The sequence below is a fragment of the Hyla sarda genome, chromosome 1 (assembly GCF_029499605.1).
Source record: "Hyla sarda isolate aHylSar1 chromosome 1, aHylSar1.hap1, whole genome shotgun sequence".
NCBI classification, from domain to species: domain Eukaryota; kingdom Metazoa; phylum Chordata; class Amphibia; order Anura; family Hylidae; genus Hyla; species Hyla sarda.
This window is the reverse complement of record NC_079189.1, coordinates 477,762,914-477,907,092: the sequence shown is the minus strand read 5'-3', so window position 1 is coordinate 477,907,092 and position 144,179 is coordinate 477,762,914. Positions and strand designations below refer to the sequence as shown.

The following is a 144,179-nucleotide window of genomic DNA, read 5'->3' as shown; positions in this document are numbered from 1 at the left end:
TCCAGGCTGTGTCATTCAGCCACTATGTGTTCTCCTCATGCTGCCGTCACCTCTAGGCTGTTTCATTAAGCCACTATATCGTCTCCTCATGCTGCCGCCAACTCCAGGCTGTGTCATTCAGCCACTATATGGTCACCTCATGCTGCCACCCCCCTTACGCTGTGTCATTCAGTCACTATATGCTCTCCTCATGCTTCCGCCACCTCCAGGCTGTGTCATTCAGCCACTATATGTTCTCCTCATGCTGCCACCACCTCCAGGATGTGTCATTCAGCCACTATATGGTCTCCTCATGCTGCCGCAAACTCCAGGCTATGTCATTCAGCCACTATATGTTCTGCTCATGCTGCCGTCAACTCCAGGCTGTTTCATTATGCCACTATATGGTCTCCTCATGCTGCCGCCAACTCCAGGCTGTGTCATTCAGCCACTATATGGTCTCCTCATGCTGCCGCCACCTCCTTTGTGTCATTCAGCCACTATATGTTCTTCTCATGCTGCCGCCAACTCCAGGTGGTGTAATTCAGCCACTAAATGGTCTCTTCCTGCTGCCGCCAACTCCAGGCTGTGTCATTCAGCCACCATATGTTCTCCTCATGTTGCCGCCACCTTCACGCTGTGTCATTCAACAACTATATGGTCTTCTCATGCTTCCGTCACCTCCAGTCTGTGTCATTCAGCCATAATATGTTTTCCTCATGGTGCCGCCACCTCCAGTCTGTGTCTTTCAGCCACTTAATGGTCTCCTCATGCTTCCGCCACCTTCACGCCATGTCATTCAGCCACTATATGTTCTCCTCATGCTGCCTCCACCTCCAGGCTGTGTCATTCAGCCACTATGTGTTCTCCTCATGCTGCCGTCACCTCTAGGCTGTTTCATTAAGCCACTATATCGTCTCCTCATGCTGCCGCCAACTCCAGGCTGTGTCATTCAGCCACTATATGGTCTCCTCATGCTGCCGCCACCTCCTTTCTGTGTCATTCAGCCACTATATGTCTTCTCATGCTGCCGCCAATGCTAAGTTCAGCCACTATATGGTCTCTTCCTGCTGCCGCCAACTCCAGGCTTTGTCATTCAGCCACAATATGTTCTCCTCATGCTGCCGCCACCTCCACGCTGTGTCTTTCAGCCACTTAATAGTCTCCTCATGCTTCCGCCACCTTCACGCTGTGTCATTCAGCCACTATATGTTCTCATCATGCTGCCGCTAACTCCAGGCTTTGTCATTAAGCCACTATATGGTCTACTCTTGCTACCGCCAACTTCAAGTTGTGTCAATCAGTCACTATATGGTCTCCTCATGCTGCCACCAATTCAAGGCTGTGTCATTCAGCCACTATATGGTCTCCTCATGCTGCCGCCACCACCATTCAGTGTCATTTAGCCACTATATGTTCTTCTTAAGCTGCCGCCAACTCCATGCTGTGTCACTGTGTCATTCAGCCACTGAATGACACAGCATGGAGTTGGCGGCAGCATGCTGCCGCCAACTCCATTCTGTGTCATTCAGCCACTGTATGGTCTGCTCATGCTTCCGCCACCTTCAGTCTGTGTCATTCAGCCACTATATGTTCTCCTCATGCTGCCGCCAACTCCAGGCTGTGTCATTAAGCCACTATATGGTCTCCTCATGCTGCCACCAACTCCAGGCTGCGTCACTAAGCCACTATATGGTCTCCTCATGCTGCTGCCACCTCCACGCTTTGTCATTCAGCCACTATATAGTCTCCTCATGCTTCCGCCACCTCCACGCTGTGTCATTAAGCCACTATATGTTCTCATGCTGCCGCTGACTTCAGGCTGTGTCATTAAGCCACTATATGGTCTACTCATGCTGCCGCCACCTCCATGCTTTGTCATTCAGCCACTATATGGTCTCCTCATGCTTCCGCCACCGTCACGCTGTGTCATTCAGCATGCTTCAGTCATGCTACTTAATCAGGACCACTCTTGCAGTAGCTACCTGGTGTCTTCACTGCAGCCGAAGTCCAGCTTCGTCATTATGAAGGGGAATAATGGGTAAAAAACAGGTAAACACTTAGGGGGAGATTTATCATTAGGTGTCTATTGTAGACACAGATCTACCCCTTTACACTGTTGTCTAATTTACACTCTTGCTCAAAATTTTCAAAATTTGCGCACGTCCTTTGATAAATTATGTTCAAATATAGAAATGCCCATCCCCCCGCCCTTGCTCTACTGTGCACTCCTTCTCTCCCTCACACTTCACAGAGCTGGGGCATTTGCCCGCTGTACACTGCTCACATAGCTAGAAGTGTCGGAGCAGAAGTGTGCGCCGAACAAAACTCTGCACAATAGTAAAATCATAAATCCTTATAAAGAACTCAGAGGGGGAGATTCTCAAAGAATTTTGCACCAAAAAAAATCTATTTTGGCGCGAAAAGTATCGACCATATTTTCAAAGAGCATTGTGCCGCGGTTTACACTGTTCACGTCAGTTTTGTAAAAGTGGGGGTGTCCACGTATATTGTCTGCTTTACATGATATTTTCAAAGGGGTGAGAGTCCTGTTTACATCAAAAATTTCACCCCAGCTTTTTGATAGTGTAGAAATCACAGAAATGGTTGTAGTTTTCTTTTTTTTTTCTTCTCATTTTAGATACGTGAATGCGGAGGACTACGTCAGATAATGCGATGATGAACAGCATTTTTTAAAAATGTCATTAAAAGGGTTAACGAGGGCTGTGGGGAAGTGTGTTTTTTTTTTTAATAAAACTTTTTTTATGTGTTGTACTTTTTATAATTGAATTTTCAGGCTTAGTAGTGGAAGCCGTCTTCTAGACAGAATCCATCACTAAGCCGGGGCTTAGCGTTAGCCCCAAAATCAGTTAGTGCTAACCCCCAATTATTATCCCGGTACCCACCACCACAGGGGTGCTGGGAAGAGCCGGTACCAACAGGCCCAGAGTGTCAACAAATGGCGCTCCTGGGCCTAGGTGGTAACAGGCTGGCGTTATTTAGGCTGGGGAGGGCCAGTAACAATGGTCCTCGCCCGCCCTGGCTGTTGCTGCTTGGTTGGTATCTGGCTGATACTGAAAAATTGAAGAACCACACTTTTTTTATTTATTTATTTAAAAAAACGCATTGGGTTCCCCCTATTTTCAGTATCAGCCAGATACCAACCAAGCAGCAACAACCTGATGTTACCAGGGTGGGCAAGGACAATTGTTACTGGCCCTTGCCAGCCTAAATAACGCCAGCCTGTTACCGCCTAGGCCGAGGAACACCATTTTTGACCCTCTGGTCCCGGGGTAATAATTGAAGGGTAGTGTAAGCTGATTTTGGGGCTAACGCTAAGCCCCGGCTTAGTAATGGATTCTGTCTATAAGATAGCTTCCACTACTAAGCCTGAAAATTCAATTACAAAAAACAAAACACCCCCTCACAGCCCTCGTTAACCATTTTATTGAAATTAAAAAAAACGTTGGTCATCGTTGCAGTCCGTCGAATCTGACATAGTCCTCTGCATTCAGGTATCTGAAGTGAGAAGAAAAGTGTGTTCATAAACAGAGAGCCTCCAATTGTTGCTAAACTACAACTACCATCATGGGGGCTGTAGTTAAGCAACAGCTAGAGTCTCCCTGTTTGGGAACACACTGCCAGAAAGGCTCTGTTCCCATTATGCAAAACGCATAATGAGAACAGATTCAGGCCTGGACTGTGTAGCTCGATCTATCCCTCTGCCCTTGGACTACTACTCCCATCATGAGGAGTGCAGTGAAGCTGCATGTGCCGCCGACTTGTTAACTTAATAAATGCAGTTCGCAGCGGGTCTCTGGAGAACGACCTTCTGCGATCTGTCCCTCAGTCCCTAGACTATAACTCCCTTCATGGACGGAGTCTGTCCATGATGGGAGTGGTAGTCCTAAAAGTCCCGCAGCTGGGGATGTGCAAGTGCCATCCCTCAGCACTGCAGTACTACAACTACTTCCATCATGGGACAGACTCTGTGCTTGATGGGAGTTATAGTCCAGGGGCTGAGGGGCAGATCGCACCAGGTCATTCTCCAGAAACCAGCTGCAATCCGCATTTATTAACTGTACAAGCCAGCGGCTCCACTATATGTTCTCCTCATGCTGCTGCTAACTCCAGGCTTTGTCCTTAAGCCACTATATGGTTAACTTATGCTTCCGCTAACTCCATGCCTTGTCATTCAGCCACTATATGGTCTCCTCATGCTGCCGCAAACTCCAGGCTGTGTCATTCAGCCACTATATGGTCTCCTCATGCTGCCAGCACCTCCTTTCTGTGTCATTCAGCAACTATATGTTCTTTTTCATGCTGCCGCCAACTCCAGGCTGTTTAATTCAGCCACTATATGGTCTCTTCCTGCTGCCGTCAACTCCAGGCTGTGTCATTCAGCCACTATATGTTCTCCTCATGTTGCAGCCACCTCCACGCTGTGTCATTCAGCCACTATATGGTCTCCTCATGCTTCCGCCACCTCCAGTCTGTGTCATTCAGCCACTGTATGTTCTCCTCATGCTGCCGCCAACTCCAGACTGTGTCATTAAGCCCCTTTATGGTCTCTTTATGCTGAAACCAACTCCAGGCTGTGTCATTCAGCCACAATATGTTCTCCTCATGCTGCTGCCACCTCCAAGCTGTGTCATTCAGCCACTTTGTGGTCTCCTCATGCTTCCGCCACCTTCACGTTGTGTCATTCAGCCACTATATGTTCTCCTCATGCTGCTGCTAATTCCAGGCTTTGTCCTTAAGCCACTATATGGTCAACTCATGCTTCCGCCAACTCCATGCTTTGCCATTCAGCCACTATATGGTCTCCTCATGCTGCCGCCACCTCCACGCTGTGTCATTCAGCCACTATATGGTCTCCTCCTGCTGTCGCCACCTCCACACTATGTCATTAAGTTACTATATGGTCTCCTCATGCTACCACCAACTCCAGGCTTTGTCATTCAGCCACTATATGGTCTCCTCATGCTGCCCCCAACTCCAGGCTGTGTCATTCAGTCACTATATGGTCTCCTCATGCTGCCACCAACTCCAGACTGTGTTATTAAGCCACTATATGGTCTCCTCATGCTGCTGACACCTCCACGCTTTGTAATTTAGCCACTATATGGTCTCCTCATGCTGCCCCCAACTCCAGGCTGTGTCATTCAGTCACTATATGGTCTCCTCATGCTGCCACCAACTCCAGGCTGTGTTATTAAGCCACTATATGGTCTCCTAATTCTGCTGCCACCTCCACGCTTTGTCATTCAGCCACTATATGGTCTCCTCATGCTGCCCCCAACTCCAGGCTGTGGTCTCCTCATACTGATGCTACCTCCAGGCTCTGTCAATGTTTTACACCCCTATTGAGGCTCTCTGTAGGCCATAAATAGCCATTTTTAATAGCGATTCGCCACAAATAAATTTGGATCAAAGAAATTTTGGGGAAAATTCTGCGAATTGGCCGAATAAAATTTTTCTAAATTCGCTCATCTCTAGTAGTGATCGCCTGCCAGAGACCGCTGTAATTGGTCCCTGGCCAGCTCCACGGATGCTCTGCTGCGCAGAAGCTTTTTTGTGGGATGTTGCTTCTCTTACATTAGCAAAAACATAGAGCAAAAATGTACAAGACATATTTATTATTCACTATGCGGGAGATTTATTAAAACCTGTCCAGAGGAAAAGTTGACTAGTTGTCCATAGCAACCAATCAGCTAGCTGCTTTCATTTTTAACAAGGCCTGTGCAGAATGAAAGAAGAGATCTGATTGGTTGCTATGGGCAACTAGTCAACTTTTCTTTTTCACAGGTTTTGATAAATCTCCCCCTATTAGTGCAACATTTATTATTTTTATTAAAAATGCTGATCGTACTCTCTATTTGCACATGTTAAATAAGAAATGGGCTGTCCAGTAGATACAGTTACCATAACATTTGAAATACAAGGATACTACAGTCCCCAGATATCCAGCATGAATTTGTAAAGTTCTGGTTTGCTTTTTATAGCACATCCGACGACACTTGGTGCCTGCATAAAAAAAAATAAAAAATAAAAATAAAAAATAAAAAGATTTCAGACAAATTACAATTAAAAACTGTACATCAAACAATACCTGCATAATCCTATCAAAAACATTCATGCTTGTTTATCAACAGTTTTGTCCAGGATTTTTTCAAAAAACTTTGCTGTCCTTTTCCTTTACTTGTGTTGTGATTGTAGCTGGGCTGCAGTACCAGACACATTTCACAGACAATTTGTTTTAGTTTTTTTTTTTTATAAATACAGACCCTTATTCATGATCTCAAACAACCCATTTAAAGAGGTAATCCTGCGGGAGTTTTTTTATTTTTATTTTTTTTATTATGTCGATTCTGTAATATTTAGAAATTTTTATATATATAAATATATATATATATATATATATATATATATATATATATATATATATACCTCTATACACCTTAAGAACTCCCCTGGTTCCCCCGGTATCCTGCTCCAGTCCCCGTTGCATTTCTATTCCAATACATAATTCTAAAGCTCAGCGAATCATTGGCTCTGGTCTTCTCCTCGGTGCCCGAAAGCAATATGTCACATTGCCACTGAGCCAGTCACTGGACGAGGCAGGACACAAGTAATTCACTAAGCTGTATCTTGACATATTGGGCCCGGAAAGCAAGAAGAGGATCGCATCTGGGAGCAGGTTTTTGATGTTATTTTAAAGTCAAATGTAGTGACGCATAATAAATGAAGTACATGTGGAAGACTTGTCTTTTTTAAATTAATTCCTGGCTGTGAACATGAGAACACACTCTAAGGCTACAGTATGTTCACATGGTGGAATATCCGCACGGAAAATTTCTACAGACAATGGACCACTAGCAAAACATGCCAGCGTTAGGACTGCTTGGAAATTCACAATCTCATAGACGACAATGCATTTCCTTGCAGAATAAGCAAAAACATTGAACATGGAGTGGGACAAAAGGTTGATCCAGGGATTTATTCTGACTGTCATATTTGGAGTCGGGAGGAATTTTTACCTCTAGCATAAGGGTTTTTTGTCTTCCCCTGGATCAACTCAGTAGGGACTCATTAGGGATATTAGAATGTTCGTGCAGAAGATTCATGCAGAATTCCGCACCAACATTTTGCCATGTGAACACAGCCTAAAAAAAAAATCTCTAGAGACCAACATACACATTAGACATGTTCCAGCCCAAACCCACCATTGGTGGGACCAGTCATCTATCTAATGTGTATAAGGACCTCCAGACTCACCCTTATCAGATCTCTCAGAGATGTTAGTCAGTAGCGAGTTACACCATTGAGACTATATCTATCAGCAGCCATCCTGTGACATCGTGTAGGCGTGTAGGTCAATTCTGACCAGCGAATCCTGGTTTTTCTGGGCTGATAGGGTCTCTGGTGACCCGATCACCTGGAAAATAAGCATGATCAGAGTTGTCAGAGACAGCCTCGATCATCCTGAATGATAGTAGTGAGGTGGCAGGGATTCCACCTCCTCCTATCCCCTGCCATTGGTCAGTCAGGACTGACCGACCAATGTCAGTTGGGGGCGGGGGGGTTAAAGTTATGCCGAGGGGGGAGCATGGCCGGCTTACCGGAGCAGTAGTGGCGGCAAAGACGTCGATCGGCAGCAGAGACTGCAGGCTGGAAACTGCAGTGGCGGAGAAAGCTGCAGTGAAGATCGCTGGTAAGTGATCTTCACTGTGGCCTTTTAGAAGTTGCAAAACTACAACTCCCAGCAGGCCCAGACAGCCAAAGGCCAACTGGGCATGTTGGGAGTTGTAGTTTTGCAACATCTAGAGGGCCACAGTTTGAAGACCACTGTGTAGTGGTCTCCAAGCTGTGGTCCTTCAGATGTTGCAAAACTACTACTCTTAGCATGTCCAGACAGTCCAGACATGCTGGTAGTTGTAGTTCTGTAACATCTGGCCCTTCAGATGTTGCAGAACTACAACACCCAGCATGCCAGGACAGTCTGGGCATGCTGGGAGTTGTAGTTTTGCAACATCTGAAGGGGCACAGTTTGGAGACCACTTTACAGTGGTCTCCAAACTGTATCCGTCCAGATGTGGCAAAACTACAATTCTCAGCACGCCCAGACAGTCAGGGATGCTGAGCGGTGTAGTTCTGCAACATCTGGCCCTTCAAATGTTGCCGAACTACAACTCCCAGCATGCCTGGACTCTGGGCCTGCTTGGAGTTGTAGTTTTGCAACTACACAGTGGTCTCCAAACTGTTCTTCTACAGTTGTTGCATAACTACAACTCCTAGCATGCCTTTCGGCTGTCAGTGCATCCTGGGAGTTGTAGTTTTGCAACAGCTGTAGGCACACTGGTTGGGAAACACGAAGCTACAGTCTGTTTCCCAACTCATTGGATCCCCACCAGTGTACCTACTACAAGTCCCAGCAAGTAGAGTCTGTCAATGCATTCTGGGAGTAGTAGTTTTGCAACTGGATGTTTGCCCCCCCCCCCAATGGAATGTACAGGTTACATTCACATGGGCAGGGGTTTACAGTGGATTTCCCTCTGCAAGTTTGAGCTGCATGTGATTGTACCCTAAAAACACTACACTTCACTACACAACAAAATAAAAAGTAGAACACTACATACACCCCCTGACACGCACTCACCTATCGCTCTTGAGGAGGGTGGCGATAGGCCCTAGCAACATTACAGTATTTAACTCACACCCTGGCGTCACGAGTGACAAGGGTTAACAGCGCCCTTTATTATCCAGAACAGCAACACCCCAACTACCCTACACCACAGGTATTTTTGGTGGAGGCAAGTGTCATGCTTATATCGGGTCTGCCCCTATGCAAATCCCTAATTTAGGCCTCAAATGCATCTGGCGCTCTCTCACATCAGAGCCCTGTCGCATTTCAAGGCAACAGTTTAATTTCCATATTCGGAAAAAATTGTGTTACACATTTTGGGGGGGCTTTTTTTCCTTTTACCCCTTATATAAAGGTAAAGTTAGGGGCTACACCAGTTTGTTACTGGTGTAGCCCCTAACTTTTCATTTGCCCTATACTTTTCAATTTCACAAGAGGTAAAAGGAGACTCCCAAGATTTGTAACACAATTTCTCCTGAGTACGGAAATACCCCATATGTGGACGTAAAATGCTCTGCGGGCACACAACAAGGCTGGAGTAAGAGCACACCATGTATATTTGAGGCCTAAATTGGTGATTTGCACAGGGGTGGCTGATAGTTACAGAGGTTCTGACATGAACGTATAAAAGAAAACAAAAATGTGACCGCATTTTGGAAACTACACCCCTCAAGGAACGTAATAATGGGTACAGTGAGCCTTAACACCCCACAGGTCTTTGACGAATTTTCTTTAAAGTTGAACGTGAAAATGTAAAAGTTTTTTTCCCTGAACTGCTGGTGTAACCCCAAATTTTTCATTTTCACAAGGGATAAGAGGAAAAAAGACCCCAAAAATTTGTAACACCATTTCTTTTGAGTAAGGAAATACCCCATATGTGGACATAAAGTGCTCTGCCGGCACACTACAGGACTCAGAAGAGAAGGAGTGCCATTGAGCTTTTGGAGAGAGAAATTGGCTGGAATTGTAGGCCGTGCATGTTTACAAAGCCCCCGTGCTGCCAGAACAGTAGACCCCCCCATATGTGTCCCCATTTTGGAAATTACACCCCTCACGGAATGTAACAAGGGGTGCAGTGAGCATTTACACCCCACAGGTGTCTGACAGATTTTTTGAACATTTGTCCTTAAAAATTAAAAATTGCATTTTTAATTTGCACAGCCCACTGTTCCAAAGATCTGTCGAATGCCAGTGGGGTGTAAATGCTCACTGAACCCCTTTATTAAATTCTGTGAGGAGTGTAGTTTCCAAAATGGAGTCACATGTGGGGGGTCCACTGTTCTGGCGGCACGGGGGCCTTGTAAACACAAATGGCTCCCGATTTCTATTCCAACCAATTTCTCTCTCCAAAAGCTCAATGGCGCTCTTTCTTATCTGAGCATTGTAGTACGCCCACAGAGCACTTTATATCCACCTATGAAGTATTTCTATACTCAGGAGAAATGGTTTTACAAATTTTTGGGGGATTTTTCTCCTATTACCCCTTGTGAAAATGAAAAAGTTTGGGTAACACCAGCATTTTATTGAAAAAAATCTAATTTTTTATTTTTACGTCCCACTTTAACGAAAGTTCGTCAATCACCTGTTGAGTGTTAAGGCTCACTTTACCCCTTGATACATTTCTTGAGATGTATAGTTTCCAAAATAGTATTCCATGTGTTTTTTTTACTGTTCTGGTATCATGGGGGCTTCCTAAATGCGACATGCCCCCCAAAAACCATTTCAGCAAAATTAATTCTCCAAAAGCCCAATGTCGCTCCTTCCCTTCTGAGCCCTCTTGTGAATCCACAGATCCACATAGCACTTTACATCCACATGAGGTATTTCCTTACTCGAGAGAAATGTTAAATGTTGTTTCAAATTTTGGGGGCATTTTCTCCAATTACTCTTTGTGAAAATGAAAAGTTTGGGGTAACACCAGGATTTTAGTATTAAAAATCTAATTTTTCATTTTCACATCCCACTTTAGCAAAAGTTTGTCAATCACCTGTGGGGTATAAAGGCTCACTTTACCCCTTGTTCTGTTCCTTAAGGGTTGTAGATTCCAAAATAGTGTGCCATGTGTTTTTTTTTTTTTCACTGTTCTGGCATCATGGGGGCTTCCTAAATGCAACATGCCTCCCCAAAAACCAATTCAGCATAATTAGCTTTCCAAAAGCTCAATGTCGCTCCTTCCCTTATGAGCCCTCTAGTGCACACACAGAGTACTTAACATCCACATATGAGGTATTTCCTTACTCGAGAGAAATTGAATTAGAAGGTTTGGTCGGCCTTTTTACCTTTTACCCCTTGTAAAAATGAAAAAAATGGGGCTTCAATAACATGTTAGTGGAAAAAAAGTGAGATTTTTTTTTCTCTTCCACTTTGCTGCTATTCCTGTGAAACATCTAAAGGGGTAACAAACTTTCTTAATGTCATTTTGAATACTTTGAGGGATGCAGTTTTCATAATGGGGTCCATTATAGGGGATTTCCAACATAAAGACCCTCAAATTCACTTCAAATATTAACTGGTCCCTGAAAAATTCTGATTTTGAAATTTTTGTGAAAAATTGGAAAATTGCTGCTATACTTTGACGTCCTCTAATGTCTTCAAAAAGTAAAAACATGTCAACTTTATGATGCCAACATAAAGTAGACATGTCGTACATGTGAATCAATATGTAATTTATTTGACATATCAATTTTCCTTACAAGCAGAGAGCTTCAAAGTTAGAAAAATGCTAAATTTTGCCTGAACGTTTGCATTTTTTCACCAAAATATGACAAAACTTTACCACTAACATAAAGTTGAATATGTCACGAAAAAACTTTCTTGGAATCAAATTAATAAGTAAAAGCATCCCAGAGTTAATAATGCATAAAGTGATAGTGGTCAGATTTGCAAAAAATGCTCTCATCCTTAGGGTTAAAATGGGCTTTGTCCCCAAGGGGTTAAAAATAAAAGAAGCAATCTGATTGGTTGCTATGGGCAACTGTACCAATCTTCCTCTACACAGATTTTGCTAAATCTCCCCATATGTTTTTTGACATTTTTGACTACAGCCTTTATTACTATAATCTACACATTCATATGAAATGAGATATACTTTGAGGTCGTTCTCCCATGCACCGCATCACAATTGCCTTCTGTCCCAGGAAAAGAGTCACAGAGAAATATCCTATTATGGTGACACCACACCATACATTTAACACACCAAACATTTTCTTGGGCAGAAACCAGAGAAGCATCCATGAATGAAAGAGTTCAGTCCAGAGTAGACAAAGAAACACACAATCCCATCTGAAATGCCAAAAATCGCCTCAAGGCAAATGACACCTGTGGCAACCATCTTACTTATTACATGAAGCCTGAAAGAAGTTGGTTAGCATTGAAGTATGACATAGTAAAGTTGTATGTGTTTTATTTTGGCAGCAGGGGGTATATCTAAATGGGATATGGCTACTTCCACTCAATACACTGCCTTGGCCAAGGAAATTGGCTATCCACTGCATGTCTTTCATGCCACACTGAGTGGCTCGATATATATATATAATATGAGTCTCCTATTGAGAGAAGGAAAATCCTAAAAAAAAAGGATTGCTCATCATAGTATCAGTCAACTGATCCAGAACCCATTGTTTCCTCAGGATATGGTTCAAGCTTTAAACATGTGGCCCTGCCCTGTATAGCTAACTGGGGCATGGGTAGAAAGTGAGATCATGGTTTATATGAGCCCTCCAATATATCCTGGGGTTTTGTGTTATTGAGGCAGTGGAGAAGGTGAGTCTCCGCATTCAGTCGATCATCATCAAGAACTCAGGGGCAAAGATATCTTAGTTGTCCAGCCCAGGGCTGGCTCTGCCTATAGGAAAAAGAGACATCTGCCTAGAGCGCCCTCTTGATGGGGGCTGCCACTCTGCCTGCCTCAAGAAAGCTAGACAACCAGCATCCAAACCACTCGATCAGCCAACAGCATGAGGAGGAGATTTGTTACAATGTGTCACCCCAGTAGTAAGGTGGGGCGTGTCAAAGGGTGGTCCAATGGGTGGGGTCAAGGTGACGGCAAAATTAGCTTTTGCCTAGGGTGACGAAAATTCATGCACCAGTCCTGGTCCAGCCATATAGTGCAGGTATAAATCAGGGAAAGCATGACACGCCTGATTTTGTGGCGTCTGCCATTTACAAATCTTCAGCTTGGACCTAGAGTACATTTTATGAATGAAGGATTTCAGGACTGGTGAAGAGAATTATTTATGTATTTAGGTAGATCAATACTCCAGGACTCAAAATACCCACCAAAGGGGCAATGTTAGCACTGCAGTGTATTCTTCTTTGGGTTCTCAAGTAACAAAGATGCCCAGATACTTACATTTATTGACTACTTTAAGACCATGGACCTCATATGCTACCTCAAGGGCCAAAGAAGCATTAGTATTTGGCCTATATATGATTTGGCCTAGTTGATCTTAGTCCCTGAATACTTGCTGAAGATATTGTTAAGGTCAAAGTCTTTAGGGAGAGAGCCATGTGAAAGAGAAAGGGTATAAAAGCATGGGCCTATAGCCTTACCTTTCCATACCTTACCACCATTTTGGATACCACTAAGTGAATCCTTTTACAAGAGGAGAATATCGTTTTTGCAAATAAAAGAGGTGAGAGATTCTGCAGGGCAAAGAAAGAGGATTTAATACTGTCGCCAAGAACTTTATCTTAAGGAGCACAATAAAGCATCTCAATCCACCTTTATGAGGCCATGAAGTAAGTAAGTCCATTCCAAGGAATCAAAGGCTTTGGTAGAGTCAAGAGAGGCCCATTTCTGACATTGTGCATAGCCAATCTTTGCCAGCACCTGGGTCAGTCTGATATTGTCCAAGGTAAGATCTTCAGAGAATGAAACCTGATTGATCGAAATGGACAATGTTAAGGATCTCCTTGTTCAGCTGAGAGGTACTCACCTTCTTCAGAATTTTGTTATCAACATTCAGTACTTTAGAATCACTTTCCTCAGGTGGCTTGTCCGGTTTAGGGAGAACAATTGTGACATCATACATAGAAGAGGGCAAAATAGGGCCTATGTGGTCTATATACCATTTATAAAGCTCCACAGAGATCCTTCGCAATGGGTTGAAGTACCTCATCTTGGGTAATATCCACCTCTAAGGCCTGCCTGAAGGCAGAAGGGAGAGTAGGGAATAAAACAGTGTCAAGATACTGTGCTATGTCCGACTCCATTAAAAACAATTGTCTTTTGTACAAATCAGCAAAACTGTAAACCTTTCTGAGATTACAATGGCACATAAGAGGGTACCCCCCCCCCTCCACCAGATCAAATAAAAAGTACAGTTAATGACACCTTGCATTGATGGACTACATAGGCTTGGAATTTATTGGACTGATTGCCTAATTTGAAATAAGTCTATTTAGTAATAAATAGACATGATTGAGCCTTTTCCTGTAGATGACATAAGTAAGCGCACAACATCCCCCATTGCCAACTCCCCCCCCAGCTCTTTTCCACACCCTTAAAGGGGTACTCTGCCCCTGGCATCTTATCCCCTATCCAAAGGATAGGGGATAAGATGTTAGATCGCCGCGGTCCCGCTGCTGGGGACCCCGGGGATCGCCACTGCGTCACCCCGCCATCATTACTGCACAGAGCGAGTTCGCTCTGTGCGTAATGACGGGCGATACAGGGGCCGGAGCAGCGTGACGTCATGGCTCCGCCCCTCATGACATCACGGCCCGTCCCCCTAATGCAAGTCTATGGCAGGGGGCGTGACGACCGCCACGCCCCCTCCCATAGACTTGTATTGAAGGGGGCGGAGCCGTGACGTAACGATGCTCCGGCCCCTGTATTGCCCGTCATTACGTGCAGAGCAATCTCGCTCTGCAAAGTCATGATAGCGGGTTGCTGCAGCAGCGATCCCCGGGGTCCCCAGCAGCGGGACCCCGGCGATCTGACATCTTATCCCCTATCCTTTGGATAGGGGATAAGATGTCTAGGGGCGGAGTACCCCTTTAAAGTTTACGGTTTAAGATATAGCAGATTTAAGACCGCCCTGAAGCAAAGTCTTATATTTTTCCCACATCAATACGGATGCTGCATATACACCGAGGAATGATCTGATATTTCCTGTTGTAAATGTTGTATTGATCTAAGCATATAAAAGATGGCTGCATTCCCAAATATTTAATCTATGTGGGGGAAGCAATGGGTACAAAGAAAGAAACAGGAGTACTCCTTCAAACAAGAGAACCTTTGTGTTCAGAGGTCAGTACAGCCTCCTTTGGAAATGAGCCGCTGTAGGATGGTAACCTGTGACAAAGAAAGCCCTCCTTGTTGCTCCGCTTGAAGACTATCAAGAACACGATCTAAGATTAAATTAAAGTCACCCAATGCAGAGAAAATCGACGTTTGGATATTACGATACACAGACAACCACTTGTTGAAGAATGGCTCAGGTGGTGGATCATATAACCCAAGAATTACATAGGGAACACAATTTATGTTGGCTTATATAAAAATACATAATGGCAATCAGGGTCACATTAGACCTGTTCTGGGCTGCTGACCTGCCCTGTGAATTAATACTTAAACAGGTGGCATGAATGGCATGTTTAGCTCACTAAATCTAAGGTTTCATAAACCTGCCAACTGTATCCAAAGAAAAGACTATATTACATTTTCTAGCACTCTCTAGTCCCTTAATATTCGAAGATAGGACATTTAAGGTATCCATAATCTAGTCGCAAAACAATTAGGAATGATGAGTGCATTGAAGTGGGAAAGGATACAGGGTCACCCCAAGATAAGGTGGGTGCAAGGTGGGGGGGGGGATTGGGGGATTGGAGTGTCCTAGCCACTCATTGGGCTTGCTCCATTGCATGAGCAAAAGAAAAGGCAGCACTTCGATTCTCAGCCTTTTGGCAGGATGGGGAACCACACAGAGCGGTGCAGGTGTATCAGGGTCAGCTATATGGCCTGGCGACAGACCCTGGAGCGACGTGTACTCTATGGATCTCGCCCTAAGGTTTGGGAAGGGTAAGAGCCAAGGTGCAAAAGTGACCTGGGAGTGGTGACCCCAGGGTGCCGGAACTCACTTGGGAGTAGCGACCCCACTTGACTGATGGCACACACTTTATCTGTCACTCTTCTGAGCACTCACCTCTAGCGTCCCGGCCTTCTGGCTGTTCATCTGCAGAGGAATTTTTATAGATCCGGATAGATTTCTGGGCAGTATCACACTGTTCACATCCACTTTCTTATTTATTTTATATGTTTTTATCACTGTGCTCATGTTTGTGTTTTTTTTATGTGTCATTAGGATTTGGTCAGGGTGTGGTAGCCCTTCTGGGTGTCTCTCTTGCCGGTCTAGGGGAGGTGTGTGTGGCCATCTGGTTCCTCACCTCCCTGCCATACCCTGTGGCATTCCTGCTTCGGCAGGAATGCCGAACCGGTTTTACTGGATCCTTGGTGGCAGCTTGGTTAACGCCTGGTTGTCTGTCTGGAGCACTTCTGGTCCCTGAGTAGCTTCGGCAAAAGGAGACATTGTACCTGGAACCTTGCAGGTGCCTTTTGGCCTGGAGACGAATGGTTTGGTTTGTTGGGGGGCCTCTCTCCTTTCGGAGAAGGGCTTGCGGTTGACTGAAACCTTGTGCACGTTTTTTTGTGTTAACACTTGCAATTTTTACCTGCACTTGGGTGAATTGAGAGCATGCTCCTCGGCTCTTTTAAAGTTTCTGTTCTTATCAGTTTAAAAAAAGAAAAGGCAGCACTAGGAAACAAAGAAACAAGTCCTTCATCTATTTCTCAATAAGCTGCAAGAATAGCAGTGTGCACTCTCTCAGGCAGACCTATAATACACACATCATTACAGCACAGACAATGTCAAGATTGTCACATATCTGCTGTCACAAGTACGCTTTAGTTTAAGAGCCCACAGGCACTTAGGCAAGGGCACAAGTTGATCCTCAAGGCAAAGATACAATCATGTATCTTGCCTGTGACAAGTAGTACAGGACTGGATAGCGTTGAAGAGCTTCTTGGACATCTGTTTCAGTGTCAGCTCCTGTTCCTCAGAATGGGGACTAACTGATTGCTAAGAACAAGTATTATGTTTTTGTGCATATTTTTGTACAAACATTGACCAGCTGGCACATGAAATGCGGGCAAACTGCATAAAGGCTTTTCACTCACTGAGCAGGCATTACATGCCAATTACAGATTACCGTACTTGTTCTCATGTTATTTATAAGGGGAAAAGCTTGTGATTGATTAGATTGCATGTGCAGTCTATTAACCACATTTTACAGGGATGCTATTATTTCTCATTATATATGGAGACTAATCTTATTTGGATTTAACAAACATGCACCATCAATAGCTGTGAGCCAAACACTTATTTGGTTAAAAAAAATAAACTCCTACCAATTTCCCCACTCAGCTCAGCCAAGCATTGCATATGTTTTCATTTATGAGAGGGGAGTTAGCCACCTCCAGACAGCTCTGGCAGCTGCTCATCTCCAGGGAGAACAGAGGAATCAAGTATTGAAGTTCAAGATGCCTGATCCTTCTTTCCCTCAACATCATCTTTTGGTGTAGAGTTATGGAGCACCATACAGATAAGAGAGCTGTCCAGTCCCACCCTAATCATCAATATATATTGCGTCCCAGCGGGAGGATAAATCTGGATGGTTGTTGCAAACCACTGTATTCTCAAGATTGATTTTGAAGTATCTTTTATTGAATAGCTCTCATTATAATGCTTTTCTAGGCTAATCATAGTGTGTAAACTTATATGTGCAGCAAACAGAGTTGCCCTAGTAGTTGACCATAGGAGTTTACACACAGTATAGTGAACCAGAGGAACAATACTGCACATCTGATGAAGAGCATATGATTAGCCTACAAATGTGTTATGATGATAGCCATTCATGCGTTATGATGATAGCCATTCAATAAAGGATATTTGCAAAATGAATCTGAGATTACAGTGATTTGCAACAATTATCCAGATGTTTCCTCCCACTGGGTCCCAATACTTAAACTGCAAATCGGCAGTCTTGTGATAATACTTGGAGGCCACACCACGTGGTGTACTATTAACCATAAAAAGCCCTGCAAAGTTGTTGTGGCTCATACATAACAAAATAAGGTGAGCAGCTCCCCGGAAGGGATACCCTACATTGCTAACTCTCCAAACTTGGATGGGCACACTACTTTATGAGAAGTATGAGAAGAGAGGCATATGGTGGTCTTAAGACCATTAACTGTTAAATCTGTGAGATATGTAACCATAGGTTCTGCAGATATTTAACTATAGAACCAAAATAATAAAATGTGCTTAATATAATATACTTACAATAACTTTGCCTCTAGCTATTTCCGTATCTTCAATTAGTATCCTTTCTATTGTGTCATTTTTGCTTTCTGCATTGATGCAAAGAGAGATGGCGAGGACACACAGCACTGCTTTAAGAACCATCTTGCTAGATGTCACTGAGTAAAATAAAAATGACGTGTCCCACAGGAGTTTCAGATATAGTAAGAATGAACCCTTATGTAAACAGGGGTGTTTCTATATTGCTATCAATCACATTGGGACACAACATGAAACTGTCCTTAAACCAGACAGGTGTTCCACAATCAAATTTTCTCAAATGGAATAAGACTCTTTGTCAAGGTCTATTTAAAGGCATAGTTTATCTTAGTTAAATATTACACAAATATCTGGATTTTTCTCCAACTTCATAATTGTGCAATTGTTAGCAATGATTGGCTAATATTATTTTCAATATTTTTTTTACATTATAAAGCCTATTATAAAATATCCTTAGATACCCAGAAAGATTAAAAAAGTTTCTCTGGTGATTCAAAGCTGGTTCAGATAAAGTATAGTAAGTTCAGGTATTATAAGGGGCATTTATCATTGTCTTTAGAGCTGTTTTTGTGTGTAGATTTGTCTCACATTTGGCACAGCGCTGCGCCAGTGTGTACAGAGCAGCTTTTAAGGTTAGTCTTATGCAGTGGTGATGAATTTATCAACTGAGACTTTTTGTGAAAAGGTGCAAGAAAAAGCGCAAAACCATCAAAAAGTCTCTAAACTACACCCGCCCAGACTTAGCTTAGCTTTTTGGTGCATGTGAAGATAGAAATTTCCGAAAATGTGTACCTGCACAACATTTTTCAAATACCCTGCGACCATTGTCTGTGTGAATATAACCTACTTTGTTGCAGATCCTCTGTTGCCACTTTTTTTTTTTTTTTCAATTTAAAAACGCTGGCCAGGTTTACACAGCTAAAGGAGTATTTCAGTTTGTTTTCCCTTAGCCTTTGCGCCCATGATGCCAAGTTATAATACTGTGCAATGCTTTTATTATCTCTATGCTCTGCTTTGTCCTGTTTTCATGCACAGGACCCACACCCAGAAGAGCTGTAGTGTAAGTCTTTTTATTTTACTGTTGTCTCTCTGACCTTTCTCAGAATTTCATGCGGCTAAAGTTAATATGTCAAAAGTCACATGGTCTCCAGGAGGTGTGGATATGCTGCAGTGGGTGGGCAAATAGCATTACTTTAATAAATCCCTTTCACCCTGTTATCCACCCACCCACTGCAACATAACCACACTCCCTGGAGACCACGTGACTTATGACATCTTGTCTCTGGCTGCATGGAATGCTGGGAAAGCTTAGAGACAAAAGCAAAATATAGAATTTTATCACCACACTGAATGTGGGCCTTCTGTAGAGTTGAATGAACTTTTGAAAAGTTAGGTTCGCCGGACTCACAGAACTTTTCAGAAATCGATAGTTCGGTTCGACTCAAACCGACAATGAAATAAGCCCCTAAACACATTTATAACACTGCTCTAAACCCATGTCTAACACTGTTAGGAATGTATTTAAGTACTTTTAAAGTGTTTTTGAAGGGGTACTCCGGTCCAAAGGATAGTGGATAAGATGCCTGATGGCGGGGGTCCAGCCGCTGGGGACCCCCGTGATCGTTCACGCAGCACCCTGTTACCATCAGCCCCCTGAGCTCCACCCCCTCAATGCACACCTATGGGAGGGGGCGTGACAGCTGTCACACCCCCTTCCATAGGCTTGCATTGAGGGGGCGGAGTGTGACGTCACACGGGGGCCGAGCCGTGATGTCACAATACTCCGGCCCCGTGATCGGCAGTCATCAGTCCTGGAGCGAACATGCTACGGGGGCTGATGGTAAAGGGGTGCTGCATGAAAGATCACAGGGGTCCCCAGCAGCAGGACCCCCGCGATCAGGCATCTTATCCCCAATCCTTTGGATAGGAGATAAGATGTCTTAACGCCGGAGTACCCCTTTAAGGCTCAGTTATGGGGACATGCAGTAACCCATGGTAACTATTACAACTTGCCCATTTTTTAGGCTTATTCACACCAAAATAAAGTGGCATAAATTATCCCGGGTTGTCGATAGATGCCTGCCGGTGTTAATATGCACACAGAGGCATGGGAATACGCAGTGGATTTTTCCAAGCATGCCAATAATGATCTCTTTTTTGTGAATGATGGGTTGTGTACATGTAGGCCTGGCTGGAAGTAAGGTGCTGGTGGATTGGTGTTACCAGTAGTTTCCAGCGTACAGGAGGTGGTGGCTGACTGATGTTACCAGCATACAGCATGAGATGGCGGACTTATGTCAATAGCGTACAGCAGGAGATGGCGGACTGGTAGTAGCAGGTAGGTGATGGTTTTTAAATTAAATTTGAAAATGTTTCAATTAAGTTTTTTTATTTTGAAATACATTTTTTTTTATTGTATGGATCCTGAACTGGTGATGCAGACATGCCTGGATTGTGTATGCATAAACCTGGCTGAAACTACCAGCAGAACATGTCACAGTGGGGAAGAAGGTACAGCAGCAGGTTGAGACACCGTTCAAATCAGTTTGAATTTGGCCAGCAAGGTGACCCAGGCCTGGCTGGCTTCAGGGAGATTGCAATAGCAACCTTCAGCATGTCACTGTCAGACTCACGACAGTAGGTTGTAGCATTCATGGTAGTAGTGGATCCGCTGGACCTGTGTGGTAGATGACGTGGGCCATGCCAGAAAGCGGAGTTTAAGGTGCTGCTGGTTTTCACCAGAGCCTGCCACAAAGCAGGACGGATTTGCTGCAGCAGGCGGCTCCCAGGTCGATACCCCTGGCACAACTCAACCACACAGACGGCTGAGGAGATTCGAGGCACAGGAGGGATACGGCAACTCGTAGTCTGGATATCAGAAGGTCAGGGCAGGTGGCACACAAACGAAGTCAGGATCGTTGCAGGAGGTCAATAGGCAGGCGGCACAGGAGCAAGGTAATATCACGGAACAATGGGATCAGGAGCATGGAAAGGCAAGACTACAAACGCTTTCTCTAGGGCACTAAGGCAAATAAAGATCCAGGATGGGTTAGTGGGAGGTGCTGATACTTCTAGAATAGGTGCAGGTGTAGATGATAATTATGGGCACACTGTCCTTTAAATCTTAAATTTAAATATGTAAAGAAGAAGGCAGACGAAGTTTATGAGACCGTATTAATTCTTTGCAATACCTCAAATGGACCCAGGAAGCGAGGACCCAGCTTGTAGCTGGGAATCCTGAAATGGATGTATCTGGAGGACAACCACACCTTATCACTGGGAGAGAAGGACGGAGGAGGTCTTCTTTTCTTATCTGTAGGAGGTTATATATAAAAAGTTATATAAAACCAGTAACCAGTCCTCAAGAGATAGGGAAATTGGAAAATGGAGAATGAAATAAAGGAATGAAAGTGAGGAAATTGCTGATTGTGGTATTTGTGGAATATTCCTGGGGTTTCTACTTAGTGGAAAACCAGAATTAAGGTTGAAAACATAAATTTAATTAAAATATTAAATCACATTTATTAAGTTATGATACAATATACATCAGTGCAGGGCCCTTGCACAAGATGTATTTGATATGCTACAAACTGGTGGAAGTATACAGATAAAAAATAATACAGATAAAAATAATCAGATATGAAATGATATAATATAATCAGCCACCTTTTGATAAAAATCAACTAATGGAACTGGATTATATAATTATATAATTCTGGCCACTGAAGAATGAGACCCTTTGTATTGTAAAGTCTTGTTTTGCTACCTATACCCACCTCTATCAGCACCTTTGGGACATTTTAAAATCTATGGTATAGCCTTTTGCAGCGCAGCAGCACCTCTAACCTTTGACCACCACTGAGATCGCCCGAGCAATCCAGCACGAGGACGCCAGTTTACTTCCAAGTCCAGATACCTGTTCTCACCATCCAGGATTTCTTCGGCCGGACGCACCTGCACCCCGCCGGGACCCCTAGAGAAACTATCCCAAGGCTGGACGCCACTCCGTGCCAGCTCCGACTGATATCTCTGCCACAGTACTTCGTGCTAAGATCGTGAGTTATACTCCATTGCGGACTGCAGGTACCACTCTGTATAACTATTACAGCATCCTGTTAAACATTTCCTATATTACTGGGAATGACCTGGCACATTAATTCTACACATCATGATTGAAGTTCATACAAATTTGCTGCAGGGACATCACTTTATTTATACCATAGACTCCAGTTCCATTAGTTGACTTTTATCAAAAGGTGGGTGATTATATTATATCATTTCATATCTGATTATTTTTATCTGTATTATTTTTTATCTGAATACTTCTACCAGTTTTAAGCATATCAAATACATATTGTGCAAGGGCCCTGCACTGATGTATATTGTATCATAAATTAATAAATGTGATATAATATTTTAATTTATTTTATGTTTTCAACCTTTATTCGGGTTTTCCACTAACTATATACCCCAGGAATATTCCACAAATACCGCAATCAGCAATTTCCTCTCTTTCATTCTTTTATTTCATTCTCCATTTTCCAATTTCACTGTCTCTTGAGGACTTGTTTCCGTATATAACTTTTTATATATAACCTCCTACATGTTCTTAGGTCTGTGGGGTATAGACCTACCCAGTTAACCTCGAGACAGCTGGCTGAGTGAGCTACGCAATTTCTATTGTTTTATTCCTTCTTTTCTTATCTGCCTGGGCTTTCATATGTGAGAAGGTTTGAGACAGAGAATGCCGAGTCTGTTGCCAAATGGAAGAGAAGTCTCAAACAAGTTCATCAATGGCTGGCATACCAGAGGACACTGAAATAGGAACAGGAGAACGAAGATGATAAGCATAAACAACAAAGAACAGAGAAGTCCTTGTAGACTCAGACTCCTTATGATTGTAGGAGAATTCTGCCCAATGTAGAAGGTCGACCCAATCGTCCTGTCGGGCTGAAACAAAATGACGGAGATAACTCTCCAGGATTTAATTTACCCTCTCCAACTGACCGTTGGACTGAGGGTGGTAGGCAGAGGAAAAGTCCAGATTGATGTCAAGACGGGAACAGAAAGCACGCCAGAACTTGGAAACAAACTGCACTCCACGATCTGAGACGATATGATTCGGAAGGCCATGAAGATGAAAAACATGTTGAAGAAAGTGCTTCGCTAGCTGTGGAGCAGATGGAAGACCTGGTAGTGGAATAAAATGAGCCATCTTGGAAAACCGATCAACCACCTCCCAGATGACTGTGTTATTACAGGAAGGAGGCAGATCGATAATAAAGTCCATAGCTATGTGAGACCAGGGAGTTTCCGGAATGGGCAAAGGCTGTAAGAGTTTCTGACGAGGAGTTTTGTCATGGGCACAGGAATGGACACAGGAATGGACAAAATTGAAGACATTGCGTTCAAGATGCGGCTACCAGTAATGTCGGGAGATTAGTTGTCTTAGTGTCTTTTGTATTCCAGGGTGACCAGCTAGCAAAGAATGTCCCCATTTCAAGACTTTATGTCTTAGTTTAACAGGTACAAAGGATTTCCCAGGAGGAACTTGCTGAAGATCGGCAGGAGCTGCTGAGATGAATAGCTCTGGAGGAATAATATGCCTTGGCGTGGTGGCCAATCCTACAACATCAGAGGACCTAGAGAGAGCAATGGCTCTGACATTCTTGTTAGCAGGGTGGAAATGAATGAAGAAATTAAATCTGGAAAAGAAAAGAGACCATCTAGCCTGGCTAGGGTTCAATCGCTGAGCAGACTGGAGATATAGGAGATTCTTATAGTCTGAATAGATGCTGACTGGATGAGAAGAACCTTCTAATAATGTTGCCATTCTTCCATGTTAAGCTTAATAGGAAGGAGTTCTTGATATCCAATAGAGCAGTTCCTCTCTGCAGGAGAGAAAGTCTTAGAAAAGAAGCCACAGGTTACAACCTTGCCCTTGTAGTTTTTCTGCGTAAGAACGGCACCGGCTCCTACAGATGAAGCATCTACCTCCAAAGCAAAGGGTTTCTCCGGATCAGGTCATGAAAGCACAGAAGCAGAGGCAAATACTGTCTTTAAGCGAGAGAAGTCCTCTTCGGCCTCAGGAGGCCAAGTCTTGGGGTTAGAGTTCTTCTTTGTGAGAGCCACTATCGGGGCAACCAAGGAAGACAAATGTGGAATGAACTGAAGATAGTAATTGGCAAATCCCAAAAAGCATTGAATAGCCGGTAGACCTGTAGGACGAGGCCAATCCAATACCGCAGACAGTTTGTCAATAACCATCTGTAGGCCTTGATGGGAAACAATTTAATTGAGGAACAGAAGATCTCTCGAAAAGGCATATCTCCAGTTTGCCGTAAAGATCATTCTCCCGTAGGCGCTGTAAAACCAGACGGACATGTGAGCAATGCTCCTCCAAATTGGATGAGAAAATCAAGATGTCATCAAGGTATACGACAACACACGTGTAGAGCAGGTCTCGGAAGATGTCATTGACAAATTATTGGAATACCGCTGGAGCATTACAGAGACCAAAATGCATCACAAGATACTCAAAATGTCCATCTGGGGTATTAAAGGCCATTTTCCATTCGTCTCCCTTGCGAATACAAATAAGATTGTATGCTCCTCGCAAAATCAACTTGGAGAAGTTCTTGGCACCAAGAATATGATCAAAATGTTCTTATATCAGAGGTAGGGGATCTTATTAAGACCCCTGTAGTCAATACAAGGACGGAGAGAACCATCCTTCTTCCCTACAAAGAAGAAACCAGCTCTGGCAGGTGAGGAGAATTTTTTTGCAGTTTGTGACAAAAAAGCGGAAATGTTTGACTTTTTTTTTTTACGTTTACGCCGTTCACCTTGGGGGATAATTAACATTATATTTTTATATTTCAGACATTTACACACGCAACGATACCAAATATGTTTATTATTTATCATTTTTTATGCTTTTTTGTATTAATATGGGGAAAAGGGGTGATTTAAAACTTTATTGGGGGAATGGCTTTTTCACATTTTTTCCCCCTTTTTTTTACATTTATTTTACACTTTTTTAGCCTCCATAGGGGACTATTTATAGCAATCATTAGATTTTTAATACTGTTCAGTGCTATGCATAGGGCATAGCACTGATCAGTATTATCGGCGATCTTCTGCTTTAGTCTGCTGGAAGGCAGATCAGTGCAGAAGACCCCAAGAGACGGATGGAGGCAGGTGAGGGGACCTCCGTCCGCCATCCGTGCCGCGGGCACTCAGATCAGCCATTATAAGTGCCACACTGCCACAGATGCCATGATCTGTATTGAACTTTTACGATCCCAGAGAGGAGTTGCCCAGGCCAAGGTTTTTCCGGACAATAAACTGACCACAAACGCCACTTTAGCTCGCTCCGTCGGGAACTGATCTGCCATGAGCTCCAAATGCATAGAACACTGTGTCAAGAAGCCTTCACCCCACTTTGGATCACCTTCATACTTCGTTGGTAGGGATTAGCAAAGGTTGGATCCGGAAGGAGCTGCAGGAACAGGTGGAGAAACAGGAGCAGATAGCGGCTGCAGTTGCTGTAGTTGCTGCTGTACGGTAAGAAGCTGTTGCATCAAGGCAGACAATTGATTCAGGTGCGAGGGGACCGGTGGAACAACAGAGAGCAGAGGTGAGTGACAGGCTGTGATTCAAATGCGGGCGCGTCCCACAATGCGAATCCCAGCCCTGCCGGCAGAGGAGGATAGAGGAGGGGAGCGCTTACAGCCAGTGTGTCTGGCCGGAGCGCAGAGTGTCACAGTGGTTTACTGGAGGAAGTATAGTAGCCTGCATACAGAAGTAGGTTGAAAAACCTTTAAAATAAATTAGAATTTTTCACTTTCCCTCTTCTTCTCCATCCAGCCCAGACCGTCATGACAATTTCTTCCAGTCACAGTTCGTCTCCACAGAACCTGCCAGACAAACATTTTAGGCTCCGCACTTTTTCAACACCTATAATGCTCTATACAGTTATAGTAGCCCCTTCAACAAAAAATATTCAAAAGTATTTTACTGTCATTATAAAACTGATTGTTACCTGAATGCAAAGGCACCATGTGTGATTGTGTGAAAAGAAGTGTAAGTCATTGCTTGATAAGAATTTTATGTTCCTAATTTTGCATGTTTCAGATATGAACATAATGGGGAAAATCTATCAAACCCTGAGCAGAGCAAAAGTGGGGTAGTTTCCCATAGCAACATCAGAGCAAATTCCTAAATTTAAAAAAAAGTCTTCGAAGAAATTAAATAATCAATCCAAGTTGGTTACTATGGGCAACTACATCACCTTTCCTCTGCAAAGGTTTTCATTAATGTCCCCAAAAGGTTTTTATTGCAAGTTGAGCTGCCTGATTTATTACCTGGGGCAGATGATCCCTGGGCAGTTCAAGTGTGGCCCCTCTATTACTGTGTAGACCGTAGAGGAGTTGGGGCTGATGTTTGCAGTGATTTATTACTCATAATATTTCACTATATTATATACTAAAGAAGGTTACACAAACTACAATGTATGGCACAGTTGGCAATGGAGTATTTTATTTAATTTGAAAAATAAATTCAGACATCTCATAATATACATTCCTAATGTAAGAACCAAACTAGAAGCCAAAATTAGATTCTGAAAACAATTAAATATGCTACTAGTATCCTAAAAGGCTGGATATATATCCAGAATATTTCTGCTAAAACTGAACAGAAATGCTTTGTGTGTGTGTGTGTGTGTGTGTGTGTGTTTGTGTGTGTGTGTGTGTGTGTGTTTCTCCTGGATCTATTGTATTTGTTTGTTGTCTACAATGATACAATGTCAGAATTGAATTGATACAGTCCAAAATAAGGAACATGCTATGTAGATAATGTTATTCATGTAATAAAATTGTTTATCATGTGATAAAACAGATTGAAAGACTGGAAAAAATACAGGATAATTAATAGTTTACTTTATTAGAAATCAAGGGAAAACTGCAGTAAATAAACCTCTAACCTAAGTAAATGCTCACCCATCAAATCCTAAAATTCCTGAGAAAGACTGAGTAGCCTTTTGTTAGAAGAACATGTGGTGTAAATTCAAGATGTAGTAAAAGGGTATAAGATTGCAGCCCATTCAGGCTGGGTTCACATATGTTCGGCATCTGGCATAGGTGAACACAGCCTAAATCTCGACACAACTGATGCCGCAACTGATGACAATGTACATTAGATGTCATCAGTTGTATGGAATCCGGCATCTACAGTTTCTGGCACCAGACAGGGGATTGCAGCAAGCTGCGTTTCCCTGTCCGGTGCTGTCTGGCATGTCCAACCATCCGGCGTCAAAATTGAGTCCATGGATGATTGTGAACTGTCCCATTCAAATGAAATGCATGCCGGAGGGAAACTGTGCCGGACGCCTGATATATGTGAACCCAGACTTACTTCACAAGGAGCAGTCTATTGCTTTTTAACAAACTGGTTTATGAATTAATCGTTAAAGTGAATGTCCAATCGTGTAATTGATTTAATTTATTTTATAATATACTTTTCAGAGCTCTGTTCCAAATGTCCTGCTCTAGTTATACACAAGAAATCTTGAATTCCGGTGTTTTTAACATAAAAAGGAATTCTTTATTGGATGCTTTTTAAAACCATAGGATAAACGCATAGTCAAGCAATCTGACATGTATCAGACCAAGCATGTCAAAGTCTGAAATGTGCTAGTTTGCTTTTGTTGTATGTTTTTCTATGGTTCTATGAAGCACGCCATAAAGAAACCATTTTTATAGTAAAGATGCTAGAATTCAAAATTTAATTCGCTATGCTTTTAAACACTGCAGGTATGCTGTCTCATGTGTTTTCAATTGTTGTTTAGTTTAGTGATTAATTTTTGCAATCAGGAGCGACCAGTAGGGGGAGCCATACAGCTTATTGCATGGTTTTTGTTTTCATTTCAATGGTATAAACAGTGTGCAGTAAACTATTAAGCTCTTCCAAGTGGTGGCTGCAAAGAGAAAGAGCTTTGTCATTTAAAGGAGTTATGTGGTGCAGGATAAGTGTCTGATCACTGGGACCCCCGGGATTTCCTGCACGGCGCCCCAGCTCTCTGCAGGGAAGGAGCTGTCTCGGCCATGGTAGGAAACAATGGCTGACACGCCCCCTCCAGGGATCTCTATGGGATAGGCGGAGATATAGTGTTCCTGTATCTCAGCCTCTCCCAAAGAGATACATGGAGGGGGCGTGTTGTCCCACTTCATGCGGGGGAGGACAGTCTCTTGCACATAGGGGAAATCACTCTGTGCACTAATTCTATGTCTAAACAGAAGGCTTGGATCACTTTATCAGTATAATGGAGCTCTAAATGCTCAAAATATATATTTAAACATGTTAGAATATACACAACATACAGTTGTCTTGAAAGGTAGACATTTGCCTAATAATCTGTCACAGAGTACTAGATAGTAGGATATTGACTGGTTAAATTAAGGGATTATAGCAAGTGTGTTTTCTATACCTTTCCTGTGAGTACTGTAATGTATTATTGACCAGGAAGAAGAAAAAGACTTGGGGGAGATTTGTCAAAACCTGTCCAGAGAAAAAGTTGCTGAGTTGCCCATAGCAACCAATCAGATCGCTTCTTTCATTTTGCAGATGCCTTGTTAAAAATAAAAGAAGCGATCTGATTGGTTACTATGGGTGACTCAGTAACTTTTCCTCTGGACAGGTTTTGATAAATCTCCCCCTAAGTTATTAACCTCTTAAGGACGCAGGGCGCACCTAAACGCCCTGCGCCCGGTCCCGGTATTTAATACGGGGTCACGACATGGGTCACGCCATGACCCCGCATCATACCGGGTCGGTCCTGGCGGCTTATGATAGCTGGGACCCTGGGCTAATAGAGCACATCACTGATCGTTGTGCCGCGCGCTATTAGCCCTTTAGACGTGGCGATCAAAGTTGATCGCCGTGTCTAAAACGAAAGTAAAAGCTCAGTCGTGTTCAGTCGGGCTGATCGTGACTATCGCGATAAAATCGCGATGTCCGGATCAGCTAGGACACGAGCGGAGGTCCCCTTACCTTGCTCCGTCGCATCCGATCGGTGTTTGATTGCTCCAAACCTGAGCTACAGGTTTGAGCAATCAAAAAAAGAAAAAAAAAAGGTAATTTAACCCCTTCCCTAATAAAAGTTTGAATCACCACCCTGTTCCCATAAAAAAAAACTGTGTAAGTAAAAATAAACATATGAGGTATTGCCGCGTGCGGAAATGTCCGAACTATAACAATATATCGTTAATTAAACTGCACGGTCAATGGCGTATGCGCAAAAATATTCCAAAGTCCAAAACAGCGTTTTTTGGTCACTTTTTATATCAAGAAAAAGTCCGATCAATACAAAAATAGTACTGATAAAAACTTCAGAACATGGCGCAAAAAATTATACCTCATGCCGGCCCATACATGGAAAAATTAAAAATTTATAGGGGTCAGAAGATGAGAATTTTTTACGCATACATTTTCCTGCATATAGTTATGATTTTTTTCAGAAGTAATACAAAATCAAACCTATATAAGTAGGGTATCATTTTAACCGTATGGACCTACATAATAAAGATAAGATGTGATTTTTACCGAAAAATGCACTGCGTAGAAATGGAAGCCCCCAAAATTACAAAATGACTTTTATTCTTCAATTTTGTTGCACAATAAATTTTTTTTCCTTTCGCCGTGGTTTTTATTTTTTAATTTTTTTTTTGTAAAATTACTAATGTCACTGCAAAGTAGAATAGGTGGCGCAAAAAATAAGACATCAAATGGAATTTTTTTTTTTAGAAGGTGATGAGTCCTTAAGGGGTTAAATAAGTACACTTGGGTATAAATCTTTAACAGCATAGAACATTTCTCATATCCCCCTGCCAGTGAATCCATTATATTTTCTGTCCTCTGAAGTACAATTATTTTTCTTATACTTACAATATTTTTACAATAAAAATCACTGTAAAAAATGTATACATCTTTCCAATAATCTAGTATAAATTCTTTCCCAACTCTGCCGAACATACATACATATATAATATATTTCCTTTTAAACCAGGACAATAAATTACAATCTGTATAATACCAATACAGTAGGATTTGGTCACTTTTTACATACTAGGAAGTGGGACTATATACAATACGTGTATATGAGAGGATATATATTTTTCCTATTTTATATATTACCGTACTTTGTTTTTGTTTACAGTAGTATGTAAAAATAGAATTGCCTGCTTTAATTGAAGGGTATACTATGAAGTAATGCTTTAAAAATACATATTGTTACATAACAATATATAACTTTTTTTTCATTGCTTTATTGCATTGCTCTTCCCTTCAAGCTATGTTTGTATACAAATAGCCATTATTCCGATCCCTCTAAAAAGTAAAAAAAAAATATATATATTATCATCTAGAATAGTTGTCAGCGAAATTCATGTGATCAACTGAGAATATAAATATATATCTATATATGTGTATATATATATATATATATATATAAATGTATATATATATATATATATATATATATATATATATATATATATATATATATATAAATATTCCACCTGCGATTGGAGGGTGACCAAAGAACATGTATTCTTCATGTATCATTCTTCAGGTACTACACAAACTGTAATGCACATAAACCTATTATTTTTAAGAAATTGGTGATACTTGTTTATAGCCAAATCTACTTTGTCATTCACTTTAAGAATAAAATTGGTCATCCAGAGTGAATTCTATCAAGGGGTTATTATGAATAGTAGCATTCAGTATGGCACAAAGAGATGACCCTATTTATTCTTACTGAAAAGCATGTCCCAGAGGCATAACTAGGCCCTAGGTACTGAGTGTTAAGGGGGCACCAATAACCCATGGCTAGGGTTTTTAATACATAGCTAGTGCGTGGAACATAATCTATGCTAAGCTTTTCTTTAAAAAATCCTAGTTATGACTGGTGTTTAAAGGGGTACTCCGGTGGTCAACGTGTTTTTCCGTTTTTGACTTACCCTATTTGTTTTGTTTCATTTCTATTCTTGTTGTTTGGCCTACTCTATTTCCGTTCTTTGTTGTCTTTTTATCCCCCACTTTGTTTTCCTATCTTTGCTTCTATTTCCTGTTTCTTGCTGTGCTGAAAACTACAAATCCCAGCATGCCACATGCCTTGCTGGTTTGGGGTGGCTCCTTTTTTTTTTTTGTTTGTTTGTTCTGCCCTTTACCCATCCTACAGCCCCCTTATACAGAGCACACTAATATAATCAGCCTTGGTTGGGATACATTGGCATACACACACAAAAGGGACTACAACTCCCAGCATGTGTCATTCAGGAGTCTTCAGCCTGTGGTATAACACCAGCATGCTGCCTCTGTAGTTTCCTGGGGGTTGTAGTTCACCACACCTCTGTAGGGCATACACCAGTGTTTCCCAACCAGGGTGCCTCCAGGTGTTGCAAAACTACAACTCCCAGCATGCCTTGACAGCCTTTGAGCATGCTAGGAGTTGTAGTTTTGCAACAGCTGGAGGCAAACTGGTTGGGAAACACTGGTTTAACATGATGTGCATGCTGAATAGGCTAGAACAGTGTTTCCCAACCATTGTACCTCCAGCTGCTGCAAATCTACAACTCCCAGCATGCCCAAAGTCTGTCAGGGCATGCTGGGAGTTATAGTTTTGCAACAGCTGGAGGCACACTGGTTTGTAAACACTAGCATACACACACACACAACAGGGACTACAACTCCCAGCATGTGTCATTCAGGAGTCCCCCCCTTCACATATAGAGATCATTCCCAGTATGAGATTTATTCCCCTGCAGTCCATACATCCCCAGCCCGTGCACCTTCTCATCCTCCCCTTCAGATAACACTTATCTTCTCTATGAGGTCCTTCTCCGGTGCAGACCTGCGTCCTTAGAATACAGAGCAGAGGGGGGGAGGGGAGGTTAGGAGCTGTGTACTCAGCTGGATGAGATGAGGGGGCGTGGCTTATTCCTCTCATGCAGACAGAGAAAAAATAAATAAATTAAAAAGCCCTGACGTCTTGTCCACAGCAGACTCAGAACTGTGGACGACAGTAAAAGAAAACCCTCTGAACTACAGAACTTCCTGCCCAACAAACAGGTAAGAAAAACACACACATGCTGCCAAAACATATAACACATGTATATGGCAAAAAAACTAAACTTACAAAGAAGATGCCATGTGGAAAAAAAAATTAACCACCGGAGTACCCCTTTAAGAATTAAAGATTGTGTCATCATCAGCTAAGGTAAAAAAAAAAAAAACATCTCCCCATTCTTAGTCACCACACTTGTGTCATTCTATTGAACCTACTCTAATGGAAGAACAATAGGATAAAGTCATAGATATTCTGTTATTGATGTACATTATTCTCAACATGAGCAGCATCTTAAAAAGTTTGAATGTGTAAAAGTAATAAAAGTTATCAAATCAATTTTACTCTTTATGTCTAACAATGTTTTTGACGCTTGACATTTAATATAGATCAGCAAAGATGTGTGGCTGGACACAACTTTCCATTAGCCTGTGATGTGAAATGTAGAAAAATGAAGAGACAAGAAAACCTTCAGCACAAAGTAACCAAAGTCAAGTCTTCTGTACTAGGCTCTAACTTAAATGGTCACATCCGTATCCATTGGGTACTCTCGATGTCCCAGCATTCAGTAGAGATGAATTACATTCGCAGTATCATTTGTATTCCTTGACTGGATGTAGAATAGAATGGCCTCAGTATATACTTTTATTGAGATGTGTCCAGAAGCATTCCTAGTGTGTTAATATGTTAAGCAACACCATTCCACATGCATATTCTCACAGATATAGTTCCATCCTTGATTACGAGCCTTTCCCTGTTAGCCAGGAAATATCACCAGTTCTAGGAGAAAAGCAGATTAGAAAGAAAAGTCACATGACCCATGATCATTCCGTTGAATAGCTTTCATAGTCAAAACTATGCAACTTCATCTGTAGCATACAGCAGCTGATAAGTACTGGAAGGATTAGGTTTTTTAAATGAAAATAATTTACAAATCTGTTTAACTTTTTGACTCCGGTTGATTTAAAAAAAAAATAGTTTTTTCACCGGATTACCCCTTTAAAGGAGTACTGGGGTACTAAACAATTTGTCACTGCGATCTCCTGTCTGGCGCTCCCCCCAGACAGCGGTGGCCTACATACCCCCTCCATGCATCTCTATAGGAGAGTTTTTGTATCTCCGGATCTCCCATAGAGATACATGGGGGGGTATGTAGGCCACCGCTTCGTGTTGGGGTCAACAGTCTCCTTTCATAGAGTGGAACGGAGATTGCCCTGTGCACAATAGCGGAGGGCTAGGCAGGGGATAATGTATCCCCTATCCATTGGATAGGATATAAAATGTTAAGCACCACAGTACTTCTTTAAAAATGTTTGTTCAACACACTTTTTTGCAAATAGCCAAAATAAAACAATATTTTGTATTAATACTGCATTAACAAAGTATAGACAGACAGTTGGATCTTGTATTTTTGTATATTTTTGAAAAGAATATTAAAAAGTAGGTAAATATAGACAGATATATTTTCTTACATTGGCTATACACTCCCTGATTACATGTTATAAATCAGCCTGTATAGGAAGAGGGTATTGTTTCAATATCCCACATAAGGTTGCCAACTTTTCCAGGTCTGTGTGCACTAATCTTCCGGATAAAAGTCCCACTGACCCTCTGCCTTAGTAAGATACCTACCTGTATAATGTGGGTCAGCTCAAGCAGTAGCAAACAATAACAGGCTCAAAACACAGCACAAACCAACAATACCTTCAAAGTGTCCCTGTCATTTAGAAAAACTTCTCCTGGCGATATCTAGATATCGGTTGGGGTCTAAACACTGTGATCAAACTTTTGATATGTATGTCTGACATTCTCTAAATGACAGGTATCCTTTTAAACTTACTTGCAGTGACGAACAAACATCCTATGCAGATGGAAGCATTAAAAAGTTTAGAAAAAATCATTATAGGTTATATCATTTTACAAATAAAGTTTAATTAAAACCTATAATACGTAAACTCGATTAGGCTGGGTTCACATCAAGTTTTTCCCATACGGGAGCGCATACGGCAGGGGAGAGCTAAAACCTTGCACTCCCATATGCTTTCGTATGTGCTCCCGTATGGGAGAAAACGTAGTGGGAACCCAGCCTTATATTAAAGATTATTGGTGGTTTTGGCTGGACATTTTGTAGGCCAGGGAAAGATCCTGTGGAGGCATGAACTGAGCTGCCTCTTTAGGCCAACTTTATTTCTGGTGGAACTCTCCAAATGATAAGCAATGGTAACACATTGGACAAACCATATTGGGTAAACTACAGTGGTCCCTCAACATACGATGGTAATTCATTCCAAACGACCCATCGTTTGTCGAATCCATCGTATGTTGAGGGATCCGTGCAATGTAAAGTATAGGAAGCTGTACTCACCTGTCACCGCTGCTCCGGACCAGGTCCTCACCGCTCCCGATCTGTCCAAGGGGCTCCCGATGCTGTCCCGCTGCTCCGGTGTCTTCTTCGCGATCCTCCGGCTTCTTCCGCATCTTCTGCAGGGTCCGGGCCTTGCTTTTTGATGACGTTAATACGTTGCTGCGCCCGGACGGCGTGCGTAGTGACGTAATAACGACACCAGAAAGCGAGGCCCGGACCCTGGAGAAGATACAGAAGACGCCGGAGGATCGCGAAGTGGACCCGGAGCAGCGGGAATAGGTAGGCGAACCTGCCTGGGATGCTTAAACTGCTATCCAACAGCAGCTTAAGCATTTTGCGCTATCGAATAGCAGTTAATCCGATTGCCCCAACATATAAAAGCATCGTATGTCGATGCTGACATCGACATGCGATGGCCTCTGAGAGGCCATCGTATGTCGATTTTATCATATGTCGGGGCCATCGCAGGTCGGGGGGTTACTGTATTGATTTCACTTCTTTTACCTCTTCAAAACTACTTTCCACTTGGTCCCCTAACATGGTCGCTTTTTGGGTATCGTGGGGTAAATTACTAACACTGACACCTATCAATGACCAAATGTCTTTCCACTTCTACCATAAGTATATCTATTTTCATTAATACCTGACATTTCCCTAGAACATAGTTTTTAAGATAATAGGAATGCTTCTTTAAGAAAATCCCGTACGAACTGTAAAAGTATTCCACATGTTTTATCGGAATTCATCTAGATGGGCCATGGCCTCTCCTAGACTCGATTTTAACTCATTCAATGCATTACCTTCCCCAGGAGGTATCTGCTGCTCAATAACATGAAGAAACCCTTCTACTATAATAAATAGGAGTTGAACTCTTAGGCTATGTTCACACATCATAAAATGAATAGCAAAATATGTCTGTAAAATAGGAATAAAATCTGTATTTTTAATCTAATAATTTGCACAATGAAAGTCTATGGAAAAGTGGCTGTCAGGGCACACACTTTTTTTTTTAAATCAGAAAGTTGGAATTAACATAGTGTAACCTTTACCTTGATGTGTTACCTTTATATTGTGCTATGTTAACCACTATAAAAAGGTGATGGCACTATATAAATAATAATAATAATAATAACAATGATGTTAGCCAGATGATCATTTTTTGGGGACTTTCTGACCTACACTGAAAAAAAACACAACAGGACTCTTGTTCCTAGGCTGTGTTCACTCTAGTGCATGTGAATTGGGTGAAATGATACTAATTTAATAAGATCCACTTGAATATTTATACTGAATTTGCCACAGAAAAGTCCATGATGTGGTAACATGCTTTAAGAGGTAAAAGGTCCACTGTTTCAATAAGCCTCATTGTTCTTCCCTGTGTAGAGATCAGCTTCTTTCAATCTATCAACAGTTTGGCGCATATACATTGTTTTTATCAGTAACTACTTACTCAACATCTCGCTTGCGTATAGATTTTCCCGATGCCATGACTTCTGCTACTTTGGACACTATAGGGTCATAATTCATACTGGCAACTGCAATGACTTCATCATTCCTAGAATATACAAAAAAAAAGTACAACCCACCCACTTGAGTATGCATAGCTTCAAAGTAACTTATTACATTTAAGTTATTTATAATAAAAATAACAAAACTATGCATTTTACCTTATTCTTGTTGTTTAAAAAACTGATAGTAATTGCAAAGAGAATGAAGAAGAACCCACATTTTATTTTTACAATTTTTACGCCATGTTCACATTTCAGTTTTTCAGTTTATGCATTGCAATTGTTATATACAAAGCTAAAAAGATTCTGAAAAGAGAAGTTTCAGTCTTTTCTTTATATCTGTCTTCCATTTATGATCTGTCCCTGGATTCGTATTTAAAGGGTTAAGCCGCTCCCAAGCCTCCGGAACATTGAGTTCTGAACGCTGTGTGCGGGCTTCTGTGTTCACACCCGCCCCCTCGTGACGTCACGGCCTGCCCCCTCAATGAAAGTCTATGGAAAGGGGGCACGACAACCATCACGCCCCCTCCCATAGACTTGCATTGAGGGGGTGGAACGTGATGTCACATGACAGGGCATGACATCACAAGGGGGCGGGCGTGGACACGGAAGCCGGCACAGCGTTCAGAACTCAATGTTCCGGACGCTGGGTAGCGGAGTAACCCTTTAATAATTGAAATGAAAAATCTGAATGTGTGAAAAGAGCCTTTAAGCACTAATTACAAATAGTTACACTAATTTCATATCTTCCTCCTGAATGAATTCTAATGACCAAATGATCTTTTATAGACAACTAACAATTCTGTCATTTTGTCACTATAAGGAACAGAATATAAACACATTCACATGGCCAAAAATAGTGCTGAAAAATCCACGAGTATTCATGTGAACATGCCCTACCAGGGTCATAACAACCAACTTTAGCGTGTCTAAAACCAAATGCATTCAAATACAAGACCAGCTTATCACCTGGACACAAGGAATCCGCCTGCACGCATGGTCCAGAGCAAGACCATAGTTCACGTAGGAAAGCAAAAGAAAGAGTTCCATCTTGCAGGATTATTTAAAAACATAATTTCTTTATTGCAAATTCATTAAAAACATTATCCACATGGAGGCAGACAGAGGAATAAAAATCTGACACATTTCTATCTCAAGGCTCTTAGTCATAGATATAATTGGCAAGTATCTTCAGCTGTATTTAAGAATATACAAAAGAGTCATATGACCATGACGTCACATCCTGCTTACAAGTTAAAAAGTGCACTGTGCACCAATACTGTGTGAATAAGGACTGATAGGAAAAAAATTATTTGCAGTTGAAATAAACCCAAATTGGAATAGATAAAAGCATATATACACACGTATCGGTACAGTTTGGTTCTAAACAGCTGTACTAAGGCAATTATACATTTTCTACATATGAATATACAAACATGAGAAAAGAGAACAACAACTACACAAAGCATCGAAAACATTATATGCAATGTATAGGAAGGAAAATGAAAGGACAAATAAGAAAAACAAATGCCAACTCATCAACAAGGACCCCCAGAAAAAATGATAGCTGTTTGGAAACTGTCTACCAATATGTGCATATATGCTTTTATATATTCCAAAATGAGTTTATTTCTACAGCAAATTCATTTTTTTGTATTAGTCCTTATCCACACACTGCGTTTTTTCAACTTGTTAGCAGGTTGTGACGTCATGATCATATGACTATTTTGTATGTTCTTAAATTCAGCTGATGATACTTGCTAATTATATCTATGACTAAAATCCTTGGGGTTGAAACGTGTCAGATTTTTATCCCTCTGTCTACCTCCACGTGGATATCACTTTTAATGAATGTGCAATAAAGAAATTACGTTTTTAAAGAATCCTGCAAGCTGGAACCCTTTCTTTTGCTTTCCAACTTTCGAGTGTATCATATTTGCATCTCTCTCACATAACAGACAACTTATTGACCTGAATGGGCACTGTGCATTTAGTTCCCCTGTTCTGCTTAAGGGTATCCTTTTAAAATCCACTTGGGAGGTTTGCTCTTCAAAAAAAACTTGAAATAAAATAACCATAACACTCGTTCTAATATATTGCTTTAAAATGCCTAAAGTATGCCTAATTCTCTATTTACAGCTTTATACATTATCTATATTTTTTGTGGGGAGGTTTTAGCTGAAAATACTTCAAAACAATAACAAAAATATATTTAACATTTTTTGCAATTACATTTAACAAATTGCAGTAACGTGGTTACATTATTACAACAATAGAATATTACAGGACTTACCAAATAGCACATTTCTCCTTTTTCATGTATAGTTTTCTAGTAGAGATTCTCATGATTTTTTTTAATCATGGAAAAACCGCAAAACACTGATTTGTATGATATTGTTCACAAAAAAATGTAATTGAAAAATTAGTAATAGTTACTGTATTGATGGATTACTATAGTTTTAGTCCCAGATGATCCAGACTTTTCAATTATCTGTACATCATGCTATATTATAGTCCATACAATACAGCAATTAAAAGTATATCATGCAAAACTGGGAGAATATTGCCTACATAGTGTGACATTTTGTTACTTTCATGTCCCCAGGATTGGCAGATTTTTAATAGTTATTGACAGAACATTAGAAAGAAATGCCGTATAGTTTAAAATGTAGATCCCACCAGCGTAGACTGAACAACAGAGTTACCACTTGACACAAGCATATAAAAAAAATTTGCCTTCTTTTTATTGCTACAAAGTCTTGTTAAACTACATTCAGTCTACACCATGGTGGTGGTTTAAATGGGTATTCCAGGAATTTTTTTGTATTTGACTATGCTACAGGGGCTGTAAAGTTACTGTAGTTCATAATATAGTGTATGTACCTGTATGTGATGGTTTCTCACAATTCTTATGGGATTTTCACCCCAATATTTATTTTTAACAGCATACAAAATGACTGTTGTCTCAGATTTTTCCCAGGTTGCAATGCGGTCAAGACCTGACTCACTAGTCAGTTGATGAGAGCCTGTCTGCTTCAATGGGTAGAGCGATCGCTTGGTGGGAGAGAGATCAATCTGCAACTAATGCAACAGCTGTAGGCACCCTGATTGAAAACCACAGGTCTTTTGAATTGATGCAGCTCATTTATGTTTCAATGGTGGGGTGGCTGATGTGTGGGAGGGAGGAAAATTGAATTATGGGATTTGTAGTAAAAAAAAAAAAGAAAACTGAAACAGGAAATACCAGTTCACAAAAATCTAGCCACAGTGTTATGGTAATCTCACAACATAGCCATTTAGCCCCAAGACAAGCACAGATCCTTCCTAAGCATGTCCATTACTGTCTGCCAGGTACGTACTAAAATGACCTTATGGTGGATAACCCTTTAAGCCTGGTGACTGATTGTTACATTATTACTTGAATTAGAAAAAGCTGGCCGGCACTGCCAAGCTTCCCGTGACTCCTATGGTGAATCAAGTCTGTCCCGTAACAGTTAGTGGTGCTCAATTCCTTTGTGAAGTTTAAAGTGTCCAAAATCCAAAAGTATGCAAAGAAGGAAGGAATGGCACTCACCGCTTACTGTAAATTGTTTATCTTTTATTCTTCATGAAGTGCAGGTGCGTTAAAAGGCATTTCCCCCAGCCGGGTGCGGACGCCAGTGTGCATGCTAACCTGTAGCACGCGCACTGGTGTCCGTACCCGGCTGGGTGAAATGCCTTTTAACGCACCTGCACTTTATGAAGAATAAAAGATAAAGAATTTACAGTAAGCGGTGAGTGCCATTCCTTCCTTCTTTGCATACTTTTGTATTATTATATTATTATTACTATTAAATTAGATTATTGTTGCCTTGACCTGCCTAAACTATTTTTTGTCTGGTAAAATGATGGACACCAGCAGGAAACCCGATGGACCCCATTAAAGTCAATGAAGTCCATCAGGCTTCGTTGTTGTACATCATGCAGCAGACCAGACTGCTCAGCTCTGTTTACCACTAAATGGAATCTGCAACAGAGGCCCCAAATGGACCCTAGCCTAATGTGTATAGCCATGCCATCATTTAACCAGTTAAAATTACTGAATTGATCCAACCTTTCCAATATTTTTTGTTTCATGTACAGTAGAACGAAAATAAGGCATCACTTAAAAGGGTACTTTGGTGGATTTATTTATTTCAAATCAACTGGTGCCAGAAAGTTAAACAAATTTGTAAATTACTTTTACAAAAAAATCTTAATCTTTCTAGTACTTATCAGCTGCTATATACTACAGTGGAAGTTGAGCTGTTCTTTTCTGTCTGACCACAGTGCTCTCTGCTGACACCTCTGTCCATGTCAGGAACTGTCCAGAGTAGGAACAAATCCCCATAGCAAACCTCTCCTGCTCCGGACAGTTCCTGACACAGACTGAACTATAAGAACGTCTGTAGCATACAGCAGCTGGAAGGATTAAGATTTTTTAATTGAAGTAATTTACAAATCTGTTGAACTTTCTGGCACCAGTTGATTTGAAAAAATATTTTCCACCGGAGTACCCCTTCAACAGTATTCCATTCACTCTCTTTTCTTTAAGCCAATGTTTCTCAGATAGTTTACAAAAAACCCTAGCAGGTCATGTCTTGAGGACTTATATGGAAACCCTTGCAAAAACCATAGTTGAACTTTCAGATTGAAGCCTTGAGTTAAATGCTGCAATTTCTCTCATGTTTATAGGGGCCATTGAGGTTTAAAATATTTTGTTTTTGTTGTTTTTAAGTTGGTGCTCAATCTATCACTCATTTGCTGAATTATTTACTGTATAATAGATGTAAGATCTTGATCAGGCCCGCACAACATAGGGCCCGCAGGCCGCTTGCGGCTTGCTAAAGGATTCCTGGCAGCCCATGATCATGTCGAGATAGGTCCTAGTCTAATAACTAGACTAAAACTTTGCTTTAACATCACAATGTACTGGATACCTTCACTGCTGCTAGTGCGAGTATAGTGGACGCACACACCGCTATCCCCACCACCAATGTTAAGGAAGGTGCATTGGTTCCCTCTCCCATCATTCACGTCAGCGTCACGATGCAGTGAGCGTTGACGTCATCACCAAAAACATTTTGCTTGACATGCCCTACAGTTTATCAACATGAACTGAGATAGAAATACTCTGCTAAAAACCAAAATGGCCCCACCTACTGCAAAGTTGTGAAGGCCTGACCTAGGCAGTAGGAGCAAAAAGGAGTATATATAATGGGAGAAATACATAAAACTGCTTGTGTATGTTATGTTGTGTATTTTGCATTGCAAATGTTTCACACATCAGAAATCTTTGCGAAGGATCTCATAGCACTCTGAATCCAAATATTGCGTCTAAGTGGGCGTGTCCATTAACTTTTCTATGTTTATGATGATTTTTTTAAACAAACCTCCACTGCTTTTGTGTGCAAGTTCTTTGCACATTTTAAGCCACCTAGGATGTAGTGTAGATTTAGGATGTTAGTTAGTAATAATATTCAATTTTTTTTTTTGCAAAATCAAGAGACATCACGGCTTAAAAGTGCAAGTAACATGAGCTGCACACTCGTAAAAGTAGACACCTTAGTTTTTATATCAAGTACATATACTGTAGCTATGTCCATTCTAATAAGATATATACTCTACAGCACAAATAAATTAAATATAACCAGATTGAAAAACTTCAGTTAGTAACTAATGTGCCTGCATTGCTGCAATGTTCATAATGAAATAGATTGTCACAGCTTATTCAGCTTCCAACACTAAGCTTTTTGTGCCTTATTATGAACCCATAGCTATAGGGCAGCTTAACTACGCTCTCTCATGCTTTAACTATTAACATAATAAGGTCTGACTAATGTAGCCGTGTAGAGCCACAGTCTTAAAAAATATATATATTTATTTACTTTTTACAGAAACAGTACCCCTCTTTATTGGCTGTTTCTGGAATTGCAACTCAACCCAATTCAATGAATCTGCAATTCCGGACATAGCCAAAGGACAAGAGTGGTGATGTTTGTAAAAAAAAAAAAAAGAAAAAAAAATTATATAAAAAAAAGCTATTTCTTTATCCTGGAAAACTACTTTAACTGACTACTTTTCAATATATAGAAAAATAAGTCCAGTACTGATGTTGGATGACATTATAATAAAGTTACGTAGGTAGCTCTGTTGTTTAGTCTATGAGAAACCAGAGAGAATAACCTTCAACCTGGAGACGTGAGTGTTCCTAAATATTACCTCAATTGATCTACGCAGGATGTCATCTTACTATTGGGATACAAGTTCCTTACGATTCTCCTAAATAGTAAAATAATGTATAGCTTTACACAAACAGTTTACAAGTTTAGATATTAACCAGTGCTCAAGCACTACTGATCCTTTCTTTAGAAAAAAAAGAGTGAATTACATTTGTAAAAAAAAAAATATATATATTGATTACCAGTAATTATAATTTCTATTCATCTATCTCACAGGACACATTTATAAGATTCAAGGAAGGCACCATGAACCAGGTCATGCATGTGCCAGCTAAACATATATGCCAACCAAACTCATCCATCTCATCAATGGTTTTGATAAAGAAAATACAATTTATAAAAATTGGGGCAAGGCAATATTCCATCCCTGACTATCAGTGCCACTACACCTTCAACCCACAGGTCTATGGAACAGTAAAACAATTTGGGAGGATGCCACTTGTGGGGCTCAGAAAAAGTATACCCTGCAAAAGTCATGATGGTTGTGAGGTCCGCTTCAAGTCTATCAAACAGCCAAGATAATCAAAATGAACCATAGTAATTCTTAAATGTTCTATTGGCAATTGGATATTTTAAATTATACATGCATAAGTTGCAAAAGTTGCTATGTATTGCCAGTAGGGTGGCTATTATGTGCTCTTACACCATGTCTGCACAAGAATCATTAGTAACCAATATTCAGTAAATATTTACTCAGCCCACATGATGGCTTCCATTGGGGGGAAAAATTAAAATTAAGCATTTCTTTTATTTTTAAACATACAATAAAATCTCTACCTGGTATAGAATGCCACAAATTTTAATTCTTCAATATCACCTTGAATGATGACATCATCAAATCCTTCCCCATTACCTGAAAAACAGAAGGTATTTAAGCGTGCGCCTAGTTTATACATTACTGACACTGAACTTATCAAGTTGCAATTTAGAGGCGTAGTTGCACTTTTTTTTTCTCAAACATGGCCATTTCTGTGCAAAAATGTGCAACTTTAAAGGATTTATACCGCTCGTTCTAAGGAAGGGGGGTGAAGGGGGCTCAGCATCGCATAGAGAAGGCATGCTGGGGGCACTTCCTCCTCACATGCTACTTTAGAGTCATATTGTAACATCCTAAGTTCCAGGAATATTTACCACCTCAATAGATGGTGTACATTTGGGCACTGGATACAATGGCAGCCATGGCATGAACCTTTTAGTAAATCCAATGGGCCAGAAGTGGGTGGAGCTTTATTTATGTGCTGCACACCAACATACATGTTTATCTTTAAGCCCATTTTTGTTGTTGTTCTTGTGCATTTCCAACAGCAACCAACCACAGCTTAGCTTTCATTTCTAAAATTTCTCTGCTAAAATTAAAGCTAGCCTCTTATTCGTTGCTATGGAAAAATATGTTAAAATAAGTTTTTGTATTAGAAAGTTTTAGTAAATCTGGACCAGCAAACTACAAATCATTTGTTCAGTTACCATGGAGACAAATACATTTACACATAAGCTGTAGACACAAAAGCCCAGATTTATCAATTTAGTCAGACCACACATAGAATACTGTGTACAGTACTGAGCCCCAGTGTACAAAAAAAGATATAGTGGAGCTGGAGAGGGTTCAAAGATGGGCAACCAGAGTAATATGTGGAATGGGAGGACTACAGTACCCAGAAAGATTATCAGAATTAGGGTTACCGTATATACTCGAGTATATACTCGTGCTGAAAACACCCCCCTCGGCTTATACTCGAGTGAACTCTCCACCCGCAGTGGTCTTCAACCTGCGGACCTCCAGAGGTTTCAAAACTACAACTCCCAGCAAGCCCGGGCAGCCATCGGCTGTCCGGGCTTGCTGGGAGTTGTAGTTTTGAAACCTCCGGAGGTCCGTAGGTTGAAGACCACTGCGGCCTTCGACATCATCCAGCCCCCTCTCACCCCCCTTTAGTTCTGTACAGTACTCACCTCCGCTTGGTGCTGGTCCGGTGCTGCAGGACTGTCTGGAGAGGAGGTGGTCCGGTGGGATAGTGGTTCCGGGCTGCTATCTTCACCGGGAGGGGCCTCTTCTAAGCGCTTCGGGCCCGGCCCCAGAATAGTCACGTTGCCTTGACAACGACGCAGAGGTACGTTCATTGCCAACGTACTTCTGCGTCATTGTCAAGGCAACGCCTCTATTCCGGGCCCGCAGCGCGGAGAAGAGGCGCCCCCAGTGAAGATAGCAGCCCGGAACCACTATCCCACCGGACCACCTCCTCTCCTAACAGTCCTGCAGCACCGGACCAGCGCCGAGCGGAGGTGAGTACTGTACAGAACTAAAGGGGGTGAGAGGGGGCTGGATGATGTCGAAGGCTGCAGTGGTCTTCAACCTGCGGACCTCCGGAGGTTTCAAAACTACAACTCCCAGCAAGCCCGGACAGCGGATAGCTGCCCGGGCTTGCTGGGAGTTGTAGTTTTGAAACCTCTGGAGGTCCGCAGGTTGAAGACCACTGAGGGCGGATGATGACAAGAGGATGATGAAGGGGGGGTGTGGGATGATGAAGGGGGGGTGTGGGAAGATGAAGGGGGGGGTGGGATGATGACAAGAGGATGATGAAGGGGGGGTGTGGGATGATGAAGGGGTGTGGGATGATGACAAGAGGATGATGAAGGGGGGTGGGGGATGATGAAGGGGGTGGGGATGATGACAAGGGGATGATGAAGGGGGGGGTGTGGGATGATTACAAGGGGATGATGAAGGGGGGTGGGGATGATGACAAGGGGATGATGAAGGGGGGTGGGGATGATGACAAGGGGATGATGAAGGGGGGATGTGTGGGATGATGACAAGGGGATGATGACAGGTGATGATGATGAGGGTCTGGATGATGACAGGCGGTGATGATGATGAGGATGTTAATGACGGGTCGATGATGACAGGGGGGGATGATGTATTTCCCACCCTAGGCTTATACTCGAGTCAATAACTTTTCCTGGGATTTTGGGTTGAAATTAGGGGTCTCGGCTTATACTCGGGTCGGCTTATACTCGAGTATATACGGTATGTACTTTAGAAAAAATGATGGCTAAGGGGTGACCTAATAACTATGTATAAATATATCAGGGGACAGTACAGAGATGTCTCCCATGACCTATTTATACCCAGGACTGTATCTATAACAAGGGGGCATCCTCTACAAATAGAGGAAAGAAGGTTTCTACACCAGCACAGACAGGGTTTATTTACTGTAAGAGCAGTGAGATTATATGAAACGCTCTTCCGGAAAAGTTGTCATGGTGAACTCGATAAAAGAGTTCAGAAGGGGCCTGGATATATTTCTGAAGAGCAATAACATAGCAGGTTATGTTTACTAGATCAATAGGGACGGAACTTGATCCAGGGGTTTATTCTGATTATTTGGATTTGGGAAGTATTTTTTCCCCTGATATGGGGCAGTTGGCATCAGCCTCATAAGGATTTTTTGCCTTCCTCTGGATCAACACAGTAAGAACACAATAGAGAATTAGGTTGAACATGAACATTTGTCTTTTCGCAATCTTATGAACTATGTTACTATGTTGCTTTGTCCGAGATAAAAACTGGAGGGATTTTTCTCATAACAACCAATCACAGCTCAGCTTTCATATCTTAACCTCGTAAGGACCAGGCCATTTTACACCTTAGGACCAGAGCGTTTTTTGAACATCTGACCACTGTCACTTTAAACATTAATAACTCTGGAATGCTTTTACATATCATTCTGATTCTGAGATAGTTTTTTCGTGACATATTCTACTTTAACATAGTGGTCATTTTTTTGTGTTAAATTGCATCCTTTCTTGGTGAAAAATTCCAAAATTTGATGAAAAAATTGAAAATTTTGCATTTTTCTAACTTTGAAGCTCTCTGCTTGTAAGAAAAATGGATATTCCAAATAAATTTTATTTTTATTCACAAATACAATATGTCTACTTTCTGTTTGCATCATAAAATTTATGAGTTTTTACTTTTGGAAGACACCAGAGGGCTTCAAAGTTCAGCAGCAATTTTCAAATTTTTCACAAAATTTTCAAACTCACTATTTTTCAGGGACCAGTTCAGTTTTGAAGTGGATTTGAAGGGTCTTCATATTAGAAATACCCCACAAATTACCCCATTATAAAAACTGCACCCTCCAAAGTATTCAAAATGACATTCAGTAAGTGTTTTAACCCTTTAGGTGTTTCACAGGAATAGCAGCAAAGTGAAGGAGAAAATTCAAAATCTTCATTTTTTACACTCGCATGTTCTTGTAGACCCAATTTTTGAATTTTTGCAAGGGGTAAAAAGGAGAAACATTTTACTGGTATTTGAAACCCAATTTTTCTCGAGCAAGCACATACCTCATATGTCTATGTTAATTGTTCGGCAGAAGCAGTAGAGGGCACAGAATGGAAGGAGGGACAAATGGTTTTTGGGGGGCATGTCACCTTTAGGAAGCCCCTATGGTGCCAGAACAGCAAAAAAAAAAAAACACATGGCATACCATTTTGGAAACTAGACCCCTCAGGGAACATAACAAGGGGTAAAGTGAAAGGGAATTTAACATTTATAAAAAGGGTAATAGCAGAAAGTAACTCCCAAAATTTGAAGCCCAATTTCTCCCGATTCAGAAAACACCCCATATGGGGTTGAAAAGTGCTCTGCTGGCGCACTACAGGTCTCAGAAGAGAAGGAGTCACATTTGGCTTTTTGAAAGCAAATTTTGCTCTGGGGGCATGCCGCATTTAGGAAGCCCCTATGGTGCCAGAACAGCAAAAAAAAAACACATGGCATACTATTTTGGAAACTAGACCCCTTGGGGAACGTAACAAGGGGTAAAGTGAACCTTAATACCCCACAGGTGTTTCACGACTTTTGCATATGTAAAAAAAAAAAAATGCTTGGTTTCCCAAAAATTTAACATTTTTAAAAAGGGTAATAGCAGGAAAAAAAACGCAAAATTTGTAACACAATTTCTCCCGAGTACGGCGATACCCCATATGTGACCCTAAACTGTTGCCTTGAAATACGACAGGGCTCCAAAGTGAGAGCGCCATGCACATTTGAGGCCTAAATTAGGGACTTGCATAGGGGTGGACATAGGGGAATTCTACGCCAGTGATTCCCAAACAGGGTGCCTCCAGCTGTTGTAAAACTCCCAGCATGCCTGGACAGTCAGTGGCTGTCTGGCAATACTGGGAGTAGTTGTTTTGCAACAGCTGGAGGCTCCGTTTTGGAAACAGTGGTGTATCAGACGTTTTTCATTTTTATTGGGAGGGGAGGGGGGCTGTGTAGGGGTATGTGTATATGTAGTGTTTTTTACTTTTTATTTTATTTTATTTTGTGTTAGTGTAGTGTTTTTAGGGTACAGTCGCACGGGCGGCGGGGGTTCACAGTAGTTTCTCGCTGGCAGTTTAAGCTGCGGCAGAAAATTTGCCGCAGCTCAAACTTGCAGCCGGATACTTACTGTAAACCTCCGCCCATGTGAGTGTACCCTGTACATTCACATTGGGGGGGGGGGGGACATCCAGCTGTTGCAAAACTACAACTCCCAGCATGTACGGTCTATCAGTGCATGCTGGGAGTTGTAGTTTTGCAACAGCTGGAGGCATACTACTTTGGCTGGGGATGTTGGGGATTGTAGTCATGCAACAGCTGGAGACACACTGGTTTGCTACTTAACTCAGTGTTTCACAACCAGTGTGCCTCCAGCTGTTGCAAAACTACAACTCCCAGCATGTCCGGTGCATGCTGGGAGTTGTAGTTTGCAACAGCTGGAGGCACACCGGTCGTGAAACACTGAGTTAAGGGAAAAAAACAAACTCTGTGTTTCACAACCAGTGTGCCTTCAGCTGTTGCAAAACTACAACTCTCAGCAGTCACCGACAGCCAACGGGCATGCTGGGAGCTGTAGTTATGCAACCAGCAGATGCACCACTACAACTCCCAGCATGCACTTTAGCTGATTGTGCAAGCTGGGAGTTTTAGTTATACAACAGCTGAAGGTACACTTTACCATAGAAAAAATGTGCCTCCAGCTGTTGCAAAACTATAAGTCCCAGCATGCCCAAAAGGGAATGCTGGGAGTTGTGGTGGTCTGCCTCCTGCTTTTGCATAACTACAGCTCCCAGCATGCCCTTTTTGCATGCTGGGAGCTGTTGCTAAGCAACAGCAGGAGGCTGTCACTCACGTCCAACTGCTGATCCACGCTGCAGGTCAGTCCCTCGCCGCTGCCGCCGCTCCTGTGGCCCCGTTCCCAACAGGGACGCCGGGGATCGGGGTTCCCAGCTGCCGGGGTCCACGTCCCGCACCCGCTCACGTCCTCCGGAAGAGGGGCGGAGCGGGTCGCGGGAGTGACACCCGCAGCAGGTGCCCTGATTGGTTGGCCAGTAAACCGGCCGACGAATCAGGGCGATCGTGAGATGGCACCAGTGCCACCTCTCCCCTGCTGGCTATGGCTGTTTGGGGCCATCAGAGACGGCCCCGATCAGCCAGTAATTCCGGGTCACTGGGTCACTGGAGATCCGATTGACCCGGAATCCGCCGCAGATCGCTGGGCTGAATTGTACAGCGATCTGCGGCCATCACCGACATGGGGGGTCATCATGACCCCCCTGGGCGATATGCCGCGATGCCTGCTGAACGATTTCAGCAGGCATCGGGCACCGGCTCCGCTCCAGATGGCTGCGGGGGGGGCCGGGAAAGCGCATGACGTTCTCATATGTCCTTAAGGACTCGGAAACGGAGACGTATGAGAACGTCATGTGTCCTTGAGGGGTTAAAGGGGTATTCCAGGTAAAAGTTTTTTTATATATATCATCTGGCTCCGAAAAGTTAAACAGATTTGTAAATTACTTCTATTAAAAAATCTTAATCCTTCCAATAGTTATTAGCTTCTGAAGTTTTCTGTTTAACTGCTCAATGATGATGTCACGTCCCGGGAGCTGTGTATGATGGGAGAATATCCCCATAGGAACTGCACAGCTCCCGGGACGTGAGTCATCAGAGAGCAGTTAGACAGAAAACAACAACTCAACTTCAGAAGCTAATAACTATTGGAAGGATTAAGATTTTATAATAGAAGTAATTTACAAATATGTTTAACTTTCCGAAGCCAGTTGATATATAAAAAAAAGTTTTGGCCTGGAATACCCCTTTAACATGCTACACCTACAAAGTAGTCACATTCAAGAAGACCTAAACTACAGAGGCATTTAATTTTAACATTATATCATTTAAAATTAATACATATTTAAAAGCATTAATGTACAGGATGATTTCATACCTGCATATCGTAAGCTCTTCCCAAACATTGCAGTCCACAGATAAGGAATTGTATTGATTTCTGTGCCTTGAGCTAACATGTTCAGTGCTGCTATACGACCTGATGAATAAATAGTTTTAATGAGAGATAGATGTCATAACAATTCTAAAAATTAAAGGGGTATTAAAATTTTTTTTTTAAATTTGACTATGCTACAGGGGCTGTAAAGTTAGTGTAGTTCATAATATAGTGTCTGTACCTGTGTGTGATGGTTTTCTCACAATTCGTATGTGATTTTCACCCCAATATTTATTTTTAACAGCATACAAAATTACTGTTGTCTCAGATTTTCCCCGGTTGCAATGTGGCTGAGACCTGACTCACTAGTCAGCTGATGACAGGGAGCCTGTCTGCTTCAATGAGTGGAGGGATCGCTTGGTGGGAGAGAGATCAATCTGCAACTAATGCAACAGCTGTAGGTACCCTGATTGAAAACCACAGGTCTTTTGAATGGATGCAGCTCATTTATGTTTCAATGGGTGGGGTGGCTGATGTGTGTGGGAGGGAGGAAATAGAATTAAGGGATTTGTAGTAAAAAATAAATAAATAAAACTAAAACAGGAAATACCAATTCACAAAAAGCTAGCTACATACAGGGGAAGATTAATCATTGCATTTAGACCTTTTTTTTTCTTTTTCGTTACTCTGGGTGCAAAAATGTTGCATGTGCAGGTACTTTTTTTGCGACTTTGTGGGTAAGCATAAAGTAGCAAACAGCTTTACCTAAGCAACTTTCAGTTTTCACTTTGCCATGGTTGCGAATTTATGATGTGCGAATGAGGCATGTAGGCATAAAAAAAGTTGCAAACCCCTCCAAAATTTAGCAGATCGCTGTGTGTCATAAGCATGGCATAGCTGGAGGCACACTTTAGGGTCCATCATCAATAGATCCGCAGCTAAAATATGCAGCAGATCCATTCCGTGTGACCCTACCCTTAAAAAGTATCACAAAAAGTCGCAACTAACTCCTCCCAGAGGAGAGGAGGAATCATACAAAGTGGTGTTCTGAAGTGATTTATTGTTTTTTGCTCACATGCGCCAAATTTATCAACCCCCCCTTGATAGTATGATAAATATGTCGCACATAATCAAAGCCAAAGCACAAAAAAAATTGACTTTAAGACTAATTTTCCAAAGTCAACAATGATAAATGTCCCCCATAGAGGTTTTTGTTGATTGTCCCACTGCATTAAGCCCTGGAAGCAGTAGATCGGGCCATTAAACATCAGGGCTGCGCGGTAAAAAGTTTTAATAGCAATCATTGCATTTAAACAGTTGTTGATTTGAGTGATCTCTGATGTCAGTCATTACCAGAAGCTGACACTTGAAGGGTATGGTGTGGCACCTGCATGGTATGGCGTGGACCCAATAAATGTATGGCATGGGTCAAGAAGGGTTAAACTGTGGCTCAACCTTTCTAACAGCAGGTGGCGCCCCCTGAGGCTACAAGTGGTCTCATGGCAGAAACATCCCTGGATGTATGTAGAGAGGACATATGGTCAGTTACAATAAAGTAGCTTTTTAACATGGTGTCCTGTTTTCAAAACTGTTTTCATTCTGTTGCTACACAAAGATAAAGCAAACACCCTTATTTAACATTGATCACAAGTAGTTCATATTGTCTATGGATCACTGTAATTTTTAAGTATACCCCTGGTTTGTAATCCATAGTTGGGAACACAAAAGAGCTATAGACATACGGTACCTGTATAGAAGCATATGTTTAATCTAGTTTCTCTCTGGTATTATATGCATTAAAGAACACAAGTCAAGATAAAAACGGTAGGAATTATGTGTTACACACTGTGCTCCGGCCGCAAGCACCGGCCGTGATCTCAGTGTCCCCGACCGCCGGCGGGGCCGGGATTCGGATCGCGGGACGTTCCCGCATGCGAATCCCGGCCCGTCACTCACCTCGTCCCGCTCCTGCAGCTCTCTCACTCTCTCAGCTCCGGAGCTTTGAAATTTAAAGGGCCAGTATGCCCATATTTAATAAAAGCACCCTACAGCACATTATAAGTTGCCGGATCTTCAGTGCCTATTGCCTGAGAGAAAGCGTTCCCTATTGCATGTTTTGCCATACCTGTGTATCCAGACCTTCCTGCTATGTTTTTCGTCTGCGAACCTTTGCCGCCTGCCTTGACCTTCTGCTACGTTGACTACGCTACAGCCTCCTCCTTCGGTACCTCGCCTTGCCCAGTTACCTGTGTGGTCGAGCCGTGTTAGGGGTAGCAACCTGGGTGTCGCCTGCCGCAGCAAGCCCATCCTGCCTTGCGGTAGGCTCTGGTGAAGACCAGCGGCACCTTAGACTCCGTTCCCCGATACGGTCCGAGTCAGCAGCCACACAGGTAGAGGATCCACATCCAGTTCCGTTACAGTAAGATCCGGCCATGGATCCCACTGAGGTTCCTCTGCCTGACAACACAGATATTGCTTCTATCGTGTCGCTTCAGTCACAGCAGTTGGCCCAGCAAGCACAGCAGCTTAACCAGTTATCTGCCATGATGCAGCAGTTGCTATCTGCTCAGCAGCAACTGCCACAGCGACAGCCTCCTCCAGCTCCAGTACAGCCTCCCGCTGCTGCAGTCTTCTCTGGAACCAAACTCTGTTTGTCACTTCCAGAGAAGTTTGAGGGGGATCCCAAGTCCTGTCGTGGTTTTGTGACGCAGTGCTCCATGCACATAGAACTCATGGCGGACCAGTTCTCCACGGAACGAGCAAAGGTAGCCTTCGTCATCAGTCTCCTATCTGGTAGGGCCTTGGCCTGGACAATGCCACTGTGGGATCACAGTGATGCTATCACTACCAATCTCCAGGCATTTCGCACTGTCTTTGATGAACCTGCCCGAGCTTCCTCCGCTCAAACGACTTTGCTGAGTCTTTCCCAGGGCAACTTCACTGTAGGCGAGTATGCCATCCGGTTCCAGACCCTGGAGTCGGAGTTGTCTTGGAATAATGAAGCTCTCTGCGCTACTTTCAAGAGAGGATTATCAATTCAAATTAAGGATGTCCTCGCTGCCCGGGAATTGCCATCTAACCTGAATGAACTTATACAATTGGCATCCCGGATTGATATCCATTTCTCTGAGCGACAAGAGGAACTGCGACAAGAAAGGGAATCTGCACGACCTCGGTGCTTTCCTCGTCTGGCACCAGTTTTCCAGCAACCACCGCAACCTTCTATGTTGCCTCCCGCAGTGGAGGCTATGCAGGTGGATTGGTCTCGCCTGACCCTGCAGGAAAGAACTCGCAGACGAACCAAAAATCTATTCCTATACTGCGCCAGTGCAGACCACTTCCTTAAGGATTGTCCTCTGCATCCACAGCCACAGGGAAACGCTCGCACCTAGGGTTCGTGGAAAAGGCCTCCCTAGGTTTGAGTTCCACCTCTCCATGATAAAAATCAGACGGTCCAGCTTCTTCTGCCTTCTAAAAAGATCATCTACGTTCTGGCTTTCCTTGACTCTGGCTCAGCGGGAAACTTTACTGATGCCTCCCTAGTCCATAGGTATCATCTGCTGGTGTCCTGCCTCTTTAAACCGCTGTATATCTCTACGGTCAATGGAGAAAGACTGGACTGTACTGTGCTATATCACACAGAACCATTTTCTATGCAAGTCGGAGTCTCCCATAGGGAGAACTTGTCTTTCTACGTTCTCCCACATTGTACTTCTCCTCTATTGCTTGGCCTGCCATGGTTGCAACTCCATGCTCCGCAGCTTGATTGGAAAACTGGAGAAGTTCTTCGCTTGGGCCCGTACTGCAACCACCACTGTATACATATACGTGTGACCAAGTTGAAATCTTCGTCTAGTCCTCTGCCAGGTTTACCTTCGTTCCTCCAGGACTTTGTTGATGTCTTCAGTGAAAAGCAAGCTGAAGTCTTGCCTCCACATCGTCTTTACGATTGTCCCATTGACTTACTGCCTGGCACCACACATCCCATGGGTCGAATCTACCCCTTGTCAGTTCCTGAAACCCAGGCCATGTCAAGTAACATCCAGGAGAATCTTCAGAAGGGGTTCATCAGGAAATCCTCTTCTCCTGTCGGAGCCGGGTTCTTCTTCGTGGAAAAAAAAGATGGGTCGTTGCATCCTTGCATCGACTACCGAGGACTGAATGAAATGACAGTAAAAAATCGTTATCCCCTTCCTTTAATCTCGGAGTTGTTTGATCGGCTGCGAGGTGCCAGGATTTTCTCCAAACTGGATCTTCATGGTGCCTATAATTTGATTTGTATAAGAGAAGGGGACGAGTGGAAGACTGCGTTTAATACTCGAGACGGACATTTTGAGTACCTTGTAATGCCATTCGGACTATGTAATGCTCCAGCAGTTTTCCAGGAGATTCTCAATGACATTTTTTGGGACCTTCTCTACTCCTGTGTCCTTGTCTATTTGGATGACATTCTCATCTATTCGCCCAATCTCCACACTCATCGTCTCCATCTCCGTCAATTTTTACAGCATCTCCGAGACAACCAACTCTATGCAAAACTTGAAAAGTGTACTTTTGAAAAGACCAGTCTACCGTTTCTGGGGTATATTGTTACCAGTCAAGGACTTCAAATGGATCCTAACAAATTATCCGCTGTACTGGAGTGGCCTAAACCTTCTGGTCTGAAAGCGATTCAGCGCTTCCTTGGCTTTGCCAATTATTACCGGCAGTTTATTCCACACTATTCCACCTTTGTTGCCCCCATCGTGTCTCTTACCAAGAAAACTGCCAATCCGAAGGTCCGGACTCCAGAGGCCGTGGAAGACCGGATCCGGACAAGCCGCTTACTTTGATGGTGGATGCATCTTCAGTTGGTGCTGGAGCAGTCTTGACACAAAGCTCTTCCAAGAGGAGGACTGTGACTTGCGGATTTTTCTCTAAGACTTTCTCTCCAGCGGAGAGAAATTATAGTATAGGAGATCGTGAGCTTCTGGCTATTAAGTTGGCCTTGGAAGAATGGTGACATCTCTTAGAGGGCTCAGTGCATCCAATAACCATCTACACGGATCACAAGAATTTACTCTATCTTCAGTCTGCTCATCGTCTCAACCCTCGACAGGCTCGCTGGTCCCTATTATTCTCCAGATTTAACATTCTTATTCATTTCCGTCCAGCAGAAAAGAATCTTCGGGCTGACTCTCTATCAAGATCTTCTGAAGTACATGACCTGGAATCACATCTTCAACATATTGTTCATCCTGATCGTCCGCAGCACCAGCAAGTATTCAGCATCTGCCCCTTGGGAAGACTTATGTATCTCCTCGTCTGAGACTCCGAATCTTGAAATGGGGTCATTCCTCTCTGTTGGCTGGTCATGCCGGTATCTGTAAATCCTTGCAACTAATATCCCGACACTATTGGTGGCCCACTCTCAAACAGGAGGTCATAAACTTTGTTTGTTCCTGCTCAGTCTGTGCCTGGGACAAAACACCACGTGCCAAGCCAGCCGGTCTTCTACATCCTTTACCTGTTCCTGATCTGCCCTGGACTAACATTGCAATGGACTTTATTACAGACCTTCCTCCTTCTATTGGCAATGCGGTCATCTGGGTAGTTGTGGACCAATTTTCTAAGATGGCTCACTTTGTGCCCTTGCCTGGTTTACCATCTGCACCTCAACTCGCTAAACAGTTCCTTTCCCATATCTTCCGCCTCCATGGATTACCAACACATATTGTTTCTGACAGGGGAGTCCAGTTTGTTTCTAAATTCTGGAGGGCACTCTGCCCACATCTTCAAGTTAAGCTGGATTTCTCCTCTGCCTATCATCCCCAATCTAACGGTCAAGTTGAGAGGGTGAATCAGGTCTTGGGAGATTACCTTCGCCACTTTGTTTCTGCCTGCCAAGACGACTGGGCCAATCTACTACCCCGGGCAGAGTTTTCGTACAACCATAAGGATACCGAATCCACAGGAACTTCACCCTTCTTTGTAGTCTATGGACTTCATCCTCATCCACCTTTGCCATTGTCTTCTCCCTCCGGTGTCTCGAACTTCTCCTCCATCTGGAAGAAGACTCGTTTCTCCCTTCTTCGTGCCATGACCGGTAAGAAATTTCTAGCAGATAAGAAAAGGCGTCCTCCTCCCAAATACTCACTCGGAGACAAAGTGTAGTTATCATCTAAATACATCCGCTTCAAAGTACCCTGTTACAAACTAGGAACACGCTATTTGGGTCCTTACAAAGTCAAGAAATGCCTAAATCCAGTGGCTTATTCTCTTCATCTCCCTTCCTCTCTTCGGTTTCCAAATTATTTTCATGTCTCCCTCTTGAAACCCATCATCTATAACTGCTTCTCTAAAAAGGATGTTTCTCCTACTCCCATCTTGGGTACCTCAGATGTATATTCAGTCAGAAATTCTGGACTCCAAACTCATCAGAGGAAAAAGTTTCTTTCTTGTATATTGGGAGGGGTTCGGACCGGAGGAGAGGTCTTGGGAACCACAGGTTAACATCCTAGATCAGGATCTTCTCAAAAGGTTTTTGAGCAGTAAAAAGAGGGGTGACCAAAGGGGGGGTACTGTTACACACTGCGCTCTGGCCGCAAGCACCGGCCGTGAGCGCAGTGTCCCCGACTGCCCGCATGCAAATCCCGGTCTGTCACTCAGCTCGTCCCGCTCCTGCAGCTCTCTCACTTTCTCAGCTCCGGCACGCGTCCCCATCCCTTTGAAATTTAAAGGGCCAGTACGCCCATAATTAGTAAAAGCACCTGACAGCACATTATAAGTTGTTGCACCTCCATACCCCCTGCCGGATCTTCAGTGCCTATTGCCTGAGAGAAAGTGTTCCCTATTGCCTGTTTTGCCATACCCGTGTATCCAGACCTTCCTGCTATGTTTTTTGACTATGAACCTTTGCTGCCTGCCTTGACCTTCTGCTACATTGACTACGCTACAGCCTTCGCCTTCGGTACCATGCCTTGCCCAGTTACCTGTGTGGTCGAGCCATGTCGGGGGTAGCAACCTTACGGCGGGCTCTGGTGAAGACCAGCGGCACCTTAGATTCTGCTCCCCGATAAGGTCATCAGCCACACAGGTGGAGGATCCACATCCAGTTGCGTTACATTATGTATTTAAAATGTAATGTAAATTACTTTTCAAGAGATTTAGAAGGTGTTGATAAACCCAGCTCATGAAAAATTCTTCTGAATGGGCTCACTTCACTTCAGTTATGTAATTGATCACATAGGTCAAAGTACAGTTTTTGAGAATGGACCCTAGTACAAGTAAAACCGGTATTTTCTGGGCTTCTTAGACCAGGTTCACACAGTGCAGTTTGGTACAGTCTGGTGCAGTTTTATGTATTTTGTCAGCAGTGGATCCTAAATAAAGGACTGATAATTCTTCTTATTTTAGTTTTCAATCCAGGTTGGAAAAAGGAAGAAAAATATTAAAACTGCACTTTTAATAAGGCATCAAAAAGTGATACATTTAATTGTTGCAGAATATTCTCTGCCTAATTTTATATAAGCTATATGCATTTTTTCAGAATTATTTTAATGGTATTTCATACACTGAATCCTAATACATCTAACAACCAAAACACAGTTTCACCTTTGCACCATTACTAGATAATTTTTTGCTTACCTAAACAGCCTTCAAGTGAATGTGTCAACTAGATTTTTCCTACTGATAAGAAACAGATACTGAAATATGTTCTTTTACCATAAAAGAATAGGTGTTTTCTGATGACACATTCCCTTTAAAGGGGTACTCCGATGGAAAACATTTTTTTTATTCAACTGTTGCCAGAAAGTTAAACAGATTTTTAAATGACTTCTATTAAAAAAATCTTTACCTTTCCAGTATTTTTTTAGCAGCTGTATGCTACAGAGGAAATTCTTTTATTTTTGAATTTCTTTTTTGTGTTGTCCACAGTGCTCTCTACTGACACCTGATGCCCGTATCAGGAACTGTCCAGAGCAGGAGAAAATCCCCATTGCAAACCTATGCTGCTCTGGACAGTTCCTGATACAGACAGAGGTGTCAGCAGAGAGCACTGTGGCCAAGACAAAAAAGAAATTTAAACAGAAAAGAATTTCCTCTGTAGCATACAGCTGCTAAAAAGTTCTGGAAGGGTAAAGATTTTTTTTTATAGAAGTCATTTACAAATCTGTTTAAAGGGTACCTCTCATCAAAAAAAAACTTTTGATATATTATAGATTAATGTATGCAGAATAACTTTACAATTGTATGTTATTAAAAAATATGCTTCTTTTTATTAAATTTTCCACTTTGAAGAAATGACCACTAGGGGTCTCCCTACCAGTCCTGGCAGGAAGCATTTCAGACTCATGCTGGAGTCCTAAACACTACGAGCTGCCAGTCTGCTTTGTTCACAAAGGAGAACACTCAGATCTGCCAGCCTGCTTTGTTCACAGCCTGTTTGGCTGTGAACAAAGCAGGCTGGCAGCTCTGAGTGTTTAGGACTCCAGCATGAGTCAGAAATGCTTGCTGACAGGACTGATCAGGAAAAATACAATAGAAAGAAGCATATTTTTCATTAACATGCTATTGGAAAGTTATTCAACATTCATTAATCTAAAATATATCAAAAAGTTTATTTGATGAGAGGTACCCTTTAACTTTCTGGCACCAGTTGATTTAAAAAAAAAATGTTTTCCATTGGAGTACCCCTTTAATGTTTCTTGGAGATATTCTATACACAGTGACACTAATATTAGTATTTAATGCTTAGGTAGATTATTCCAAGGTCTCAAACAAGTTTCTTACAACACCATAAAATTCATTCCCATAGGTGGTAGATATTCCGTTATTGTTATTTACACTAGCATACATTTGTATTGCATATTATAGGTGCATTACAAATTAAATTACTTATAATATATATATATATATATATATATATATATATATATATCCACAATAACTTACAGGATAGGTGTCAGTTATAATACCTTGCATATGCGCCATCTGCCAGTGAGGAACATTTACTTTTTTGTTATTCCGAAACGCTAGTGGAAAAGTTACAACATCTCCTGCAGCAAAGACACCAGGAACATTGGTCTGCATCATCTAGAAGAAGGGAATAAGATCCTGTATTATGTCCGTAGGTGTCATCACGTCTTAGATTTCATTTGTTTTATTGTATAATACTGTCTTTTAGGGTACGCTCCCACACGGCGTATTTTGCTGCGTATTTGCTGCGTATTTGGTGCTGCATATTTTCCTACCCATTGACTTCAACAGAGAAAATAAAATACGCAGCAGCAAATACGCAGCAAATACGCCGTGTGGGAATGTACCCTTACACATACAGATACTACACTGTCTACTATGTACAATGCCTTATGCATATATTATCATAACTGAGGAATAATTAGGCTATGTTCACACGTCAGAATTTCCATGTGCAATTCCGCATTAAAATTCCGCACAGAGATTCCGCAGCAGCAGAGTCCCATTTATTTCAATGGGATTTTGCTGCACTGTAAACATCTGCCTTGAAAATTCAAATTCTGTTGTCTGCAAAAAGAATAAATAAGTCTATTCATTTAACAGATATCACTCGGAAATGCTTTACTGCTTATGTGACGACACATATTCAAGCAGTCCTAGCGCCTGGTGGATTCTTCAAATGTGCGTTTTCCAAATTACACTGTGTGAACATGACCTTAACCCCTTAGGGACCAGGCCATTTTACACCTTGGGACCAGAGCATTTTTTGCACATCTGACCACTGTCACTTTAAACATTAATAACTCTGGAATGCTTTTAGTTATCATTCTGATTCCGAGACAGTTTTTTCGTGACATATTCTACTTTAACATAGTGGTAAAATTTTGTGGTAACTTGCATCCTTTCTTGGTGAAAAATCCCAAAATTTGATGAAAGATTTGAAAATTTTGCATTTTTCTAACTTTGAAGCTTTCTGCTTGTAAGGAAAATGGATATTTAAAAAATATATATTTTTTTTATTCACATTTCCAATATGTCTACTTTATGTTTGCATCATAAAATTGATGTCTTTTTACTTTTGGAAGACACCAGAGGGCTTCAAAGTTCAGCAGCAATTTTCCAATTTTTCACAAAATTTTGAACCTCGCTTTTTTTCAGGGACCAGTTCAGGTTTGAAGTGGATTTGAAGGGTCTTCATATTAGAAATACACCACAAATGACCCCATTGTAAAAACTACACCCCCAAAAGTATTCAAAATGACAATCAGTAAGTGTTTTAACCCTTTAGGTGTTTCACAGGAATAGCAGCAAAGTGAAGGAGAAAATTCACAATCTTCATTTTTTACACTCGCATGTTCTTGTAGACCCAATTTTTTACACTCGCATGTTCTTGTAGACCCAATTTTAATTTTTACAAGGGGTAAAAGGAGAAAATTTATACTTATATTTGTAGTCCAATTTCTCTCGAGTAAGGACATACCTCATATGTCTATGTAAATTGTTCGGCGGGCGCAGTAGAGGGCTCAGAAGCGAAGGAGCGACAAGGGGATTTTGGAGAGTACGTTTTTCAGAAATGGTTTTTGGGGGGCATGTTGCATTTAGGAAGCCCCTATGGTGCCAGAACAGCAAAGAAAAACCACATGGCATACCATTTTGGAAACTAGACCCCCTTGGGGAACGTAACAAGGAATAAAGGTGTTTCACGACTTTTGCATATGTAATTTAAAAAAAAATTTCACTAAAATGTGTGTTTCCCCCCAAATTTCACATTTTTGCAAGGGTTAATAGTAGAAAATACCCCCAAAAATTTGTAACCCCATCTCTTCTGAGTGCACTACGGGCAAACTACAATGCTCAGAAGAGGAGGAGCACCATTGAGCTTTTGGAAAGAGAATTCGTTTGGAATGGTAGTCAGGGGCCATGTGCATTTACAAAGCCCCCCGTGGTGCCAGAACAGTGGACCCCCCCACATGTGACCCTATTTTGGAAACTACATCCCTCACAGAATTTAATAAGTGGTGCAGTGAGCATTTGCACCCCACTGGCGTTTGACAGATCTTTGGAACAGTGGGCTGTGCAAATGGAAAATTGAATTTTTCATTTTCACGGATCACTGTTCCAAAAATCTGTCAGACACCTGTGGGGCGTAAATGCTCACTGTGCCCCTTATTACATTACATGAGGGGTGTAGTTTCCAAAATGGGGTCACATATGGGGGGGGTCCATTGTTCTGGTACCATGGGGGCTTTGTAAACACAAGTGGCTTTCAATTCCGGACAATTTATCTCTTCAAAATCCCAATGGTGCTCCTTCTCTTCTGAGCATTGTAGTGCACCCATAGAGCACTTTACATCCACATATGGGGTATGTTCTTACTCAGAAGAAATTGGGTTACAAATTTTGGGGGGCTTTTTTTTATTTTCCGTTGTGAAAATGAAAAATTTAGGGTGACACCAGCATTTTAGTGAAAAAACATTTTTCTTTTCATTTTCCCATCCAACTTTGACAAATTTTCATTAAACACCTGTGGGGTGTTCAGGCTCACTATACCCCTTGTTACAGTCCGTGAGGGGTGTTGTTTCCAAAATGGGGTCACATGTGGGTATTTATTTTTTTGGGTTTATGTCAGAACCGCTGTAAAATCAGCCAACCCTGTGCAAATCACCAATTTAGGCCTCAAATGTACATGGTGCGCTCTCACTCCTGAGCCTTGTTGTGCGTCCGCAGAGCATTTTACGCCCACATATGGGGTATTTCCGTACTCAGGAGAAATTGCGTTACAAATTTTGGTGGTCTTTTTTTCCTTTTACCTCCCGTGAAAATAAAAAGTAAAGGACAACATCAGCATGTTAGTGTAAAAAAATTTTTTTTTTTACACTAACAGGCTGGTGTAGACCCCAACTTTTCTTTTTCATAAGGGGTAAAAGGAAAAAAAAGCCCCCAAAATTAGTAGTGCAATTTCTCCTGAGTAGGTAGATACCCCATATGTGGCACTAAACTGTTTCCTTGAAATACGACAGGGCTCTGAAGTGAGAGAGCGCCATGCGCATTTGAGGACTAAATTAGGGATTGCACAGGGGTGGACATAGGGGTATTCTACGCCAGTGATTCCCAAACAGGGTGCCTCCAGCTGTTGCTAAACTCCCAGCATGCCTGGACAGTCAGTGGCTGTCCGGAAATGCAGTGAGTTGTTGTTTTGTAACAGCTGGAGGCTCTGTTTTGGAAACACTGCCGTACAATATGGTTTTTATTTTTATTGGGGGGTCAGTGTAGGGGGTGTAAATGTAGTGTTTTACCCTTTATTATGTGTTAGTGTAGTGTAGTGTAGTGTTTTTAGGGTACGTTCACACTGGCGGAGGTTTACAGTGAATTTACCGCTAGGAGTTTGCCGCAGCTCATACTTGAAGCAGAAAACTTACTGTAAACCCGCCAGTGTGAATGTACCCTGTACGTTCACATGGGGGGCAAACCTCCAGCTGTTTCAAAACTACAACTCCCAGCATGTACTGACAGACCGTGCTTTTGCAACAGCTGGAGGCACACTGGTTGGAAAACCTTCAGTTAGGTTCTGTTACCTAACTCAGTATTTTCCAACCAGTGTGCCTCCAGCTGTTGCAAAACTTCAACTCCCAGCATGTACTGATCACCGAAAGGCATGCTGGGAGATGTAGTTATGCAACAGCTGGAGGGATCAAAACTACAACTCCCAGCATGCAGAGACAGCTGTTTGCTGTTTAGGCATGCTGGGAGTTGCAGTTTTGCAACATCTGGAGAGCTATAGTTTAGAGACCACTGCACAGTGGTCTCCAAACTGTGGACCTCCAGATGTTGCAAAACTACAACTCCCAGTATGCCCAGACACCAAACTGCTGTGTGGGCATGCTGGGAGTTGTAGTTTTGCAAGATCTGGAGGTGCACAGTATAGAGATCACTTTGCAGTGGTCTCAAACTGTAGACCTCCAGCTGTTGCAAAACTGCAACTCCCAGCAAGCCTAAACAGCTCTCTGGGCATGCTGGGAGTTGTAGTTTTGCAACATCTGGAGGGTTACAGTTTAGAGACCACTATAGTGGTCTCAGACTGTAGCCCTCCAGATGTTGCTAAGTAACTCACCGGCTTCCGTCGGATCCGGCGAGCTGCGTCGCCGTCCTCTTCTTCCGCCGATCGTCGCCCGCTGCCGCCGCTGATCGTCGCCCGCTGCCGTCGCCGATGGGTAAGTGGATCTTCGGCGCCGGTCACTGTCGGTTTCCCTGTCCTGCCTCGCCTATTGTGGGTGGGCAGAACGGGAAAACTGAAAGTAAACCCCTCCTCCCCCGATCTGCTATTGGTGGTCGCGTCCAGACCACCAATAGCAGAGATAGGAGGGGTGGCACCTCTGCCACCTCACTCCTATCGCTACAGGGGGATCGTGGGTGTCTAGGACATCCGCGATCCCCCTTCTTTTCCGGGTCACCGGGTCACCATAGACCCGTAATGACCCGGAATCGGCGCAAATCGCAAGTGTGAATTCACTTGCTATTTGCGCCGATCGCCGACATGGGGGGGTCTAATGATTCCCCTGGGCATTTGCACGGGGTGCCTGCTGATAGATATCAGCAGTCACCCCGGCCCGGTCCCCGCCCGGCGCGCGGCGGGGACCGAAATTTCCCACGGGCGTACAGGTACGCCCTTGGTCCTTAAGTATCAGGGAGCAAAGGCGTACCTGTATGCCCTTGGTCCTTAAGGGGTTAAAGGAAATGTATTGTCAGTAAATGACATATTACATAATATTTAAAAAAAAAAAGGTTATGTGTCACATATATAAAAAAAAATGTGGGTGATTTTTTTTCTCTATTTTAACATTATTTATGTCCTGAAATCCTGTTCACACTGCTTACTGACCCTCACAATAAGCTGACACTTCCTGGTCTATAGTGTTTGCTTCAGATTATTTATAACATCCACTATTAATAATGTGCAGAAAAAATATACAAAATATTTCAGAAAATAAAAGCAGGTGGATTGGGGTCCCCTCTGGTTCTTTGGCACCCTACATTTAGACCTTAGCTGAGTGTTTTCCAAACAGTGTGCATCCAGCTGTTGCAAAACTACAATTCCCAGCATGCCAGGACAGCCGAAGGCTGGAGGCACACTGTCTGGAAAACACTGCCTTTGCTGATGGAAACTGTATGTATAGTATTGGTATTGTAAAATATATTGTAAACATTTTTATAAATATTTGCTATCAATTTGTGGGATGGAATACCCCTTTAAGTAAACACTAATAAGTATTGTAATGCAATTGTACCTTGTTAACCAAAATGTATCCTTTGGAATCAAAGGTTACACCGCTCTGCTTTAGAAAACCTGTAGTTGGACTTGCTCCTAAAAAAAAAAAAATAACTTTAGCAATTAGTTTATTCTTTTGTCCTCCATACAGAAAACATACTTTTGTACTTAAAGGGGTACTGAACAACTTATCCCCCATAAGTGATAAGTGTCTGATTGCGGGGGGGGCGGGGGATCCGACCGCTGTGATCATGCACAATTTCCTGCCGGCTGCCCGGCTTACCTCATGCACCGATTTCAATGCCAAAAACTAGGGCTGTACTATTTATAACAAAAACAATTAAACCACAATATTAGCCACTCGCCATTACTTTGATTATGTGCTTGCAAAATTCTGCGATTATTACCTTGCTATTGAATTTCGGCAATGGTCTGGCCCCTGACTCAACTACCGTGTGTGCCTAGTGTCCCTTACCTCCCATCTGACCACAGGTGTGTCTAGTGTCTGCTACCTCCCACCCGACCTGATGTATGTCCAGTCTCTGCTACCTCCCACCAGACCCCTTTGTGTGTGTAATATGCAAAAAAAATTATGTTTACCGAGCCCCTGTTCTCCTCCAAATAGTCCTGTTCTTCTCCAAGCGGTTCAGATGGCTGTAGAACCTTGCCACTAGCCGCAGTGCTTCCTGTCTCCAGTTATTGGTTGAGCCGGTATGTCCTTCAACCAGCTGCTGGTCTCTGAACAACAGAGAAAACACCAGGACTGCTCAGAGGAGAATGAGATCTGTGGCAGACCAACGAAGGACCGGGGCTTGGTAAGCATCTGTATTTTTTAATGTTTCCCTCGCACCCCAGCACCGTATTCAGGAGGATGAACATCAAATGGGGGGGAATTAGACATGAAATGGGGGAATCTCACCATTTGTTTATTATATCACAATCACATATCAAAATCATAATATTCATCTCCATAATCACAATATGATATTTTCCATATCATACTTTCATTTTTTTTTCTTGACAGTACACATCACAACAATGATGTGTACTGTGTAAAAAAAAAAAAAGTGATCATCCCTCCCTGCTTCCAGCTTGTGGTCCAAAGAAGTCTCCAATATTATTTACTGTAAGAGTCGGTGTGGAGCGCGAATATTATGTACATGTGAATATGCAAATATTTGTGAATATCGGCACTTCCAGAAGACACTGATCCCTCTTTTCTTTTAGGTGAAAGATATAATCGAGCATGCGCACTATGCGAATTTCATTATGAATTTTCGCATGGAAAAAAAAGGGAACGAATATAGCGAATATGCAAATTTTGCAAACATAGGATGAATATTCGTCCATATATTTGTGAAATATCGCAAATTCGAATATGGCCCCTGCCGTTCATCACTATGTTGTATAAAGTAGCCTACCTTTAGTATATGTTCGCATACTGGCAGTGCGGTATGCTAGAGCACACCATGTTAGCCTGCTCTGTGAGCTAGGGGTGTGTCACAGCATAGCCAGTTGTCAGCTCTGGAAAGTGAAGGAGGATGTTCCCACATAAGATGTGAGGGAAAGTAAGGGAACACCCCCTTCTCCTCAGTGAACTGCGTGCAGTGTGTGCAATATAATCAAGGTAATAAGGAAATATAAAATAATGAAAACCAGAGTTTAAGCACAGGTCAAGGTCCGTACCAGTTAAAGAGTAAGCCTAAAACCTTTTTTTATTTTCTTTAATCTTCTTTAATTTCAATTCACCAAACATTGTCTAGTAGAGACTATGGAGAGATTTATGCAGAGAACTTTGTGCAGAGAAACAATGGAGCAATTGCCCATAGCAACCAATTAAATTACTGCTTTCAATTTTAGAAAGGCCTGGATTTGATTGTTTGGTATATCTTACCTATTCCAATAACACAAACATCAGCTCGCAGAACCTTTCCACTCTTCAACACCACTTCTTTTAGCTGAAAAGCATAATATTCAACAAGTGAAGATAAAATATAAAGACAAAATAACATATCTAGAATACTTTACCATAAGTATAAATGCATTTATCTGTGCCCTCCTCGGCTATATTTAAGCTATATTTTGTTTTCTGTTTTAACCAAAATTGTAGTGTAAGACAGAAAAAAGTACTATTAACTGCAAAGTCCAAATGAAATCATATGGTATGGGGGCTATGTATACTTTCAGCATGTGCACCAGGAGCTCTCTTGGCGCATGCCAAATGTAAAGAAAAATAAAATCTGAAAAAAATCTTATTCAATGTTTTGAGTTTCTTTCAGAAACAATCCTGTCGCACAGGAAAAGTGCATTCATAGCACCCTATTGATCGAACATATGCTAAAAGAGTTAATGTATATGGAATATGCATTGGCAAGGCATCTTATGGGTAATTCCTGCAATGCTAAATTGCATATTCTTAGTTTACGGACTATTAGGTACGGCACACTACAAGGTGGGGGATTAAGGAAGAAGACCATGAAGGAACCTTGTTTTGTTTAGTTGGTCATTTGTTGACCATGAGTAGACCACAACAGAATCACAACAATACTTGTATGTATCCAATTGATGTATAAATTCATTTATGTAGTTTACTTAACTCCTATAAAAAGGTAATGGAAGTTGGATAAACAGCATGGCACAGCAATGTATGGTAAATAGAAAACTAGATATATTCAGTTACCTTTCCTTCTTGTTCCCTTAATTCAGAAACTTCTGTCTGCATGTAAAACTTCACTTTGTTGCTTTCAAACATCTTAGATTGAAAAGAAGAAAAAAAAATTTAGAATATTTTTAAGATATCATGGTGTTTTGCATAGGACACTGCGCCAACATTGTAATTGTTACTTTGTAGAAAACTAATGCATAGTGCTAGGTGTCCATTTCTGGCATGTTTTGGAAACCTGCCATTCCAGTTTTTGAGCCAAAACCAAAAGTGGAATCAGTATGAACGAGAAGTATAAGTCCTTCCTTTCTATTCTCATTCCTTTTGAACACACTTTTGGCTTTGGCTTAAAAACTGCAGTGGCAGTTTTCCCAAAATAATGCCAGTAAAAACTTGTGTGGACACCTAGACTTACAGAGTTACTTGTGTTTACTATCCAGATCAGAACATAACACCTATTTTAGTCACTTTTAAATGCTGGCGGTGCTTTCACTCTAGTGGTAGCATGAGACGGAGTCTACAACCCACACAAGTGGCTCAGGTAGTGCAGTTCATCCAGGATGGCACATCAATGCAAGCTGTGGCAAGAAGGTTTGCTCTGTCTGTCAGCGTAGTGTCCAGAGCATGGAGGCGCTACCAGGAGACAGGCCAGTACAGCAGTAGACGTGGAGGAGGCCGTAGGAGGGCAACAACCCAGCTGCAGGACCACTACCTCCGCCTTTGTGCAAGGAGGAGCAGGAGGAGCACTGCCAGAGCCCAGAAAAATTACCTCCAGCAGGCCACAAATGTGCATATGTCCACTCAAATGGTCAGAAACCGACTCCATGAGAACACCAAGATTGGCAAATTCGCCACTGTCCCCTTGTGCTCTTCACAGATGAAAGCAGGTTCACACTGAGCACATGTGACAGATGTGACAGAGTCTGGGGACGCCGTGGAGAACATTCTGCTGCCTGCAACAGCCTCCAGCATGATCAGTTTGGCGGTGGGTCAGTAATGGTGTGGGGTGGCATTTCTTTGGGGGGCCGCACAGCAATCCATGTGCTTGCCAGAGGTAGCCTGACTGCCATTAGGTACCGAGATGAGATTCTCAGACCCCTTGTGAGACCATATGCTGGTGCTGTTGGCCCTGGGTTCGTCCTAATGCAAGACAATGCTAGACCTCATGTGGCTGGAGTGTGTCAGCAGTTCCTGCAAGAAGAAGGCATTGATGCTATGGACTGGCTCGCACATTCCTCAGACCTGAATCCGATTGAGCACATCTGGGACATTGTCACACTCAGCTCTGTTATTACCATAATCACACAAGCGGAGAGGTCACAGCTTCCAACTAGATCTCTGCAATAACCTACTGATGATTAGTGTTGAGCGACATAGGCCATATTCAAATTTGCGATATTTCGCAAATATATGGACGAATATTCATCATATATTCGCAAAATTCGCATATTTGCAATATTCCCGGCCTTTTTTACTATGTGCCATAAAATTTGCATGGGCATTCGCCATAAATTTGCAGCTAAAAGAAGGGAGGGATCAATATGCGCATTTTCGGGCGCCCACTAGTCAGACAAAGTAACTAGTGTTGGAGCCTTGTTTACACTACAAGCTGGAAGAAGGGAGGGATGATCACTGTGATGTGTACTGTGGAAAAAAAAAAAGCGAATATTCGTAATTGCGAATATATAGCGCTATATTCACAATATTCACGAATTCACGCATATGATATATTCACGATAAATATTTGCATTGCGAATATTCGCGCCCAACACTATTGATGATAGAAACATTATAATATAGTATACATATAGTATGACTAAGGTCCAGTCTTAGGATCGAAACGCGTCACCTTGTCATATTCTCCTTGTCTTTTTGGCTATTGGAATAAACATCCAGTTCCTTGATATTCGCGCTGGACATTTTGCTTTTGCTTGTTAGAAACATTATAATGATACAAATAAATAGTGATTTGTGATGATTGTTATCATTTGGTAGATAAACACTTTATACTTCACACAGATTGGCAGAGCATCTATTCTTTTGATCTAGTAAAATACATATTTTAAAGGAAAATGGTCACCTGTTCACCTGCACTAAACCCAATACACTGGGTTATAGTGTGGGTGAACAGGAGATCGATGAGGGGTAAATGGGTTAAATGCATACATGCACTCCGGAGATCGGCATCCATCTTTAGTGAATTGCGCGCTGAAGGCGTGCTCACCAGCTCAATATGAATATTCCTTGTCACGGATCATGTTAGGGCGGCACCAACTGAGCATTCTCCTAACCCGCGACAATGAATATTCAAATTGAAGCAGTGGGCCCTCCAGTGCGCAATTCACTGAAGAATGATGCCGATCTTCGAGGGACAGATCTCCAGAGTGCAGGTATGTATTTAACCCATTCACTCCTCATCAGTCTCCTATTATCCCATACTATAACCCAGTGTATTGGGTTTAGTGTGGGTGAACAGATGAACATTTTCCTTTAAGGGACATCTTATAGGGTAGGTAAGAAGTGTTAGATCTGTGGTGGGTCAAGCAACAAAACATCCACCTATCATGAAAACGTGGATCCTATGTCACCCATTTTTTAATATTAAAGTCTGGGAAAAGATAAATAGAACTGGGGCACTCTGTATCAAAGTCTCTCCATTGCATCTGCCATAAATTTGTAAGGCAGAAGTAATGGAGGAAAATTCCAGGTAAGTACAGCGCGATCCACCATTCAGGAGACTTAGTCTTAAATAAAGTAGGATTTATTTGCCAAACATAACGCGATGCGAGGGTTTAGACCCTCTTCATCAGATGTACAGGCAGTATACACATAGAGGTCACAACAGGGGTTTAACCGCTCCTCAACTGTTTTTTTAGAACTCCCCACCACTCTCACCCCCACTCCCACATATTCTGTGAAAAAAGACCCAATGACCACATATATAGCCAACTTTTACCATCCCAGGGCACAGAAACGGAAAGAACCGGAGGGAGGAAAAGAAAAACCAAAAGAGGAAAAAGGGGCGAAAGGAGCAAGAAAGAAAGAAACCCACATCCCAAAGTCGAAGAAAAACAAGGTAAAATATTCAATCTATCTTCCCACATCTTAAACCCCATGGAACTGCAACTCCTCAATGAAGGACTCTCGTTCTGCCCATCTGGCAAGATCAATGAATTCAATCTCTATGTGGATTTGAATCAATTTATCAGGAAGCTAACCCTGACCAAACACTTTAACATGCCGAGTCTGCAACATACAAATCAACCGGTAAACCAAGATATATTACAACTCCTTAAACCACCTCCTATCACCACTCCACTCAAGCCCAAGTCCACATTCTATCCAGTCCATCACAGGGGACCTTTCATAGAAGCCTTCTACAAACTGGCTGCATTCGACCTGAGGATCCTCAACAAACATGACTATTTTAGATCTAATCTTAAAGGGGTATTCCAGGCCAAAACTTTTTTTATATATATCAACTGGCTCCGGAAAGTTAAACAGATTTGTAAATTACTTCTATTAAAAAATCTTAATCCTTCCAATAGTTATTAGCTTCTGAAGTGGAGTTGTTGTTTTCTGTCTAACTGCTCTCTGATGACTCACTTCCCGGGAGCTGTGCAGTTCCTATGGGGATATTCTCCCATCATGCACAGCTCCCGGGACGTGACATCATCATTGAGCAGTTAGACAAAAATCTTCAGAAGCTAATAACTATTGGAAGGATTAAGATTTTTTAATAGAAGTAATTTACAAATCTGTTTAACTTTCCGGAGCCAGTTGATATATATATAAAAAAAGGTTTTGCCTGGAATACCCCTTTAATCCTGAAGAAAAGAAGGCTTTGCGATCCCTGGCAGATAACTCCAATATTGTCAGCAGGAATGCCGATAAAGAAGGGGGCATTGTAATACAGGATAAAGAAAATTACATCCAGGAAGCAAGAAGAATACTTGAAGACAAAGGGGGAGATTTATCAAAACCTGTCCAGAGAAAAACTTGCCCAGTTGCCCATAGCAACCAATCAGCTTGCTTCTTTCATTTTCATGAAGGCCTGTGAAAAATGAAGGAAGCGATCTGATTGGTTGCTATGGGCAACTGGACAACTTTTTCTCTGCACAGGTTTTGATAAATCTCCCCCAAAGAGTATTATAGGACCTTACCATTTGATCCCACCAGGGAATATCTCATTATTTTTCAGGATCTAGTAAAAAAAAAAAGCCCTAGACGAAGGAATCCTGACCAAAAAAGAGAAAGAATTCATCATCATCAATAATCCCAAAACAGCCATTTTTTATCATCTCCCGAAAATACAAAATTGGACCACCAATCCACCAGGATGTCCCATAATAGCAGGAATCAATTCTATTTCCAGTAACCTCTCACAGTACATCGATGTCATCTTACAGAAATATGTCGTTACCCTAAATTCCTTCTTGAAAGACACACACAGCCTCATCAAAACACTTCAGGAATTTACATGGGAACCCGGTTTCATTTGGGCCACACTTGATGTCTCCGCGTTATATTCCAATATACCCCATAACAAGGACATAACTGTCATCAGGAATGTCCTAGAGGAGGACACCGCCATGCCATCAGCCCAAAAAGATTTCATCTGCAATAGCATACAATACATCCTACACCATAACAATTTTTCATTTAATAACCAAATATACGTACAGACTCAATGTACCACGATGGGCACACGATTTGCGCCGGCCTTCTCGAACCTATACATGGGCGCATACGAAAAGGATCTTATATATACAGACCACCCCTTGAAGGAGAAGCTAAAACTATATAAACGTTATATAAATGACCTGCTATTTATATGGGAAGGATTGGAGGAAGAATTCATTCAATTCACCACCTACTTAAGCTCCAATGAATATAACATCACACTATCAGGTAAGAGTTGTACCACTTCCATGGAATATTTGGACTTGGAACTATCCAATGAAAATAATAAAGTAATCACCAAGACTTTCTTTAAAAAAGTCGACTGTAATAGCCTTTTGTCATTCAGGAGCAGTTACTTTAAGAAATGGAAATTGAACATCCCCTATGGCCAGTTCTATCGACTTAGGAGGAATTGTTCCAAAATTACGGATTATAAGGTCCAAAGTAAAATTGTAAAAACCAGACTTTAAGAAAGAGGATACCCATCCAGAATCATAAAAACAGCTTATCAACGGGCACTAACAGGCAAAAGAAAAATCCAATCCAGCCAGTAATCAGATACCTTCAGACTCAATTTTATTACTACTTACTGTGCATCCCATAACAAAATCCAAGATATTTTGCAGAAACACTGGGATATTTTATTACAAGATCCTTTTCTTAAAAATTATATCCCAAGGCGACCTACAGAAGAAGAAGTGCCCTGAAAAATATATTGGCACCAAGCCGTCTGAAGGAAGAAAATAATACATCTCAACAAAGAGCATCCGATCTGGCTCAGGGAACAATAAATGTTATAAAACCACCTGTAAATGCGGTATGAATATCACGAACGGCACACATAATTTCATCTGCAATTATTCAGGAGAAGCTTACACAATTAAGTCTAGGATGTATTGTTCCTCTGATTATGTCATCTATCTCCTGGAATGTAGCTGTAAGCTACAATACGTCGGCCGCACCATTCAGCAATTACGCCTTAGGATGAATAAACATAGATCGAATGCGTCCTATGGATTTACCAAGCACAGTGTTTCTCGACACGCGGCACAGTATCATAATAAGGATTTTAAAGCCTTCTCTTTGAGAATTATTGAACAGATCCCCGTCAATACACCCAACAGATTTGAAAAACTACAGTGCAGGGAATCATTCTGGATTTATAAAATGAACTCCCTGATACCCAATGGTTTGAATGAAGTTATGGACAGGAAGGTATCTGCTAAAACGTTGATCCACTCTAATTCATCATAAAATTATATTGTAAAATCATAATATAAATTCTTTTATACCCCCACGATACCTTGTCACACCTAATTACAGGCATCTTTTTTATTCAATCTTCTTTCTCTCTCTCCCCTCCCTTTAAACCGTCCCCCCCCCCCCTTTTTTTAACCCATCCTCCAATTTTTATATGTATAGATACATACAGGCAAGGGCCCTTTTAGGAATGAATCATACACGCATCTAGTGGTTTTTTTTTATATATATATATATATATATATATATATATATATCTTTTTATCATTAAGAAATATCTATACGAACAAGAATTTTTGTTCATTTCTTCCATATATAATTTATTTATGACGATATCATTATAGTATATTAGCACTTACGAACATGAATATTATTTAATTCCTCATTTGTGCTATATTTTATCCTGTTTGTTATTTATGTAAAGCTGCTATACATCATATTTGATTTTTAACCCCCCCTTGTATTTTATTACATTTACCTTGCCCACACCACCCATAGAGTTCTACATGTTTACACATTGTGGCCATGTCTTATCTATGTTATGCGCAAATTTCCCCATATATATGCAGGGCCCATTCATCCATCAGTTGTGTTATTCAATGCAGACCGGCGCTCTCAGTAGCAGAGGCTCTAGTAGCCTTCACTGCTGCTGTTCCAATAGCGCCCATCATCATTAGTATTTTTAAGAACCCGCACATGCGCAGGGCACCGGCGACTCCGATGTCAGTGCTGAGCGCACGGACACCGCGCCGCTTCCCCCTGAGCCTGCGCATGCACCATACACTCATGACTCGGAGCTCACAAAGTGATATGGTATTCACTTTGTTTTTGTTTCTATCTAGAAACAACCTTCTAATTCAATTGCACAACTGTACAGGGCAATATAAATGTTACTATGTTATATAATTGTATTATTCTTATTAGAATCATGTATTCTGTTACATTGTATTACTGTCTGTTTATTTCAAGTTCACCAACGCCCCCAGGGGTCGGAGCCAAGTTAACTTGGTGCCCTTTTGTCCTCATTTAAACCCCCTTTGTGACCTCTATGTGTATACTGCCTGTACATCTGATGAAGAGGGTCTAAACCCTCGCAACGCGTTATGTTTGGCAAATAAATCCTACTTTATTTAAGACTAAGTCTCCTGAATGGTGGATCGCGCTGTACTTACCGGGAATTTTCCTCCATTACTTCTGCCTGCTACTTCGGTCAGGATCCCTGCCGCCGACTCCAGGAAGCTGCACCACCACTGGAACCCTTTGATTCATGCGCATATTGCTGTTGTGTCATCATACACAACAGAACAAGGTGAGCAAGGTTTAATTATTGGACACTGACACTCACCTTCACCTGTACAGAAAATATAGGCCTATGAGGAGCTCTGCTCTTTTGTTTTTCCTCATAGAATATACATTTGTAAGGAGTACAGATTCTAATCTGTTCATCCCCTCCATTTCTTCCACAACTTGAGCAACACTAAATGATGAACAGACACATAAGAGAACCCACATAGCCTAGTTCTACATAACAATAAGCTATGATTTTTTTTTTCCACAATGTTCTTCCACCTTACCGGTCTGCCTCAGCATCTGACCTTAATAGCACTATAATGGCTGCTATGGCTAAAGTGACACCAATGGTCTTGGTGCTTAGCCCCTTTTAGTAAGCCTACTAGAACATATTATGGAATTGTTAAAAGTAATCAAATATAATAATGCAATAATTTAATTTGTTAATTGGGTTTTTCAATTACAAGTAAGGGTTTACTTCCGTAACTAATCCTTTTAGGGTCAAGGGTCAGAATACATTGCTGGCCTAGCAGAAGGCCACCGATGGAACCATTAGGAGGGAGGATTTATAGATATAAAATCTACTAGAACATATTATGGAATTGTTAAAAGTAATCAAATATAATAATGCAATAATTTAATTTGTTAATTGGGTTTTTCAATTACAAGTAAGGGGTTACTTCCGTAGCTAATCCTTTAAGGGTCAAGGGTCAGAATACATTGCTGGCCTAGCAGAAGGCCACCGATGGAACCATTAGGAGGGAGGATTTATAGATATAAAATCTACTATAGTAGATGGTAATATGCAGTAGGGTAGGCAGTTGGTCTTATAATGAAAACCTAAAAGTCCTGTGCAAGTTACTTTACTAAGTGTTAAACCCATTTCCTGTACTGCTACGCTTTAGTGATAGGTTCGGCTAGTGTCACGCTGCATTAAACAGTGTACAGCAGCCTCCATTTTATGTAAGAGTTGGAATAGGTCCCAGCACATACCTTAAATGGATCCATTGACACCTACATGCCCATGGAGGCTGAAAGTGTGTCCTTTTGGGTTGTTTTTGGTAGGGTCTGCTGGGTGCAATAGTTCTATTCCATTGAGATGGGTGCAGCAAAAGGCCGTCGGACATACACATTGGGGACTTTCGTCGACAACTACCTCTACGGACACCACCCAATGTGTAAAAGAAGCCTAAATACTGAGTGATAAGATACCTGACTTTACATTGCTGACCCCTGCTTGATGACTCTTCTTTGTCTCCCCTCTCAGTCCTGCTAATCAGGCTATTCTGGAGGCCATGAACCCTGGGACTCACTGCAGTAATATCCACACCTCTGTAGAGATGTTTAAGAGTGAGGTCTGCAGAATCTCTTAGACCCTCCATCTGGTCTACGTCAGAAGCATTTGGTTCATGGAACAACTGAGTCATCCGCCATTACTACAGGTCCATAACAAGATATAAGACTGCTCTAAATAACGCATTTTAACTAGTTAGAAAAAGCTTAATTTTAATCCAGCAATTGATATTTCCTATAATATAACATTCATGCAAAAAGCATGGTAGTTATTTCTGCTTTTCTGGCTTTTATGCTCAATTTTGCCTCCTTTTGCTGCACACTAGAGAACTACATTTTTTAATACTCTACCTTCATGATTGCAAGTCCAACCTTATCCCCTAAAAATTTCTTAAAGGGAATGTTCTCCAATTCTACCACAGAGACCGAGTGAGCTTTTTCACATAGATAGGCAGCCACTTCCATTCCTAGCAAACAGAGGTAGATAAAAAAAAAAAAAAAAAAGAATTACATACAAGACTATGCTTATTCAGGTTTCAGTACAACATCTTTTGAACAACTTGCTATTGCTTTACTATATTATTTTTTTTATTTTAATATATTATTTTTTTTATCTATAGCTGAGATACTGATGTAAACCCATACACAGTAATTACTGTGAACAATAAAATGCTGATAATTACAATCCCAATAATCCGCATAAACTCCTTAATTAAAAAAAAAAAAAAATCACAGGCTCAGGAAGATTTTTATTATGACTCTGGACTTATGACTTATGGACTCTCTAGAAATGTTTACCACAACAGAATCCCAAGCTGTGTGTCCATCTATGAATGCAGAATCATAGAGTTATTGATGTTATTCATCCAATGACACATTTCTTTAAGTAGGCTCAAAGGTAATCTGACAGCAGGGTCACCTGTACTAACCTGACTATACAGGTAGATAGTGCTAGTGACCCTCTTTCTAATGCTTCTTATTGAAGAAAATTGGTGCAGCTGTTTTGGAGATATTGGTCTGGTTGCTAATATGTTAATTCCTCGTGCCGCACAATGGCGGCTGCTGCTGTATGTGACATGACGGGGATGATGACATCAACCCGGGGGGGCAGGAGTAGACGTTACACATACAGCAGCAGCCCGCCTCCTTTGCGCAGAAGAAGGAATTTACATTTTAGCAACCAGACCGATCTTCAGAATGGCAGCACTGATTTCCGCACAGTAAGCAGTGTTAGAAACAGGTTTACCCACACTATCTACCTGTTAGTGCAGATTACCTTGGAGTCAGATCCCTTTTTAAAGGGTTAATGCTCACAGATGCTCTTGAATAAACGTTACAATGAATACATCTTATCATGAAATTGGAGGCATTTGAAGCTGCAGCATGTCACCATATAGTTCTCTGATCACTGTATTCCTGATAATGTACAACATGGATCTGTAATGCTGCCTAGTGAACTGTATAGTGTAAATATATTAGGAGTATGCTACTCTTTCAGAATAACATGCAGTAGTAAATGAGTAATGAAGTTCTGGAGACATTTTTAGGGGCAAATATTTACATGTTTATGTTTTTGCATAACACAAAATCTGGCAGCAGAATATATAATAAAAAAAAAGGAAGTGATTTCCCTTTAAATCCTTTATTGCTCCAGTTGCAATGCTCCTGTGGCCCCTGTGTGTCTTTAGTTACAAGCCAGCAGACATGATGTGCCTTACTGTCATGAGGCTGCTGCAGTCAATTACTGACCAAGTGATCAAGTACAAACAAAGACTGGTCAGGGGCAACAGGAATAATGGCAAAGACCAAGAACTGGGGTGATTTGCCCATAGCAACCAATCAGAGCTCAGCTTCATATTATCAGAGCTCATTAAATATGAAAACTCAGCTGTGATTGGTTGATGTGGGCAAATCAGACCTGAGCCACTGATGCTGGAACAGCAGGAAATATAGCAGGTGAGTAATGTGTCTTTTTTATTATTATTATTATTATTATTATTATTATTATTCTGTGTTTTTCAGTCTTAAAATACAAAGTTTTAGAGAATTATCCATGTATGTATTCTACACATTTGGAGAGCTTACCTAAGAAAGATGCACCCACAATCACTGCATTCCTGCCCGTTGCCAGTTTTACAACCCTGTTTGCATCCTCTGGTGTTCGTATCGTGAACACATTATCCAGTTCTTTTCCTTTGCAGGTAAGAGTCTTGGGGCTGTGAAAAATCACCTCATTACTCCCTTAAATATATTTCTTTCACACATACCATGCAATTAAAATTTTCCATTAATTTTCATATTCCCTTATACACAGTTTGCAACCTGCTCCTACCTGCCCCCCCTACTTATTCATGCTGCATGTGAGGCATGTGGGGTCAGGACACACCTTGATTCCTGTACTGCTTCCCTTTCTATGGCTCTCCTCTCGCCTCTACGTACATGTTGACATGATGCTGACAATGGAATGAGATTTCTATCTCTGATGCTCCCACCTCCACCTTTAGATTCTAGTGAGTAGGGGGAATCTAATGTTCATGAACGTATCTTTAGGCTCGGTTCACACTGCCTATGGACTCCGAAACTTTCAGGGTCAGTTTGGCTCTTTCTTTCTGCGCCGAACAGCCACTGGACGGGTCAGAGCACAATTGACACCGCCGTGTCCCGACTGATACCACTTACATGAATTTTTTCTTCCACTCAACTACCATCCTTCCAACAGAACTCCATTTAGCAGAGCACAACGACCATGTGACTGAGCCCTAACACTGAAATAGGGAATTGATAGAGCAGAGAGAGGGAGCGGATGATGTCAGCTCAGGAGTCGTGTGTGATCAGTTCTGTGTCAGAAGAAGCAATATACATAGAAATAGCTTAATTTTGCATTAAGGAAGCAAATGAGCAATTTGAACAGAAGTTGAATAACAAATTTAGGCTAGGTTTCCACACAGATTTTTATTTTTTATTTATTTTTCCTTTAAAAGTGCCACTGCAGTTTTTGCACCAAAGTTAGAAGTGGATTTAAAAGGAATGGAAAATAGAAAGGAAAGATTTATACTTATCCTTCCTACTGGATAGACTTCTGACTTTGGCTCAAAAACCACCGTAGCAGTTTTCCAAAAGACACCAGAAAAAAAAACCTGTGTGGAATCTAGCCTAAAGGGGATATCTAGGACCAGAAAAGCAGAGCTAATTTGTTCCAAAAACAGCACCAAACCAAGCTATTACAACTTGACTCCATTAATCCTAATGGAACTTAGCTGCAATACAAAACACAACCTGAGGAGTGGGGTGGTGCTGTTTTTGGAAGAAATTAACTCTGTTTTTTTTATCCTGGATGACCCCTTTTACCAGTGAAGAGAATCTAAGACTTTGTTCTGGTCTGATCTCCAGTAAAAAGCAGTTGCTCATTGCTGAAACCACAAGAGAATATAATAAACTTAGTTATATTTAGAGTAATAGGTCCCGGGGTGATCGTGTCAATGATACTTTATGATATCTACTTTATGGTGGTTTAGTATTTCTATATAGACACAAAAAGTAAAAATTCTGATGAGGAGTGAGTAGAACCTGTGGGGGACCAAGGCAGGTGAGTGTTACGCCGAGCGCTCCGGGTCCCCGCTCCTCCCCGGAGCGCTCGCTACACTTCCCTCACTGCAGCGCCCCGGTCGGTTCCACGGACCCGGGGCGCTGCGTTACCACCTCCGGCCGGGATGCGATTCGCGATGCGGGTAGCGCCCGCTCGCGATGCGCACCCCGGCTCCCGTACCTTACTCGCTCCCCGTCAGTTCTGTCCCGGCGCGCGCGGCCCCGCTCCCTAGGGCGCGCGCGCGCCGGGTCTTTGCGATTTAAAGGGCCACTGCACCGCTGATTGGTGCAGTGGTTCCAATTAGTGTTTACACCTGTGCACTTCCCTATATCACCTCACTTCCCCTTCACTCCCTCGCCGGATCTTGTTGCCCTAGTGCCAGTGAAAGCGTTCCTTGTGTGTTCCTTGCCTGTGATTCCAGACCTTCTGCCGTTGCCCCTGACTACGATCCTTGCTGCCTGCCCCGACCTTCTGCTACGTCCGACCTTGCTTCTGTCTACTCCCTTGTACCGCGCCTATCTTCAGCAGCCAGAGAGGTTGAGCCGTTGCTAGGGGATACGACCTGGTCACTACCGCCGCAGCAAGACCATCCCGCTTTGCGGCGGGCTCTGGTGAAAACCAGTAGTGACTTAGAACCGATCCTCTAGCACGGTCCACGCCAATCCCTCTCTGGCACAGAGGATCCACTACCTGCCAGCCGGCATCGTGACAGTAGATCCGGCCATGGATCCCGCTGAAGTTCCTCTGCCAGTTGTCGCTGACCTCACCACGGTGGTCGCCCAGCAGTCACAACAGATTGCGCAACAAGGCCAACAGCTGTCTCAACTGACTGTTATGCTACAACAGTTACTACCACAGCTCCAGCAATCATCTCCTCCGCCAGCTCCTGTACCTCCTCCGCAGCGAGTGGCCGCTTCTGGAATACGACTATCCTTGCCGGATAAATTTGATGGGGACTCTAAGTTTTGCCGTGGCTTTCTTTCCCAATGTTCATTACACTTGGAGATGATGTCGGACCAGTTCCCCACTGAAAGGTCTAAGGTGGCTTTCGTAGTCAGCCTGCTGTCTGGAAAAGCCCTGGCTTGGGCCACACCGCTCTGGGACTGCAATGACCCCGTCACTGCCTCTGTACACTCCTTCTTCTCGGAAATTCGAAGTGTCTTTGAGGAACCTGCCCGAGCCTCTTCTGCTGAGACTGCCCTGTTGAACCTGGTCCAGGGTAATTCTTCCGTTGGCGAGTATGCCGTACAGTTCCGTACCCTTGCTTCAGAATTATCCTGGAATAATGAGGCACTCTGCGCGACCTTTAAAAAAGGCCTATCCAGCAACATTAAAGATGTTCTGGCCGCACGAGAAATCCCTGCTAACCTACATGAACTCATCCATCTTGCCACTCGCATTGACATGCGTTTTTCCGAACGGCGTCAGGAGCTCCGCCAGGATATGGACTCTGTTCGCACGAGGCGTTTCTTCTCCCCGGCTCCTCTCTCCTCTGGTCCCCTGCAATCTGTTCCTGTGCCTCCCGCCGTGGAGGCTATGCAGGTCGACCGGTCTCGCCTGACACCCCAAGAGAGGACACGACGCCGCATGGAGAATCTCTGCCTGTACTGTGCTAGTACCGAACACTTCCTGAAGGATTGTCCTATCCGTCCTCCCCGCCTGGAAAGACGTCCGCTGACTCCGCACAAAGGTGAGACAGTCCTTGATGTCTACTCTGCTTCTCCACGTCTTACTGTGCCTGTGCGGATGTCTGCCTCTGCCTTCTCCTTCTCTGCTGTGGCCTTCTTGGACTCTGGATCTGCAGGAAATTTCATCTTAGCCTCTCTCGTCAACAAGTTCAACATCCCGGTGACCAGTCTCGCCAGACCCCTCTACATCAATTGTGTAAACAATGAAAGATTGGACTGTACTATACGTTTCCGCACGGAGCCCCTTCTAATGTGCATCGGATCTCATCACGAGAGGATTGAACTGTTGGTCCTCCCCAATTGCACTTCTGAAATCCTTCTTGGACTTCCCTGGCTTCAACTCCATTCCCCAATCCTGGATTGGTCCACTGGGGAGATCAAGAGTTGGGGGCCCTCTTGTTCCAAGGACTGCTTAAAACCGGTTCCCAGTAAACCTTGCCGTGTCCCTGTGCTTCCTCATGTAACCGGTCTCCCTAAGGCCTATATGGACTTTGCGGACGTTTTTTGCAAAAAACAAGCTGAGACTCTACCTCCTCACAGGCCTTATGATTGTCCCATTGACCTCCTCCCGGGCACTACTCCACCCCGGGGCAGAATCTATCCTCTGTCCGTCCCAGAGACTCTTGCCATGTCTGAATACGTCCAAGAAAATTTAAAAAAGGGCTTTATCCGTAAATCCTCCTCTCCTGCCGGAGCCGGATTTTTCTTTGTGTCCAAAAAAGATGGCTCTCTACGTCCTTGCATTGACTACCGCGGTCTTAATAAAATCACGGTTAAGAACCGCTACCCCCTACCCCTCATCTCTGAACTCTTTGATCGTCTCCAAGGTGCCCATATTTTTACCAAACTGGACTTAAGAGGTGCTTATAATCTCATCCGCATCAGAGAGGGGGATGAATGGAAAACGGCATTTAACACCAGAGATGGACACTTTGAGTATCTGGTCATGCCCTTTGGTCTATGCAACGCCCCTGCCGTCTTCCAAGACTTTGTTAATGAAATTTTTCGTGATCTACTATACTCCTGTGTTGTTGTATATCTGGACGATATCCTGATTTTTTCTGCCAATCTAGAAGAACACCGCCAGCATGTCCGTATGGTTCTTCAGAGACTTCGTGATAATCAACTCTATGCCAAAATAGAGAAATGTCTGTTTGAATGCCAATCTCTTCCTTTTCTAGGATACTTGGTCTCTGGCCAGGGACTACAAATGGACCCAGATAAACTCTCTGCCGTCTTAGATTGGCCACGCCCCTCCGGACTCCGTGCCATCCAACGTTTTTTGGGGTTCGCCAATTATTACAGGCAATTTATTCCACATTTTTCTACCATTGTGGCTCCTATTGTGGCTTTAACAAAAAAAAATGCCGATCCCAAGTCCTGGCCTCCTCAAGCGGAAGACGCCTTTAAACGACTCAAGTCTGCCTTTTCTTCGGCTCCCGTGCTCTCCAGACCTGACCCATCTAAACCCTTCCTATTGGAGGTTGATGCCTCCTCAGTGGGAGCTGGAGCTGTCCTTCTACAAAAAAACTCTTCCGGGCATGCTGTTACTTGTGGTTTTTTTTCCAGGACCTTCTCTCCGGCGGAGAGGAACTACTCCATCGGGGATCGAGAGCTTCTAGCCATTAAATTAGCACTTGAGGAATGGAGGCATCTGCTGGAGGGATCAAGATTTCCAGTTATTATTTACACCGATCACAAGAACCTCTCCTACCTCCAGTCTGCCCAACGGCTGAATCCTCGTCAGGCCAGGTGGTCTCTGTTCTTTGCCCGATTTAATTTTGAAATTCACTTTCGGCCTGCTGATAAAAACATTAGGGCCGATGCTCTCTCTCGTTCCTCAGATGCCTCTGAAATTGAACTCTCTCCTCAACACATCATTCCTCCTGACTGCCTGATTTCCACTTCTCCAGCCTCCATCAGGCAAACTCCTCCAGGAAAGACCTTTGTTTCTCCACGCCAACGCCTTGGGATCCTCAAATGGGGTCACTCCTCCCATCTCGCAGGTCATGCGGGCATCAAGAAATCTGTGCAACTCATCTCTCGCTTCTATTGGTGGCCGACTCTAGAGACTGATGTGGTGGACTTTGTGCGAGCCTGCACTATCTGTGCCCGGGATAAGACTCCTCGCCAGAAGCCCGCTGGTTTTCTTCATCCTCTACCTGTCCCCGAACAACCTTGGTCTCTGATTGGTATGGATTTTATTACTGACTTACCCCCATCCCATGGCAACACTGTTATTTGGGTGGTCGTTGATCGATTCTCCAAAATGGCACATTTCATCCCTCTTCCTGGCCTTCCTTCAGCGCCTCAGTTGGCTAAACAATTTTTTGTACACATTTTTCGTCTTCACGGGTTGCCTACACAGATCGTCTCGGATAGAGGCGTCCAATTTGTGTCTAAATTCTGGAGGGCTCTCTGTAAACAACTCAAGATTAAATTAAATTTTTCTTCTGCATACCATCCTCAATCCAATGGACAAGTAGAGAGAATTAACCAGATCTTGGGTGACTATTTACGACATTTTGTTTCCTCCCGCCAGGATGACTGGGCAGATCTTCTACCTTGGGCCGAATTCTCGTATAATTTCAGAATCTCTGAATCTTCCTCCAAATCTCCGTTTTTCGTGGTGTACGGCCGTCACCCTCTTCCCCCCCTCCCTACCCCCTTGCCCTCTGGTCTGCCCGCTGTGGATGAAATTTCTCGTGATCTTTCCACCATATGGAAAGAGACCCAAAATTCTCTCTTACAGGCTTCTTCTCGCATGAAGAGATTCGCAGATAAGAAAAGAAGAGCTCCTCCCATTTTTTCCCCTGGAGACAAGGTATGGCTCTCCGCTAAATATGTCCGTTTCCGTGTCCCGAGCTATAAGTTGGGACCACGCTATCTTGGTCCTTTTAAAGTTTTGTGTCAAATTAATCCTGTCTCTTACAAACTTCTTCTTCCTCCTTCTCTTCGTATCCCTAATGCCTTTCACGTCTCTCTTCTTAAACCTCTCATCCTCAACCGTTTTTCTCCTAAATCTGTTCCTCCCACTCCTGTTTCCGGCTCCTCGGACATCTTCTCTGTCAAAGAGATTTTGGCCTCTAAAAAGGTCAGGGGAAGAACTTTTTTTTTAGTGGATTGGGAGGGTTGTGGTCCAGAAGAGAGGTCCTGGGAACCTGAGGACAATATCCTGGACAAAAGTCTGATCCTCAGGTTCTCAGGCCCCAAGAAGAGGGGGAGACCCAAGGGGGGGGGTACTGTTACGCCGAGCGCTCCGGGTCCCCGCTCCTCCCCGGAGCGCTCGCTACACTTCCCTCACTGCAGCGCCCCGGTCGGTTCCACGGACCCGGGGCGCTGCGTTACCACCTCCGGCCGGGATGCGATTCGCGATGCGGGTAGCGCCCGCTCGCGATGCGCACCCCGGCTCCCGTACCTTACTCGCTCCCCGTCAGTTCTGTCCCGGCGCGCGCGGCCCCGCTCCCTAGGGCGCGCGCGCGCCGGGTCTTTGCGATTTAAAGGGCCACTGCACCGCTGATTGGTGCAGTGGTTCCAATTAGTGTTTACACCTGTGCACTTCCCTATATCACCTCACTTCCCCTTCACTCCCTCGCCGGATCTTGTTGCCCTAGTGCCAGTGAAAGCGTTCCTTGTGTGTTCCTTGCCTGTGATTCCAGACCTTCTGCCGTTGCCCCTGACTACGATCCTTGCTGCCTGCCCCGACCTTCTGCTACGTCCGACCTTGCTTCTGTCTACTCCCTTGTACCGCGCCTATCTTCAGCAGCCAGAGAGGTTGAGCCGTTGCTAGGGGATACGACCTGGTCACTACCGCCGCAGCAAGACCATCCCGCTTTGCGGCGGGCTCTGGTGAAAACCAGTAGTGACTTAGAACCGATCCTCTAGCACGGTCCACGCCAATCCCTCTCTGGCACAGAGGATCCACTACCTGCCAGCCGGCATCGTGACAGTGAGTATGAGTTTAATTTTTATTGTTCCCCTAGCAACATATAAATAACATATTGATTCAGGAATACTCTTTTAACTATTTTATTAACACATAAGTACTGCACTGATGCTACAAATTATGAGTAGATAAAGCAGCTGAACTCACGTATTCCCAGTGGCAATGAGCAGCTTGTTGTATTCCATTCTAAATCCATCCTTGAAAACAACCGTCTTGTTCTTTGTGTCAACATTGACAACCTGAAATCAATTCTGCACAATGTGAATTTTAGAGAAGATTGACGTACAAATGTATTAACAAGAGGGTTTAATAAACTCATTTCAAATCTACCTGAACTTAACAGGGCCCAAACTCCTAAGTGCCACATGCCTACCTATGTGTGCTCCGTCCCTAGCAGAATCAGTCTTTGACTACTCCTGTTTTGCATAGTACACACAGTTGTTGTCAGTTAAAGTTAGAAAACCATGTTCTCCCCCAAATCATTCTCTGTCACCCGATATGTAAATCCATTACTAACTAGAAAATGTATAAAGAAGAAAAAAATAACAAATAATATCTAGGGACTTATAATAGAAAAGTAGTATGATAAGCATTTAAAGGAGTTTTCCAGCAGTTGACAAATCTATCAATCAGTTCATAAACTTTCTGTATGTTGAAATTAAGATAATGCAATACTTTTTACAGCTTTTTTGAAGTTCTTTGCAGCTCCCAATCTTCATGCTGTATACCGCCTAGCCAACATCTCTATTTTACAATCCCCAGACTCATTGGGGGACATTTATGAATCTTATTTTACCTATTAGTCTAATTTGCATGTTTTTATGCAATTTGTTGGGATTTCCTTTCTTTTTTTTACTTTCAATTCAAATGGGCACTGTCACCAACTTTATTTTTTGATATGTTGTAGTACTTATGTACTACAACATATCTCTAATATACTTTTATAATTTTTTTTCATTAAAAAGGTTTAATTTACATTTAAAAACCGTCCACTGAAAAAGGACTGATTTTGGAGTGGCAATCAGTCCTTTTTCAGTTAGGCTGCACTCGCTCCCTGCTTGTCAATCAGACAGGCGGGAGTGAGTGCATTGGCTCCCCGGCTACTGGCTGGGAGGCCACTCCTCCCGCACATCAACGCCGCCGCCTCGTTGCCGCTGCTGTCCCTGCACGCCCGCTGCCGGACTCTGCAGTAACTGCAAGTGTAATGAGGGAATGGAGTATGTGGAGCGGGGGGGACGGGGGGAGGAAGGAACGGGCTAGTGCCGTAGCGGGGGGGGGCGGGGGAACGGGCTAGCAAAAAAAAAATAGGATGGTGGGAGCTACCCTTTAAGTGATTTCTGATAACTTGTCTTTGAAGGTCACTTTACACGTAGTGGTCATTAATTTGTCAATTGCGATTTTTAAAAACACTCAAAATTACCATGCAATGGTTGAGAAAAACCCACAAAAATAGACCACATTCAGTGCTGCTGTAGAAACCTGCTTTACAAAGTAGGAATTGGTGTTGTGAAGTAATTTTGTTTTGGTGGACTTGCGCATTATTTTTCACAATTATGATAAATTATGAGCATGTTCGTCAAAAAACTCACAACAAAAGTGATTTAAAAATGACATACAAAACAACTCAGTGATTATTTAATCTCCCCCCAACCCCCCCCCCCCCCCCCCCCCCCCCAACAATATGCTTGCAGTCTCAGGCTGCTTTTACTCCTACTGTATCCACCACTTACACTATATGACATAAGCATGATCATGTCATGTCCCACAGTGCACATGTCCTCAGCACTGATGTTTTGTACATGGACCAGCTTAAAGGGGTACTCCAGTTGAATCTTAATCCTTCCAGTAGTTATCAGCTGCTGTATGATCCACAGGAAGTTATTTTCTTTTTGAATTTCCATTATGTCTGACCACAGTGTTCTCTGCTGACACCTCTGTCAATGTCAGGAACTGTCCAAAGCAGGATAGGTTTGCTATGGGGATTTGCTCCTACTCTGGAAAGTTCCTGAAATGGACAGGGGTGTAAGCAGAGAGCACTGTGGTCAGACAGAAAGGAAATTCAAAAAGAAAAGAACTTCCTGTGGATCAAACAGCAGCTGATAAGCACTGGAAGGAATAAGATTTTATAATAGAAGTAATTTACAAATCTGTTTAACTTTCTGGCACCCGTGGATTTAAAAGAAATAGTTTTCCACTGGAGTACCCCCTTTAAGCATTGGTCCAAATGCATGGTGCATACACTATGCTCATATGCTGTGAGAAACAGCAGTTGACAACTACCCATGTAGGTGAATTCAGTGGCGATAAATACATTAGGAGTAGAATCCAGTAGGTCAGATCATGTACTGGTTGTAAGTTATTGGATACAGCGGCTACATGTCCCAGGATGTAGAAACCAGTGGGGGAATCGGGGCACATTGGAGTGGAAGCAGCAGAGTTTTGGTAACATGAGCATTACTTTAACTTTACAATATTCTGAACCTGTTAAATAATAAAATAATACTTTGACCAAGACAGCCCGTTAGGAGGACTAAAAGACACCTTCAGAAATGTTCTTAAGTACTCAAGATTTCTTACCTGTGTTTCAGTCAGAACTTCAATATCGTATGTATGGAAGAATTCTTTGGATCTAAGAAAAATCTGTTCTGCTTGAGAATCCATTGACTGGAAAGCAAGAAAAATAAAGAGACATAACAAAAAGATGCAATCCAATACTAGTAGAGGCCAGGTAAGTCCGGCACTGCTGCCCAAAGTCAGCCCACACTAGGATGTTAGATACCACCAGAGTACCAGAGTACTTCATGGGGGTGCACTCCGGATAAGATAAACAATAGCACAAAGTTCAAGAAATAAATGGATGCACTCACCCGAAGTACTTGCTAGCAGGAATCTTTTGGCAGCCCGAGGAAGTGCGCTTGAAGTGCAGGAAACAGTCTGTCGCTGCGAGGCTGCTCCTCTGCGTCTACCCAATGCATATTTTTATCACATGTGAATAAATATTCCTGCAAGCAAGTACTTCGGGTGAGTGCATCCATTTATTTCTTGAACTTTGTGCTATAACAAAAAGATGTTTAGATACAATTTATTTCTTAAAGTACATATTTAGTTTCCACTCTGGTGTAATATTTTGCTACATACTGCAACTTATTTGACAATACAGAGAGAAGGGCTGCATGTGAATAGAATAATGAACAGATACAACTAGGAAGGGTGTTTATTATTGCACAAAGGGACTTTAACTTTTTGGGAAGTCTGGTCTTTATAAAAAATATGCTATATATATATATATATATATATATATATATACATACATATATACAGTACAGACCAAAAGTTTGGACACACCTTCTCATTCAGAGTTTTCTTTATTCTAATGACTATGAAAATTGTAGATTCACAGTGAAGGCATCAAAACTATGAATTAACACATGTGGAATTATATACATAACAAAAAAAGTGTGAAACAACAGAAAATATGTCATATTCTAGGTTCTTCAAAGTAGCCACCTTTTGCTTTGATTACTGCTTTGCACACTCTTGGCATTCTCTTGTTGAGATTCAAGAGGTAGTCACCTGAAATGGTTTTCACTTCACAGGTGTGCTGGTGTGGAGGAGGAGGTGGAATGGTGTGGGGGTGCTTTGCTGGTGCCACTGTTGGGGATTTATTCAAAATTTAAGGCATACTGAACCAGCATGTCTACCACAGCATCTTGCAGCGGCATGCTATTCCATCCGGTTTGCGTTTAGTTGGACCATCATTTACTTTTCAACAGGACAATGACCCCAAACACACCTCCAGCCTGTGTAAGGGCTTTTTGACCAAGAAGGAGAGTGATGGGGTGCTGTGCCAGATGACATGGCCTCCACAGTCACCGGACCTGAACCCAATCGAGATGGTTTGGGGTGAGCTGGACCACAGAGTGAAGGCAAAAAGGGCCAACAAATGCTAAACATCTCTGGGAACTCCTTCAAGACTGTTGGAAGACCATTTCAGGTGACTACCTCTTGAAGCTCATCAAGAGAATGCCAAGAGTGTGCAAAGCAGTAATCAAAGCAAAAGGTGTCTAGAACCTAGAATATGACATATTTTCACACTTTTTTGTTATGTATATAATTCCACATGTGTTAATTCATAGTTTCGATGCCTTCAGTGTGAATCAACAATTTTCATAGTCATGAAAATAAAGAAAACTCTGAATGAGAAGGTGTGTCCAAACTTTTGGTCTATATATATATATATATATATATATATATATATATTCATAGCATTATTAAAGCTTCAATGTAAGTAATCACATATACCCCATGCAGACAGTATAGATACGTACTTTGCTTAATTTTGACCGATCGTATGGTAGATACTTTTCAGAAGTACACATTACAATCCTGTCGGAAAAGCCCTCTTGTCTCAGTGTTTCTGCACACACTAAACCAGCGGGACCTATAAGAAAAACATTTCTAGAATTCCAAGTAGTCCTTATTCTTGATCATGATAACATTAATAGTGGATGAGCTTTTACCTGCTCCAATAATGAGTATATTAGTAATCGCTGTGCTATAGTTGCTGAGTGCTATACACTTCGCCATAACTTTGGTCCTTCTTTGTGATTGTAGAGCCTATGGAAGACAAACACACCCTTTATATCTAGTATAAGCAGGGGACAAGTACTGGAAAAAAAGTGAGGGAACTCATCCAAGATTTTCACTCAAAAGCTGGTACTGCAGGACTTCTGCTAATGGGAATGGGTTCCTGCTGTGAAAAAAATGCAGGAACTCAGTTCCCATGCGTTCCTGCAAGACTTAGGCCCTGAGTATAAGATAGAAAGAGCTTAAATGTATTTTTAACCTTTTTTTTTTTTTAAACAAGAAAAAAGAACATTTCATAATATCCATCTGTTTATCAGTGCAATAGTTATATAAAAGTGTGGTACAGTAGAGGCAACAGTCATTGAAGTGTTGTGGTAATAACTCAATGATGAATTATGGTCATAACATTATTAATTTTAAAAAATTTAAAGTTTTGAAAATTATCAAAAATTATTAAAATTATGACCTGGTGAATTGTAGACAAACCTAATTGATACAGTTCACATCTGAGTCCGACTTTTTCCTCAGATTTCAAATTTTTTTTTTACGGGATGACATTAACGCTAAGGTTGTAGTTTTGTAATATACAATAATACACAGGTATTATAAAAAAAATATGCAGATTTATTGGTTATAAGGTTATAAACATAAATGAGTAATAATACAATGATATATGTAAATGAATATCAATTAGATATGAATATATAAAGATTAGTATAAAGCATTTCAAGCTTATTAGTTGACTACATATTGTTACGCCGAGCGCTCCGGGTCCCCGCTCCTCCCCGGAGCGCTCGCTTCTCTCTCGCTACCGCAGCGCTCCGGGCAGCTCCACTGACCCGGTGCGCTGCGATACCGTCTCCAGCCGGGATGCGATTCGCGATGCGGGTAGCGCCCGCTCGCGATGCGCATCCCGGCTCCCGTACCTGACTCGCTCTCCGTCTGTCCTGTCCCGGTGCGCGCGGCCCCGCTCCCTAGGGCGCGCGCGCGCCGGGTCTCTGCGATTTAAAGGGCCACTGCGCCGCTGATTGGCGCAGTGGTTCCAATTAGTATTCTCACCTGTGCACTCCCTACTTATACCTCACTTCCCCTGCACTCCCTCGCCGGATCTTGTTGCCATTGTGCCAGTGAAAGCGTTTCCTTGTGTGTTCCTAGCCTGTGTTCCAGACCTCCTGCCGTTGCCCCTGACTACGATTCTTGCTGCCTGCCCCGACCTTCTGCTACGTCCGACCTTGCTTCTGTCTACTCCCTTGTACCGCGCCTATCTTCAGCAGTCAGAGAGGTTGAGCCGTTGCTAGTGGATACGACCTGGTCACTACCGCCGCAGCAAGACCATCCCGCTTTGCGGCGGGCTCTGGTGAAAACCAGTAGTGACTTAGAACCGATCCACTAGCACGGTCCACGCCAATCCCTCTCTGGCACAGAGGATCCACTACCTGCCAGCCGGCATCGTGACAGTAGATCCGGCCATGGATCCCGCTGAAGTTCCTCTGCCAGTTGTCGCCGACCTCACCACGGTGGTCGCCCAGCAGTCACAACAGATAGCGCAACAAGGCCAACAGCTGTCTCAACTGACCGTAATGCTACAGCAGCTACTACCACAGCTTCAGCAATCATCTCCTCCGCCAGCTCCTGCACCTCCTCCGCAGCGAGTGGCCGCTTCTGGTCTACGACTATCCTTGCCGGATAAATTTGATGGGGACTCTAAATTCTGCCGTGGCTTTCTTTCCCAATGTTCCCTGCACTTGGAGATGATGTCGGACCAGTTCCCTACTGAAAGGTCTAAGGTGGCTTTCGTAGTCAGCCTTCTGTCTGGAAAAGCTCTGTCATGGGCCACACCGCTCTGGGACCGCAATGACCCCGTCACTGCCTCTATACACTCCTTCTTCTCAGAAATTCGAAGTGTCTTTGAGGAACCTGCCCGAGCCTCTTCTGCTGAGACTGCCCTGTTGAACCTGGTCCAGGGTAATTCTTCCGTTGGCGAGTACGCCGTACAATTCCGTACTCTTGCTTCAGAATTATCCTGGAATAATGAGGCCCTCTGCGCGACCTTTAAAAAAGGCCTATCCAGCAACATTAAAGATGTTCTGGCCGCACGAGAAATCCCTGCTAACCTACATGAACTCATCCATCTTGCCACTCGCATTGACATGCGTTTTTCCGAAAGGCGTCAGGAGCTCCGCCAGGATATGGACTTTGTTCGCACAAGACGTTTTTTCTCCCCGGCTCCTCTCTCCTCTGGTCCCCTGCAATCCGTTTCTGTGCCTCCCGCCGTGGAGGCTATGCAGGTCGACCGGTCTCGCCTGACACCTCAAGAGAGGACACGACGCCGCATGGAGAATCTCTGTCTGTACTGTGCCAGTACCGAACACTTCCTGAAGGATTGTCCTATCCGTCCTCCCCGCCTGGAAAGACGTACGCTGACTCCGCACAAAGGTGAGACAGTCCTTGATGTCTACTCTGCTTCTCCACGTCTTACTGTGCCTGTGCGGATATCTGCCTCTGCCTTCTCCTTCTCTACTATGGCCTTCTTGGATTCCGGATCTGCAGGAAATTTTATTTTGGCCTCTCTCGTCAACAGGTTCAACATCCCAGTGACCAGTCTCGCCAGACCCCTCTACATCAATTGTGTAAACAATGAAAGATTGGATTGTACCATACGTTTCCGCACGGAGCCCCTTCTAATGTGCATCGGACCTCATCACGAGAAGATTGAATTTTTGGTCCTCCCCAATTGCACTTCCGAAATCCTCCTTGGACTACCCTGGCTTCAACTCCATTCCCCAACCCTGGATTGGTCCACTGGGGAGATCAAGAGTTGGGGGCCCTCTTGTTTCAAGGACTGCCTAAAACCGGTTCCCAGTACCCCTTGCCGTGACTCTGTGGTTCCCCCTGTAACCGGTCTCCCTAAGGCCTATATGGACTTTGCGGATGTTTTTTGCAAAAAACAAGCTGAGACTCTACCTCCTCACAGGCCTTATGATTGTCCTATTGACCTCCTCCCGGGCACTACTCCACCCCGGGGCAGAATCTATCCTCTGTCCGCCCCAGAGACTCTTGCTATGTCGGAGTACATCCAGGAAAATTTAAAAAAAGGCTTTATCCGTAAATCCTCCTCTCCTGCCGGAGCCGGATTTTTCTTTGTGTCCAAAAAAGATGGCTCTCTACGCCCTTGCATTGACTACCGCGGTCTTAATAAAATCACGATAAAGAACCGCTACCCTCTACCCCTCATCTCTGAACTCTTTGATCGCCTCCAAGGTGCCCACATCTTTACCAAACTGGACTTAAGAGGTGCTTATAATCTCATCCGCATCAGAGAGGGGGATGAATGGAAAACGGCATTTAACACTAGAGATGGACACTTTGAGTATCTGGTCATGCCCTTTGGCCTGTGCAACGCCCCTGCCGTCTTCCAAGACTTTGTTAATGAAATTTTTCGTGATCTCTTATACTTCTGTGTTGTTGTATATCTGGACGATATCCTGATTTTTTCTGCCAATCTAGAAGAACACCGCCAGCATGTCCGTATGGTTCTTCAGAGACTTCGTGACAATCAACTTTATGCCAAGATAGAGAAATGTCTGTTTGAATGCCAATCTCTTCCTTTCCTAGGATACTTGGTCTCTGGCCAGGGACTACAAATGGATCCAGACAAACTCTCTGCCGTCTTAGATTGGCCACGCCCCTCCGGACTCCGTGCTATCCAACGTTTTTTGGGGTTCGCCAATTATTACAGGCAATTTATTCCACATTTTTCTACCGTTGTGGCCCCTATCGTGGCTTTAACCAAAAAAAATGCCAATCCCAAGTCTTGGCCTCCTCAAGCGGAAGACGCCTTTAAACGGCTCAAGTCTGCCTTTTCTTCGGCTCCCGTGCTCTCCAGACCTGACCCATCTAAACCCTTCCTATTGGAGGTTGATGCCTCCTCTGTAGGAGCTGGAGCGGTCCTTCTACAAAAAAATTCTTCCGGGCATGCTGTTACTTGTGGTTTTTTTTCTAGGACCTTCTCTCCGGCGGAGAGGAACTACTCCATCGGGGATCGAGAGCTTCTAGCCATTAAATTAGCACTTGAGGAATGGAGGCATCTGCTGGAGGGATCAAGATTTCCTGTTATTATTTACACCGATCACAAGAACCTCTCCTATCTCCAGTCTGCCCAACGGCTGAATCCTCGCCAGGCCAGGTGGTCTCTGTTCTTTGCCCGATTTAATTTTGAAATTCACTTTCGGCCTGCCGATAAGAACATTAGGGCCGATGCTCTCTCTCGTTCCTCGGATGCCTCGGAAGTCGAACTCTCTCCGCAACACATCATTCCTCCTGACTGCCTGATCTCCACTTCTCCAGCCTCCATCAGGCAAACTCCTCCAGGAAAGACCTTCGTCTCTCCACGCCAACGCCTCGGAATCCTCAAATGGGGTCACTCCTCCCATCTCGCAGGTCATACAGGCATCAAGAAATCTGTGCAACTCATCTCTCGCTTCTATTGGTGGCCGACTCTGGAGACGGATGTCGTGGACTTTGTGCGAGCCTGCACTGTCTGCGCTCGGGATAAGACTCCTCGCCAGAAGCCCGCTGGTTTTCTTCATCCTCTGCCTGTCCCCGAACAGCCTTGGTCTCTGATTGGTATGGATTTTATTACAGACCTACCCCCATCCCGTGGCAACACTGTTGTTTGGGTGGTCGTTGATCGATTCTCCAAGATGGCACATTTCATCCCTCTTCCTGGTCTTCCTTCAGCGCCTCAGTTGGCTAAACAATTTTTTGTACACATTTTTCGTCTTCACGGGTTGCCCACACAAATAGTCTCGGATAGAGGCGTCCAATTCGTGTCAAAATTCTGGAGGGCTCTCTGTAAACAACTCAAGATTAAATTAAACTTTTCTTCTGCATATCATCCTCAATCCAATGGACAAGTAGAAAGAATTAACCAGGTCTTGGGTGATTATTTACGACATTTTGTTTCCTCCCGCCAGGATGATTGGGCAGATCTTCTACCATGGGCCGAATTCTCGTATAACTTCAAAGTCTTGTGCCAAATTAATCCTGTCTCTTACAAACTTCTTCTTCCTCCTTCTCTCCGTATTCCTAATGCCTTTCATGTCTCTCTTCTTAAACCACTCATCATCAACCGTTTCTCTCCCAAATTAGTTTCTCCCACTCCTGTCTCCGGTTCTTCTGACGTCTTCTCAGTGAAAGAGATACTGGTGGCCTCCAAGACGGTCAGAGGAAAAAAGTTCTTTTTGGTGGATTGGGAGGGCTGTGGACCTGAAGAGAGATCCTGGGAACCTGAGGACAACATCCTAGACAAAAGTCTGCTCCTCAGGTTCTCAGGCTCTAAGAAGAGGGGGAGACCCAAGGGGGGGGGGTACTGTTACGCCGAGCGCTCCGGGTCCCCGCTCCTCCCCGGAGCGCTCGCTTCTCTCTCGCTACCGCAGCGCTCCGGGCAGCTCCACTGACCCGGTGCGCTGCGATACCGTCTCCAGCCGGGATGCGATTCGCGATGCGGGTAGCGCCCGCTCGCGATGCGCATCCCGGCTCCCGTACCTGACTCGCTCTCCGTCTGTCCTGTCCCGGCGCGCGCGGCCCCGCTCCCTAGGGCGCGCGCGCGCCGGGTCTCTGCGATTTAAAGGGCCACTGCGCCGCTGATTGGCGCAGTGGTTCCAATTAGTATTCTCACCTGTGCACTCCCTACTTATACCTCACTTCCCCTGCACTCCCTCGCCGGATCTTGTTGCCATTGTGCCAGTGAAAGCGTTTCCTTGTGTGTTCCTAGCCTGTGTTCCAGACCTCCTGCCGTTGCCCCTGACTACGATTCTTGCTGCCTGCCCCGACCTTCTGCTACGTCCGACCTTGCTTCTGTCTACTCCCTTGTACCGCGCCTATCTTCAGCAGTCAGAGAGGTTGAGCTGTTGCTAGTGGATACGACCTGGTCACTACCGCCGCAGCAAGACCATCCTGCTTTGCGGCGGGCTCTGGTGAAAACCAGTAGTGACTTAGAACCGATCCACTAGCACGGTCCACGCCAATCCCTCTCTGGCACAGAGGATCCACTACCTGCCAGCCGGCATCGTGACACATATACTAGACAATACAAGTAAGCAACTTGTTACAATATAACAAATGTTATTACTACTGTAGATTAGAGGATCTCAAATAGAAAGGGTTATATCACTCAGTCCAGAGAAAACCTGATAATATCAATATGGGCATAAATAATTTCAAGATATATCAACATGGAATGCTAAATTACACCCCTTTCTAACCCACTACACATCAAATGACTGAGAATGGGCAAATTCCTTCTAAGGATATATACATAGAAGATATTTGATATCCTTCTGCCCCATTTATGACTATTTTACCACAACAAATACAACAGGCACACCTCCAAGAATACGACTGGATCAAGCAGGCGCTGGGACTCTTCTCAATTCTAAAAGGATTTATTACCCACGTGTTTCGCGGCAACTCCGCTTCATCAGGCTTCATAGTTATATGTGGACAGTACAACCAACATTGGTGAGCACCAGTTGGTTCTGGTTTTTGAAATATGTGCCTCTTTGTTATCACACTACGGAGCACTTGTTCCTCTTGTTTTAGTTGCTATTTTCACACATGACTTTGGTAAGACATTAAAGGGGTTATCAAGTAATCGAAAAACGAACCTAATTTTAAGACCGCTCCCTGTGTGTCTCCAGGTTGTGCGAGGTATTTCAACTTGACTCCATTCACTTCAAAGGAACTGAGCTGCAGAACCATACCCAACCTGGAGACAAACAGGTAGCTGTCTTTGAAAGAAATGATCTCTGTTTTTCGATTCCTGGATAACCCTTTTAAGACAGTTAAATAGCAGAAATATATACTCAAAGTATAGATATAATCCTGGAAATTGAATTCTTCTGCAGTTAGAATCCAAAATACAGAACATCCTGAGACTACAATCTCCATATGGAGAAAATGTATTTAATTTATTTATTCAACAAAGTGGTATAAAGCCATCCACATTAACCAAATTAGTCTCAATTAAATGGAATACCGTTTCTGTATCTCTTACCCCATTCATGTGAGAATCTCACATGGGGGGGGGGGCACATCCCTGGTGAGGCCTGTCTTATAGTGTCCAAAACCCAATATCTGTCAAGATTTATGAATATTCAAGTTAATTCATGAGCGTTATTTACTATAGATGCAAATCATATCATAATAATATGATTGTGTTGATTACTTGCCTGTTTGCTTGCACGAATGTAAACTCTTTCCTTTTCTATTTTAACCTATAATACATATAAGAACAATAATAGAAACAAACAAATACATGTCAACAAAATCTTGTTTCCAACAATTGGCTGATCCTCTTTTTGACACCATAGCTGTCATTTTATGGCTTCTGTAATTTACCATAATGGCCAGATGTTACATCTGTATAGAGCAGTTGAAAAAATACAAAAATCACAGTCATACAATGCAGTAGAAGATCATCATTTGTTTAGAACTGCAACAAGTAAAATCTCATTGCTTATTTCATTTCTAGCTTAGCTTTTATCCCTTTGCCTTTTTTTTTTTTTTATAAATAGTCACTGTCATTTGCAAAAACTTTTTATATAGTGTAGATAATAACATTATATGTATATTTGTCATATACATTGGTAAAAAAAAATATGTATATTTTTGGGTTGTCCCAGCAGCTATTGTTTTTTTCAGCTTGGACAAAATAAGTGTGGGTGGGACAAGGGCTTTAGGCACTGAGACTCTGTGACGTGCCCCCAGCTCACACAGCAGGCTATAGTGCCAATTTAAAGAAGTACTTCAGGCAATAAATTGTAGAATAATGTGGAGTTTCTTGTTTCAGCTGATGTGGCAGCCATATGTTTTCACTGTAAAAATGATATTTTTACTGAGGATTAGGTTTTGGGAAAATCACAGCAAAAACAAACAAAAAAATTGCAAAAACACAGTGGCCCTCATTTACTATTGCAAACCCGACATGTTTCGTTGGGTTGTGTGCCAGATTCTGGCGCATTGTGCCAGAAATTCAGGCTGCGCCAGAATTTGCATCAGAATTGAAAACCCGACTAACTCTCCATTTTACTTAGAAAACCTGAAAAAGGGGCATGTTCCTGACATTTTCACAAAAACCCAACATATTTACTAAGGTTTCCACATAAAATCTAGTGGATTTGAGCTGAGGAAAACCCGACAGATCAGAGCAGGTGTAAAAAAAAAAAAAGCAAAATGTAGGGAAAAGTACAAAATGCAGTGAATCCTTAGTAAATACCGTGGGGCAAAAATTGTAGGGAATCAAAACCCACAAAGAAACCTACACACAGGGTCAATGTATGACATTACAGTATGGGAGATGTATAACTACTATATATTCTATATCCCATAGAGATTGCAGAAGCAGCAGCATACATATAAAGCATAGTAAGGGTAGGAGTCTGGGAGTTGCCAAAAGGGATCTGATGTCATCCTGTAGTTCACAGGAAGTCAGCTAACTCATGAAAAACCACTTAATGAGACAATTAATACCATTTAATTTTCTGGTGGTCTGAATGCTGGTCACATGACCCAGGTACCGTAATAAATGTATGCATTAATGTATGAATGCAGCTGCACATAAAAAAAAAAAAACTGGAGTGCGTCTTTAAACAAAATGAAACAAAACAACACAAGCCTAAGTATTTAAAGTATTATCTTCTCTACTTTAGGATCCACTATTGTCTTTCAGTAATAAAAGTCATCAAAAGCCACAAAATACTATCCTGTGCGAACCTTGAATAATAAGGCCATCTGATAAATGTAGCTATCTAGCCTGTGATAATGACTGAGAACACCTTGAAAGACATTTCTCATTTTATTTGTTGACCTTTCATGTTTTATTACTTTGTCTTTTAGCAGAAATAGAATTCAGAGGAATGTACCGAATGTAATATACCTGGAATTTTGGCAAACCGTCTAGTCCTGGGAAATCTTCAATATCACCGGTTGCAATATTAAAGCATGCTCCATGCCATGGGCAGCGCACTCTGCCCCTAGAGAGTACACCTGCAGAGGGGAAACAACAGAATCAGACTGTAATACATCACACAATGACTGTAAAGAACTGGTTTATAATGCAACAGGGTAAATATCATTGTCTTGTCCAGCGTTTACCATTTCCCCAACCAGGGTGCCCCCAGCCGTTGCAAAACTACAACTACCTACATGCCCAGATAGCCAAGACTTTAAATTTTACAATCTTTTTAAAGGGATTTTCCATGATTTTTGAATTTTCAAGCTATGTGCCCCTGGTGCCAAGTTATGTATGGTGTCAATATACTTGTATTACCTTTCTGGGGTGGATTGTGCCATTTTTGTGTATTTTCATGCCCCCCGAGCTTCTAGATTCTTGTGCACCTGGGATTTGTGTAAACCTTTCCCATTAGGGGGGGAGTGAGGAAGGTAATTTTTTGTTTGTTTTTTCACAAGACTGAGCACATTTATAGATAAAAACGCATCCCTGGAATACCCCTTTAAGTTAGAAAAAAGCAGAGAAAACATTAAAATCCAAACCTTTCACTAGAGGCGCTCCATAATGTGGGCACTTGTGTCCCATTGCATAGTATTCTCCATTTTGCTTGATTAGCAAAGCTTTACCACAACCCAGGTCAACCTCCCGCATCCTAGAAATAAACATGAATAGTTATTAGTTTAAAACTAATAACTGTGAAAGATAAAATTTACTGCCTTTTTCCTTGTGAAAACCAGTATTGACTGAATGCCTTTGTGAAAACTAGGATTTACTGCTTTTCCCTTGCTCAAACTAGGTTTTCACTGAATTCCTTCAAACTAGAATGTTACTGCTAATACAAAAACTGAATGTAGTAGCCTATATGTTATAGCGAATATTGTTGTATCCTCAACAAATGTTTTGTTATAAAAATGTTTTTAATTCCCAATTAACACTTTTGATTGCTTTTAACTGATTTATTTCACTCAAACAGGTTTCCCTAGTTAAAAACAAATTTTAAAATCAAATTCAACGATACATACCAAGCTAATACCTCATCTAAGTTGTCTAATACCTCCACATCATCAGGGGCCAGACTTTCTTCGTGTATTACAGTCATTTCATTTCAGCTAGTTTTCTAGAGTAATTTAGCTAAAACCAGCTTTCTCCAGTTTAAACCAGTTTTAACTGACATTCAGTTTTTTGATTGGCAGTAAATTCTAGTTTCCATGAAGGCGATCAGTAAAAACTGGTTTCAACTAGGGAATAGCAGTAAGTTCTAGTTTTGACAAAGGCATTCAGTGAGAAGGCGTTTTCACTTGAAAATGGTGGCGAGAGGCCGCCGAAATGTAGTCTCTGTGTAGATCATGGAATAAATCACCTTTTGTATGAAAACGCTTTGGTGTGCTGCATCGCATCTACTATATATATATATATATATATATATATATATATGTCATTGTCAGCCATCAATTACTGAATAGAAGAAAGTGAGCCATTTATTGGTGTCATGTTAGTAGAAAAAATTATTAAGGACTTATAAAGCACATACTGTCCATTCTCCAGATCTTTTACATGGCATACAGAGGCTTCCACCATATCTTTGGGATTTGTGTATGGATTTAGAACAATAGGTCTTTCCTCGTGATGGTAGTGTCTAGCTGTCCCATTGGCTTTGTAAGCAAGTGGACTTGCTTTCCCATTGGGAGACATTTCTTCTTTTTCCCTTTCTTTTTCAGGTAGAACAACTTCAACTTTTACTTCTACTGTGAAAGAAAATGCAAATTGATTGTACATCTTGTGATTATTTTGATACAATGAAATGTGAAAAACAGCGGAATAATAAGAACTCAATATATCTATAGATGTGTGCATATCTGACTGACTCTCACTGACAGATATGACTGCTCGCATACGATTTTGCTATGTTCCAAGCTCATACGAAGCAAACAGGGCGAAAACGTGCATTTGGGGCTGAGGTGAGAGATCTCCTTTCACAATACACAATCTGACTCTTGGTATTTCCTTATACTTTATTTACTTTTCATTGGGATTGCTTATTTATTGTTGCTTGCTCTACGCAGCCTTTTTGTATTACATGCATTATTCCCCCAGTGATATTGTGTGGTCCCTATATTACATGTCAGTTTACTCTTTTGAGTATCTTCCTCACCTTTTTTCTGTCTGATATCTGTATTGCCTCAGATTTTAACATTGTATGTCCTATTTTTATGGTATATTTAATAAAGATAATATGTGTATTTGCATCTATGCTTACCATATGGCCTTATTTCTTTGGTGTTAATTTATGAGGTGGCCACTGGTTACACTCTATATATAGCTTTTTTTTTTTTGGGTAATTAGTATATGTAAAAAGGTAGACATGCTTAAAGATGCAGAAACATAGCATCCCCTTCCATACCCCTTCCCTTAACCTATTTGGTTGAACTTAATGGACATATGTCTTTTTTCAACTGTGCTATACAACTATGTAACTACTTGTCTATGTTAAGCATGTTTTACCTATACGTGAATCATGAACAACCCCTAAGTAAGGCACCTCTGTCAATTATACTGTTAAAATTACTATTCTACCCTGTCTAGGCAGAACTCAAAGGGGCTGAGCTGCAATACCGGGCACAGCTCATGTGCAACAATGGCACTGTAAAAAATAAAAAAAAACTTTTGTTGTAATCCTGGATAAACCAGTTAATGCAGCCTTACACCACTAGGTACTGTCAAATGTAGCTGTCAAACTGGTCTGTTTCCCAATATGTCATCAAAGGGAGCAAACTATTCTAACCATCTAATCCCAACATGTAATTAAAAAAAAACACATCAATTCGAGTTGTAAAAATGTGATCAATTTGGACAAGAATTGTATCTAATAATTTGAACTCATTTTGTGTTATTTTAAGATTTTTAATTAATTCTTTCTTAAGCTGTTAATGTGCATTTACCTAATAATAAAAATGGTTTTAAAACGTCTTAATCCATATTAACTGCCTTTTCAATTAAAAGAACAATTCTTTCTTCCACGCAGAACTGCCAAAACTGTGCAGCTATCAAACTACTCCCCACTGCTGCTAGAGTGAAAGGATTTGGAATTATTATCATTATTGTAGCCTAGTTTTGTCGGGTACAAACTATATTAATCCAAGCTCATTATAGTAAACGTTCTGTGCTCATTACAGCTGAATGTTCTGTACGTAAAAGAAAGCAAAGTGTAATTTTCCTTGGATTAATTGTAACCTAGAGCGCACTTTAATCCTCCCTGCAAGAGCGCAGAATTAACATTCCTTCCAGCAGTCGCCCTGGAGAGTCACTATGCCTGACCTAGTTCATGGCACATGGCAGTAGGACATGGGACATACAATGTAGCATTAATGGTTTCTCACCTGGTTTAGGTTTGGAGAAGCAGCCCCCCATTATGAGTCAAATGCAAAAAAATGTAATATATAAAACAGTGGCCCCACATATAAAGAGCTCATATGGAATCCTAAGCCATTTTCTGTTGGGTAGTTACTATAAGAGCTTGGCACATAAGTCAAGCGCAATGGATATCTTCATGGATGGCATTTCCCTTCTGTTCATCTTGGAAATGTTCTGCCTGTATAATACACAAAAAGATATCAAGAGATAGAAGACCAAGAATGAGCTCTACATTTTCCAAATGCTAACAATCAGGACAATCTTTTATAGTCATGTTTCTGTGTAAACCTCTGTAGTACCATGAGATCCTAGTATGATACTAGTATTTTAGCTACACCAAATAAATGTTATTATAAGTTCAAGTGTATTGTACATGCAATAAATGGTAAAACAGCCTCATAGGTAATAAATGGAATGCATAGTCTAGCTGAGTTAGAGCCTAATGCATAATATAAACTACTATGCTCAAGACATCCCTAATATATGACATCATTTGATAAACGGTGGGACCGTTACCTGTGCTAACCTATTATCCTATGCTTACTTAAAGCAACTTAAAGTAATAAACAATGGCATACATTTATCACAAACTACACATTAAAGCGGGGTGTACACATTCAATTATCCTTTTTTTGTCAAGCATGCATGGCTAGCTGCAAGAGTATATGTACCATACTTGCAGCTTTCATAGGGCCTACAGTATAAGGCCAAGGAGTGGTATGATTTGGCAATAAGATTTGGGCACATGCCCCAGATAAAAGAAACAATGCCCATAATCTTTTGCCAAGCTCTTCTAAGTACCCAATACACTTCTAGATGCTGCAAAGCTCTGGTTACAGCTGTGTGCACATGGCCATGTAGCTTTCTCTGGCTCTGACAGGAAGGGTGCGCCATTGGTGGTGCATCTCATGCTCTATCTGCTTTTGTTCAGAACAGAGGAACAGGATGTCTGGAGGTCGGCAGCTGATAAACAGGTATAGTGGCTACTAGGAGGGGACCTGACTACCTTAAGGGGGAAACTACTGAAGGTACACGGCTACCTTAAGGGAGAAAGTAACTACGGGGGGGGGGGGGAATCTAGTGACCTAGAGGGTCAAAGTAATGAGGGGAACTGGCTACCTAAAGGGGGAAGTAGTGAAGGAATCTGGCTACCTAAAGGGGAAAACTACTGAGGAGACCTGGATACCTGTAGGGGTAAACTACTGAGGAGACATTGCTACCTAAAGGGGTAAACTAACTATTGTGGGCACCTACTTATCTACTGGATTGATCTACCTAATTGGGGATATCTACATGCCCCACCCACCCCACCCTACCCACTTACCTACCAGCTTTACCACACAGGACACCAAGGAAGGCATTATTCCTGATTGGAGCACTATATGTGGGGAGTTTGTATAAGGTGGGGTGGGTGCTGAAAAAGTGGTGAGTTTTCCCACGTGCCCCACGAGTACCATGCCTGTTTGTTGTATACCATAACACAATAAAGCTACAAACTTTTATTCCTATATTGGGTGAGTGCCAATTCTGTTTTTTCCCAAGTGGATATGTTTCTGTAATTCTATTAAGACTGAGTCCCCCGAACGGGATTAGTAATTACCCCTACTACTACAGGTCTCACTGACATTGAGAGCAGTGCCAGACAACTAATTACTATTATTGTGGAAAAATGAAATAATATTTCTAACTATTGGATTGTTTTTCCATCCGCAGGGCTAATATATCGAACTGGCAGCAAGATAGATCCCTATGATGCTGTCAGTTAAGGTCATTAGACCTATAGTTGGACCAGAACATGCAGCCATAATATGAATGTAGAAACATGGCAAAATTATGCTATCTGAAATTGGGTATATTGGAATGTATGCCTTGTTAAGAGCATATGTTAAATATCAATATACTAAATGTGTTAGGGTCAATATGACTATCTTTAGATTTGTATCTGTGACACATGAGAGAGAAAAGTAGAATTTCTACATCTTTCAAAGATCATAAAAGCTATAGATATAAGAATCAGAGAGAAAAGGTGACACATATATCAGTAGTAGAGTGTCTGTAACAGTGTGTTCTATCTCCTTATGTCCCTTATCACTGCTTTATCTTCCATGAGATCACACTGGGCAAAGGGCCTGAGGCTAGGTATATCTGATTTCAACATGCATGTTTACAACACTTACCTAAGGAGAGACTCTTAAGTTCTCTGGACACACTTCTAAAGTAGCAGTTACAGTGAAACTATAATACTGTCTAACAAAAGTCGACAAAACTTAACAAATGAAGGAAATGTGAATGCTAGAAATGATGGGGAGAGAGGCACATTATCTGTCTCCCCTAATACAATAGCAAGAAACTAGGAAGTCAACAAAGCATTGTTTAACTATGTAGACCGTTGCCTCCCAGAGGGTTCATCCACTATAGTCAGCGGTTAGCGGGTGTTAAAATAATTGGCTATAGGCCGGAAAAACTTGGAGCAGTGACAATATAATCCCAGCTTTATTCTGCATTTCTTATAACTGACCCTGCGTGCAAATGACCATTTTTCTAAGTATTATTTTCCAATACTAATCCTCTCATGCTCTTACAAAGGTACACATACTTATAAGGCCAATCTATCGTGTTATTATTGTCTAAGCTTTACTGGTTTGTCTTGTACACAGAGACCAAGAGGATTAATTACTCAATTATTTTTCCATGCACTTGAATTCTAATGAGAAATACTTTGTGCAGTACAATAATCTATGAAGATAAAACTCAATGGCCCTGAATTACTAACATTGGAGTGTAGGCTTCTTTGTGGGTTTTAATTCCCTACAAAAATTTTTCCACGATATTTACTAAGGTTTTTCTACATTTTTTACTTTTCCTTACATTTTTCCTTTTTTTACACATGCTCTGATCTGTCTGATTTTCCTCAGCTCAAATCCACTACATTTTCTGCGGAAACCTTACTAAATATGTTAGGTTTTTGTGAAAATTTCGGGAACATGCCCCTTTTTGGTGAACATGCCCCCTTTTCCCCACGGCCCTTTTTCAGTTAGTCGGGAGAGTTAGTCAGGTTTTTTAAATTCTGGTGCATATTCTGGTGCAAATTCTGGTGCAGACAGAATTTCTGGAGTAATGTGCCAGAATCTGATGCACAACCCGACAAAATATGTCGGGTTTGCAATAGTAAATGAGGGCCAATGTATGTGTGTGTGTAGTGTGTATGTGTGTGTGTGTGTGTGTGTGTGTGTGTGTGTGTAATGGCTAAAGATATTAACATGAAACTTGGCACACATGTTACTTATATGTCAACAACAAACATAAGATAGGTAATTTAACCCTTACCCACCCCCATTTGCCAGGGTCGGGGTTTTTGTTTAAAGTTCCATACAAGTCTATGGTAAATATATGTTACTGCATAACTTCCAAATGGCTGGAGATATTTCAATAATACTTGGTCACATGATACTTATATGTCCACTTAAAATATAGGATAGTTAATTTAACCCTTAACTACCCCCATTTGTGAGGGTCGGGGTTTTTGTTTAAAGTCCCATGCAAATCTATGGGAAATGTATGTTGGTCGGCTGGAGATATTTCAATAATACCTGGTACACATATTACTTATATGTCAAATAGAAATATATGATAGTTAAATTAACCCTTACCTACACCCTTATATAAAAGATAGTCCCATGCAAGTATATGGGACTTCCAGTACCTTACTCCACAAGCTCTGCATCTCCTGGTGAATGTGTCAGTCAGGCTTGCAAGCCACACGCCATCTCGCTAAGACACGCCCACTGTTTAAGCCCCACCCCTTTTATTATCTACCCTTTTTGTGCATCAGTCTAGCTTGCAAATTACACCCAGTCCCACAAAGACACGTTGCCTCCTATTTTCAGCTTACATTATCTTCATCAGTCCCACCTGAGGACAGGATATAAGGTTGGGATATGAGGACATAATATGAGGATGGGATATGAGGTCGGGATATGAGGACGGGATATGAGGTCGAGATAGGAGGATGGGATATGAGGACGGAATATGAGGTCAAGATAGGAGGATGGGATATGAGGACGGGAGTATATGAGGTTGGGATATGGGGTCAGGATATGGGGAGGGGTTATGGGGAGGGATATGCGGTCTGGATATGAGGACAGGATATGAGGTCGGGATATGAGGACAGGATATGAGGACGGGATATGAGGTCCAGATAGGAGGACGGGATAGGAGGTTGGGATATGAGGACAGGATATGAGGACAAGATATGAGGACGGGATATGAGGACGGGATATGAGGTTGAGATATGAGGACGAGATATGGGGACGAATATGGGGTTGGGATATGACAACAATATGTGAGTTTGGGATATGAAGTCAAAAGCCTCCTCCTTTGTTGATTTTTCTCCCCAACAAGGACTAGGAAGGACAAACCAGGCAACGCCGGGTACTCAGCTAGTATAAAAAAAAGTGTACAGACAATTCAGGTACTGAAACAAAGAATGGTTCCACAAGGATATCTGACATTTTTTTTTTTTAAAGGGGCCTTTGGATAGAGGATAACATGTCTAGCAAGGCAGTATGTCTTTAAGCCCTTAACGACCATGAGCGTAAACTTACACTCGTGGCCAACTCCCGTTATGTGAAGCACGCTCAGGAGCTGAGCGCACTTCATATCCAGCAGGTCCCGGTTGCTATCAGCAGCCAGGACCCGCGGCTAATACCGGACATCGCCGATCGGGCTGATGTCTGGTATTAACCCTTTAGATGCCGCGATCAAAGTTGACCGCGGCGTCTAAAATGGGAGGAAATGGTTGCTTGTTAGCTCAGTGGGCTGTTCGGGACCGCCGTGGTTAAATTGGCCACGGTTATATCATCGGTTAAACAGCTGAGAGGACAGCAGGAGTCTTCTCACCCAGGCTGGAGCAGCAGAGTACCGATAACATAGATCATTGCAATGCTATGCCTTTGCATTGATCAGTGTCTGCAATCAAGGTATTTCCTGTTATAGTCCCCTATGGGGGCTATAACATTGCAAAAAAAAAAAGTAAAAAAAAATAGTTACTAAATGTGATTTAACCCCTTCCCTGCTAAAAGTTTGAATCAACCCCCTTTTCCCATTTTAAAAAAAATGTAAATAAAAATAAACTAATGTGGTATGCCTGTGTAAATGTCCAAACTATGAAAATATAATGTTAATTAACAATTAAACCAAACGGTTAATGGCATACACATAAAAAAATTCCAAAGTCCAAAATTGCGTATTTTTGTTCACTTTGTTTACCCTAAAAAAATCTATAAAAGGCAATCAAAAAGTCCCATCAAAACAAAAATGATACAAATAAATACTTCAGATCATGGCGCAAAAAAATGAGCCCTCATATATCCCCGTATATGGAAAAATAAAGAAGTTATAGGGGTCAGAAGATGACAATTTAAATTTTGGTGCATGTAGTTATAATTTTTTTAAAGTAGTAAAATAAAATAAAACCTTTAAAAACTAGGTATTCTTGTAACGGTATGGACCTACAGAATAAAGATATGGTGTTATTTTTACCGAAAAGGGTACTGCCTAGAATCAGAAGCCCCCAAAAGTTACAAAATTGCATTTTTTTTTTGTTTTGTTTTTGCCCCACAAATATTTTTTTTCTGGTTTCGCCATAAATTTGGAGGTCATTATAAAGTACAATTGGTGGCGCAAAAACAAAACCCTCATATGGGTCTGTAGGTGCAAAATTGAAAGGGTTATGATTTTTAGAAGGTGATGAGGAAAAAAATGAAAATGCAAAAACTGAAAAATCTTGCATCCTTAAGGGGTTAAAGATACAGAGATTTTTCATATTAGCTTTTTTGCTTTTTCCTCCTCGCCTTCTAATAGCCAAAGCACTTTCAATTGTCCACCTACAGACCCAAATGAGGGCTTGTTTTTAGTGTTACCAATTGTACTTTTACCAAAAACTCTACTGTAAAGCAAAACAAATATTTGTGAGGCAAAATTGAAAGGCCTCCAGTTTTGCAACTTTTGGGGTGTTTCGTTCCTATGCAGTGAACTTTTCTGTAAAAATGACCTTTACTTTTATTCTGTAGGTCCCTATAATTACATTAATGCCCAATTTATATAGGTTTAATTAAAATGTTTTACTTTTCACCACTATAACACTTTTATTTTTTTTTGTATATGGGGCTATATAAGGGGTTCATTTTTTGTATTGTGATTTGTACTTTTTATTGGTACCATTTTTGTTTTCATGGGACTTTTTGATTACTGTTTATTAATTATTTTCTGGTATATGAAGTGATAAAAATTTTTTGCTATTCTGGCCTTTGGTATGTGCGGTTTCATCCACATTGTACTTTTGCCACAGTGGTCCTGATAAGCACCTTGAGCTAACCGGCAACTGGATTTTGGTATTTTAAGATGCCACAATCAACTTTAATTGTGGCTTCTAAAGGGTTCATGCCAGACATTACCTTGATCGGTCATCAACTGGATATGAAGCGTACTCAGCTCCTGAGCGTACTTCATAAACCAAGAGCAGGTTTAGGACTTTTCCTGTCTGTGTTTTTCAATAGCAAATAAAATAAAACCTTTTGCTTTAGGCACAAAAAAATACAAAATACAAGTCCTGCTTGTTAAGCTCTATCTACATAAAAGCTTTCCTCTATACAGGTGGCTTAATATCAACCACCCAACAAAACAGTCACCAGAAATGTGTAACTCACACAAGGTCTACTTTTATGGTTGCCCACCTCTGGACTCCAACTCCAAATTATAGATTTCTTACAGCCTCCTAGTGCCAACAGGAATCTCTCGTCTTTTTTTTATTTTTTTATTATTATTATTACTACTATTATTATTATTATTATTATGAATAGTGCAAAGAAAGAGTCCAAGAGAAATCTCACTCACCATCTCCAGGTTTTATTCATAAGAGTGTAGGCACAGCTAGTACGGGCAGGGGCACACTGTTGTGCTGTGCTGACACTCTTATGAATAAAACCTGTGGATGTTGAGCGTGATTTCTCTTGGACTCTTCCTTTGTTCCTTCATGTTGCTATTTTGATGTTGCACCGCCGCCACCCACATCTGTGCCTTACCTGCATCGACACCACTCCCTGCTCCTAGAATCTGCCTTAGTCCTGCAAGTGCCGGATTTTTGTTACTCCAGCTCCTTACCTTTATAATGAATAGTAATGTGGAATTTTTTTTATATTATTAAAAATAAAATTACTATAATTTTAAATCAACTGGTGCCAGAAAGTTAAACAGATTTGTAAATGACTTCTATTAAACAATCTTAATCCTTCCAGTACTTATCAGCTGTGGTTTACTTCAGAGAAAGTTCTTTTCTTTTTTAATTTATTTTCTGTCTGCCCACACAGTTCTCTCTGCTGATACCTCTGTCCTTGTCAGGAACTTTCCAGAGCAGGATGGGTTTGCTATGGGGATTTGCTCCTGCTCTGGATAGTTCCTGATATGGACAGAGGTGTCAGCGAAGAGCACTGTGGTCAGACAGAAAAGAAATTCAAAAAGAAAATAACTTTCTCTGTAGTATACAGCAGCTGATAAGCACTGGAAGGATTAAGATTTTTTAATAGAAGTAATTTATAAATCTGTATAACTTTCTGGCACCAGTTAATTTAAAATAAATTGTTTTCCACCAGAGTACCCCTTTAATATTAGATCACCACGATTCCAGTAACACACAGTGAATCATTATATCACAAAGCCCTATAGTCTAGTTTTACGGTATATTAAAGGAAAACTGTCTCATGTTCACTCCCGCACTAAGCACAGGTGCTGATGGATAGTACAGGGATGCTGTTTCATATCACCCCTACCTTGCCCGGATCCGTCCAGCCGTTCGCCTGCATTCTTAGTTTTTCTATATATGCAAATGTGGCTGTAACTGGCAAGGGTGGGGTTTTCAGGAGCCTAGTGGCACTGTGACATCCCTCCGGCTCTCCCTCTCCCCGCCGCTCCTAACTGGTCTTCACTGCGCATGTGCCGCTTCCTGAAATGCGCAGTGAAGACCAGTTAGAAGCGGCGGGGAGAGCTGGAAGGAGGGGGGATGAATATTCATGAGCGGGCAGCGCTGCGGACAGGCGGCGCTGACATCACAGTGCCACTAGACTCCTGAAAACCCCGCGTGTGCCAGTTACAGCCACATTTGCATATAAAGAAAAACTAAGATTGCAGGCGAGCATATGAATCAACGTCCCCCGCACTATCCGTCAGTACCTGTGGTCAGTGCGGGAGTGAACATGTGACAGTTTTCCTTTAAGCCATCTCTAAATTATGGGCAGTGGTGGAGGTCCAGCTGTATTACACTGTCGGTGGTAGAGAATTTCGATTATAAGCTCTGCAGGTGCAGGGACTATGACTATCCTGTGCTGTTAGTATAAAAAAGCAAAATATATAAATTCTAGCTAAATGCTGTTGTTTTACCTTTATTACATCACGGCATGTGTATGGAGCACGTTAAGAGGAAACCAGTGTGACTTTACTAATCTGTACACTGGCTATAAATGCAGACTAGTAAAATGTAGGATTTGTTTAAAACAATGATACTGTGCAATCACTAATATTATATATCTAAATAAATAAATGAATGAATATATATATATATATATATATATATATATATATATATTTATATATATATATATACCCCCATAAACTTGGTGCCATGTTACAGCTACATGTTTCTTGGAACTAGAGCGGATCATTGATATGGTATAATCTTGGGTCTAGGTTTAGGTATAACTTTGGCACCCATTGACATATTGTTACCTTTTCCAAAATCTCTTGCCTTGTGTTGATTTTTATGCAAGTACAGATATATATATATATATATATATATATATATATATATATATTGTAGGGGATTGCAGAAATGTATTTACATCATCACATACATTTCTAGCCTATTAATGTTAGAATTTTTATTATTTGATTTTGATGCTTATTTTTAGAAATCATTCATTTTTACATGTGTCACGATTCGGCTTACGGGTTGTGGATCCGCTGTGTCAGCGAGGGATTGGCGTGGACCGTGCTAGTGGACCGGTTCTAAGAGGCTACTGGTTTTCACCAGAGCCCGCCGCAAAGCGGGATGGTCTTGCTGCGGCAGTAGCAACCAGGTCGTATCCACTAGCAACGGCTCAACCTCACTGACTGCTGAGAAGGCGTGGGACAGAAGGACTAGGCAGAGGCAAGGTCAGACGTAGCAGAAGGTCGGGGGCAGGCGGCAAGGTTCGTAGTCAGGATGGATAGCAGAAGTTCAGGTACACAGGCTTTGGACACACTAAACGCTTTCACTGGCACAAGGCAACAAGATCCGGCAAGGGAGTGCATGGGAGGAGATCAGATATAGCCAGGGAGCAGGTGGAAGCCAATTAAGCTAATTGGGCCAGGCACCAATCATTGGTGCACTGGCCCTTTAAGTCTCAGAGAGCTGGCGCGCGCGCGCCCTAGAGAGCGGAGCCGCGCGCGCCAGCACATGACAGCAGGGGACCGGGACGGGTAAGTGACCTGGGATGCGATTCGCGAGCGGGCGCGTCCCGCTGTGCGAATCACATCCCCGACGGCCATGACAGTGCAGCGCTCCCGGTCAGCGGGACTGACCGGGGCGCTGCAGGGAGAAAGACGCCGTGAGCGCTCCGGGGAGGAGCGGGGACCCGGAGCGCTAGGCGTAACAGTACCCCCCCCCTTAGGTCTCCCCTTTTTTTTGTCCGGTGACTGCCTCCCCTGGGATGAGGACACCGGGAAAGAATGGAGGGTTTCCTCAACGGCAGGCAGTACAGCAGGAGTTGGAATGGGGAGGGAGGGCAGAGGGTGAAGCTTGGCACGGGGCAGGGAGACACAAGGACGGGAGCCATGAGGAGGCACAGAGGCTTGCCTGACGGGACTGGGAGGGGGGGAGAGGCACTTCCTGTGGCAGGCAGAGTCCCAGTTCCTGATCTCCCCGGTGGTCCAATCAAGGGTGGGGGAATGAAGCCGGAGCCATGGCAGACCGAGGAGGACCTCAGAGGTACAGCCGGGGAGAACGAAGAGCTCAATCCTCTCGAGGTGGGGTCCAATAGACATCAGGAGGGGTTCTGTGCGGTAACGCACGGTGCAGTCCAATCTGGCTCCGTTGACCGCGGAAATGTAGAGCGGCTTGACGAGACGGGTCACCGGGATGCTGAATTTATTCACAAAGGACTCCAATATAAAATTTCCAGAGGCACCAGAGTCCAAGCAGGCCACGGCTGAGAGTGAGGAGTTGGCTGAAGGAGAAATCCGCACGGGCACCGTGAGACGTGGAGAAGCAGACTTAGAACCAAGAGACGCCACACCCACGTGAGCTGGGTGCGTGCGTGCGTTTCCCAGACGTGGAGGACGGATAGGGCAATCCACCAAGAAATGCTCGGAACTGGCACAGTACAGACAGAGATTTTCTTCTCTACGGCGATTCCTCTCTTCCTGGGTCAGGCGAGACCGATCCACTTGCATGGCCTCCTCGGCGGGAGGCCCAGGCGTAGACTGCAAAGGATGCTGTGGGAGAGGTGCCCAGAGATCTAAGTCTTTTTCCTGGCGGAGCTCTTGGTGTCGCTCAGAAAAACGCATGTCAATGCGGGTAGCCAAATGGATGAGTTCTTGGAGGTTGGCAGGAATCTCTTGTGCGGCCAGCACATCCTTGATGCGACTGGATAGGCCTTTTTTAAAGGTCGCGCAGAGAGCCTCGTTATTCCATGATAACTCGGAAGCAAGAGTACGGAATTGGATGGCGTACTCGCCCACTGAAGAATTACCCTGGACCAGGTTCAACAGGGCAGTCTCGGCAGAAGAAGCTCGGGCTGGCTCCTCGAAGACACTCCGGACTTCAGCGAAGAAGGACTGGACTGTGGCTGTGGCAGGATCATTGCGGTCCCAGAGCGGTGTGGCCCAAGACAAGGCCTTTCCTGAAAGAAGGCTTACTACGAACGCCACCTTAGACCGTTCTGTAGGAAACAAGTCCGACAACATCTCCATATGCAGGGAACACTGAGACAAAAATCCACGGCAGAGTTTAGAGTCCCCATCAAATTTGTCCGGCAGGGACAAGCAGAGGCTAGGAGCGGCCACTCGCTGCGGAGGAGGTGCAGGAGCTGGCGGAGGAGATGGTTGCTGCTGTAGCAGAGGCAGAAGTTGCTGTAACATGGCGGTCAACTGCGACAGCTGCTGTCCTTGTTGGGCAATCTGCTGCGATTGCTGAGCGACCACCGTGGGAAGATCAGCGAGACTTGGCAGCGGCACCTCAGCGGGATCCATGGCCGGATCTACTGTCACGATTCGGCTTACGGGTTGTGGATCCGCTGTGTCAGCGAGGGATTGGCGTGGACCGTGCTAGTGGACCGGTTCTAAGAGGCTACTGGTTTTCACCAGAGCCTGCCGCAAAGCGGGATGGTCTTGCTGCGGCAGAAGCAACCAGGTCGTATCCACTAGCAACGGCTCAACCTCACTGACTGCTGAGAAGGCGTGGGACAGAAGGACTAGGCAGAGGCAAGGTCAGACGTAGCAGAAGGTCGGGGGCAGGCGGCAAGGTACGTAGTCAGGATGGATAGCAGAAGTTCAGGTACACAGGCTTTGGACACACTAAACGCTTTCACTGGCACAAGGCAACAAGATCCGGCAAGGGAGTGCATGGGAGGAGATCAGATATAGCCAGGGAGCAGGTGGAAGCCAATTAAGGTAATTGGGCCAGGCACCAATCATTGGTGCACTGGCCCTTTAAGTCTCAGAGAGCTGGCTCGCGCGCGCGCCCTAGAGAGCGGAGCCGCGCGCGCCAGCACATGACAGCAGGGGACCGGGACGGGTAAGTGACCTTGGATGCGATTCGCGAGCGGGCGCGTCCCGGTGTGCGAATCGCATCCCCGACGGCCATGACAGTGCAGCGCTCCCGGTCAGCGGGACTGACCGGGGCGCTGCAGGGAGAAAGACGCCGTGAGCGCTCCGGGGAGGAGCGGGGACCCGGAGCGCTAGGCGTAACAACATGTCTACACTTTCATAGCATTGCTATTACTAGAAAGGTTATGTTTTGTACAATAAGTCCCATTGATGACATCAATGTTAAAGGGGTACTCTGGCAAAAAAAAAAGTTTTTTGTTTTTAAATATACCCAGACCGCCTGCTTAAACAAAAAATAAACTGTACTTACCTTCTGGGTAACAGATATTATAGGGACTATATATACAGTAACCCCCCAACATGCGATGGCCCCAACATATGATCAAATCGACATACGATGGCCTCTCAGAGGCCATCGCATGTCGATGTCAGCATCGACATACGATGCTTTTATATGTCGGGGCCATCGCATTAAGTGCTATCCGGCAGCGCAAAATGCTTAAGCTGCTGTCGGATAGCAGTGTAATGTGCCCCAGCAGGTTCACTTACCTATCCCTGCTGCTCCGGGTCCTCTCCGGGGTCCGGGCCTCGCTTTCTGGCATCGTTATCACATAGCTGCGCACGCCGTCCCGGTGTAACATCGTAATAACGTCACCAGAAAGCGGAGGACCCAGAAGAAGACGCCGGAGCAGCGGGACCCCATCGGGAGCCCCTGGGAGACCATCGGGAGCGGTGAGGACGCGGTCCGGAGCGGCGGGGACAGGTGAGTATTTAATGCACTTTTATATTGCACGAATCCCTTAACCCCTTAAGGACTCAGGGTTTTTCAGTTTTTGCACTTTCGTTTTTTCCTCCTTAAATTTTAAAAATCATAACCCTTTCAATTTTCCACCTAAAAATCCATATTATGGCTTATTTTTTGCGTTTCCAATTCTACTTTGCAGTGACATTAGTCATTTTACCCAAAAATGCACGGCGAAACAGAAAAAAAAATAATTGTGCAACAAAATCAAAGAAAAAACGCCATTTTGTAATTTTGGGGGCTTCCGTTTCTACGCAGTGCATATTTCGGTAAAAATTACACCTTATCATTATTCTGTAGGTCCATACGGTTAAAATGATACCCTACTTATATAGGTTTGATTTTGTCGCATAACTACATGCAGCAAAATGTATACGTTTAAAAATGTCATCTTCTGACCCCTATAACTTTTTTATTTTTCCACGTACAGGGCGGTATGAGGACTGATTTTTTGCGCCGTGATCTGAGGTTTTTATCGGTATGATTTTTGTTTTGATCGCACTTTTTGATCACTTTTTGTTCATTTTTTAATGGTATAAAAAGTGCCCAAAATTCCCCTTTTTTTGACTTTGGAATTTTTTTGCGCGTACGCCATTGATCGTGCGCTTTAATTAATGATATATTTTTATAGTTCAGACATTTACGCACGCGGCAATACCACATATGTTTATTTATTTTTTTACACTGTTTTATTTTTTTATGGGAAAAGGGGGGTGATTCAAACCTTTATTAGGGAAGGGGTTAAATGACCTTTATTAACACTTTTTTTTTACTTTTTTTGTGCAGTGTTTTAGGTCCCATAGGGACCTATAACACTGCACACACTGATCTCTTGCACAGATCACTGGCGTGTATTAACACGCCTGTGATCAGTGTTATGGGCGCTTGACATCTCCTGCCTGGATCTCAGGCACGGAGCAGTCATTCGTCGATCGGACACCGAGGAGGCAGGTAAGGGCCCTCCCGGTGTCCTGTAAGCTGTTCGGGACGCCGCAATTGCACCGCGGCGGTCCCGAACAGCCCGACTGAGCAGCCGGGTCACTTTCACTTTCACTTTAGAAGCGGCGGTCAAAGCTTCTAAAGGGTTAATACCGCACATCGCCGCGATCGGCGATGTGTGGTATTAATCGCGGGTCCCGGCCGTTGATGAGTGCCGGGACCGACAAGATATGATGCGGGATCGCGGCGCGATCCCGCTTCCTATCGCGGGAGACGGCGCAGGACGTAAATATAACATACGATGGATTCGACAAACGATGGGTCGTTTGGAACGAATTACCATCGTATGTTGAGGGACCACTGTATCAATGACTCTCAGTTGTAGGTTTACATTTAACTAGGTTCCTTGTAGATGACCTCAGTCAAAACTACAATTCAAAAGTTCAAAAGTTCAAAACTGCTGAAGCTGTTAGGGCAAGGAGACAAATGGTACCTTTCATATATCTGTCTTTGCTTTCATTATGTGAATAAATGCTTTTAATCTCTAGTGAAAAAAGTTAGCATGCTAAGGGCTGGACTGCTGCCTTGCTGGAAGCCAAGCCTTGTTTCCAAATCTCACACCTGCGCACAATTTGTATGCATAGTTAAGCAACAAGATTTGAAAACAGGGCCTGGCTTCCAGCTAACTGTCAATCAGGTGTTATGGCGAGCTCGCTAGCCGGTCACACTGCCCGTGTGTGCTCTCTTCCTCTGTCCTCCGGCGGGCCCGGGATTCGCATCGCAGGACGCACCCGCATGCAAATCTCAGGCCGTCACTCACCTTCTCCTTCTTCTGTTTCCTCCGTGTTCTCACACCACCAGCGCACGCGTCCCTACCTCCTAGGGTACGTGTGCCGGAGCTCTGAGATTTAAAGGGCCAGTGCGCCCTTAATTAGCGTTGCACCTGTCATTTCTCTATAAATATGTGCACCTCCCTCTACCTCTTGCCAGATCTTTGTGTGCCCAGTGCTCTAGTGAAAGCGTTTATTGTGTCTTGCCTTACCGTGTTCCTGACCTACCTGCTCCGTGACCTTGCTCCTGTGCCGCATGCCTACTGACCTCTTGTTACGTCCCTGTTCTCGCTACCGTGCTGCCAGCCCTGACCTTCTGCTGTCCTGATTATGAGTTGCCATATTCCTCCTGTACCACATTTTCTCAGCAACCTGTGTGGACGAGTTGTGTCAGGAGTAGCGACCTGGTGAAAACCAGCGGCACCTTAGACTCCGCTCCCTGACACGGCCCAAACCATCATTCACACAGGCTCAGCGGATCTACTACCTCCTTGCCGCTAACATCAGGCAAGGACAGGGATGGGAGGAGAAGCAGGTATGCAGGTATGCATTACAGCCCTCAGCACTTCAGGTGCTTCGGAATGTATCTTTGACATTTTAAACCAGAGAAATTAAGAATCTTTTTTGTGGAAGCACTGACAGATCATATAAAGGTACCATGCACCGGGCCTAAACTTAACAGATATCTAACAGTGTCAGCAGTTTGGAACATGAATTGCAGCTGATATATTCCCCTTGGGAAATGTTCTGCTGCTTCTAATGCCCTGATATATACTGTGCAGTGAACGTGTTAAGCATTATAGGCCTGTAATAAATATATATCCTGTCATAGAGAAATAGAAATTCTAAATTCTATCTATCTGAGAACATATCAATGATTAACAACAACAAGTTCCCTACAGAAGGGTCATCCATTTGTAGTATCATACATCACACTGACTAGAAGCAATATCATTGTGAAATTCCTTTGAAAAACAGGACAAGAATTACTGTTTATGAGGTTATACCAATAACCATGAATATTATTACAATTATAAAGTATAAATAAACCTAAGAGGCAAAAATTATCCATAATGTTATGCCCAGAGCAGGCACATGACCCAGGAATAGTCTTTAGCATTATTTAAGGTAAATGTGTCATCAGAAAATCCCTTAATGTATAAATCAGGTTTGTAAGTAAAACAGGTTTTATGTAAACCTTTTTTTTTTTTTTTTTGTTCAGAATATTTGATGGGTTTTTTTTTTCAAATTTTTTATTTTGCTTTCTATATTTTACAATAATCCCGAAACCTTGCAGTTTACAATGTGGCCACTAGGTGTAAAGCTAAGCTGAGACTTCCTGTTATGTACAAATTATTTGCCAGTAATGCCTTTTTTCTCTGCACAGACAGGAGGACAGGAGTAGAGTGAAAGGTGACACCAGTAGAGAGATAACACTGGATACACCACCATTCACAATAGCTAAAACTCACCATCCCCCTCCCTGTGGTATAGCCTCTGAAATGTCAAAGAGAATGCTCAGTAGTATCTCAAATTCATGTTAATGGTACAGATCTTCTCTTTTGTTTTCTAGGTCATTGGGGCTTGCCGTAAAGCATATATTTAAATGCTGCTCGGGCAAAATGGCAGCCCCCATAATAATGGACAAAAAAATTACAGTCAGAAAATAGAAACAGATTAGAAAACAAAGGACATGTTTCAGTATCTGGCTCTAATGAGGAAAACATATAGGTGATACATTCCCTTTTAAATGGGTTGTTCGGGGACAAAATGTTTTTTTTTTTACAATGTATAAGTATACTCATGGACCTGATCCCCCGCCACCGCTGTTGCAACAGTTCCCTTGGCTTCTTTCTGTGACCCACCTCAGCCATTGATTAAATGGGTACTGTCAAATTCAAAAACCTTTTAAATGTTGTACATATTGGAAAACATTACCCTTTCTAATATACTTCATCAAAAAATGTTGTTACCTTTTTATAGAAATCATGGACAGAAAGGAGAGAGCACAAAGTAGTCCTATCAGACAGGAGAGAGCACAGAGGAGTGCTATCAGACAGAAGAGAGAGCAGAGGAGTACTATCAGACAGGAGAGTACACAGAGGAGTGCTATCAGACAGGAGAGATCACAGAGGAGTACTATCAGACAGGAGAGAGCGCAGAGGATTACTATCAGACAGGAGAGAGCAGAGAGGAGTCCTATCAGACAGGAGAGAGCACAGAGGAGTCCTATCAGACAGGAGAGAGCATGGAGGAGTCCTATCAGACAAGAGAGAGCACAGAGGAGTACTATCAGACAGGAGAGAGCACAGAGGAGTGCTATCAGACAGGAGGGAGCACAGAGGAGTACTATCAGATAGGAGGGAGCACAGAGGAGTGCTATCAGACAGAAGGGAGTACTATCAGGCAGGAGAGAGCACTGAGGAGTCCTACCAGACAGGAGAAAGCACAGAGGAGTCCTATCAGACGGGAGAGAGCACAGAGGAGTCCTATCAGACAGGAGAGAGCACGGAGGAGTCCTATCAGACAGGAGAGAGCACAGAGGAGTCCTATCAGATAGGAGAGAGCACAGAGGAGTACTATCAGACAGAAGAGAGCACAGAGGAGTGCTATCAGACAGGAGGGAGCACAGAGGAGTCCTATCAGACAGGAGGGAGCACAGAGGAGTGCTATCAGACAGAAGGGAGTACTATCAGGCAGGACAGAGCACTGAGGAGTCCTACCAGACAGGAGAAAGCACAGAGGAGTCCTATCAGATGGGAGAGAGCACAGAGGAGTACTATCAGACAGGAGAGAGCACAGAGGAGTACTATCAGACAGGAGAAAGCACAGAGGAGCACTATCAGACAGGAGAGAGCACAGAGGAGTACTATCAGACAGGAGAGAGCACAGAGGAGTCCTATCAGATAGGAGAGAGCACAGAGGAGTACTATCAGACAGAGGAGGGCTATCAGACAGGAAAGAGCACAGAGGAGTCCTATCAGACAGGAGAGAGGACAGAGGAGTGCTATCAGACAGGAGAGTTTGTTTTCCCATACACCTTATTTAAAAGTGCAATCTTTATTGTGATTTCCGCACATTAAATGTGGTTTAAAATTATCATTCGCTCCATTGTCCTGGTTTGAATTCAGTATATTGACCACATGGTCTATTGTTATGAACTGATGAAACAATGCAAGGTGCCTGCAGTAACACCTGCACTATTGAGGTACTGAGGACAGGGCATCTGTATAAATACCTAAACTGCCCCCCTCAACATATTTCACTACCTAAAGTAGTGCTGTCAAGAGGCAGCTGGCAAGAGTGCCCATTTGCCTCTTGACAACGCTACTTTAGGTAGTGAAACATGTTGAGGGGGGCAGTTAAGGTTTTTATACAGACGCCCTGTCCTGAGTACCTCAATAGTGCAGGTGTTACTGCAGGCACCTTGCATTAGTTCATCAGTTCATAACAATAGACCATGTGGTCAATATACTAAATTCAAACCAGGCCAATGGAGTGAATGATAATTTTAAACCCCATTTAATGTGCGGAAATCACAATAAAGATTGCACTTTTAAATAAGGTGTATGGGAAAACAAATGTTTTTTTTTGCTGGGTTGCCCTTGGGTAACCTATAAGTTAGTGGACTAATTCTCTACCCTCCATACACCTGTCTCTAATGTGATATATCAGACAGGAGAGAGCACAGAAGAGTACTTTTAGAAGGAGAGAGCACAGAGGAGTACTATCAGAAGGAGAGAGCACATAGGAGTCCTATCAGACAGGAGAGTGCACAGAGGAGTACTATCAGACAGGAGAGAGCCCAGAGGAGTACTATCAGAAGGAGAGAGCACAGAGGAGTCCTACCAGACAGGAGAGAGCACAGAGGAGTACTATCAGACAGGAGAGAGCACAGAGGAGTGCTATCAGACAGGAGAGAGTACAAAGGAGTGCTATCAGACAGGAGAGAGCACAGAGGAGTATTATCAGACAGGAGAGAGCACAGAGGAGTGCTATCAGAAAGGAAAGAGCACAGAGGAGTCCTATCAGACAGGAGAGAGCACAGAGGAGTCCTATCAGACAGGAGAGAGCACAGAGGAGTACTATCAGACAGAAAAGAGCACAGAGGAGAGAGCACAGAGGAGTGCTATCAGACAGGAGAGAGTACAAAGGAGTGCTATCAGACAGGAGAGAGCACAGAGGAGTATTATCAGACAGGAGAGAGCACACAGGAGTGCTATCAGACAGGAGAGAACACAGATGAGTGCTATCAGACAGGAGAGATCACAGAGGAGTCCTATCAGACAGGAGCGAGCACAGAGGAGTGCTATCAGACAGGAGAGAACACAGAGGAGTGCTATCAGACAGGGGAGAACGCAGAGGAGTACTATCAGACAGGAGAGAGTACAGAGGAGTGCTATCAGACAGGAGAGAGCACAGAGGAATCCTATCAGACAGGAGAGAGCACAGAGGAGTCCTATCAGACAGGAGAGAGCACAGAGGAGTCCTATCAGACAGGAGAGAGCACAGAGGAGTCCTATCAGACAGGAGAGAGCACAGAGGAGTCCTATCAGACAGGAGAGAACACAAAGGAGTCCTATCAGACAGGAGAGAGCACAGATGAGTCCTATCAGACAGGAGAGAGAACAGAGGAGGAGCATGGAGCAGAGATGCTGTACCATGATCAACGGTGAAGCACTATGTTTACTTTAGACTGTCTTAGACTATGTTCACATCATCACTTGAATTTCCATTTATCTGTCCCGTTATAGGAACAGAGAAATAAAAATGACAGTGTCAAAACCCACACATGATGGTAACCAAGGTCACCCAATGGATCCCCCAGACTATAATGGGGTCTATCAGGTTGCTATCATGGTGTCTTGTCATGTGTTTACCATGCTTTTTTTTCTGGCTTTTCCATTGTGGAATGTGAACAATCAATTACTTGTCATTCATGTTCTCAAATTACCGCTAAAAAGTTTGTTTAAAAGTACTTTGTTTAATACAAGAAAATTGTTTAGAAAGTTCCTCAATCAGCAAGTTAAGATCCTGTATTTCTTGCCTCCACTGGATTTTTTCCCAGAGGGTATCTATCTGCTTTACACCTGTATTTTGACCTCCTATTTAAAGTAACCCTTGAGCTAGTATTTCTGTTTTCTATGTTTTCTTTACAGCAGGTCTTTCAGGTAATTATTTCAGGCAGATCAATTAATCAGTTTATACATTTACCTAGGAGAATGTTGTACCATATGTATACTGCATTTGAAGCTCACCTGTCAGCAGGTTTTTAAGTTATAAAGTAAAGTAAGGGCTACTTTCCCTGATCCAAACATATCTTCCATTAGGTAATTGACCCTTCCTGCACCAAATTATCAGATTGTAAAAATATATGCAGATTAGGCTTTGGAGCCCACTGGACATTCTGCTTGGCTGCTAGATTGAAGAAAATAGGAGAAAGTCCAGCATACGGAAAGTCCAACTTTATTCTACCAACGTTGTCTATGTCATTGAGTGCTCTGAGTGCAATCTTAAGTATGTTGGAGCATCTCGATGACATAGACAGCACGGACGCAATAGATCAGCAGCCTCCATTAATTTCAGAGAGGTACCCCATTGTTTACACAGCGCATTTAGGGCTTATGCGATTGAAAAACTCACTATAGGTATGAGAGGAGGTGATTGTCATAGAAAATTACTGATCAGAGAGGCCTACTGGCAGTTTATGCTGAATACCCATGGAATTTTTATTCCATTATCAATGATTTATATGTCTTTTCTGATTTGGATTTTTAATGTTCTTTCTTTCATGCTGTATGTTCATATGCCGATTTGAGTACAGTCTTTACTTATCAGTATAGGTTCTATATTTATTGTTGCCTATAACAACCACATATATTTCATTCGTTTTTGTATTTATTTTATTAATAATGGATTCATTCTATTCGGCAAACATTTATCTAATTTTGTAACATGCAATGAGCATGCACATCTCACATCATTCAACCTATTTTGTTGGTATATCATCTCATACGGCATATGATTGTATAATGTGTACTGATGCCAATTTCAAGTGCAAATATCTGACTGCTGGGCTCTGTAACATGTAGATTTAGTCGAGTTTTTCCATGTGACTGTTTTAATTGCTGTTTTAATCATCACTTGTGTATCTCTGGACAAGAAGTTTCCACCCTGTGGATTGATACTTTGTAAGGAAGCCTTCCAGGGTTTGGAAGAGTCTGCGATAAAGAGTCCAGCGCATCCAGAAGTCGTTTTGATGTTTGCCCTGGTGTGTTGTGTCTGCTTTTATCTGCAATAAAGTGGGACTTTCCGTATGCTAGACTTCCTCCTATTTTCTTCGGTTTGTCTGCTCACTTGGGTCAGTGCGAGTCTGAGCACAGGAACGCAGGATCAGTGGAGCTGGCTCCCTTATTTGCATCACATTGGCTGCTAGATTACATGGAAAAGGCAAGAAATACAGTACAGCCTAGTGGCTGTCAATCTGGAGGGGAAAGGGGGGGTATACAAAGTGGTCAGTGCGCAGAAGGGAGTGACTGGCTGGTAACATAGTTCATAAGGTTGAAAAAGACCAGAGTCCATCAAATTCAACCTGTATCTCTAATGAGTCCCTACTGAGTTGATCCAGAGGAAAGCAAAAAAAACCTCATACTAGAGGTCAAAATTCCTTCCCGACTCCAAATATGGCAATCAGAATAAATCCCTGGATCAACATTCTGTCCCTATAAATCTAGAATCCATAACCTGTAATTTTATTACACTCCTAAAATGTATCCAGGCCCCTTTTGAACTCTTTTACTGAGTTCAGCATGACCACCTCCTCCGGAAGAAAGTTCCACAGTCTCACTGCTCTTACAGTAAAGAACCCCCGTCTGTGCTGGTGTAGAAACCTTTTTTCCTCTAAACGTAGAGGATACCCCCTTGTTATAGATACAGTCCTGGGTATAAAAAGATCATGGGAGAGATCTCTGTATGGTCCCCTGATATATTTATACATAGTTATTAGGTATCCCCTGAGCCTTCTTTTTTCTAAACTAAGTAACCCCAATAACCTGATAATCTTTCTGGGTACTGTAGTCCTCTCATTCCCTGTATTACTCTGGTTGTCCGTCTTTGAACCCTCTCCAGCTCCCCCTATCCCTATATCTTTCTTGTGCCCAGTACTGTACACAGTATTCTATGTGTGGTCTGACTAGGGATTTCCTTGTCGTGAGCACCTATTCCCCTATTGATGTACCCCATGATTTTATTTGCCTTGGCAGCAGCTGCCCGAAGATGGTCACTACAGCTAAATTTACTGTTAACTAAGACCCCTAAGTCCTTTTCCACAACAATCGTCCCAAGTGTGCTCCCATTTAATACATAATCCCAGCCCGGATTTTTCCTCCCCATGCGCATTACCTTACATCTTCCACTTCCCAGCCCAAACCTCCAACCCATCCATATCCATTTGTAACAGTTCACTGTCCTCTATTGTGTTAACCACTTTACAGAGTTTATTATCATCTGCAAAGATTGCTACTTTGCTATTCAACCCCTCTACAAGGTCATTAATGAATATATTAATAGAATAGGACCCAAGACTGACCCCTGTGTTACCCCACTAGTAACAGTCACCCAATCAGAATAATCAGAAAAACCACCCTCTATTTCCAATCACTGAGCCAGTTACTTACCCACTTACACACATTCTCCCCCAGCCCAATCCTTCTCATTTTATGCACCAACCTTTTATGTGGGACTGTATGAAATGCTTTGGAAAACTCCAGATATACGTCATCCAGCGATTCCCCTTGGTTTTTTGTAGGCGGCACTGTACTGGGTTAGACAGGTGACCTGTACTGGGGAGTTTACCTTATCTCGCTGTATTTCACCTGGCATTTCATTTTCCTCGGTGAATACAGTGAAGAAGAATTTGTTTAATATATTTGCTTTTTCCTGATCCCCGTCTATAATTTCTTCCTCATCATTTTTTAAAGGGCGAACACTTTTATTTTTAACCTTTTTGCTATTTATATAGTTGAAGAACATGTTGGGGTTAGTTCTTCTCTCTTTGGCAATGAGTCTTTCTGTTTCTACTTTTGCGGCTTTTATCTGTTTTTTACATATTCTACATTTTTTTCTATATCTTTTTAATGCTTTTTCACTGCCGTCCTGTTTTAGTAGTTTAAATACTTTATTTTTGTCATTTGTTGCACCCTTAACATTTTTATTCATCCATATTGTTTTTCTTTTATTTTGGACCATTTTATTGCCACAAGGTATATACCTATTACAATGAGAATTTAAAATATTTTTAAAAGTCTCCCATTTAGTGTCAGTATTCTTGTTTTTCAGGACATTTTCCCATTTTATATTGTTAAGGGCTTCTCTGAGTATATCAAACTTTGCCTTCCTAAAGTTCATTGTTTTTGTGGCCCCTCGAGAGATTCCCTTATTGAAGAACAAGTTATAATGTATTATTTTATGATCACTATTTACTAGGTGTCCTTCTACTTGCACATTAGTTACTCTGTCAGGTCTGTTGATTAATATTAAGTCTAGTAGAGAGCCCCCCCCCCCCCCCCCCGGTTCGGGCCCTGCACCATTTGGGACAGATAATTGTCTTTAGTTATAGTCAGAAACCTGTTTCCTTTATGAGATTCACAGTTCTCAGTCTCCCAGTTTATATCAGAATCGTTAAAGTCCCCCATTATTATCACATCATTTTGATTTGCTGCCTTGTTTATTTGCCTCAGTAATTGATCTTCTGCCTCTTCCATTATATTTGGTGTCTTATGGCAAACCCCCATCAGATTTTTTTTAATTGTAATCTCCATATAACTCTACCCATCAGGACTCCACATTACCGTTTCCCTCCCGTATATCCTCCCGCAATGCGGCCTTCAGACTGGACTTTATATACAGACAAACTCCTCCCCCTTTCTGTTTTGTCCAATCCTTCCTGAATTGACTATAACCCTGTATTTTGACCACCCAGTCATAGCGATCTTCCGACCATGTCTCTGTTATACCCACTATGTCATAATTCTCTTCAGACATTATCAATTCCAGTTTTTCAGTTTTAGTGGTTAAACTTAGTCAACATGCAATTCAAAGGTGTATGTTTTTTATACCTATAAAGCCTATCCCTATTAACTATTCTGAACCCCTCCCTCCCAACCCCAGGTACATTAATATGCTCCCCCTCTCTATCTACACTATCTTCCCACTTTATGTTGTAGGTTCCCTCCCCCCCAGTCCCTAGTTTAGACACTCCTACACCCTTCTGGCCATCTTCTCCCCAAGCACATCTGCACCCTCCCCATTGAGGTGCAGCCCGTCCCTACGGTAGAGCCGGAATCCGACAGCGAAGTCAGCCCAGTTCTCCATGAACCCAAACCCCTCCTTCCTACACCAGCTTCTGAGTCACTTGTTTACCTCCCTAATCTTTCGCTGCCTCTCTGATGTGGCTCGTGGTACAGGTAATATTTCAGAAAATAGTACCTTGGAGGTCCTTGCCTTAGGCTTGCGGCCTAAGTCCCTGAAATGGTAAAGGGGACAAAATGTGCTCGGCTCTACCAGCCAAATGGAATGACCAGTACATATATTTTTAAAGTCTGATATCTCAGCACTGGAGGGGTCAAATAACTAATAAGCAGTATGTACGGATTCAGGATCTAAAGCCCTATAAAGCCATGCATTTACTTTTCACCGCAAAAAACTGCTAACAGGTACAATGTAATTGCAAAGGGTTTTTTCAATTCTCAAAGTAAAATGGACCTCACTCAATATATTTTTTATTATTTTTATTGCCTCCATAAATACATGTAATTCCTGTTGCAAATCACTATATTTTACTTGAAATGACACTAAAGATTGCCAATTAATTGTTGGCCCTCTAGGGACAGTACCTAGTCATAAATTGTAGCTCTCATGCAGGCCTTGTGACTGGCATACTTGCCCTTGTAGGGCATTATAGGGGCATTGTGGTTTGTTGCAGCTACCTTAAGTAGCAAAATCTCTGTTTCCTCCAGCTTCAGTGCAAAAGTATAAAAAATAAATAAATAAACATTTATTAAAATTGTTTCAAAATCGTTTTAAATATGTTAATGTTTGATTTTGTTTAGTTTTTGTATTTTACATTTGTATTTTTAATATATTGTTTTTTTTAATACTTTTGTCAGGTGCTGGAGGATACCATGCATACATTACAGACACTGTCCGCATTCAAGGTTACAATGTACAGTGATGTGCTGATTTTCTTCATGTGTGCATACACAAGGGTAACAGTCAGCATGCAGTTTTCCCCAAACCTCCCCATAAACATGATTGCTCAACTTGGAGCCAAAAATCTCCCATATAAGGCTGGGTTCACACTACGTTTTTGCTATACTGTTTTCAATCCGTTTTTCTAAAGAAAACCGTATGGCAAAAAAACGGATGGAACAGTATGGGAAAAAGTAAACCGTATGCGTTTTTAAACAGTATACTGTTTTGAAAAGTGCATACAGTTCCGTCCGTTTTTATAGAAAAAAAACATACATTTTTGAAAATGTTGTCCATTTTTAATGGGAGGGGTCTTGGGTGGGGACTTTAGGATGCAAATGCGCATGTGTAAAGTAAAAACGTATACGTTTTTCCCGCATGGAACCGTATACATGTGCGTTTCCCATTGACGTCCATGTTAAAAAAAAACGTATGCGGTTGCAGTACGGTTTTTAAACCGGAGTCAAACCGTGGTTGATCACGATTTTGTCTCCGGTTTAAAAACCGTACTGCAACCGCATACCTTTTTTTTAACATGGAGGGTCAATAGGAAACGCACATGTATACAGTTCCATACAGGAAAAACGTATACGGTTTTTACTTTGCACACGTGATGTGAACCCAGCCTAACTCTGATAGCATCCTATCTTCCTTTAGAAGAATGTATTAAGCAAGTTGAATAAAAATTATTTCTTGGGGAGGGTCTATTTATAAAATTGCATAATTTAAATGGGCACTGTCAGATTCAAAATTGTTTAATTTATTGTACATCTTGGCAAAAAATTTACCTTTCTAATATACTTCATAAGAAAATGAAAATGGTATTAATTTTTTTATGAAATCATGGCTTATAAAAAAAAAAAAAAAAAGACCATTAGAGGTCCCCATACCATCCATAATCCTGTCTGGCTGAAGCATCATCTTTGTCTAAGCTGAAGCACAGGCAGTGACAAAGTCCAGTAAGTGAGAGTGGGAATAGCTGAGCTGAGTGCGGGTAATAGGGGAGTGGTCCCGGCGGCTATATGCAGCTGGGACCCGTGGGTAGTGCCGGACATCACCGATTGCGGTGAAGCCTGGCATTAACCCCTTAGACGCCACGATCAAAGTTGAGTGTGGCATCTAAAATGTAAAAAAAAAACACTTCCCGGCTGCTCGTAACACTTCTTAATGTCGGCTGCTCAGAAAAACACTTCTCAGTGCCGATCGGGACCACCGTGTTGAAACCACAGTGTTCCGATCAGCTGAGAGGACGGCGGGCGGACCCTTACTTGCCTTCTTACCGTCTGATCTCCAAGGTTCTCCAAGGTTCCAGTAAACCTAGGTAGGCTGGAGCAATGGAGCACTGAAAACAATGATCAATGCTATGCTATGGCATAGCATTGAACAGTGTATGCAATCTAAAGATTGCATGTAATCGTCCCCTATGGGGGCTAAAAAATAGTGTACAAAAGTAAGCAAAAAAGTTAATAAATGTAATTTAACCCCTTCCCTAATAAAAGTTTGATTTACCCCCCCCTTTTCCCATTAAAAAATTTTTTGCATGTAAACAAACATAAATATATGTTGTATCACTGCATGTGTAAATGTCTGAACTATAAAAATATGATGTTACCATAACTGCACAGTCAATAACGTATACGTAAAAAAAAATACCAAAGTCCAGAAGTGTGTTTTTTTGGTCACTTGGTATACTATAAAAAATTTATTAAATGTATTATCCAAAAGTCAAACAAAAAATGGTACTGATTAAAAACTACAGATCACAGTGCAAAAAAATGAGCCCTCACACATCCCTGTATATGGAAAAATAAAAAAGTTATGAGGGGCAGAAGATGAGAATTTTAAACATACTAATTTTAGTACAATAAGTTATAATTATTTTAAAAGAAGTAAAACAAAATAAAACCTATATAAGTTTGGTATAATTTTAATCATATGGACCTGGAGAATAAAGATAAGCCATTTTTACCAAAAAGTGCACTGTGTAGAAGTGGAAGCCCCAAAAAGTTACAATATGGCGTTTGTTTTATTTTTCAATTTTGCTCCACAAGTAATTTCTTTTTGGTTTTGCCTTTGATTTTGTAAACATATATATATAGTAAAATTGGTGGCGCAAAAAACAAGCCCTCATATGGGTCTGTAGGTGAAAAATTGAAAGCGTTATGATTTTTAGAAAGGGAGGAGAAGAAAAAAAGAAAATGCAAAGGGGGTTAATGTCCATGTAGTGGTCAAAGAAGGAAAACAAATGTTAGTTAATACCAATATGTTTTGTTTCTCACAGAACATTTTGGTATAAACTAACCTGAATCCATAAGCCCGCAGGATCTTCTGCTGCACCACACTCAGTGAAGTTCCATGCTCAAGTTCTGTTCATTGGGAAAGGGCTAATACCACAAAGATTTTGTTCAAAAACACCAATCTCAACATGCTGTGATTTTGTAAAACTGCAACTGAGCCCAAAAACACCAAAGATGAGTGAAAAAATGCCAAGTGGGTTTGGTGTTTCAGACATCCTTATTGACTGTCATCTAACATCTGACCACCGCATTTTTTGTCACCCATTAAAAACCAAGTGGAAACAGCCTAAAAGCAACAACAACAACAAAAAAGTTATTAAATTGTATTATAACATTCAATTGACATTTTTTCATAAATGTGAAAGCTCTGTGGCCCTCTTTTCTCAAAATGTATTTATTTATGTATTAATTATTTATTTATTTAGAGGCAGTCCCTACTTCATTGTTACATACCTTCAACAGGGGTTTATTGGTAGTCTGTAATCATGAAGAAGGATAGGTGAGAGAAAGTTCCTAAAGAACTTTACATCTAAAAAGTAACCTATGTTCTAACATACTTTGGCATACCGGCAGACCATGCTTGTGTAAAATATACCATGGCATACCTGTGTTGGGTCCATTATATTCAACAGTCTTGAAGTAAAAAATTTGTGACTACATTTTGGTCCATTATGTTATTTTGTTATTGTTATTTTCTGTTATTTTGTGGGACTCAATAGCATGCCCACCTGAACTTTGAAGACCCCTAAAAAACAGCATTAGGAACCAAGCAGCAGAATTTATCATATATAACACTTGACAACGCGTTATAGATGCTAAAATCTTTATCCTTGCCATCCTCGAGGGACGTTCCTGCCCCCAGGGATTGTGAAGATATGAAGTTATAAATTTCCCCCCGGATGCCCCTTAAGAAGTCCCCTGAGCAGGGACTTATTACTTACTGGGTCCCGTCACTCCAGCCGTGTCCCCCCCCCCCCCCCAGCTTAATTGATGGCCCGAATCACCGCTTTGCTCCGTATGCTTAGGGAGAAGAGCAATGACACGGGCTGTCAATCAAGCAGAAGGGGGTGGCCGGGGGAGACTTTATAACTTAATATCCTCGCCATCCCTGGGGGAAAAAAATGTCCTCCTGGGATGGTGAGGATAAAGATTTAAGCATCTATAACACATTGTCAAGCATTATATATGCTAAACTCTGCAGCTTGACATAGTCACTAGTAAATTACATCCAGACCGTTAAATTTAATGGACCAAGCATGGGTACACCGCAGAATATGTCGGCATACAATTCTATCAGTATTCTGACATATATCCCAAATTTTGGCTATTTTTCAGATGTGAACATAGCCTAAGAGCTAAGAAGTGACCAAGAACCATACTGGGACTAAGGCCAGGTTGGAGGACAAAGGTTTTAAAGGTCATCATGCCTGTCTTCCAGAGAGAGAACCACTTCACACCTATGCATCCAATGCAGCTCTTTGGAGAATGGTTTGGGGATCCACCTGATGTCTACTACCAGGGTCAAAACAAGGGAGAAAATATATGGGCAGGGGTACCAACGTTTTTTTGATGTTATCTGCAAAATGACTGCAAAGGTGGATGTACCCTTGTGTGTATTAAAAAACTGCTGAAATCATCTTAAATAAGAATGACTTATGTTAGCTGTAGGAGCAATAATAACCCAATCTGCCCTGCAGAGCAGTCAGCAGGATACAGCATGCCATTCACAACACTCTGGGACAGCTGCAGTATATACACGCTTAATAAATTACCCAGCAGCCCTGTAGGTTACCAAATGTGTTAGGGTTTTTTTGTCAGTATTAAAGGGGTATTCCAGGCAAAAACTTTTTTTTATATGTCAACTGGCTCCGGAAAGTTAAACAGATTTGTAAATTACTTTGATTAAAAAATCTTAATCCTTGCAATAGTTATTAGCTTCTGAAGTTGAGTTGTTTTTTTCTGTCTAACTGCTCTCTGATGACTCACGTCCCGGGAGCTGTGCAGTTCCTATGGGGATATTCTCCCATCATGCACAGCTCCCGGGATGTGACATCATCATTGAGCAGTTAGACAGAAAACTTCAGAAGCTAATAACTATTGAAAGGATTAAGATTTTTTCATAGAAGTAATTTACAAATCTGTTTAACTTTCCGGAGCCAGTTGATATATAAAAAAAAGTTTTTGCCTGGAATACCCCTTTAAGGTTTTTTTTCCCGCACCCTTTTATTTTCTAAAGCCAAATGTTGACTCTCTAAAGTTCTTGCTTGGTGTATTCTTCATAATATTCACAAACATGTACCTACGAACAATAACCTATTGATATATTAGTAAATTGGCCACAGATTGGGATCACTTACCACTATAACAATACAAACAGTGCTATGATATTGTTCCCTTTAAAGACACTGTCTTCCAAAGAAGAATATATATATATATATATATATCTAAAGTGCTAAGAATTATTTTCCATGTGATAAAGGTTATTAAATGTTATATTTTCTAAACTAATAACACAACGTTCACAATGTTTGATCCGCACATTCTTAATTTTTTCTAGTCATTTAGGAAACACACGCATGAGGGTTCATTGAAGACTGTATTGTGTAGTCAGATTGCCAACAAATGCCAATCTATCCTAAGCTTATTCATGCCACCATAACAAACTAATTATTATCAATAACAAAAGAAAGAAAGATAAAGACCGGCGCACTATACCTAGGAGTGAGTTGGCTCATTGACTAATTGTTATATTTCATGTATACAAAGATGATATGACACGCTACTACAAATACAGTATAAATATCTCATTATATCTTGCTGAAACAATAAGTTTTTAATGATTGTTGGGGATTATTCACATAAAGGAAGGGTGGAGGGACGTGGCGCCTGAGCAAGGAAACCTAATACCATTGATGATCAAAATACTTATGTAACAAAATATTTTTGTTGTACTTTTTTGTTATTCTCAAAGTAAGATAATAGCCATAGTTACAATCTAAGTGTTATCATACACAGGGATTCTCTTGACAATTAAGAACTGAAAATAACTTTGTATTACTATGTGGAATGTTATTAGAGTTGTTATACAGATAGGCAACAACAAAAAGTTTTCCAAATCCTTCTTACCGCTGCAAATAGTGATCATTTGTATTATTACATGTGCCTATTTTCTTGTCCAATAGATGACATAAAGCTTGATTCAAAAGTATATATCTAAATACAGTTCTGATATAGCTAACAAACTCTTCTTTATTAGATGTATGTAACGCCACTCCACACTGTTCTATCTCATGCATTACCAGCTATGTAACGCCACTCCACACTGTTCTATCTCATGTATTACCAGCTATGTAACGCCACTCCACACTGTTCTATCTCATGTATTACCAGCTATGTAACGCCACTCCACACTGTTCTATCTCATGCATTACCAGCTATGTAATGCAACTCCCCACTGTTCTATCTCATGTATTACCAGCTATGTAATGCCACTCCACACTGTTCTATCTCATGTATTACCAGCTATGTAACGCCACTCCACACTGTTCTATCTCATGTATTACCAGCTATGTAACGCCACTCCACACTGTTCTATCTCATGTATTACCAGCTATGTAACGCCACTCCACACTGTTCTATCTCACGCATTACCAGCTATGTAACGCCACTCCCCACTGTTCTATCTCATGCATTACCAGCTATGTAACGCCACTCCACACTGTTCTATCTCATGTCTTACCAGCTATGTAACGCCACTCCACACTGTTCTATCTCATGCATTACCAGCTATGTAACGCCACTCCACACTGTTCTATCTCATGTATTACCAGCTACGTAACGCCACTCCACACTGTTCTATCTCATGTATTACCAGCTATGTAACGCCACTCCACACTGTTCTATCTCATGTATTACCAGCTATGTAACGCCACTCCACACTGTTCTATCTCATGTATTACCAGCTATGTTATGCCACTCCACACTGTTCTATCTCATGTATTACCAGCTACGTAACGCCACTCCACACTGTTCTATCTCATGCATTACCAGCTATGTAACGCCACTCCCCACTGTTCTATCTCATGTATTACCAGCTATGTAACGCCACTCCCCACTGTTCTATCTCATGTATTACCAGCTATGTAACGCCACTCCACACTGTTCTATCTCATGTATTACCAGCTATGTAACGCCACTCCACACTGTTCTATCTCACGCATTACCAGCTATGTAACGCCACTCCACACTGTTCTATCTCATGCATTACCAGCTATGTAACGCCACTCCCCACTGTTCTATCTCATGCATTACCAGCTATGTAATGCCACTCCTCACTGTTCTATCTCATGCATTACCAGCTATGTAACGCCACTCCCCACTGTTCTATCTCATGCATTACCAGCTATGTAACGCCACTCCACACTGTTCTATCTCATGTATTACCAGCTATGTAACGCCACTCCCCACTGTTCTATCTCATGCATTACCAGCTATGTAATGCCACTCCACACTGTTCTATCTCATGTATTACCAGCTATGTAACGCCACTCCACACTGTTCTATCTCACGCATTACCAGCTATGTAACGCCACTCCCCACTGTTCTATCTCATGCATTACCAGCTATGTAACGCCACTCCACACTGTTCTATCTCATGTATTACCAGCTATGTAACGCCACTCCACACTGTTCTATCTCATGCATTACCAGCTATGTAACGCCACTCCACACTGTTCTATCTCATGTATTACCAGCTATGTAACGCCACTCCACACTGTTTTATCTCATGTATTACCAGCTATGTAACGCCACTCCACACTGTTCTATCTCATGTATTACCAGCTATGTAACGCCACTCCACACTGTTCTATCTCATGTATTACCAGCTATGTAACGCCACTCCACACTGTTCTATCTCATGCATTACCAGCTATGTAACGCCACTCCACACTGTTCTATCTCATGTATTACCAGCTATGTAACGCCACTCCACACTGTTCTATCTCATGCATTACCAGCTATGTAACGCCACTCCCCACTGTTCTATCTCATGCATTACCAGCTATGTAACGCCACTCCCCACTGTTCTATCTCATGTATTACCAGCTATGTAACGCCACTCCACACTGTTCTATCTCATGCATTACCAGCTATGTAACGCCACTCCACACTGTTCTATCTCATGCATTACCAGCTATGTAAGGCCACTCCACACTGTTCTATCTCATGCATTACCAGCTATGTAACGCCACTCCCCACTGTTCTATCTCATGTATTACCAGCTATGTAACGCCACTCCACACTGTTCTATCTCATGCATTACCAGCTATGTAACGCCACTCCCCACTGTTCTATCTCATGCATTACCAGCTATCTAACGCCACTCACCACTGTTCTATCTCATGCATTACCAGCTATGTAACGCCACTCCACACTGTTCTATCTCATGCATTACCAGCTATGTAACGCCACTCACCACTGTTCTATCTCATGCATTACCAGCTATGTAACGCCACTCCACACTGTTCTATCTCATGCATTACCAGCTATGTAACGCCACTCCACACTGTTCTATCTCATGTATTACCAGCTATGTAACGCCACTCCACACTGTTCTATCTCATGCATTACCAGCTATGTAACGCCACTCCCCACTGTTCTATCTCATGCATTACCAGCTATGTAACGCACTCCACACTGTTCTATCTCATGCATTACCAGCTATGTAATGCCACTCCCCACTGTTCTATCTCATGCATTACCAGCTATCTAACGCCACTCACCACTGTTCTATTTCATGCATTACCAGCTATCTAACGCCACTCCCCACTGTTCTATCTCATGCATTACCAGCTATCTAACGCCACTCCCCACTGTTCTATCTCATGCATTACCAGCTATGTAACGCCACTCCACACTGTTCTATCTCATGCATTACCAGCTATGCTAAAATGTTACAAAATAAAAAAAAAACTAAATTATAAACATTCACAGTAGCATTCTGCATTGTTGTGCTGCCTACACAGTGCATGCTATAAATAGGCTAAAGTACTGTATTATTGCCTGTCCGTAATGTTACATGCAGATTTCATCCTGTATTAGAAATACACATACAGATATCTCCATAGCTTTGTGTAGCATGCATGACAGGTCATGGTTCTCACACTGTATGCAGCATTGCTCAGAGACACCTATGGTGTGGTGACATGCACCTGCATTCTGTCAAACTCCAAAGCTGCATTGCAATAAAAGTGTGCAGCCCAGTACATGCAGCAGTCTGCAGCTCTGCTGTCCCTTCCGCTATCCAGTTTACAGATTGGCTGAGATCCATGATAAAATCAGAAGGCTCTTACCTCAGAAGACAGAATGATATGTCAAAGTTACAGCTTTCTTTGGTCCATTAAAAGCATGGAGAACCTGGTATCACCAGGGCTGCAAAATCATTGCATTGTATTCCATTGACAGTGGATAAATCTGTAATGACGATGGGTGGTGAGGATGTATTTTTGGAAGTGGGCTAGCTGAAGGTAGAGAGAATTACAAGTCCTGGGTTTGCAGCAGAGAACACAGGCAGCTCCCTACAGCTGCATGCAGTATTGATGAAGTAAGTCAGGATGCAAGCACAGCAAGATTTGTCAAACCCTCTGCCCCCTCCCACCCAGTCTATCCCATAGCCTGAGCCAGCCCTACTGCCAGGGGAAGAAATCAAAATCCCTGGAGTAATAAACCTAGTGTCATTCCAGAGGGAAGGAAAGCGTCTAAGACACCTGAAGTGCTGATAAATGATTACCTATGTTACCTGGAAATCTCTCAGGTCAAATCAACTGCAGCATTGAAAATAAAGGGACATTTATCATTGTCAAACCTCTGTATTTTGAGCCATTTTCTGCCCTTAAATATATACTTTCTTGCTCCATACTCTCTGAATGGGAGGACTATCCTCGCCTAGAGCTTTGTTGTGGACTCCAGTCACCCGTCAGTTCTGAACTCCTTCCCCTAAAGTTGTTCTTCTTCACTTCCTTGCTGTCATCTAGTTACTGTTTTACAGTTTGTGGAGTTACTTTCTGAAAAGTATGCCAGGGTGCTGGCATATGAAGAAACGACCACATTTCTCTATTAAAGGGGTATTCCAGGCAACTGTTACTTGTTTCTGTCCAGGAAGTGTAAGTAGCCAGGACCTCGTACCGAAAATCGCGGGGGGTCCCAGCAGTCAGACCCATGCCATCAGACACTTATCCCTTCCTCTGTGGATATAGGATAAGTGTCTCAAAAAGTTCTGTTCTCTTTAATTTATATTACAAAGATTTATATATTTACCAGGGCGGACTGACAGGTCGGGCACTACTGAAAGGCCTGGACCTGCTTCACAAGATCAAAGAGCATGCAAGCTAGATATATACAGTGGTCCCTCAAGTTACAATATTAATTGGTTCCAGGTTGACCATTCTATGTTGAAACCATTGTATCTTGAGACCATAACTCTGGTAATTGGTTCTGAAGCCACAAAAATGTCATCCAAAAATAGGAAAAAATGGGGATTAAAGAAAAATAAGTAGATAGCTAATACAGATAAAGCAAGTCCTTACATATAAGAGCAAGAAAAATCTGCTGGGAGCTGTAATCACTGTCTATGTAGAGGACAAGAGCTTCTTCAGGGACCTGTACAGTACACGCAATGTCCTTAAGTAAAATGGAGCTGCCCCTATCAAGTATCCAAATGAGCAGCTAACCCTGGCACAGTTAAAGAGTAGTACAGAACATGTATTACCTCCCTGTACTGTAGGGGGCACTACCAGACAGCTAGTCAGTGCATGCACTTCAGTAATACATGTGTTTTACCAGTAAAATGCCCATTCTGATTGGTCAGTTCTTCCAGCCATTGACACGTTTCACAGATCTGGACTGTCCTTAGCATTGTATGTTGAGTCTGGTTACAAGTTACAATGGTCCAGAAAAGACCATTTTATGTTAAAACTACTGTATGTTGAGGCCATTGTAAGTTGATGGAACACTCTATAGACCTTGTGCTTGCATGCTCTCTGATCTTCTAACAGCTAATGCAGGAGCATAGCAAGGGGGGCATGTGCCTAGGGGGAGATAGGACAAAGGGAGGGAGGCATCATCATTATCTTACATAAGTGCAGGTACTTCTCCCCTTCATGATCTATGTGTCACGTCTGGCAGGGAAGGAGTGCACACTATTCTCGCCCACTCCCCTATCCCTGCCTACTTACGTACCCGCCCTAGGCAACGGGTCAGTAATCACGGTGACACTCCCTGCCTTAACAAGTGAGGTGAGTAAACTTTCAAAATAATAAAATACAATAATACAGACATAGGTCAAGGTAAAGTAGGGAGCAGACAGACTAACAGATGCAAAACTAACAAACACAGACACAGTAAATCAAAGTCCACTATCCGCGTCAAAACCAGGAGTTGTCAAAGTATAAAAACGCTAATACCAGAAGAAAAGTCAGAGAGCGGAGCCAAAGGGTCAAAATGCCAGATATAATAGATACAGTATAAAGCTAGCTAGTAGTACAAACTGAGCTCTTTAGCAGGCAAAGACTGGGTGTGGACTGCAAGCTTAAATAGGTCCAGACCAGGTGCTCACATCAAGGTCAGCTGACCAGTCTCAGCAGACAGGCATAACCAAAGCAACAAGACCAAACAAAAGCTCTCAATGCAAGTTAACCCTTCGGTCCCTTACACTATTTAAAAGCGTGCTTAAGGACCTGAGTCCCATGACCCACAGGTCCTCAGGCCTCTCTGCACAGAGGAAGAAGACAGAGCGAAGTAAGATGTGTGTGCAATCACTATTCTGCTGTTACACAATGCCTTATTCTATAGTCCCCTCCAGAAATGCACACCCTATTCTGTGGTTACGCCATGTCTTATCCTCCAGTCACCTCCAGAGCTGCAGCCACTATTCTGTTGTTACATGTCCTATCCTCCTGTAATCTCCAGTGCTCCACTCACTATTCTGCTTTTGCATCATATCTTATGCTCTAGTCACCTCCAGAGCTGTAGTTACTATTCTGCTGTTACATCATGTCTGTTCCTCCAGTCACGTTCAGAGCTGCAGCCACTAATTTGCTGTAACATCATGCCATATTCCTGTTACTTCTAGAGCTGCACTTACTATTCTGCTGTCTTATACTGCAGCTACCTCCAGTGCTGCACCAGCTGCCTGAGGGTGATAGAGGTGTGACCCACTTACAACTTACAACTTACAGCTCTGTAACTTAGAATCTGTAAGTGTAAGTTGTACTGTACTGTACAGGTGCACCACTCCGACATACACTTACAGCCTGTACTCACTGCTGTGCTGCCAACACTTACAGCCTGTACTCACTGTTGTGCTTCCTATACTTACTGAGTGGGAGAAGTCAGCACAGCTAAACTTCAGGCACTACAAGAAGCCTGCCACTTTAGTGCCCAGACCCTGGCTGTGCTGACTCCACTTTCCCAAGTAAGTGTACATAAGTCAGGTAGGCAGTGCCAGCGTTGCGTCTCCCTCCTGGCCGTCAATTAACGGAGCGGTGATTCAATTTCAGTAGGAGTGTGATGGCCGTCACCAGATTCCTATCGCTGTGAGATCTCAGCATGTACAGGCTGCCTATGTGTGACCAGAGTGTAATGGAAGCAGCCACAGTTCTACTACCCCCAGCAGACTGTACAGGAGGAGAAATAAATGATATTGTATGTGAGAGCGGTGTCTATGGGGGGGTGCACACAGAGGCCCGATGAACTTCTATTGCCCGGGGGCCCCATGAGGTGTCAGTCCACCCCTGGTATTAGGAGTAGTCAGACAAAGCTCTCTGCTTACAGAACTACTCTTCTCTAAGGGGAATGTGTCATCCAAAAATAACATATTGTTTAAATCACCTTTTTTGTGTTAAACATATGTTTTTGGTTTGTTTAATTTAAAATTTTTCTATCTATTTTTTAAAATAATTGTGTAATCTCATAGTTTTAAATGTCATAACTAAGCCTAAAACTGAGCTGAGATTTTTTTGTTCTGTATGTGATAAGGAGGAGACTCTTGGAATTGATCATTACAGGTGACACCAGTGGATAGATAAGACAACAGGAACTTAGCCTCCTCTCCCCTGTAAAATTACTTCTATACAGGCCAAAAGGGTCACAGAGCATACTTACAAGTATATTGCATAGAAAGAATTGGGTCAGGAGATGCTCATTGTTGCCTATGTATATGGGGCTTGCTGTAAAGCGTATTTCTAAATGCAGGTAAAAACTGTTCAGGCAAGATGGGTGCCAGAACCAGAAAATAGAAACAGAAAAAAAAAACATGTTTCATTATCAGTCTCTGTAAGAAAAAAATCTAGGCAACACATTCACTTTAATGGTCTATTCAGACGTACAGTATTCAGTGCAGATTTGATGCGGAGATATGATGTGCAGGATTTTATGCTGCAGCTTCTAATGTAAACTGACTAAACACAGCTTCAAATCCTGCACATCAAATCTGCACAGAATACTGTACGTGTGACTAGACCCTAAAAGGGATATTCCGGCTATGGACATCTTATCCCCTATCCAAAGGATAGGCCATAAGATGTCTGATCATGGGGGGGGGCGCCACTGAGACCCCCCACGATCTCCATGCAGGAGATGCGTGATGCCAATTGCTGCACGGAGATCAGACATCTTATCCCCTATCCTTTGAAATAAATTGTTTGAAATTGTATTATTTTTTTTATTTGTTTCTATAACTAATGTATAGTCAGGGGTTGTCTTCAGTAGTCCCATTTTTTCATAAGTTTTATGGTATAAATAAAGGGAATATTAACAAAATGAACACTTAAAAAACACTGAAAAAATATCCAATAGAAATTCTCCTCACTAAACTCTGCTTCTCTTGACAGATATCTGACATGGTACCATAAAAATAAGTAATTCAGGTAGTTCATTTGGGTCCAACATTTACACATAGGGGATCTGACAAATGATTTTAAAAAAAGAGGATTCTTCTACTTGGAAGTCTCTGAATCAGATAATGTCAGATTCTGTATAACTGGACTTATTTTTGTCTTGTTAGAAATCTAGAAATGCTATGAATGTTTTAATATGCCATGTATAAAAATGTTACAGAGGCATATCAAACATTTTTTAAGACCCTCGCCGATGATTAGAATGAACATGGTGAAGCACAGTAGCACAGTAGCTTGCTTCACTCGGCTCATAGCAATCTCCATCCAGCTATACTAAATGGCCCCATAGACTTATAATGTTACAGTCTAATGAAACTATACAGCAATTGCTGCAATCCAAGGAGTGAAGTGGTAAAGTGGTTAAATGCATGCTTATCCCTGTTCGTTCAACTGATCAAAACGTGTGATATGTAAAAAGTTTTCTAAAAAGACAGAGACACTTTGTCATGACCGACTGGGTTAGGACAGGGAGAGTGAGCCCTAAGCTGTCCCTAGGAAACTCTCCCTGCCTACTTGCCCGTCAACCATAAACGGTGGATCGACAACTTGGAGCCGGTTCCTACCTGAGCTAAAGTGCAGTGGTGTAAAAACAAATAATAAACATAGTTGGTCACAGGCCAGAAACAGAACGGGAAAACTACCAGACAACCAGATATACCAGACAGAAAATAAACAAACAAACAGGGCAGAATATTGTGAATTAACAAACAGTTCATAAACCGGAATCCAGAAAAACGGTAGACATGATAAAATGAACTAGACTAGGCAGTGAACAAGTATACAGCAGAATCCAAGAGATGCAGGGGATGAACGGAAGAACACTGTTCATACTGGGACACAGAACAGAAACAAATTGGACACCCCATTCCACAAAAGGAGTAGACAGCATAATAAAGCCAAATAGACTACTAGCCAGCGGGCACATACCACTGTGTTACCAGGATGCTGGCCTAGTAGGGAACAGAAATATAAAACACAAAACTCTAGACCAGAACCAGATGAGTCTGAATAGACTCCAGGAAACACTAGACAGAACCAGATGAGTCTGAATAGACTCCAGGATACCAAACATGAACTATAACATGCTGAGCACAGGTAAAAAGCAAGACTGTGTGAACACAGACTAAGCAGAACGGACATACATTATCCTAAAAGCCGACAGATGTAACACAGACTAAAATCTACAATAAGCAACTATAGCTTAAACTCAGATAATAAAACAAAATAAATACAAGGTGCATGCTCAAGCAGACATGGAAGTGTATTGCACAAATAACCAGCCCAGAATGCAGGAGACCTCTGGTTAAAATAACCCCATTGGTTCAGAGAATTAACTATTCCCAATCAAGGGAGAATAGTAAACTGCTCAGAACATCCTAGTGTGTAAATATACACCTAAACAGAAAAATAAATAAACAAATTAATGGACATTACACACTTTAACAAGTTGTTTTTGCCATTGGAAAGTAACATTTTAACACGGCCCTCAAGTTTAGATAATAGAAGCCCCACCTTACTGAATAAACATGCCTTAAAGGGAAACTCACAGTTGGTCCACCAGCACTAAACCCAATACACAGGACTCTAGCATGGGTGAACTGGATTAAAAGGAGGTATCACTCATTCAGAGACTTTTTCAGAGACACACCTGGTATTAGCCGGAATACCCAGCATCCCTGCCTCCTTCCCCTCTGCTTCCATGTGCCCCTCAACCTCATGAATATTCATGGTCATTGTGCAAAGCTGACTATTTTCATATTATAAATGGAGGCTAATACCAGGTCTATCTCCAGAAGAGTCTCCAGGTGAGTGATACCTAATTTTAATCCAGTTCACCCACATTATAGCCCTGTGTATTGGGTTTGGTGCAGGTGAATAAGGTCTAAAAAAATCTTTGCTTCATGTTAATGAGAATGTTCATGAGCTGCTATGTTCTTACTGAGATTCCTTCATTTTGTTATTTGGGTAAGCATTTTTGTTTTGTTTATCCAAACGAGTCTTAGATGATAGATACAATACTCTTCTTTGTTGCTATTCTTATTTATATTGCACATTAAATCACAGTTAAAGTACAAGCATTTAACCCCTTACAGACATGTGACAGACCTGATCCCTCATGCAGAGAAAGCGATCAATCTACACTCAGTGCTCCATAATAAGAATGTGAAAACAGAAGTTTAGAAGGTTGTGCAACATTTTTTTTTAAAGGAAAAACTAAACTTTTGTATGTATGGCCATAATTATTAAGATTCTTCCTATGACATTTGAAATGTAGACCTTACTGTATATACAGTCTCACAGCTGACAATGCATACCAGAGGAAAAACCAAGCCATGAGAGGGAAAGAACTGTCTGTAGAGCTTAGAGACAGGATTGTGTGGAGCCACATATCCAGAAAAGAGGACAGAAATGTCTGCACTGGAAGATCCCAAGAGCACAGTGACCTCCATAATTATTTATTGGAAGGAATTTGGAACAACCAGGACCCTTAATAGAGGTGGCTGCCTCACAAACTAAGTAATCAGGGAAAGAAAGGTACTGGTAAGAGAGGTGACCAAGATCCCAATGGTCAGACTGGCTGAGCTGCAAAGATCCTGTGTGCAGAGAAAATTCCAGAAGGTCAACCATCACTGCAAAAAGAAGCATCTTAATGACTCAGACTGTGAGAAACAAGATTCTGTGGTTTGATGAAATGAAGACTAAACATTTTGGCTTCAATTCTAAGCATCTTGTCTGGCAGAAGCTAAATATTGCTCATCCCCTTTCCAATACCATCCCTACAGTAAAGCATGATGGGGGCAGCATCATGATGTGGGGGTGTTTTTCAGCAGCTGGAACAGAAAAATTTGTCAGGGTAAAGGGAATGGAGCTACGGTAAGTAAGTACAGAGATATTCTTAGTGAAATCCCGATCCAGAGTGAGCTGCAATATTTAACAACCACAGATTTGAAAAATTGTCTTTGTTGTGCAACTACCCCCTTTCATCCCCTGCCACTAATGTAGCTATATACCTTTTAGACAAGTTCCCAAAATGATAAATAATATTCCATGTGTGGTCTGACAAGTCATTTGTATAGAGGCAAAAACCGTGTTTCTCTCATGGGCAGCAATGCTTGAATCTCATGAATTTTATTTGCATATGCAGCTTCATAGCTAAAGTTGAGTTTAATGTCCACCAATATACCTTTTTTCCAATTTCAATTCAAATCAATTTATCCTCTTTAAATTCTATTTGCTGTGCCTACCCCCCCCCCCCCCCCCCCAAGTATTTAGCTTTCCACAAATCCCTATTTAAGATATTATCTTCCTCTGTGTAGACTTCCTCACAGCGCTTAGTATCATCTTCACATGTGAAAATTCTCCTCTGTAATTCCTCTACAGGTTCAATAAAGGGGTATTCCAGGCAAAACCTTTTTTATATATATCAACTGGCTCTGGAAAGTTAAACAGATTTGTTAATTACTTCTATTAAAAAATCTTACTCCTTCCAATAGTTATTAGCTTCTGAAGTTTTCTGTCTAATTGCTCAATGATGATGTCACGTCCCGGGAGCTGTGCATGATGGGAGAATATCCCCATAAGAACTGCACAGCTCCCGGGACGTGAGTCATCAGAGAGCAGTTAGACAGAAAACAACAACTCAACTTCAGAAGCTAATAACTATTGGAAGGATTAAGATTTTTTAATAGAAGTAATTTACAAATCTGTTTAACTTTCCAGAGCCAGTTGATATTTAAAAAAAAAGTTTTGGCCTGGAATACCCCTTTAATAAACATATTGAATAGAACCCAGTACTGACCCCTGTGGTACCTCACTAGTAACTTTAACCGACTGTTCCATCAATAACCACCCTCTGTGTCCTATGACTGAGCTGGTTGCTAACCCTATTACATGTATTTTCCCCCTAGTCTCAGCATCTTCATTTTATGTATGAATGACAGTATCTAATGCCTTGAAAAAGTCTAGATACACAGCATCTACAGCCTCAACCAAGTCTAACCTAGAACTGACCTTCTCCTTTCAAAATAAAATCTAAATATACAGGGGGAGATTTATCATTGCTTTTAGAGCATTTTTTTGTCTATGTTTAGACGCAGTTCAGGCGCAAGCAGCATATTTAGTGACTTTTATGCGTCTTTTGATATAGACAGTTTCCCTCTTTTTGCCTACCCGTAGAACTTTTTCTTTTTGATCATGCAGTGGTCACGTATTTATCATTTGCGACTTTTGTCAAAAGTCGCCATTTTGTGCACAAAGGTACTTATTTATGCGCAAAGCTACACCACCTACCAGTGGGCATGATAATCACTTCTACCTTACGCAATTCAACGTTTAACCTCTTATGGACGACAGCGCCCCACTCCCCTTCTATGACACACGCTCAGGAGCTGAGCACAGGTCATAGCTGGTTGGTCCTGGCAGCTATCTGCCACCAGGACCCATCTCTAATGCCAGACATAACCGATCACGGTGAGGCCCGGCTTTAACCCCTTAGACACCGCAATCAAATTTGATTGTAGCGTCTAAAATGCAAGTAAAAAAGTCTACGAAATTAGCTCTATGAAATTAGGTATAAAACACCTAACCTGCCAAATTCAGGACCCGGAAAAGTTTTACTTCCCTCCCTCACAAGTGTCTAGAAAAAGTGTATGTGCTAGAGCTTTTCCCACCACAGCAGAGCTGCGCAAAATTCATCATCCTGCTGCACCTTCTTGATAAATAAGATGCACGCTAGTCAAACCCACCACCCAAATAAATGTGGGAAAAGAGCTCTACCATAGACATTCTTTGATAAATCTGGACCACAATGTTTTGCTTAATATAATCATATTTTCAGTCAAGGTGAATACAAGGTCATTTATTTAAGTGGCTGTTTTTCGACAAAGTGATTCTGCTGTAGCCTTCCATTTGCAACACTGACAAATACAGTACTATAGTCTTCTTAGTTTCCTCTATTTAGAAATCTAATGTTCACTTTCTAAAGAAGGATTTCCTGTAGAGATTATCAAGTCTATTCATCACATTCTCCTGTCTGTAACATTTAGGTTAAAACAACTATTTATCTAGGTCCTTTGGCTGTAGAGTTACTGCAAAACAACAG

At 42.3% G+C, this 144,179-nt stretch overlaps 1 protein-coding gene across 2 annotated transcripts; it reads right to left on the bottom strand.

Moving 5' to 3' along the window:
* Positions 1-30,569: 30,569 nt before the first annotated feature.
* AIFM3 (apoptosis inducing factor mitochondria associated 3) lies at positions 30,570-134,723 on the bottom strand. 2 transcript variants are annotated; one of them, XM_056537282.1, is made up of 21 exons: positions 134,477-134,723; positions 101,118-101,329; positions 99,272-99,485; positions 98,283-98,392; positions 97,666-97,775; positions 95,960-96,004; positions 88,661-88,757; positions 88,469-88,581; positions 86,718-86,804; positions 84,288-84,379; positions 77,006-77,136; positions 75,272-75,387; positions 66,413-66,484; positions 65,627-65,690; positions 63,752-63,828; positions 58,466-58,583; positions 49,512-49,610; positions 43,024-43,099; positions 35,929-36,033; positions 33,954-33,974; positions 30,570-32,893 (listed from the first exon to the last, which is right to left on the bottom strand). In XM_056537282.1, the coding sequence occupies exons 2-21, from the start codon at positions 101,146-101,148 to the stop codon at positions 32,854-32,856; spliced, it is 1,818 nt and encodes a 605-aa protein (XP_056393257.1). In that variant the 5' UTR covers positions 101,149-101,329; positions 134,477-134,723; the 3' UTR covers positions 30,570-32,853. The 2 variants fall into 2 exon arrangements, with proteins under 2 accessions (XP_056393257.1, XP_056393258.1); XM_056537283.1 differs by lacking the exon at positions 33,954-33,974.
* Between the last annotated feature and the right edge of the window lie 9,456 nt (positions 134,724-144,179).

Excerpts from the sequence above, each read along its gene's own strand:
- AIFM3 (XM_056537282.1), bottom strand. The coding sequence starts at position 101,148 with ATGGGGGGCTGCTTCTCCAAACCTAAACCAG. Across the intron at positions 65,691-66,412 it reads TAAGGGAACAAGAAGGAAAG|CTAAAAGAAGTGGTGTTGAA; the intron begins GTAACTGAATAT and ends TATGCTTTTCAG. Across the intron at positions 43,100-49,511 it reads GAAGAGCTTACGATATGCAG|GTAATGGGGAAGGATTTGAT; the intron begins GTATGAAATCAT and ends TCTGTTTTTCAG.